Source organism: Sceloporus undulatus, chromosome 4 (genome assembly GCF_019175285.1).
Source record: "Sceloporus undulatus isolate JIND9_A2432 ecotype Alabama chromosome 4, SceUnd_v1.1, whole genome shotgun sequence".
In the NCBI taxonomy this organism is placed as follows: Eukaryota; Metazoa; Chordata; class Lepidosauria; order Squamata; family Phrynosomatidae; genus Sceloporus; species Sceloporus undulatus.
This window is the reverse complement of record NC_056525.1, coordinates 153,196,522-153,323,010: the sequence shown is the minus strand read 5'-3', so window position 1 is coordinate 153,323,010 and position 126,489 is coordinate 153,196,522. Positions and strand designations below refer to the sequence as shown.

General features: G+C 40.2%; 3 protein-coding genes and 2 long non-coding RNA genes across 8 annotated transcripts; 3 read left to right on the top strand and 2 right to left on the bottom strand.

Annotated features, from left to right (window-relative positions):
- The first annotated feature begins 22,856 nt into the window (after positions 1 to 22,856).
- LOC121929083 (complement factor H-like) lies at positions 22,857 to 33,104 on the top strand. Its single transcript, XM_042464398.1, has 6 exons — positions 22,857 to 23,043; positions 24,396 to 24,587; positions 26,073 to 26,135; positions 29,663 to 29,833; positions 32,364 to 32,564; positions 33,100 to 33,104. The coding sequence occupies exons 1-6, from the start codon at positions 22,857 to 22,859 to the stop codon at positions 33,102 to 33,104; spliced, it is 819 nt and encodes a 272-aa protein (XP_042320332.1).
- Positions 33,105 to 38,298: 5,194 nt separating this feature from the next.
- Positions 38,299 to 71,309, top strand: LOC121929477 (complement factor H-like). 3 transcript variants are annotated; one of them, XM_042465079.1, is made up of 14 exons: positions 38,299 to 38,466; positions 40,972 to 41,157; positions 43,969 to 44,145; positions 45,131 to 45,304; positions 47,297 to 47,479; positions 50,862 to 51,017; positions 51,909 to 52,079; positions 53,559 to 53,735; positions 57,680 to 57,856; positions 59,126 to 59,308; positions 63,797 to 63,973; positions 65,092 to 65,268; positions 68,562 to 68,738; positions 71,092 to 71,309. In XM_042465079.1, the coding sequence occupies exons 1-14, from the start codon at positions 38,400 to 38,402 to the stop codon at positions 71,292 to 71,294; spliced, it is 2,385 nt and encodes a 794-aa protein (XP_042321013.1). In that variant the 5' UTR covers positions 38,299 to 38,399; the 3' UTR covers positions 71,295 to 71,309. The 3 variants fall into 3 exon arrangements, with proteins under 3 accessions (XP_042321013.1, XP_042321014.1, XP_042321015.1); XM_042465080.1 differs by lacking the exon at positions 59,126 to 59,308; XM_042465081.1 differs by lacking the exons at positions 57,680 to 57,856; positions 59,126 to 59,308.
- A 5,973-nt stretch (positions 71,310 to 77,282) lies between these two features.
- On the top strand, positions 77,283 to 81,871 carry LOC121929478. Its single transcript, XR_006103676.1, has 3 exons — positions 77,283 to 77,418; positions 80,406 to 80,589; positions 81,373 to 81,871. It is a non-coding gene; the product is annotated as an uncharacterized LOC121929478 (long non-coding RNA).
- A 5,107-nt stretch (positions 81,872 to 86,978) lies between these two features.
- Positions 86,979 to 112,036, bottom strand: LOC121928550 (complement factor H-related protein 5-like). 2 transcript variants are annotated; one of them, XM_042463422.1, is made up of 11 exons: positions 111,753 to 112,036; positions 109,229 to 109,404; positions 106,233 to 106,409; positions 103,381 to 103,554; positions 98,709 to 98,891; positions 95,987 to 96,166; positions 95,712 to 95,876; positions 94,394 to 94,564; positions 90,587 to 90,769; positions 88,267 to 88,463; positions 86,979 to 87,246 (listed from the first exon to the last, which is right to left on the bottom strand). In XM_042463422.1, the coding sequence occupies exons 2-11, from the start codon at positions 109,362 to 109,364 to the stop codon at positions 87,232 to 87,234; spliced, it is 1,581 nt and encodes a 526-aa protein (XP_042319356.1). In that variant the 5' UTR covers positions 109,365 to 109,404; positions 111,753 to 112,036; the 3' UTR covers positions 86,979 to 87,231. The 2 variants fall into 2 exon arrangements, with proteins under 2 accessions (XP_042319356.1, XP_042319357.1); XM_042463423.1 differs by having other exon boundaries at positions 86,979 to 87,780; positions 111,753 to 112,034.
- Positions 112,037 to 122,179: 10,143 nt separating this feature from the next.
- On the bottom strand, positions 122,180 to 126,477 carry LOC121929213. The gene is made up of 2 exons (XR_006103624.1): positions 125,942 to 126,477; positions 122,180 to 122,777 (listed from the first exon to the last, which is right to left on the bottom strand). It is a non-coding gene; the product is annotated as an uncharacterized LOC121929213 (long non-coding RNA).
- Between the last annotated feature and the right edge of the window lie 12 nt (positions 126,478 to 126,489).

Below are 126,489 nucleotides of genomic sequence, written 5' to 3'. Positions count from 1 at the left end.
TATTATTAATGTTTATATATTTTATATATTATCTGTCTTCATCTTCTTTCCAACTGCTATACCATGTGTAAATATATATGTATATGTGTGTGTGTATCTATATCTATATCTATATCTATATATAGGCGCGCGCACACACACATATATGTACCCACACACACATATGTATATATTTGTTATTGTGTGCCTTCAACTTGTTTCCCTAAGGCAATCCTATCATGGGGTTTTCTTGGCAAGATTTTGTTCAGGGGAGGTTTGCCATGGCCTTCCTCTGAGGCTGAGAGAGTGTGACCTGAGAAGGTCAACCAGTGGGTTTCCATGGTTGAGCCGGGATTCGAATCCTGGTCTCCAGAGCCATAGTCCAACACTCAAACCACTAAGCTACACTGGCTCCTATTATTAGTAATACGTATTAATAGTAATATGATTTCTGTCTATAACCACCGAAAACAAAGAGGTCACTTTCATTACTCATTTTATATATAAGTTGGAAAGGAGTTGAAGGCAGACAACAATATATATAAGTATATAAACACCCACAAATATATGTGTGTATACACATACTAGTTATGTATATATATGGGGGGGGGTGAGACATGAGGTTATGGGATTGTATTATTTTAATTGTAAGCTGCCCTGGTTGTGTTGCACAGAGAGGCGGGATATATATATATATATATATATATATATATATCTCCAAATTTCCCTTCCATGGTGGAGCTGACATTAACAGCTGCTGCTAATAGATGTATATTTCCATGCACCCAAAAGACAATGTAGGAAAAGTTTCAGTCATTCATCAAACGATGTCAGAAGAAGACTACTGTCTAATCTGCAATGCAAAAATAATGTGGTTTGTCACCACTTTAACTATCATGGCTCCATCCTAAGGAATCTGGGGATGTGCAGTTTGCTGAGTTACCAGATCTCTCTTTCAGGGAAGGTTAAATATCTCTCCAAACTACAAATCCTAGGATTCCAGTGCATGGAGCCATGGCTGTTAAAGCAAGCGGTGTCAAACTGCATTAATTCTGCATTGACGTTTACATGCAAGATACAGAAGCCAGAGTACTGTACGAGAAATCCTTTTGTGACATTTCAATGGGTCCTAAGAAAGGAGTGAACAACCCTTCAAGGTTGTTTTATATATAATTTCTGTATGTAATTTTCTTGACTGCATCTGCACTGCAGAAATAATGCAGTATGACACTGTTTTAACTGCCGAAGCCCAATGCTATGGGAACCTGAGATTCGTAGTTTGTAGTGGCACCAGAGCTTCTCTGAAAGAGAAGGCTCAATATCTCCCCAAAGTATAAATCCCATAATTCCATTACATGGAACCATGGCAATTAAAGTGGTGTCAAACTGGATTAATTCTGCTGTGTAGATGCAGCATGAGAAGAGATTTCAGCACTGACTTAAGCATGCATGCAGGAAGGAGATAGATAAGATCCTCAAATGCAAATCATTGAATACCAAACATAAGTTCATCTCATCGTTTGTCTTTTGAATTTCTTTGTACAATGTGAAATTTAGACAGTGAAGAAAACTGACAGGGAGAGAATCAACGAATTGCCAAATTTGGGGGAAAGCAGGACATAAATAAATATAATAATAGTAATTATAATAATTTGAAATATGGTATCAGAGGAGAGATCTGTCAATCCATAAACTTCTTCATCAGCACCATGTTTCAAATTATTATTAATACTATTATTATATTTATTTATATCCATGTTTCCATAGACCGCTCCTCCAGCACCATGTTTCAAATTATTATTAATGCTATTATTATATTTATTTATATCCATGTATCCATAGACTGCGCCTCTAGCACCATGTTTCAAATTATTATTATTATTATTATTATTATTATTATTATTATTATTATTATTATATGCATGTATCCATAGATCTCTCCTCCAGCACCATGTTTCAAATTATTATTATATTTATTTATTAATTCTGGGGTTTGCTTTAAATGCAAGAACTAAATAAAAAGAACAGTCGGCTATCCTTGTAGCCAATGGTAGATTAGCATAGCTCTGAGGTCACAAGGGCTCAGGTGGGCTGCATGAACGCTAAGCTTCCGGACAGCCTGCGTGTGATCAGCCGTTGGCAGCCCTACAGTTGAGACATGGCTGTCTTCAAAGTGGTTTTGGTTGTATTTTTCCTCTGGATAGTGTTCACAGAGGAACAGGATGAGTACATAAAGAAAGAACCTTACTATCGGCCCCTGTGGTTTCGCTCATGGGCTCCAACTCTGGGGCCTTGCAACTGTTTGGCCTACATTGCCATATTCTGCTTCATCTACATGTGGCTCTTGGCAAAGTGCTATGCGTTTTGCATGGCAATTATTGCTTGCCTCCGCAGCCGCAATGTACATGTGGGACGCCACCCAGAAAGGCAGGTAAGTAGTGGCTGGCATCTTCCATCTCTATCTTTGGAGATTGAAAAGGTCAGCACCTTGGATAGCTTCGCTCCTGGTGGGGGAATGTGCCCTTTGGGCCTGAACAGACTGACCAAAGTAAAACTGCTTTGGGTCACTTTGGAGGTATGCTGTTTAAAGGACACATGCATCTTAAGAGGCCAGAAGCTGTGCCAAAGCTGCGCTCCAGTCCTTAAGACTGAAGCATGGCTTAGGTGCAGCTTCCGGCCTCTTAGGACGCATGCATCATTTAAATAGTGTACCTCTAAAGTGGCCTGAACATCTAGATGTTAAGAGATGCCGATTATTAAAATTCCAAGTAGAATCATGTACACATGTAGAATCATGTATACATGTATTAAACGTACACATTAAAAAGTAGGGGGAAATGCACACTTACAAAGGAATTTTACCTTTGGAATATGACTCAAAGTTTACAAATAAAAGAGAATAATAGTTTATATGGTTTCAATAGCAAGTTTATACTTATTTATATTGTTCTGTCTGTCTATCTATCTATCTGTAGAGTGTGTGTGTGTAGTTTGTGTGTGTGTATCTGTATGTGTGTGTGTGTGTGTGTGTGTATATATATATATATATAGTACATATACCCATATATGTGTGCGTTTATATACTTATATACCTTGTTGTGTGCCTTCAATTCCTTTCCAACTTATATATTGTGTATATTATTTATAGCTACACACACACATGTATGTATTTTGTGTGTGTGTGTCTGTGTACACATCTATATCTACATATACACACATATATTGTGCATGTGTGTGTGTTTGTATAGTGTTTATATACATTATATATTATTGTCTGCCTGTCCAACATTTGCGTGTGTGTGTTTGTATGTCTATGTGGGAGATCAGGTCCGTCTTGGCATCCAAACTAGCACTCTTTTTCTGGGAGATTGGGTCCGGCTTTGCAGCCACACAAACAACCTTTCTATGGGAGAGCTTGGTCTGTCTTGGCACACAAACTAGCACTCTTTCTCTGGGATATACCCTATGCTCCGTTTTTTTCCAGTGACACAAGCAGCCTTCCCCAGCAGCATCGGAAACAACCGCATTTCCCCTCAGCAGCAATGGAAGCGGGGGGGGGGAGTACCCAAAAGCAAACGGGGCAAAATTGCAGCACGGCATCATGAGAAATGTGGGAGCTTGGAGGTTTGGGAGGGTTTACCGGGACGGAAGCAAAGTTGCATTCCACACCAGATCAATTCAGAGTGAAATCGAAGTGAGCTTGAACGCGAATTCTGTGAATTCACTTTTTTTCATCAAAATGAGGAGTCACTTTGGGATCACTGCAGAAGTGCTATGGAAGGAGAGCCCATAGAAAGGAATTGTGTGTGATAACACATTCACGTTATGATGTGAATTCACATTGTTGAACCCACAGTCATGTCAGATCTGAGCCGCAAAAAGCTCCAAAACCCCCTGTGTCATAAACACCTCTGTTTCTTTGGCCCAAGAATGCATTGATTTCAGAGTCTTGGAGCAAGTCCTTTAGACTAAGGGTGGCAAGAAGGTGCATCAGATTCTATTGAAGTGCTTGATTTCTGAGTGATTTACTGCAAATTGGTAGGGATTTCTAACTCTCCGATATTTACAGACGTGTGGCAGTTCACCTATTGCCCCCATCAAACTAAATTATACTCCTGAAATGGACCTTGTGGCAGCCAGTATGAGCAATGGAAGTTTAGTGCCAAGTTGGTTCTCAGGAGATTACTGTCCGCCCTCCACATCTGTGGCTTTGATTTCTGCAGTTTGATTATTTGCAGATTTGTTTGATATGTTCTCTCTGGGAATCGCTAGGTCCTCCAGAGAGATTTTGATGAAAACTGACCATAGAGTTTAATTGAAGGATTAGAGATTACTAGAGAAAACATTTCTCTAGGCATTTGTAGGTCCTCCAGCATGATCCTATGGTCAACTTTTGACAGATGCTGACCACAAAGTTGTGCTGTAGGACCTAGAGATTCCTAGATAGGTGAGCTCTTGGCTAAAAAGAATTGTAATTTTTTATTTACAGTTTTCCCACATTTATGGGGGCCCTTCACCCTAACCACAACAAATGTGGAGGGACCACAGTATAAGATGTTGTTATTGTTGGTATATTTATTTATATCCCACCCTTTCCCCCAAACTGGGACTCAGGGCGGCTTATAATATTAAAAAGAAGCATACAAAAAGGTACATTAAAATAGAGTTATTTTGTGTGTGTATGTGGACTGTGAATCTCTGTTCCACTTTAGTACTCAAGAGCTCAGAAATCTTCAGTGCATGCTACATACTCTCCAACATTTCACAGATGAAGATGACAAATATTATTAATGAGGAAAAATATGCAAGATAGGAAAGGCTACAGCATTTTGCTATTGTTTGACCTCACTGGGAGGGCAAGATTCTGCCCCATTTTGGTCCAAAACATACTGCAGAAATAATCCCATTTGAGACCGCTTTAACTGCCCCGGCTCAGTGCTAGGGGATTCTGGGAACTGTAGTTTATTGCAGCACCAGAGCTCTCTTACATAGAAGGCTAAATGTCTCACAAAACTACAGTTCCCAGAATCCCCTAGCACTGAGCCAGGGCAGTTAAAGCGGTCTCAAATGGGATTATTTCTGCAGTGTGTTTTAGACCCTTGTTCTCTCCCTATTCTGAATTAATTGAATTAAAACTATTTTTGCACTTAAACTTGGTTTTCAGAAAGCGAAGTAAGATGAGGAAAAAGGGGAAAGTGGGAGGGAGGGAGAGAAACTGGGCCATTTTAAAAGCCCCTGAAAAAAGTGCCATGGATAGATAGCTCAGTGGTTCCCAAGCTTTGGCTTCCAAATGATTTGGACTTCAGCTCCCATAATTCCTGACTGTTGTCCAAGCTGGGGCTTCTGGGAGCTGCAATCCAAAAGAAATGGAGGACCCAAATTTGAGAACCAATGAGGATTAACTGGGAGTATCCTTGCCAAACTAGCATTGGTAAGATGTAATTTAAACCAGGCACATGGTTCATCTTTTAGATTTCTTTCACATATTTCCTTTTTTCCTTGGTGGCTTACCTTATCTACTCAACTATATGTTGACCTGCCTGGAGGTCTCTTGACTGCAATAAAGGCTTTGATTGATTGATATATATTGACCTCATGCATAAGTCAAGGGCACATTTTGGGGCTGAAATTATGGATTTTGATATGATCCATGGACCCAAGGATTGGAGTAACATTAGCAATGTTTTGTTTTGTTTTGACAAGTAAGTCAAGCATGAGTCTAACATGGCAATCTCATGCATGCTTATTCAGAAGTCCCATTGACGATATCCCCATGTGGAGAATATATATATATATATATATATATATATATATATATATGATATCAATCTAGATCTCTTGGCTTTAAATGATGGGGCTCGAAAGGGTGAAACACTGATAGGCTAAGTCTGTGGCTAATATGTGGCTTGGTTTTGGCTTTTAAGCTGATAACAGAGAGAAAGAGAGAAAGGAAAGAAAGTTGCACACTTTCTAAACAGTGTCACATTGCTAAAGTCATGTTTCATCATGGTCTTATAAATAACAGTTAATTATTTTAGTTAATTAAAAACCTACCTTGCTCAGGATTTCATCTAACAAGGACACGTTTACTTCTTGAGCTTTGATAGTATGGGAGAAGAAAGCATGGTTTTTGTTGAGAATCAGTTTTCCATCTGGAGGCCTCTTCACGCCCACAATCAAGCAGGCCTCAGAAATATCTTCCTGGATAATGCCATCAACTCTGATGTAGTCCTGCAAACAAAGCATGGAAGCCAAACTGATGTCTGAAGCCAAAAGGAACAGAGAAATAAGTCTCACCAACGTTGCTCAGGAAGATGTGCCCTCACACAGCCCAGCAGAAACAGATATTCTCTGCCCACAAAATAGGGAAAAAAGGAAACAATATGCCATCATACTCCTGTGTCACTATAGGGATCCATACCTGCCTCAACAGAGCAAGATAGCACTACAGAATTATTGCTTATAACTGTAGAGACTTAACACCCCTTTCACCAATGCGGCCCCCTCTGGGTGTGTCAAATTCCCACCATGCACAGACTCTACGACGGTGGAGGACGGGCTTACAGTCTAACACAATCTGAGGGTGCCAAACAGGAGAAACTGGAGATTTTCAGCTGAAGAATTCTGATGTGAACATCCATGTCTCTCACCTCTTTTGTTCCCTACGCTTCTGACCATTCTCTTCTAGATTTTCTGTCATCCACAGACTTGTATTGTTAATCTTTTCAGCACATTCCTTTATGGACCTTCTTTTCCAACCTTACTTGTGCTTGACTGGAATGATTTCTCAGGTGTTTTCTGTCTCTTCAGGGCTAAGAAAGGTTATTTTTGGGCTGCAATTGTCAGAATGCTGGAAGTTTTTGTCCAAATAACTTTTCCAAACTCTGCCTCTACTTCCTTAGTCTTTTCAACACAAGGGCAAGTTCAAGCAATCATTGCCTGAGAGATTACTGGTATACCCTAAACCCTCTATGTATTACTGTATTTTGTTCGTTTTTTCTCTCTCAACTCCATTTGACATACAAATCCAACACAGTCTGCATGCAACGTACTCTTTTCTTACAACCAACAAGAAATAACAAAAGACACAGGTACTTACTTTTCCATGGATGGATCAGTAGAGGTCTCCTTTCCCAGGCATTAACATCCTCTCTTCTGATTGTCGATACAGATTTATGGTAAGGTCGCCACCTTGAAATTTAGCTCTCAAACCTATGGCCTGTGCGGTTGATTGCGTGAAGCATGACAAACATCTTGAGAATGGCAAAGGCAGAGTGATATAATATAAAGATGCTTAGAAACAGGCATGTTTGTGCCAAAAAAAAAAAAAAAAACCCACTAATAATACCCCAACTGGGTTTGATCTGTTTGGACATCCACTGTAAAACCTAGACAGTAACAGTACTGCCAATATAAAGAATAACCAAGAAACCATAATTAACTACCATTATCAATAGACTCAACTGCATCTTCTCATCTCTGTGATCAAAACGCTCCCACCCTTAAGGTGATGTTTCTGTCTAAATGAGAATATGAAGAGGAAAAAAAGATTAAGTGAAAGAAAATTTCTGAATTTCAAAAGGTAGACTCATGAATAGTGCAATGCAATATTTAATCTAGATGTTAAGAGATGCCGAATATTAAAATTCCAAGTACAATCATGTACACATGTACAGTAAAATCATGTACACATGTATTAAATGTACACATTAAAAGGTAGGGGAAAATGCACACTTTTTCATTTGACTGTAAAAGGCTTGTTAAATGTTTAATTATTCTGCATTAAATTATTTTAAGCATACAGTTCGATTATATTTAGCACTATCTTAGGGGCTGTATATACAGCCCCAAAAGGGGTGGTGTGCAGTAGCCCCTCTTACAGCCAAACCAAGGCCGGGGCAACCGCATGCCACAGCTCCAATCTGGCCTTTGCAGAGCACAAAAAGTGGCTCCTTTTTGCGCCCCGCAAAGGGCACGATAGCAGCATTGCCGTGGCTTGGCAGTGCTCCTTCAGTGCTGCATCATATGTACGCAGAGCGGAGGAACGCTATGATGCCATGTGCCATACAGTGCCCTGGTGCAGAGCTGGGGCGTGTGTCATGGAAACTCTACGCCCCAACACTGTAAGTGAATTACAAATGCAGACAAATGGAGTCCACCTAAAACAGAAGCATAATTTTAAAAAAATCTCTAAGGTTACCACAGGCTAAAAAATCATCAAGTTCCCAGAAACTGGGAATTCTGGAAGAGAGTGGGGGTAAGAATTGTAAGAACACTAAAGTGCACCACCTGAATTTAATCTCCATTGCTCTATGATGACTCAGAAAGATATGTTTCACCTTAGGCAATGAATAGATCCCTCTATTCCAGTCATTCCTGTGTTTAGAAATGGAAACCAAACATTGTTCTACTGTTATCTAGTGTCAGGAGGACACAAATTTGGGAAGCAAAGAGGACCCAAATTTGGGAACCATTGAGGATTAAACTTGTGTATTCTGTCATATATTTCCTTTCTCCTTTGGTGACTTACCGTATATACTCAACTATAAGTCGACCTCATGTATAAGTTGAGGGCAATTTATTGGGCTGAAATTATGGATTTTGATATGACCCATGGAGAAGTCAAGGGTAAAACTTATGGGCATATAGCAACAGATCTAAAAGAGTAAACAAAGCAAAACAATGCCAAAGAAATTACATTCAAGCAGACATAGTTCTTTGTGCTAACTCTTAGGGCTGGATGGATGAGAGAGTAGTGGGGATTGGTGCTTCTAGGATAGATTATACTATTGGCTTTCACCAGCACATAGTTTCAAACGTCTAGGCAATGACTCTGTCTTCTTCTTCTTCTTCTTCTTCTTCTCTTGGGCAGGTGATAATGGAGTCTAGCAGAGTAGCCACAAGTTCCTCATCCTGCCAGGTGCCCCACAGCGCTCCGCTCCAAAGTGGTTCTCACTCACAAGGAAGCCAAATGAATCAAACCAACAAAGTGGCTGACCATGGGATTTCCACTGTCCAAGAACTACGGAGGAGCGCAAGGATACAAGCCTACAAATCTGCTAACCAGGGAATGGCCGCTATTCCAGAACTACGGAGAAGCGCCAGGATAAAAGCCTACACTATCGCTAAACAGATGGCTGCTGAACAGGAGCTACAGAGAACCCGAAAGAATCGAGGCCAGAAAAATTGACGAACTGTTGTAGCAAGAGAATCTGAATGCCCACGGAGGACTGTAGTTTCAAGGATTTGCCGTTTACCTGACACCTGAGCCAATTGACAAGCGAGAAGATAGACTGATAATTGACTGATATAGTTAGGGGAGTCAAGATTCACTCTTTTGAAGTTTTTATGTACTTTTGTGACAATTAAGATAGGTTGTGTGTCTTTGTTTCGGGCTTTGTTGGTGTGAATTGTCATGTAGCATAAATAAATACAGTCGTCCCTCTGAATTCGCAGGGGATCCATTTCAGAGACCCCTGCGAATTTGAAATTTCACTGATATTTAACTCTCCTCCTCCTTCCATTCCTCCTGCTCCTTTCCACCTCCTCTCTCCTTATCTCCTTCTTTTGCACACCCACCCACCTAGCCTTGCCCTGGGAGCTGGCAGGGGGCCTTCCTATTCCAGGGACACTGGGCTAGGGGGCACGGACTGCCAGGGTCTGTAGTGCACTCCCTGCCAGTAAGCCGCCATGGCAATCTCCCTTCCTGCCAGGCACACGCCCCACATTCATCCGCCACAGTCAAGGGCTGCCTGCTCGCTTCCCTTCTCTCCCCTTCCCAATGGGGCTGGATCAGTTGCGCATCTTCCAACGCAATGAGACTCAGAGAGAATGTAAAGATTTGCTTTTGGTAGGCCAGGATGGAAGGTGAGGAGAAGAGGGGAGAGAAAATCTAGAAGCACTTTGGAAACGAAAGGGATACACCATTCTGGATTACTTAAAAGTGAGGTGGGGTAAAACATCACATTAGAATGCAATATGCTATATTTTATAATAAATGATATTAAGATCATAAGAATCATTGATTTTATAAGTGGATAGAAATTAGGAATATTGAGGAGGAGGAGAAAAATGTTGGCCTGTTACAGACTGCCAAAATAAAGCTGCTTCGGGTCTCTTTGGAGGTATGCTATTTAAATGATGCATGGGTCCTAAGAGTCCGGAGGTCGCGCCAAAGCCACACTCCATTCCTAAGCACTGGAGTACAGCTTTGGTGCAGCTTCAGGATTCTTAGGATGCACGCATCATTTACAGCATACCTCCAAAGAGACCCGAAGCAGCTTATTTTTGCAGTCTGTAACAGGCCAATATGTTGATTACAAAAACAATAGGACCTAGGAGATTATTGTATAGCTTCAGAAGGAAAAAGAAGATGAAAAGGTGATAGCTTAAGGAGAATAAGTTTAATAGGCAAGTTAATCATAAAACAAAATAGTAAACTTATTTTTAAAAATTAAAATTTTTTAAAAAAGGAATTGAAAGGGAAGTGAAGTTGGGCAAAGAGGGGAGGAGAGGGCGTTGCTTTTGCATGGTTAGGATGGAGAGATAGAAGGATGAGGGGGGGATAGTGGCTTCCCGATTTGCTTCCCATCTCAGCCCCATTGCCTTTCAGCTGACTCAACCCGATGGCCATGGGGCTGACAGAGCGGGGGGGGGGGGGTTTGCATTCTCTCTGAGTCCCATTGCCTTAGAAGATGCTCAACTAATCCAGCCCCATTGGGAAGGCGAGAGAGGAGAAGCAGGCAGGCAACCTTTGGCAATGGCGGACGAGTGTGGGGCGTGTGCCTGGCAGGAAGGGAGATCCCATGGCAGCTTCCTGGCAGGGAGTGCATTACAGGCCCCAGTAGTCCGTGCCTCCTAGTTCAGTGCCCCCGACTGAGGGAAGGCCCTCTGCCAGCTCCCATGGCAAAGCGAGGCAAGTGGAGGTGCAAAAGGAGGGGGTAACAAGGCAGGGGATGGGGGAATTGAGAGGAGCAGGGAGACTGAAGGGGGAGCTGACAAACTCGCAAATAAAACCATGTGAGTTCCAAAACCATGAATTCAGAGGGACGGCTACAAATTATATTGAAATAAATCATTTAGGAATTGATTGTTTATATGTCTCTTGTTCTTGGTTTCATGGAGCCGACTATCATTGAATGATAGTCTTTATTAATGATTTGAATTGTCATCCAAGTATTGGGGGCATAGTTATTAAATTTGCAGATGCCACCAAATTAGGAGGAATAGCTAATACCCCAGAACACAGGATCAGAATTCAAAATGACCTGAATAAACTAGAAAGCTGGACCAAAGCTAACAAAATGAAATTCAACACGGAGAAATGTAAAGTACTGCACTTAGGGCGGAAAAATGAAATGCAGAAATATAGGATGGAGGACATCTGGCTGAACGAGAGTGCGCGTGAAAGGGATCTGGGAGTCCAAGTAGACCAAAAGTTGAACATGAGTCAACAGTGGAGTGCAATTGCAATTTTAGGCCAATGCAATTTTAGGCTGCATCAATAAAAGTATAGTGTCTAGATCAAGGGAAGTAATAGTGCCACTCTATTCTGCTTTGGTCAGGCCCCACCTGGAATATTGTGTCCAGTTCTGGGCAACACAATTCAAAAAGGATTTTGAGAAACTGGAGAGTCCAAAGGAGGGCCACCAAAATGGTGAAGGGCCTGGAAACCATGCCCTGTAGAGGAGCGACTTAGGGAGCTGGGAATGTTTAGCCTGGGGAAGAAAAGGTTAAGCAGTGATATGATAGCCCTGTTTAAATATTTGAAGGGATGTCATAATGAGGAGGGAGCAAGCTTGTTTTCTGCTGCTCCAGAGACAAGGACCCGAAGCAATGAATGCAAACTACAGGAAAAGAGATTCCACCTCAATATTTGGAGGAACTTCCTGACAGTAAGAGCTGTTCGACAGTGGTACACACTCCCTCAAAGTTTGGTGGAGCCTCCCTCCTTGGAAGTCTTTAAGCAGAGGCTGGGGCCATCTGTTAGAGGTACTTTGATTGAGAGTTCCTGCATGACAGAATGTGGTTGGACTGGATGGCCTTTGTGATGTCTTCCAACTCTATGATTCTGTGAATGCAGGCTGACCTCAGTGAACAAAGCCTCAGCCAAAGAAGCTTCTCTTGACAAAGAAGCTGCTCTTTATAGTCTCTTTCTACATCCTGGGATATAATCCTGGGATTTGTAGTTCGACAAAGTCTCGAGCCTTGTGATTGTATAGGGGGGCTCCCAAGAGAGGTTGAGTACCACCGCAATACAAGGTCCAAGTTTGGGAAACAATTTTTTTGGGGGGGTGAGGGGGAACCACAGCTTCCAGAAACTCAAAGCCAGCATAGCTAACATCAATTATAGCTGGATGAATCTGGGAGTTACAGTCCAGAAAAGTAACTTTCATGTTGTCCTACAAGCAGATTCAGCAAAGGATGGAATAAGTCAGGGAGCAAGCTAAAGAGAGAAAAAAAGGGAAAAACAAAACAAAACTGGACACTTGAAATTCATGAACTCCTTCCTTGTCCCCAAAGAGGCAAGTCTGTGCAGCTAAGGGTGCCTCTACACTGTCGAAATAATGCAGTTTGACCCCACTCTAACGACAATGGTGCTACATGACCCTGGGATTTGTAGTTTTGTGAGGCACCAGCACATATTTGGCAGAAAAGGCTAAAAACCTTGCAAAACGACAAGTCCCAGGATTCCACAGGATGGAACTACAGCAGTTACAAGTGTGTCGAACTGCATTATTTTGACAGTATAGATGCACCCTTAGTCTCTCAACACAAAAGCCAGGTATAGCACGGTATCTGGATGAAAATTTGCCGTTTGCCCCTTCTTTTCCTTCCTTTTCTCTTTCCTGGGGGGACAGGGCTATTTTTGGCAGCTTCCAAAAAGAACTTGAGAAGGAGCACCTTGGATTCCTTTCCTGTCTGTGGACCTTATCACACAACGGAAATTGGAAGTATAATCCAATGGCATCTCGAACTCAATCATAGGTTTTCACGTTATTGCGGGAGAGATCATCACACGCAGATCGAATGCAATGCAGAGTCAATCGGGGTTTCACGTTCTTTCACATGAGGGTATCATACGACATCAAATAGAATCCTGGCCCAAACCAAACACAATGATGCCTAAACCCAGAAATGAGTAAACTCTTTGATTTACCGATTTTAAAAAGCATGTTGCCATGCGAATTCAGAACCAATTTGAATTGGGTTTGGGGTTCTTCTGTGGTGTGATAACATCTGGAGGAACAAAGTTTGGGAACCACTGCTTTAGGACTTGGCCTCAGGGGCGTATCAAAATCTTGCTGCCAGAATTGATGTTTTGGGCCGTTTTAGCAATTGTGGATTCACCAGTCTCTTTGAAGTTGTACTGCAAACATATGTCAAACACAGACAGAAAACAACATTAGTAAAGGAAACAGTACTTTATTTCATTAGCCTTTCAGTACAAGCTAAAGAGGGTTTTTGTTTTTATTATGCTGCCATAAGTCCAATTTATGATATCATAATTATAAAAAATCTGTCTATAGTCTGCTTCATCACAATGACTAAAAGTGCCCCCCAAACCCTGCAAATCCCCCAAATCCATGCAGCTCTCCCCCAACCATAATATTTACAAGGTGTTGGAGAACACAGTGGTGAGGGAGGTCATGCCATGTTTTGTCCATTTCTGAGAGGTCTCCCTGTCACTGCTCTGCTCCAGTGCCTCTGTCTGGGCTCAAGCCATATAGGGCTTTAGAGCTGACCACCAGAGTTTTAAATAGACTGGCAGCCACAGGAACTATTGCAACAAGGGAGTTGTATACTCCACACAGCCAACCCCAGTTAGCAATCTGACTGTAGCTCTTGTTATAATGAACAACATGTGGGCTGCACAAACCCAATGAGCCCACCATGGGCAGTAGCCCCTCTGATGCAACCAGAATGCCATTTCTGTATTAGTTTAATTTTATAAAAACAGAGTGGAGGTAAAACAAGGTGCAGGTAGAACACTCTGTTTTTTAGGTATTCCCCCTGGGGTTTGCTAAAAATTTGGTTCCCCATTTTTTGTAGAAAAAGTGGAGGGCAATGCCCGACAAATCTAATCTCTCTCTCTTTTTTAATAAAATTACCAGCTTGTTAGATGAAGAGAATGCTGTGGATATAGTATATCTTGATTTCATTAAGGCTTTTGACAGGGTTCCCCTTGACATTCTTGCAAACAAGCTAGTGAAATATGGGCTAGACAAAGTAATGGTTACATGGATTTGTAATTGGTTGACTGGCTGAACCCAAAGGCTCCTTTTCATCCAGTAGAAAAGTGACCAGTGACCAGAAGTGACCCACAGGGTTCTGTGCTGGGCCCAGTGCTATTCAACATCTTTATTAATGACTAGGATGACAGAATTGGGGGCATACTTATCACATTTGCAGATGACACCAAATTAGGAGTGGTAGCAAATACCCCAGAGGACAGGATCAAAATTCAAAATGACCTGAATAGACTAGAAAGCTGGGCCAAAGCTAACAAAATGAAATTCAACATGGAGAAATGTAAAGTACTGCACTTAGGGCAGAAAAATGAAATGAACAGATATAGGATGGGGTTCACCTGGCTGAATGAAATTATGTGTGAAAGGGATCTACAAGTCCAAGTAGACCATAAGTTGAACATGAGTCAATAGTGTGATGCAGCAGCTAAAAAGGCCAATGCAATTTTAGGTTGCATCTATAAAAGTATAGTGTCTAGATCAAGGGAAGTAATAGTGCCATTCTATTCTGCTTTGGTCAGGCCTGGAATACTGTGTCCAGTTCTGGGCACCACAATTCAAAAAGGATGTTGAGAAACTGGAGCGTGTCCAAAGGAGGGTGACTAAAATGGCGAAGAGCCTGGAAACCATGCCCTATGAGGAATGACTTAGGGAGCTGGGGATATTTAGCCTGGAGAAGAGGTTAAGAGGTGATATGATAGCCCTGTTTAAATATTTGAAGGGATGTCATATCGAGGAGGGAGCAAGCTTGTTTTCTGCTGATCCAGAGACTAGGACCCAGAGCAATGAATGGGAACTACAGGAAAAGAGCTTCCACCTCAACATTAGGAAGAACCTCCTGACAGTAAGGACTGTTCGACAGTGGAACAAGCTCCCTTGGAGTGTAGTGGAGTTTCCTTCCCTGGAAGTCTTTAAGCAGAGCCTGGATGGTCATCTGTTGGGTATGCTTTGATTGAGATTTCCTGCATGGCAGGGGGTTGGACTGGATGGCCCTTGTGGTTTCTTCCAACTCTACAATTCTATGATTCTATAAGATCCAAAACATACTGCATAAATAATCCAGTTTGACACTGCTTTAATGGTCCTGATTCAATGCTAGGGTATTCTGGGAACTGTAGGGTTTTTTTTAGGCATTTAGCCTTCTCTGTCAGAGAGCTCTGGTGCCACAATCAACTACACTTCCCAGGATTCCCTAGCACTGAGCCAGGACAGTTAAAGCAATCTCAACCTGGATTATTTCTGCAGGTCATACTGTAAGTCTTTAGGCCTGCTTCCTGTCCTTTGGCTATCAGGATGGAGCCATGACAGTTAAAGAGGTGTTGAACTGGATTAATTCTGTAGTGCAGTTGCAGCCTTAGGTGGCTGTTTCTCTTTTGCATTCCTCTTACTCATTTGGTACAAAATGAAACACCCTAGTCTGTCTCTGCCATTAGACTCTCCCATCATCAGCGCTGAAGTAAAACTCAACTGCCTGTCCAATTTGCTGTCAGTATATTTTTGCCCCAGGCTGTGTAAAATGTCTCAGGTGCATGCAATGGGTTAAAGAGGAATTGCTGACTCAGAGGAAGCTGATGCAACTTGAGCATGGAGATGAGTCAGAGCAGGTCAAAGCTGCACTGTCACTGTGGCTATATGACAGGAAGCTGATGAAATACTAGCAGCGGGTTGGATCAGAATCCCAGCTGTGTTTGTGTATATATGGAGGAATGTTCCAGTACACAATGTGGTGGTGTGGATGTCAGTTGATGGGTGGAGCACTATGCTGATTTATGTAAATATTACTTTATCGTGATTGTAAATATTTGCTGCAACTAAGATTAAAATCCTCTTTGGAAGGGCTTCAGCAGTTGTGAATTACTTCCAGACTTGGCAGTGGTGTTTGTTTTCCTGTGTAGACACAGTTGTACCCCAAGACTAACATTTTCTTCTGTACATGAAATGAGTGGGTAGCAGGGTATCCTGTACTTTGGAAAAGTGATCTTGGGTTAGTCTTGGTCCCTGTTCCATCTCTTTGAATCAGGTCTGTTGTTGGTTACTTTCTCAACCAGTTGCTTAGCAACCTGATGTCAGAGAAGATGGACTCTTCAGAGAAGGAGTAAGTAAGTAGTAGCCTGCTTAACGGTCCACTTCTTCACAATAGCAGACTTTAATTACTACCACTGCACCTGGAATGTTAAATAGGTATAGAAGTACAATAAAGTCTGAAGAGATCAAGGTTGGTTCCAGATAAGGCACTTATCATTTAATTATCCTGGCTCACTGAAGAAATAATCCAGGTTGACACGGATTCATCCTATGGTATCCTAGGATTTGTAGTTTGTTGTGGCACCACACTTCTCTGACAGAAAAGGCTAAATAGGTCACAAAACTACAAACCTGAGGATCCCATTGAGACGTGGCAGTTAGTGGTGTCAACCTGGATTAATTCTGCAGTGTAGATGCAGCCTTACAGATGGAATGGTCTTCAGATGTCATGGTTTTCAATTTTTAACTGTACAATGTTTTCATTGTTGCTTTTACACACACAAATGAGAAAATATGTCAAAGCAAGAAATATGGAATATTTGTACAGTGTTTCTTGGTTGGTAGCACTAGAAATCCTCTGTCTAGGAGAAGATAGTACCTGGAAGCATTCCTAAATCTTACAGTTCTCATTGAAAGTGTATGAAAAATTTACAAAGTGACTTACTATATGTTTTAGTGATGCTTCCCTTACTTATAATTTCACTACTGTTAGAAGAGAGAAGCTCTGAAAGTTTAGATTCCCTGTATGCTGAGGGATGTAAAAAGGTCATGACACTAGTAAGCAAGGAATCATGCCCTGATAAATTTTCTGTATTGAAGTAAAGATCCAGAGGCTGGGTGCATGAAGCTCAGTTCATCTTTATTACGGTCATAGACCAGCACAGGTAAAAAGGAGCTACAGAATAAAATAAGTTAATGGTAAAAACAAGGTATAAACACAGGATAAAAACAGTATTTAAAAATCCTTTTATTTGAATGAATGCTTGAATGTTGTTCCATCACAATGATGAGGCCAAGAAAGCCCTGCTTCCTTTCAAAATATCACAGTGTCATGACTGGCTTATATCTTGTAAATTTTTCATCTTATCTACATTTTGAGCATCATAGAAATTCTTTGTTGGTCAGTTGTTCTCAAGTCCCTTCTTTTCGAAGTTGGTAATTTGCTATTTTATTTCATGTACCAAGAAGTTGCTTCTGCTCTGGAGATAATAAGTAATTCATGTGCCCAAGCAAAAAACAAAACAAAACAAAAGCACCATACACACAGACACAAAAACAAAAAAGTTGCCCTAGCCTTAAACTCAGTTCACAGATGCTGACATTGTCTCTTTGCCTCTTTCAGTTACTTGTTTATGTAATGTTGAATGACTCTGGCATCTGGTGATGAACGTTGCATCTGCTGAGTTGCAGTATCTCTCATCTTGTTAGTCCCAGCCCAAATCTGACCCACAATATTTTCCTTCACCCTTCATTGTGATATGCTATCACTCTAAAGCACTTGCTTTAAGGCTCAGTCTGTAATATCTGGAGTCTATTGCCCAAATTCTGTTGTTTCACTACTGTGATGATTTCCCGTGGTCCAAGCAGCCAAACTGTGGCCCTGTTATTAGCCCAGCAGACCCTTAAATTCCTTAAATCATGCTGCCACCACCCAGTGCCTTTATAAAAGAATTTCCCTTAACCTACACTGGGACTGGTTAAGGAACTTTATTTCTACTTCTTTACTGATCTTTTCAAGCATCAACTGAGCCAGGTCACATGTAAAAGGAGTGTCGAGTAGTAGATACTTTAAGGAGATATTTACTGTATTATAAATAACAAAATATAACAAAAATATAAGTCATACAAGATATTAAGAATCTTGCAGGTACAATATTTCTAAGTTTATAATATATATACTATATAAGTATATAATATATAATATTCTAAGTATATAATATATATAATTCATACAAGCTATTAAAAAAATTAATAAACCTAACCGTCCTATTCTGATACTAACTTCCAAGATTCACTCTTTAACTATCACTCTTGATCTCATTTCTGGGGATGCTTAGAAACAGTTCCCAGAAATGGCGCCCTCTGGAACGCAATGGGAACGCGATTGGAACGCCTGGCGGCAAAGGCAGCATTCCAGTCTGCGGTAAAATGGAGTTCTTGGCCCCATTGCGTTCCTGTCACGTTCTGTGCGCGCCCCCGTGCGTGTACGTTAGAACGCACCGGGGAATGTTTTAACCCCGGTGCGATAAACTTCAAGGCCCAGCAGTCCGGGATGGGGGGGCAATTATGCTGGATATGTTTGTCTTGCTTAATACTATTATTATTTGTTGATTGTTTTTGATATCAATTGTAAAACCAGTGAATTTAAATTTAAATAAGTAAATAATATGCAACATTTGAAATTGTATGGATGGATTTTTAAGTGGCCAATTAGTGCTCAACCTATGCCTGGGCAGGCTGTGAAATAAAGATGGACTTCTTGGGAGTCACTCCTACAGCTGCCAAGTAAAGTGGTCTGACTATGGGAGCAAAGAAGGAAGTCATCCTGTCTCCAACCAAGTTATGTCTTAGGTTTCTCTAGGCTTTGAAGACCCTGCCTTGATTTCCTCACCAAATAGTTACCTTACTTCCACCTCTCACCTTACTCACCTGCCTGCCACCCACCTCCCTTGCCACTTGATATGCTGCAGGCACATCATCAGGAGGCTCCCTGAGAAGCAGATCTCAAGGGTTTCTTCCTAGCCTGCAGAAAGTCACGGGAGTAGAAGAACCTCTTCCTTTGGTGCCTCCCTTCATGCACAACCAGGAGCTCCTTTCTAGTCCAGTTCAATGCCCTGTGTTGTATAATCTTGTGACACCTTCTCGTTTTATTTCTTGTGTTTGGTCTAAGTTTTTGTAGATTCCCAGCTACTTCATCAGCTTCCTGTTCCACAGCAGATCATTTGTTGGAGATCTGTCTTAGGATCACTTATGTCTTTTGGTTCCATTTAAAAGCAGCTGCAGCCTAATGAATCTGGAAAAAGCCCTTCCTGCTACAATATAAAGTAATGCTTTCAATCCATATCAGTCAAGTTATTTCAGTTCCATTATATCTATTTATTACACAATGGCTTAGGATGAAATGGATCAGGCAGCATGAACTATGATGTGACTTGAGTTAAAATTAATAATGTCCCTGGTCTGATTATAATTCATATAATATCACTCCAGGATTGTGCTAGATTATGTGTATTGAGAAATGAACATGTGAAAGTTTCTTATACTGAGTCTGACCACAGTTTCCCCTAGCACAGGGCTGTCTACAGTACATGGTAGTGGCCTTCCAGGATTTGAGATAGGAATCTTTCCAGCAGAAACTAGAAATGCCAAGAATCCTACCAGAAACCTTTTTCAAAGTTTGTGCTTAATCAATGAGCTATAGGCTTATCTTTATACAGGCCCTCATCATACAATACAAATAAGGCTTCCCCCTGCAAACACCATCATAGAATCATAGAATCATAGATTATTATCCCTTAATAAACTGGCTAATTTTCCTGTATTATTTTGAAATGTGTTTTACACTGAATGTAATTTTCAAAGATTTTGGTTTCAGACTGAATATTGTTTTGATCCATGAGCCCTCCACAGTTTCTGGAGTTCAGCTTTTAGAAGCACCAATGGTGAAGCCTCCCATGAATTACACACCCTATAACACATCACCAATGGCAACTGGGATGTATATGGCCAAGCAAGTGTGGTCAAAAAGGGTATTAATGAGGAAAAACACACAAGCTAGGAGAGGCTACAGTAGTTTGTTTTTGCTGGAATCTACCAAGAAGGGCAAAATTCAGCCCCATCCTGTCCTCCCTCATGACCGAGCTGAGAGTAAACTACTTCTGTACTTACAACTCAGTTTGTAGAAATGGAAGTAAGTTGAGGAGAAAGGGGGAAAGTGGGAAAAGAAGAAAACATTTCTGAACATTTCAAAAATCAGCTGAAAAAGTGGGACAACAGAGGATTAATCTGTCCTATGCTGCCAAATTGGGATGGTTAGAAGGTAAACAAGTAGTTCAAATCATCTGAAAGACCAAAATATTTCCTACCACTACTTTAATCTTTATGGTCAATTCAAAATTCATAGCAGTTTTGCAAACAATTCTGACTGGGTTTTATTATTCATTCACCTAATTCTGGTATTGCTTTCCACCCCGTAGATGGTATACCAAAGAAAGACACTGCATTTACTAAGCAATTTTTAAAAAAGAACCTGGAAGTCAGTGTTCTCTGCAATATCAGTTCTTGGACAAATTAACTGAAAGTATACAAAAAATAAATATATTCTTAAGCTGTTGGAAGTACAATGAAGACCTGGCTGGCCTGTACCATTCCATTTCTTCTAAGGACATGCTGCACTTCTCAAAATTGTAAGCTATTGTGATGAATAACATTTTTTTAAAAATGTAGGGACAATGGTAGCTGGCCCGTTTGATACAGATATTTTTATTTTGAAGCATTGTAGAATTTGAGCTAGGATTTTGTTTAGACTTCTGTTTTTCCCCCATTTGAATAGTGGAGTTCTGATGATTACTTCATGTATTACTTCAGTGATAAAATGGTGGTGGGCTTTTGCTCAGCTGTTTTCTATAAATTATTACTATGCTGAATCATTTATGTTGAGCTGTCTGATACGTTGTATTGTACTTACTGAATCATTGCATTCCTTATTATCAAATGTTGTCATATCCATAATAGTAAAATGCTCTGATTGCATGCTGTCATTTGTGCATGCCAACTATATGCATGAAAATTCTTTTTTCTACACAACTGTTAAAGGTGCAGAAGCCCTTTCCTCTTTTGTATCTCACCATTTTGGTCAGCTGCTAGTTGTATTAGTATCAAAATCAGGCCTTGGACAAGCACAAATTGTAAACAGTCAGTTGATTCTGGTTTAATCATACTTAGAGTAGACTCACTTAGATTAATGAGACTCAGTTTTAGTGGGTTTACGATATGACCAAGTCTACATTCAATTCTTCTTTCTCTTATTTCCAAAGCCTAAACTATAGCTTGTGATTTTTGTAACTTAGTAAATTAATACTGAATAATTTTAACAATGATTGTGGTAGAAAAATTAAAATGGAGACATAGAGAAATACATAGTTATACATACACACAAACAGACATAAATCTAACAAGTGGTTTTATATTGATATTTATAGAGCAACTTACTGCAGCATGCTATTCAGAGCAGCATTTATTATCCAACAGTGTCATATCTCATAGCCAAAACCCAACAAAATTATTTATTATCAAGTAAGTCCTGTTCAGCAAAGCATCATTATAAGATCTGTCTTTGTGGTTCAGCCAATTGTTGCTTTTCTTTCCCTTTTGTTCTCTTTTCTTATTTTTTTTATTGTTTTCTTATAGTGGGTATATATTGTTTGTGTGTGTGCATGCATTATGTCCTGACTGTTTCTTCTTCCTTCCACCTTTTAACATTTTATAGCAGAATGGTTATAGGAGAAACAAATAATCACAGAAAGGAAAACAATGATTCCCTCATACCATGGGAAGAACAACAGACTAGTTAATCGGTAATAAGTAGCAAGTTAATAGACTAGACAATACTAAGCAGTGATATATGGAGCAAAACATTGCAATGTGATGTATCTTCTACAGGTTTCCAGACATCAGTTCCATTCTACTTTCCTTTTGTGCCCATCTCATTGGTCAAATGTGCAGCTGGATTACATAGGTTACAGAAATTTGACATCACCTTAATTGAATTCTCACCTAAAGAGCTGTAGTCTGCCTCCCTGAAATCAGTGAATTCTCAAGTACTTCAGTAGATTACAGAGCTCAGGAGTCCATAGGATGGAACCAAGACAGCAAGGATTGTGAAAGTTCAGATACATTCTTAATTGCAATTGCATGTTTACTAAATATATGTAGTCCTCTCCAAACCTCAGTAAATTGCACTGGGTTGGTAATACTCCTTAAACATGAGGCAGACAAAGTGTAGCTTGTGGTCACATGTGGCCTTTGGGACCCCCAAACATAGCCTATGGGACCCCCAGAAGCCCTTAACCCCCCCACATTATTTAAAAATTGGTTTGACTTGGGGATGATTTTTTTTTGCCCCCAAACCATGTCAAATCTCCCAAAACTGTGTAAAAAGACAACAGTTTGCTTCCCTTTCCAAAACAGATTTTAAAAAATGGCCAAAATGGCATCTGGAACTGCTGGACCTCTTACCCTTTCCCTCCACCACTCCCTTCTCCTTCTGTGTCATGTCTTTTTAGATTGTACCGAGGGCAGGGAACCGTTCTAACTAAAAAGTTGCATGTACAGCGCTGTGTAAATTTACAGGCTTCATAAATAAAGGTTAATAATAATAATAATAACTTCCGAATGCTGAAATGTGTTGCTGCAGATTATCAGGAAAAATAGGAAGGAAAAACTGCTATGTTTTCAGTTGCCCACACCTGCCTTAAAGCATGAATTAGCAAAGGATGACAACTCATTAGCAAAGGGTTGGTATGGAAATACAGTATCCATTTTCTTGTATCTAATGTAGGGGGTCTTATAGAAGCTTTGAAAAGGAAAACACAAAATATTCTCATGCTAAATGTAATTTCAGCTTGCAAGCCACCTGCAATTGATTTTGGAGAGATTGTAAAGAATATAAAAATTGAGTATATTGAACTTGACAGATTACAGTACAAATGTCAGACTGGGTATGACTTGGAAGGGTCTGATTGGATAACATGCAAGGAAGAAGGCTGGTCACCTACACCAAAGTGCTTGGGTAAGTAGGCTATACAGTGGACCCTTGTTATATGCTAGGGTTTGGTTCCAAGATCCCTCGTGGATAACAAAATCTGTGTATGCTCAAATCCCATTAAATACAATGGCATAGTAAAATGGTGACCCTTAAATACACTAAAATGGGAAAAAATCAAGGTTTGATACTTGAAATATATACTTTTTTTGAACATTTTCAAATCATGGATGCTTGAATCAGTGTATAAAAAATCCGTGTATAAGAAGGGCCGACTGTATTTGTCAAATAATGCAGATATGGAACTATTTATTTCCACTCAGCGGCTACTTATATACTTGCAATACATAACAGGGTCATGATGCATTCATTTACACAGTTACTCCTTTATTCCTCAATGTTATGAGCCACCTTGATCCTACAGGAAAGGCAGCATATAAATAAAACTTTATTATTATTATTATTATTATTATTATTATTATTAGTTGTAGTAATATTACTACTACTACTATTATTATTATTATTATTTGAAAAAATGGAGCGGTAACGGCAAACCAAAATGGCTTGTATGAATCCATAAAACAATGCCTGTTATGTACTTTTGGATATGTCATGGATGTTTAACGCAAATGTTCAGTGCAATGTATTCTCTATGCCATCCTTTGTACTCTGAATTAAGTCCCATTGAGCTTTATGGGCCTTACTCCTTGCTCAGTGTGAGCAGGATTGTAACCTTAAGGACCCGATAAATGATAATTGATTTAAAATAAAATAGTAGATTAAAATAATTTATAAAATAAAATAAAAAAATTAATCATTTAAAATAAATAAAACAAACAAAGATTCCACTTTACTTTGTCCATATACTGTATTATCCTCATATAAATGATATGCATAGAGAAAATGAAGCAGGGCTATACTTTGCTCTCCTGCAGCACTGGTCCAGGTAGTTTCCTACTTGACAAATGACAAATGTTTATACTGTTGTAGGTATTCCTTATAATAGAAATTTTACCATTGTAGATGCTGCCTAGACTGGCACAGTCTTCCTTCAGTCTTCTTTACTTCTTCACTTGAAGACAGCAGACTCCTACAGAGTACACAGGATAGGTTCCTTGATAACTTATGAAAAAGGATATCATATCAAACACTTGTGTCAGTGTGGGTTAATATGTGGGTTTTCAACATGGCATAACTAGAACAAAAGCTTTTAAGGAGACACTGTCATTCATAGTCCACAGGAGTTCAAGCAACTCATAGGAATACAAACAGCCTGAAGTTAAACCTAAAAAATAAAGGGCTTCAAAACAGGAACAACCACTGCCATCAGTCTAAAATACCATCCTGGTCTCTGTCCTCCTCCTTTTTTTTTTTTTTAGCACCCTGCATAATTTCAAAAGAACAGCTGAAGGAGAAAAATCTGCTTCTGCGTGATGGACAAAGACATTCAGAGCTGATCACAAATGGCCAGTCATTGGAATTTGTGTGCAAGAAAGGATATATCATCATATCCCCATCAATCAAAAAATGTACTGATGGGAAGTTAGATCTGCCATCCTGTAACTCTGCTGGTAAATGTACTGTTAGTGTGAATTCATTTCAGCTGGGATGTTTAGCAGAAAAAAATAGTATGACTGTTTTATTAGTATTTATCCTAGTTTTCTGCTGTCTTGAAATTCCAGCTTGCTTTTTGCCCATGTGTAGGGCAAGAAAAGGTTTTCCTTTATGATATCAATTAATCACCAGTATTTCAGTTGGACAGTGATGGTGAACCTTTTAGAGGCCAAGTGCCCAAACTGCAACCCCAAACCCACTTATTTATTGCAAAGTGCCATGTCCCTCTGGCTTTCAAGTAACAAACTATGGCAAACTCTATGCTGGGGCAATGGCACATGTGCCCACAGAGAGGGCTCTGAGTGTCACCTCTGGCATGCGTGGCATAGGTTCGCCATCACTGGACTATGAGAAGTGAGGAAGGTCAGGAAACATCATCTCACTAGATACAGATTTATGGTACTTTGACTTGCTTCACAATCTGCTCAGGATTAAAGTTACAGAAGCCCCATCCTGTACCCAATCCTTATCTCAGACAAATGGAACAAATGGACAGTCAACTACTTTACCATCACCTGATTCAGTAGCATTCACTTGAATGGTACCTTGGAGTCATATGATTCAATCATTTGTGTGGACTCAGCTACACCAAACTAACAAAGGGGCAATACAGACTGGCACTTTGTGCTGGCCTGTGGGCGGAGCTAGGGCACAGCGCCCGCATGCTGGATGCCCTAGCCCCGCCCCAGGGCACCATTTTGGCACACACCGGTCTACAAGATGCTACACAGCATTCACCATCATGGCACCCTTCTGGTGCTGCATCCAAACAGCACAGCACTGAAGGGACATTATAAAACCGTGCTGCCACAGCTATGGTGCCCCTTGTAGGGCACAAAAAGGAGTCACTTTCTGCAGCTCCTTTTTGCGCTCTCCAGGGCCGGATTGAGACTGTGGCATGGGGTTGCTGCAGCTTCGATCTGTCCAGTAAAGGGGCGGCTGCATGCCGCCGATCTCTACAGTCCCAAAATGAGCTTATTATGGAAATAAGCCAATTTGCCAGAGGTTTTACACACTCAGTTTAGCAACTGGAAGTACTGCATTTCTTATGTGACTGAGCTAGCATTTAAATCATGTCTTATAGCACAAATTTGTCTGTAACAAGTAGTATTACCATTTTTAATCACAGAACTTTGTACTGCATCATTGATTGAAAACACTTATTGAAAGAATGCTAGAGATGAAATAAGAAAGGTTATGTAGAAACAGGTATTAACTAATATATACTCTGATTATTTTAATTAAATTGGGCCAAAAATAATGTTTACCTTTCATTCACATTATGTTTCACAGTAATCTTATGAAATATAAGCTTTCAACCAATTCAGCTTTATGCACAACAGAAATCTGAGGCATGTTATCAATTTTTCAAAGAGATGGGTAGCAAAAAGTTTCAGTGAATGATGGCCTACTCATGTTGTGTATATAATGTGTCATTCCAGAGCCTGATGAAGATGCCTCTTTTGAGAGGTTGCTGGCCCTAGCGATGAATTCTTCTCAACCAGGTACAAGGATAATGTAATATTCAGTACTACACATTAGGCTGGCGATAGAAACCAATGGGAATTGAAGTTTTTATTTTTATTTTTTTATTTTTAAAAAGTTGATGGTGATGCCAGTTGATAGAAATTGCTATTCTTCATATACCAGGGGAATGGAACTTCTTGTCACTGGATCTAATCTGGTCTGCTAAAGTTTCCCATCTGGCTGAACTGAACACAGATAATGGTGGAATGGATATGTGCACTATATTTGGGGCCTCGACAGACCGATGATAAACACCAGCCTATGAGCAGAGTGGGGGCATGGCGTCCATATAATGCATGCCCCAACACTGCCCTGATGCTGCTGTCACATTGTGCACCCAACCGCATGGTGGGTGGTGTCATGGCACTCCTATGGCACCATGTCCAGATAACAAAGTGCCAAAAGGAGCACCAGAAGGTACCGCAGCGGCTGCAAAGGTACCCTTTTCATGGTGCAAAAAGGAGCCACAGAAATGCCAGATCGGGGCTGTGGCATATAGTTGCGGTGGCCTCAATCCAGTGCTGCTCATCCCCTAACTCTCTAAAAAAAGGGCCTCCTTCCACCTTTTTGATTACTGGACTACTATTGGATCACAACTAAAACTCTTCTTGCAATGTGTTTTTACAGCAGAGAACTAGCCTGAGTGAAGGATGTAAACACTTCCTTCTAAACATTTCATTATTTAGCTAGAGTAGTGACATTGGTGAAGCTTCAGCCCTCCAGATGCTTTAGACTACAACTCCCATGGTGCCTTCATCCATGCTGGATGAAGCTGGTGGAGTTGTAGACCAGAAGGTCTGGAAGATATAAAGGCTCTTTATGACACAGCGTCAAAGGAGTGCTGAGAAGCTGTGGCACCAGTGGTTCTGGAGCCCTTTCCACAGCACAGAGAGGAGCCACTTTTTGCGGCTCCTTTTTCACCATGGAACGGCCATATCAGGGCTGCGGCATGCGGTTGCTGTGGCCCCAATCACTGCCCCTTAGAGGCGGTCTGTACAGTCCCTCAGTGAACAATCCATGATTGAATCTCTTGAAATTCCTTGAAGGTTATTGTGGCCAGATGCAAAAAGAGTGCAATAAAATTATGAAGAAGAAGGTTTTGACCATGTGCAGCCTGTCATATAAAGCTATATCTGCTACAATTCCTTCCGATTCATAATTCTTAGAAATGAGGTGGAGTGGAACACAATTTGCTAGGAGGTGTATGAACCTCCCTCCACATTGTTTTCCCTAGGAAAACCACCAGCTCATCTCCTCCCTCCTTTCAGCCTGCAGTTGTAGGCCAGTTGTAGAAGTATATTTCTTCCCATGGACACAAAACAAGCTGTGTGTGTGTGCAGAAAGGGCTAAGTTAGATATTGAATGAGAAAATAAATGGGGAAAGGAATTACACATTTTCTTGCAGTGCTGCTCCTTGAATCAAATTATCATTACATTTCTCATTCCATCTCTAACTTCCAACAAGGAAAAATCCTTTTAAGTAAAGAAACAAAGAAAATGGGAAAATTATACAGATTGCTACTAAACAGAGACATAGAAGAAGACGAGGTACAAGATACAATGTTCAAGATACAATGTCCTGTATATCCAGAGATATAAAGGTTGGGCATACTCAAGGAGAAAAACCCAACAATTTACAAGCTGCCAAACTCTGAGAGAAAATTACTTGAAAATGGACCAAGATGGCATTTAACACCTCAAAAATGGCAAAGATATATAAACTGAAAGAGAGCAAATGCTGGAAATGTTAGCAATCAACAGAATCCTGGTTTCACATGTGATGGAACTGCCCAAAAGAGAAAATGCTTTTTGGGGAAATTCACACCACAATCATAAGATTTTAAAAATTAGATACCAAATGAAACTTGAAATTCTTTGGTGAAGTTGATAAATAAGACATCAATGAGTGATGACATGAAGTACTGGAAAGTACTTTTATATATGATAACTGCTGCCAGAATGCTACTAGTACAAAACTGGAAAACAACAAAAAGCCCGATAATTGTAGAATGTCTGTTAAAATTATTAGATATGATTGAACTAGATAAATTCACATGTTATATAAATCAGAAATTAATTTAAAAAACTGTCAAGGATTGGGCCTCAGTAAAAGAATATTGTGAGAATATGTGGATGGAGTAGAGGGAATAAGATGAGAAGTAAAGAATTAGAACAATATCTTTTGTTCGTCTGTATTAAGTTTTAATGATACATTAAGATCATTGCACTGTACTATTTATGTAATGCACTGATGAGACATGGGGAACCAAACCTGAAAAAGAACTGAATCCTAGGAAAGGTAAACAAAGGCAATGTATATCTATCTATGCACATGTGTGTGTGTTTGTAATTTTGGGCTAAACAGACCACCCCTTTGGAGCAGCCTGCTGCCGCCCCTTTCCTTGCTGGATTGGGGCTGTGGCAACTACAAGTCACAGTCTTGATCCAGCATTTTTCCAGCCCTAAAAAGAATGGCAAAATGCTGCTCCTTTTGGAGCTGGAAAAAGGGAGACTTTGCTGCCATAGCAACACTTTCTGGTGCTCCTTTTGGTGTTTGTCGCCTGGATTCCATGCCAAAGGAATGCTGTGTGGTTGGGTGCATGCCGTGATGCCAATGTCAGGGCACCATCGGAATGTAGTGCAGACGCCATGCTTCCACTCTGCTCCGAGGCTGGTGTTGAACAGCAGTCTGTTGAGCCTCTTAATGACATTTATATGCTTACATGTCTGTATATACTCTAGTTTTAATTTAGAAGTATGTTACAATTTTTTAAAAGATTGCATTTCATTAAAAAAGGAAAAGGAAATATTGGAGGCTCTGATTACCAGGCCCACACAGTCAATTTTAAATCATGATTTTTTAAATTTGTGTATATGTTCTTATGAGTGCATTTTAATGGTTTTATAGTATTGTATTTTAACTAACGGATGCAGTGGCTTAGTGGTTAAGATGCCAATTCTGATGACTGGAAGATCGGAAGGTTGGCTGTTTGAGGCCCTGCATGATGAAGTGAGCTTCTGTTACTAGTTCCAGTTTCTGCCAAGCCAGGAGTTTGAAAGCATGCAAATGCAAGTAGATATATAGGTACCACTTCGGTGGGAATGTGCAGTCATGCTGGCCACATGGCCACCAGAGCAGTCCTTAGACAACACTGGGTCTTTTGCTTAGAAACGGAGATGAGTACCATCCCTTACAGTTGGCTATGATTAGACATAACTGTGGGTTTTTGTGTTTTTCATTTTGTTTTGTACTTTAACATACTGTACCCCACCTCAAGCTTTGAGGAGAGGTGGGATAATAATAATAATAATAATAATAATAATAATAATAATAATAATAGGTGTTTTGGACTGAAGTGTGTACAGGCCTATAGCTATTGTAGACTGTTTGAAACTGAAACTGTAACATGCACAGAAAAAAAACTTTTTTTAACCAGCCAGGTGAGACATATTGAGAATAACATTAACTGCAGTAACAATGTTTTTCTCTGTTTCTCATTACAAGTCATTTGCACTACCCCACACATAGACAATGGCAATTTCCTTCCTGTACAAAGTCAGTACAAATTTAAGGATGTGATCGATGTGGCATGTAATCCAGGATATATGCTCGAAAACCCTGCTAACCCTTCTAAATGCACCAAATATGGTTGGCTACCTTATCCAAAGTGTATATGTAAGTAGTTTTCAAATTATGCTATTCCAGTATCAAATTATAAGGCTACTCAATTTATATTATGAGTTTTTGCAACACTTTTCATTTCACAGAGAGTTGCTTTCAAACAGCTTCATTTATATACAGCTTCATACTGAACTAGCAGTGTCTAAGTGGTTTACGACTGTAAGCTAATTGCCCTCAGCAAGCTGGGTACTCATTCTGGTGACCTTGGAAGGATGCAAGCCTGAGTCAAGCTTGAACCCTGGCTAGTACTGAACTTGCAACCTTAGGGTTTTGAGTGAGTGGCTGCAGTACAGGCATTTAACCACTGCGCCACCAGGGCAGTGTGTGTGTGTGGATTCAAGGAAATTACATCCCATTAACCATGTTACATAAGCAGTTAGGATTCTAGGACAAGGCTGAGAATCACACAGCTTCCAAATGTTGTTGGACTGCAACTTCTCATCTTTGCTTATATTGTTTATGCCTGATGGATGTTATAGTCCAACAATATCTTGAGTCCCACATGATTTCTACTGCATTATGCTTCAATTCAATTGTTAGGCCTAAAACTAGATCATTCCCACTGAATTAATGGAGCAAATATAAATGTTCACAGAATCACAGAATCATAGAATCATAGAGTTGGAAGAGACCAAAAGGGCCAACCCCCTGCCATGCTGGAACTCACAATGAAAGCATGCCTAACAGATGGCCATCCAGCCTCTGTTTAAAAACCTCCAAAGAAGGAGACTCCATACTCTCTGAGCGAGTGTGTTCCACTGTCAAAAAGCTCTTACTATCAGAAAGTTTCTCCTAATGTTTTCTGTAGCCTGCAGACATTGTGCCAGGTCCTGTTCTCTGGAGCAGCAGAAAACAAGCTTGCTCCTTCCTCAATATGACATCTCTTCAAATATTCAAACAAGGTTATCATATCACCCCTCAACCTTTTCTAAGCTAAATTGCAGCTTTGTACTAAGATTTATTCTCATAATACACTATCCTCAGCAGCACAGTTTATCTAGCGCTTGATTCAGTCTAGGCATATTCTTATAACAAGACTTTCACTTATTTTTGAATTATAGCAAAATGATACAAAGCCCCCCCCCCCCCAACATGTCTGTTTATAACCATATCTAAATTGACAGTTGTTTCACTATTAGATAACTAGCTTAATCAAGAAAAGAATAGTTTACCAGTGATTGCTTTGTGCAGCAGTGCACAAAAGGTTGACCAGCTTTACCAAGAGCAAAATCAGGTGCCCTTAAAAGATACAGCCCCTTGACACTTTACATAACTTGCTTTCTTCTTCCTCTCTCATGTTTCACTTTAAAAACTTCCACTGCCCTCAAAATGATATAGCTGTTCTGTTGTTGTGTGTCTTCAAGTATTCTGTGTTGGCACAAAATTTGCCTCTTTCCTCTAGCTCAGTAGAGGAATGATGGAAAAGAGGAGGGTTGTGGCTTTTTGAGCCATTTCACCTGCAATTTCCTCAACAGAAAATTTCCCTGGCAACTTTGCAAGTGATGATTAGAGAGCATTTACAGCCATTCTCTTTCCATTACTTTCTTCTGCTCAAAGCACCTCAAACTGACCCAAACCTGCCACAGTACGTTCCGATAAATTCATTTTGATTTGCCATAAAAATACTTACATACTGCTTTATGAATAACTTTTATTTTATTTTTTTCTGTCTGTGCCTTTCTAGTCTAGGACCTGCTTTGTACTTATGATACAACTGGCTAGATGGATTGGATATCAAAATGGGCCAAGAGACAGAATATAAGTGCATACACGACTTGCAAAGAGTCTGTATCATCTCTGAAGTCTGCAGTGAAATTATTGTTTGTAGTGATAATGGTGAATACTGGGGACTGTGATCAAGCATCAGTCTTCAGAATTAGATATTCTAGATTTGCCTGCCATATAGATTGACAGTTCCACTTTTGACACTTTACATAAACATAGCCCACCCCATGCATCTCCTCCTCCTTAAAGTCACTCTTCTTATTCAACTTGCAGAAGGGTCCCCTGAACTGAGCTCAACTCATGAGACACTTCCATCAGTTAGAAAAATGTTTGGATCCAAACCATAATATTTTATCTAGCACTAAGGTTGAAATATAGGCCTAAATAAAGGCACCCAATCCCATCTGGTCTTGGAAGCTAAGCAACGTCAGCTTTGGTTAGTACTTGATGGGAGACAACTAATGAATATCAGGTACTGTAGGCTATATTTCAGAGAAAGGAACTGACAAAGCCATCTCTAAGTATTCCTTGCCTAACAAACTACAAAATTCATTAAGTCACTATAAGTCAACAGGTGACTTTTATTCAGAAGTTAGTACTATTGAAATTAATAAAATATCTTTTCAACTCACAGAGTTTACAACTGAAAAATACCATTTTGTTATTGACGTGGTGAGTTAACATTGCAAAAAGTGTGTGTGTGAGAAAGAAAAGTCTCTAGCCTTGTTAAAGAAAGTAACAGAGCCATGATATTGTGTTCTTTTGCTTTAGCAAAATTTCTCTCTCATTTCTTCCAAAGCCAAGCATTGTGACTATCCTCATATAGTGAATGGAACGCTGTCTTGGTCTAATACTTACTATAGCGATGTCTATTTTCCAAAAAAAGAAGGAGAAAAAATTTACTTCAGATGTTACCATGGCTTTCTACCAGAAAATAAGAAGCAGTGGCAACCAATTACATGCACCAGTTATGGCTGGGAACCAGAACCAAAATGCTTTAGTAAGTGCATATTTCCCATATTATCTTATCAAATTGACTTCTAAACAGACCACCCCTTTGGAGCAGCCTGCCACCACCCCTTTCAGTGCTGGATTGGGGTCGTGGCAACTACAGACCAAGGCCCTGATCTGGCAGTTTGCCGGTGCTAAAAGGAATGGCAAAATGCTGCTCCTTTTAGTGCTGGAAAAAAGGTGCCCTTGCCACGGTGGCAGTTGCTTTTTGGTGCTCCTTTGGTACAGTGCATTTAAACACTGTGCCAACCAAGTGCCATGATGCCCCCCACCATGGAGTTGGGCATGTGGTGTGATGCTGGTGTGCAGGTGGTGTGGGGGCGGCCGGTATGCATACACCATGCCCCCCGCTGCCCCCACAACAGCACATATAACACTTGTCTGTTTAGCCCCTAACTTTTGTCAAAGGCTGTTACATTTTTAAACATTTGTTTCTGCAGATGTTTTTTAATGTATACGCAAATTTAGAAGGTTTAGCTTTTTGAGAATCTTAAATTACTCTTCCACTATTGCTACTTTTTCAGATTAATTCTAAAGAGTAATACAGGAAGCTACATTTTGTTAAGCCAGACTCTTTGTCCAGCTGCCTCAGCATTATTTACACTCCCTGGTGCCACAGAGTTGTCAATTTAGTTGAGCATGATAATACTATTTTAAATCTTTTATTTAAGATTTTCCTCAAGGTGAAATAAACCCTAAGCCTTTACAGTTGACTGACACCAGTTCAGACCTCAAATTAACCCTGTTGTGGCTGAGAAATGAGTCTGTCTGAGAAATTAGTGGGTTCAAGGCTACCCAGTACACTTTTAGAGGCTAGCAAAACATTTGAATCAGGATCTCCGTAATAATTGATCCAACGCATTATCCACATCATCAGACTCTCTCCTGGTGTAGCTGCAGATATCAGCAGTAGGAACCTCAGTCCAGAGGTGATTAGTTGCCTGTACACATCCATCTCATGAAAAGAAATGTTTACTATTGTCAGAAATGCTAAGTGCATATATCCCCGGATTCATTTATATTGGTTCTCTAGATTTGTGTTCAGCACAGTCAGTGCTACCAAGGACAGCCATGTCTCTAGCATTTCATCTCTGTGCACTGAATAAGGATTTTTTTTCCAAAGCCTATCACTCTATTGGATGCAGTTGGATACCTAGTTGGATAATCCACATATGGACACATTCTCTTAAGTTCATATCATTCTCACTTACCCAGGATGTATAAGTGTATTCTGCATATTATTTTGTAACAAGATTTTACAGGCATTTCCTTTCTCATACTAACCCTCTCCACTCATATGTATTTATTCATTTTGTCTTTAGAACACTGCATTCTCCCTAAACATTTGCCACATGGTCAAGTAACTGTTGGCTCTGGAAATATCTTCATAGAAGGTGAAGAGATGACTTTCCATTGTGATGTGGGCTATCAACCTGAACATCTGCCATCGATAGCAATATGCACAAAAACAGATTGGTCACCCACTCCAAAATGTTTGGCCACATGTAAGGCTCACTTTTGTGCCCTGTTATCTGGAAAGTGTAACCTTGGATTCTGAATTCAGTTTGCCTTCTGCTTTAAATATGGCTTACGATCTATTTGTAGTTTCTCCCGGGGAACATCCAGACTGATTAAAAAGACCATAAAGTCCCAGATTTTCATCCTGTTATTTCTGATTTTTTTAAAGATTAATACACATTTTGTGTTTACTAGAATATTTTCTGTTGACTCCCAATACAAACAGAGACTTTTATACCAGATCTGCAGGTCAGTTTATTTTAAACCAATAAAAAATCATAATGAACAGGAACAAATCTGGGACTTTTCAATCCATCTGGTACACTCAGTGTCTTAATTCTATATCCTTCCTCACAGTTTTACTGGTGCTGGGATCATACCATAGCACCAACAAATTTCTTTGCAAAGGAATTTGAAGGTGAATGAAAGAGAAAAACCTAACTTTGGGGGACAATTAAACTTTTCTAAGGGCCCTACTTCAGCTAGATTTGTACAAGAATTATTTGCTTTTTTTGAACTAAAACTGGGGAAATGTGTAGGGTCAGACCTGGAAAAAACTACTTTTTTGAATGATAACTTTCTGGAACCTAACAAGGATGATAGGTTTCCCTCTCCCACCATCTCTCAACCCTTCCAAGCCACCTGAGCCATGCACATTTTCTTTGAAAAGGCAAGTGCTCAGGGAAGCCTTCCAGAAGCACCAAAGATGTAATTTCTCCTAGGATGATCACAGAGTACTCAAGAACTGCATTATGAGAGCAATCTAATACCAGAACTCTATAGCATTAAAGTAAACTTGTGCTATAATCCTAGGGCTTTATATAATGCCCTAATTAAAATTATACTGCTAGTGCTTTAGGAAGGCCTGGAGCACTTGTAGCTTTCGGTAGGAGCTGTGTGTGTCCTGCATGGCTTGGAGTTTAAAAAATAGAGTCTAAAAATATTTTGGATGTTGCAGGTGACTTACAACAAGACCACATTCTCTCATATGTGCTTGCCTGGAATCTTGATATCCTCAGAAGAGACCCTGTTGCATATCCCTTCACTCTGTGAAGAGAGGTTGTTGAGTACCTGAGATAGGACTTTCTCTGTAGTGTCATCCAGGCTGTGTAAATCATCTCTGTGCAATGAAATAGGGTATTTCTGAAGTTTATTTAAGCATTTGTTTATCACCTCCTAGACCACCAAGTTGCCCAAGGTGATCCACCATAAATTTCCACAGAGACAATCATTTGAGGTCCTGTCACATGGGGGAGGGCATATCATAACCTTCCCCTTATAGCATGGCATTTCCATGCTCTCAGAACATCTCACTTTTTAATAGATTTCATATTTACGTAAGGGTATAAATAGATTAAGCAATATTTTTTCTCCTTATCTTCACCATTGCAGCTGCATCTAGACTGAAGAAAAGATAAGTAAATCTCATCAGTGCATGAAGATTAAATAATGTATATATGCGCTTATTTATATATGTTTGCACTTCATTTTGATTTATTGTTATCAACTTTTTGTATTTGGTTTGTCAGCTGGCTTGAGTAGAAAGCTATGCTATACATTTTCTAAAATAAATACGTTCAAAAGAAATATTAGTAAATCCTTGGTCTATGCTCAATACTGGTTCTGAAAACCTGAACAACAACTTTTTCTTCTCTGCTCCTGAAATCCTCAGAGCCTCCCCCCCCCCCATGACTTCCCACTTCTCCTGATCAGGTTTCTGACTCTCATGGGAACTGAAGTGGAAAGTGTTTTCCTCCCTAATTGGATATATGTTACAGCTTTTCTGAATCATTCCTTTACAAAACTAAGGTGCAGTACAGACTGCCCAAAAACAGTGGTCTGCAGGCGCCCATTTTTACTCTGTAGGGACGCCACAGCCGCTAGACTGTGTGACGTCCCTCTGCAGTAAAAAGAACCCGGTTTCTATGAGTTCTTTTATCTGTGCCCAGGTTACGTCACAAGTGTGCCAATAGTGCACTCATGATGTAACGAATACTGTGGGGACGAGACGGTGTCATCAGGTCACCGCCATTACATACTAGCATCCCTGCTCCTGCCACTATGGAATTGCTTAGTTCATTAGACTGACCAAGAAAAAAAACCTTGAGTTGTCACTGAAAACTGAAGTAGAATTGAAGTAGAATAGTATCAAAAATGTATGGTAACCAATTTTAAAGATTTAGGGGTGAAACAGACAGCTACTTTGGCCAAGCTGACAGGAAGCCGTTTTGATGCTGCCTGCTTGCCTGGCTGGCAGGCAGCTTTGCAGCACTCCAGCGATGTGGCATTTATATGCTGCACACCACAGGAGTGCTGGAAACCCAGCTTTTTGCTGGCTCAAAAAGGAGTGGCCAAATGTGGGAGTGACCTAAGTCACATGATTAGTTTTGAGGAGAGGAGAGGAGAGAGAGTTTGCATGGAAAAAATCCCTATCTGTATAAGGAGGGGGAAAGGGAATGCAAAAATCTTCCAACAATAACTGCAGCTGAGCCCAAATTTTGAAGATTTCAACTTGTCAAGTTGCAGCATTTCATTGTCAAGTTGTAGACTGTGACAATCTGTCTAAGATGCCAAGAACTGGGCTCTAATTTGATACAGAACCAGATATGCACCATGCTCATTTGCTTTTCCTTGTGCCAGTAATGAAGCTGCTTCTCCTTCTATTGCCCTATACTGGCAGAGCATCGCAGGTGCGACCGTGTGGCTGATCAAAGGTGCAGCCATCCAATGGGATGACAGACAGATGGACAGTGGGAGGTACTTGGAGGTCACCGGTGATGTGTTTGTGCAATGGTGTGCATGCATGGTGGGGAGGTGACTAAAAATATTATTCAGAGGCTTGATGCCACACTATGTGGTCTGCCTGTAGGTTCTCGACCTGCCTTGAGAGCAGGCAGTGCAGACAGTGTGGTTTTGAACTGCTTTTGGGAAAAGCAGGATTGAGCCACTTTTTCCTGCCCATCTGCTCTGGTTCTTTGATAAAAAAATACATTGTGTCCTCCAGATAATAGCTGTGATACTTCTATATCTTATGTTATTCTAGTATTATAATTGGGATAAATTATTTTCAGAAGAGATTGTTGGTGTTTAGGTCATTCTGGCAACTCATTTACTTATTTTTGTGCATATGGAGATTCCCCCCCCCCCCAAGGAATGGCTTGAGGGTGAGGAAGGCCTTGGGTCAAAGTATTTTCTGATGCCTCCAGTTACAATGGAGTGTCCATGGTTATGAACAGAGCTTGTTGAGGCTACAGGTGCTTAATTTAAGTAGAAATTGATTAATTAAAAGAAAGAATGGAAACAATGTCTTATCAAATTCTGCACCAGCCAAATTCAAAGAGCTACTCCTAGCATGAGACTATTTTGTATCCACATGCTATGGATGGATGGAGGAGTTTGTCCTAAACAAGAGATGCCAACACCAGATCAACATCACAAATGTAGTTGAAAACATAGGGAGTCACACTCAGATTTTGAAAAGGTAAGCAATTGATGTCCTCTGTTTTCCCCACATTCATTTTTTTTAAAAAAATTAATGAATGAAGATAGTTGTCTTCCATTTATTAAGAATTTACATGATCTATCAAATTCTTATACAAAACCAAACTTTTTCAGACATGAGACATTGAGATGTATCTATTGAGACATGCTTTATAATGTGATGTCTGATATTACACTTCTTGATAAGGTTCTCTGCATGCATGGTAGCATGCTGTAATCACATCCACACTGGAAGCATATACATGCTGCATAAAAAATGAAGCTAGCCAAGAAACCATATGGTAAGATTGCCAACTGATCCTGGGGGTGGGGGGGACACATTCAGGCTTTCTCCTGTGTCTTAACAGGTCCTAATTATTATTTACAGGTCAAGCTGCTGTTAAAACATAGGTTATGGGGTTAGAAAAATTGTGACAACCTTGATATGTGAGTAAAATTCTGTGAGAAGTGGAACCCTGACAGTGCCAATTGTAATTCTGTTGTTTGCTTTGTTAACAACAGAGAATGAAACCATGGATATTTGCAGATGGCAGAGCTTGAAAGGAAACAGGAAGGTCAGAGCAAATAAAGAAATTGGGGAAGTCCAATTTTATATAGTTTGCATATTTGCCTGCCAAAAAAACCAAAAGATTCCCTGTTTGTGTGTTGCAATAGAATTAAAAGGGGAGTGACTGTTGAAGAAAAAAGCCTAAGCTAGGTCATGCCTTGCAACATTCAAAAAAGAGAAGCTGCACTTTGAAAAGGCAGAGGGAGAACTGGGAGGAAACTATTGGGAGGGAGCAAGGGCCCTTGTGGAGGCTCTGGGATGGCATGCACTTTGCTGGGCTCCATTGGCCTGCTTCTCCTGTATGTCCTTTGCACTGCACAGGAAGGTAAGTAGTTCTCGAATTTTAAATCATTTATATGTTATAATACTGGTCAGTGTTGAAACAATATACAGTTATGGCTGATTGTTCTCTGCCTAAATTCATTAAAGTTCCAGTCCTAAGCATCCCTAATTCAAAGGGAATACAACCGGATGAGGCATTTACTATGCTGTCAACATGCCTCAGTAACTGACTTTTATGGGGAATACACTAGTCATTAACACTTCTACTTGTAACCTTCCCAAAACTATCTCACCATTTCTTCTGTCTTTTTTCAGTGCTATGGAATTCTGGGAATTATAGTTTGTTGTGGGACCAGGGCTCTCTGACAGAGAAGGCTAAATGTCTCTCACAAAATTACATTTCCCAGAATCCCATATCATTGAGCCATGGTAATTAAAGTGGTGTCAAATTACATTATTTCTGCAGTGCAGATGCAGCCTGCATCAGCTATAATTTTAGATATGCTTGAGGACAGACTTGGGTAATGAAACTGTAAACATTTTTTCCTCAGAAATAAGGGTGTATTTACACTGGATGCTTAATCCAGGGCCAATCCTGAGAATTGTGCCCTGAAATGATATTGGATAAACCACAATGGCAACCACATACAGGCTGAATCTGGTGTGACACCGTATCATTGTGCACATAAGACAGCTGGGCTGACGCTCCATCAGTCCCACTGGCTTACCCTCTTGCTTCCACCGCTGTTGCCATTGCAGCCTCTCTAGTCAAGCAGCTCCCTCTGAGATCCTACCTGGCATGCTATTGCTTCTGCTGAAATCAGAGAGGGGGCCCTTTACCCCCTCTTCTTTTATTGCATGGGTGCTTCGTTCTGACCTCAGCAGAAGTGATGACACATCGAACAGGCTTTACATGGAGCATATTCAAGTGTGGAGGATACCCTTTTTTATACAACTTAACCTGTTAATGATTATACCTTGCAGGTAGCTTGATAACAACATTGCCAAGATTTCAGAAAACCAATTAAAGGTATATGTTATAAATAAAGCCAACACACAATGTATGGATATGTCAGAATCTATAGAATATGCTATGTGTTTATATTTGTTTATACTGAGGTTTACGTTTGTTTATGTTGAGGAATGGCTATCTTCAGATTTGTACTTGGTGGGGTGATAGGAGTTAAATTGTCAAGACACTGCTGAAACGGTTTAACTACAATACAGGTTGGAAATGGAGAACTGTTAGAAAGTTGTTATGGGAACAGTCTGAAATATGGGAATGGAGTTTATTGGTTCAGCTACATTTATTACATTGTATGTGGTGAGTGGATCTTTAGTTCTGACCAAGACATGGTACTGATAGTTGCTATTTCTGACATCTGCAATAAAAGCCTTTTGTTTCAACTACAAATCTTGATTGACTGAGCATTGGAAATCAGAACTGTTGGTTGTGACATGATATTTTGAAAGGAATACATTATTTCATTCAATTATTAAAGAAAGCATAATTTCTAAATGAATACATTCTTCAGAAATTATAATGAACAAGTAAGGCCCTTTGTCCATCTAGGAAAAAGCCACCCCTCATCCAGCACTCTCTGGTTGACAAGGAAATTGCTACACTGAATGAGAACAATCCCTTGTCCACCTTTGCTGAATGGAGATCCTGCCAAATTGATTCAGACTAGGGCACTCTTCATGGTGAGGTATCCCACATCCTCCAAAGAGGCTGGCAAACACATCTGAATTAAAAAGAGATTACATTGCTATACTGATTGGCTTTATCCTGTGTATGCAACCCATTGTCTCTACTGCTCAGGCCACTTAAGAGCTATTATCAGTACCCAAAGGGCATTTCACCTCTGTCAGCCTTTGGAAATGTAAAATTAAGATCTAGTGAACTGCACAGTCATAATATGTGTGTAGTGTGTGTGACAAGGCTAGGAGATGTAGATAAATGTTCTTGAGGTGGCAAAACACCAAGATGTATATTGTACATTGGGGCTTCCATATATGTGGACTTGTCATCCGCAGATTTAAGCATCCGCGGATGGGAAGCCGGGGGGGGGGGGGGAGGGTGAGGGCGGCAGAGAAGGAAGGAAGAAGCCATGGAAGAGGAGGAAGGAATTGTCTCAAAAGAAGAGGACAATCCAGGAGTAACAGGGAGTAACAACTGGGTAGAAAGGGAACAGGAAATGCTCTTCCATCTCCAAAAAGGTGGAAAAGAATAGAAAAAAATAAAATGCCAGCTGAACAGCATTCCCACAGTTTCTAGTCAGTGTCACTTTTCTTGTACACATATTCAACCTATGAAAACATAGATCTCACATAGATTTTAGCCAACCTTTCTTGATGTTGCATTTTCAGATTTTTTTTTTACCTATGTTGATAAATTCATATGATGTTCTTTTTTGTCTGTCTTGATAAGACTGGATTTTGTCACTGATTGGTAAAAAACAACAACAACACATGGTTATAAAATCTAGCCTCAATATATTTTAAAATATATTATACCTAATACTGTATCTTTATTTTTCACTTTTAGAAGCTCCAAGTGGATGCCAAAACATTTCCCCACCTAATGGCTTTTTTATTGAACGAAGGGGTCAGTTTTCTCTCAATGAGAATGTAAACTATAGGTGTCAGAGTGGCTACACAACTCCTAATGGTGATCAAGAGGGAGAGACACAGTGTCTTGAAATTGGATGGAGTCCAGAACCCAAGTGTATCAGTAAGCAAATTTAAAATAATATATTTATTGGTTGTTCTTATTTTCTGTCAAGTTAGCTTCAACTTATTTCATTCCTATGAATGACATGCATCCAAGCCCCGCTCTTGTTAGCAGCCCTGCTTAAATCTTGCAAATTCTGGGCCCTGGCTTCAGAATTTGATTTAATAAACCATCTGTAATGTGTCCTCACCTTTTCCAAACCAAACCTAGTCTAAAATTTTGCAAACAATCTTCTTTTTGCTTGTTTTATAAAGCAGAAATAAGCTTCAGTTCACAAGGCAAGAAAAAATGCATTTTTGTGTAAAAGAGGGGGATTACATTTGTTTGGCATCCCAGTGTAGAGTTGAATCTTCTGTTCAGCTGAAGCCAAAAAGGAAGCTAATATGCAGGACCCTCAGAACAAACCATCTGCTAAGAGAAATGAAGATGAGCCAAATGTAAATCTGAATGAGAAAATGTGAAGCAAACTCATTTTCTGGGGTGCTGTTAGTTTCTTATCTACTGATACAACTTACTTCTCCTGCCTACTTCATAACCAAAATTCAATGATCTGTGAACAGATGGCAAGTTGTGGGAGCACTTAATACTGCTTAAACATAGCACCTGTTTTCCTGGAGAAAATAATATGGTTCTAGTATTGTATTATGGTAAATTGAGGGCACACAACAGTTGGAAAAGTCCAGCTTTGTAATGACTTGTAGATTGGTGAAGACCTGGTCATTACAGCAAGCATTTATGTCTCGTTATCCTCTTTTCAGCATACAAAGATGGAGACTAGGAAATGCCCAATTTTTTTACTTTTAATAGGAAACATGAAACTGTTTATGCTGTTTATGAGCCAAGCCAAGCTTTTTTTTAACCTCCACTATTTTTGTAGGGTTCATCCTAGTTATTTTTGTACATCAAATAGGAACCAAGTAGCGGGTTTTGCAAAGTCAGGAGGAGAAATAAAGACTTTACTTGCTGGAAGATAAATGATTCATAAGGGAAGAACAAAAATAAATGTGGGACATTATTTTTCCTGTTTTTTTCCTGCCAGTAATGAAACTGGGCATTGCTCAATCATGATAGAAATATGATTAAAAGGTTAGATGTATCACTAACTGTCCTATCTCACAAAGTACTGTAGTTGAAAACACAACTTTTCTATACAAAGAGCTTTTATCTAGTGATATAAACTGACTGCTTAATTCTTGTGCCTGGTAAAGGGTGGAAATATAATTTCTGCTCTCCCCTCATATAGGACAGAGCTCATCCATTCCAATCAGGGATGGGAACTTCCATTTGATATTCAACGTTCTGGGTGTTTTTATTACTTTATTGCTGCAGTGCAGTTGAACAACAGGAGTGCAACTGAGTTTGTGCATCTTCATGTTGGAAAGCTCTAACAGCACAGGAAGCTGTTCTTTCTTAGTGTATTGCCAATGAGATATTGAAATTGTGTGTTTTTCTTGTTTTTGCAAATGACTCAAATTTTTCAAATCTAGAACAGAAAATGTCATACAGGAGGGTGCCTTAATATAGTTTGGGAGGAGGATACAGTGACGACAAGCTGGGATCAGCTTTCCAGTTCAGCTTTTTACATGTTCAACTGTGTTGAAGAAGCACTTCGTGTAGTTCAGGAAACACACACACACACAGATGTGATACTAGTCCTCAGAGCCAGCTCCCTGAAAAGACTATAAATACTCATGCAGTTGTTCTGATCCATATATGTCAGAAATATATTGCCTTTTGTGGACTATAGCTCCAGTAGCTGGGTGGAGGATTATGGGAACTGTAGTCCAAAACTTTCCCTCAAGCTCTAATACTCTCTCTCATTCTCTCTTTCCTTCTCTCTCTCTTTTTCTCCCTCTCCCTCTCCCTCTCCCTCTCCCCCTGTCTTGCCAGCACATATTGTAATGCACAATGGAGGATACAATTAGGCTTATCGCACGGCATTTGGAGGAACAGGAACGGAACAGAATGGGGCGGGGGACATGTGTTAGTGCACAGAAGAATGCCACCAATGCTGCCAGGAGTCCCCAAAGCGTTCCCCAGTCGTTCCACAGCAGCCAATTTTGAAGGATGATTTTGAACCATTCTTCAAAATCAGCTGCTGTGGAACAGCTGTGGAACTGTTTGGGGACTCCCAGTGACATCGGTGGTCTTCTCCTGTGCACTAACACATGTTTTCCTCCATTCCATTCCATTCCTTTCCCTTCCATTCTGTTCCCGTTCTTCTGAGTGCCATGCGATAAGCCTAAATGTTAGACATATTAATGTCCCATTTCAATGTGCACCTTTTCTTCTTGTAAGCCAAATGGGACTAATTCTGAGCACCTTTTGGACCACTGTGTTACTTTATCATAACATATAGCCTTCCATCTATTGCTGGACTGCAAGTTCCAGCAGTCCTTAGCTTGTGTAGTCAATGCTGAGGAATGCTGGGAGCTGCAGTTCAACAACATCTGGATATTGAAAACTATGCAGGGTCAGTAAGCCCTGGTTAGTACTTGGATGAGAGAGCACCAGGGAATAACAGGTGCTGTAGTATTGTCCAACTGATATGGTCCTAGAACCTACTTTGTAGTGTTGCTTTTGAGGAAGAAGGTATATATGAGGGGGCAATGCTAAGCAATAAAATTGAGCACCCATGTTCGTGAAAACTACAATTTGTAAGTGCTGTCAAGTCATTTTGGTTGTGTAGCAGCTCATACCTTTTTCTTCTATATTTTGGAGGCCACTCTTTGTAATGGCTTTAACAGCATATTAGTACTAACAGAATAGAGTAGGTGATAATTAATAACACTAATCCTTCTGTTTCCTCAGAAACATGCCAAAGGCCATCGGAAGAGAATATTGTCTTTGACAAAACCCAATCACTTTTCTTATTCAAGGAAACGCTTCATTATGTATGCAAAGATGGCTTTCAAACTGTGAAAGAGACCATAGATAGCCACATACAATGCACAGAAAATGGATGGGATCCAAAGCCTTTATGTCTGCGTAAGTTAATACAATATTATTTTGTTTAATTGTCCAGATCTGCTGTGTAAGCACAGCATGAAGGTAGCATCCTTGGTGATTTCCGTGACATTATATGCACAGGTCAGTAATTCTAAAATTTCTTCCAAAACAAATAAATCAATTTTTTTGGTTGCAAATAACTCAACACCTCCTCTGGAGGATGTAGAAGACATTTTTTGCCACATTTTTAGAGCACATGGGGTAGTTTGGCCCCAGAACAGGTCTTTTCAAACAGCTGGAAGTGATAGAAATCATTGTTGTTTATTCCCTGCCTTTTAAAATTTTAATAAAGGACTTGTCATGCACCTAAAATGGCCTGAATGTGTATGAAAATTCCCCATGCATCCTGTACAGCATTTGGGGGCCCTGGGGGCCACAAAAACATGCAGCCCATGGACTACTTTTTAGCAACCACACCCCAAGTGTTATTTTAAGTTTTATATTTGCTGTGGGGTAAACTTCTCTTCATAGATAAGCGTAGGAGGGATTTTTGCTTTGTGAGAGAGCAACATTATGAAGGACATAGCCTGTGCATTAATCAAGTAACCTGTCAAATCAACAGAACAGATTAAAAAGGGATTATAGTCTCATTGATGCTCTTAGTGTTACCAAGTAATCTTGACTTGTCCATGGGTGTTGATGTTAGTATTAACACATTCATACTTACAGATGTTACATCAACTCACTAGCAGTGGCTGCTATGACTTAGAAATGTCTCATAAACAAAAAGAGATCCTCTTGTCTAATCAGAGAAAACCTGATTATGAATTCTGGGGGGACATGATCACAACATGTCACTTTCTAATGTGTGTTAATTTTAGCTGCCTTCACCTCAGGGGCTTATGTGCTGTGCATCTCTGGAATAAGATTTCCTATCCTTTGCAGACTTTTGAGATGGATTCTAAACCCCTTTATCCAAAAAGCACTTCACTAAATTTAACATTTTGTTCAATGTTTTCTTTAGCCATAGAATGTGAAGCCCCCTTTCTGGAGCATGGAAGCATTCAACCAAGGAAAGATGAGTATGTGAACAGAGATGTGGTAAAATTTTCTTGCATGAGAGGATATACAAGAGTTGGGCCTGAAGCTGCCCAGTGTTATCACTTTGGATGGTCTCCACAGCCTCCAATTTGTAAAGGTATATATTTTGCTAAGTGCTATTTAAGATGTAGTTAACAATGTACTTGAAAAAATATGTCCTGGCAGAAGAGAATCCCAATGTCTTTCAAGGCCTTGGCCTTCTTGCTTCACAAGATGTTGTGCAAAACAGAACATAATAAAACTATGTAAGTGCTGCTAGTAAGGTTGCCCATTCAGTTTTATCCTGAGGAAGGAGATTAAAGGTGACAAACAGCTACTGAGCAGCAGCAGTAGTGAAGGATAACACTGGAGGAGGAGACAATGGCAAAGACCACAGCAGTGACACCATAGCTAAGACTTATTAGTTCTGCACAGGAGGCACAGTAAACCACCTGAATATCTTTTACCATGAAAGCCGTATGATAAGACCAAAAAAACCCCACAAGAGATAGTGCCAGAAGATGAAGCTCCCAGTCAGATGGCACTTGCAAGTAGCACTGTGGCTAATGATGCTAATGGACTCAAATCCAAACGGTATTCGGGTGTTGACATGCTCAGAAATGAAAGGAAAGTATGAAGCTGCACAACACATATTATAGAAACAAGAAATGTGAGAAGCCTGAATTGGGAGAAACTGGAAAGTAAAAAAAGAAATGGAATATAAAAGCGTTACAATACTTGGGGTGGGTGAGCTAAAGTATACAGGAATGGGACATTTTGAGTCAGATAATTACACAGTGTTTTAATTTTAAAAAATGAAAATCCAAGATGAAATACAATGGCATAGTGAAGAGAGATGAAGCAAAAGCAAATGATATCATGCAAAGTCTGACTGAATCATACCAATAAGATTTCAGAGAAAACCCATCAGTATAACCATAGTTCAAGTTTATGTTCCAACTACAGAGGTAAAAGAAGAAGAAATTGAAAGATTCTGTGCTGGAGTCCAGAAGCAAATAGATCATACTCCAAAATAGGACTTCTTGTTAACCATCAGCAATTGGAATGCAAAAGTAGGAAAAAGAGCAGAATCAAAGATTGTAGAAAAATTTGAACAAGGATCAAGAAATAAAAATTCAGAATGACTGGATTTTGTGAGACAGTTTGCAAACATATTCTTCAAGCAACCAAAGAGGTAACTGTATATATGGACATCACCTGATGACTATAAAATTGGAAGCAGAAGATGGAAAAGTTCCATTTTCTTTTGGGGAAAAAAGGAATATAAGTAGATTGTGGCACAGACCAGGAACTACTAATATAAAAAATGAGCGTAAAGCTAAAGAAGAAGAATAAACCAACCATCAAGCAAAGATACAAGGTGAAGAACATCCTAATATAATTTTAAAATAATATAAAGAATAGATTTGTATCATTATGCCTAATTGATTAAGAGCCAGAAGAGCTCTGGACTGAAGCCAGGGACATTGTGAGGGAGGAAACTAAGAAAACACTTTTTGCAGGCAAAATACTCATTCCCCCCACTGCTTGCATAGTGGGAGGGATAAGGGTTGATGGCCTCCTATGAGGAGATGCCATATTAATGGTTGCCTTGGCATTTCCTGCTAAGTCTTTCTTGATGCCAAGTCATCAGGCCATTATGAGTAAGAACTTGTTAGTATCACACTCTGGAAAATATTCCTCAAATCTCTGTCCAAAAGAATTAAGTTCTCCCAAGCATCTGTATGTATGTTAAAGTGATTTACTAAGAATTTAAGAATGCGTCAAGAAAGGATTCCACTTGAGGCTCATTCACTCTTCCTTGCCAGTAGCATAGTATTGATTGTCCCCTTGCTTCTTCCACAACACTCTCGGTAATGTGAGAAATTAGCAGTCAAGTGGAGGGTGTTAGTTATTTTGGTCATTTCAGGCCAAATGCCACCATTTGGCCTGTGTGGATGTCAGTGCATCTCATAGTTATAATGTCTGAGATGGTTGCGTGGCCTATGACCTTCAATCATAAGGATGTCTGCATGGAAATAAACCTCATTAGGATTTATTTTGAGCAAATAGAGTAAAAAAAACAAACAAACTTCTCTCTTCTCTCCAGAAAAAGTCAACAGTTGTCAGCAACCACCTAGCATTTTGAATGGCTTTGTTACTGGTGATCTTCTTCAAGAATATCAACATGGGGAGAAGGTGGTTTATGAATGTGATGTCCAGTTTACAATGGCTGGATCAAATACGGTAGAATGTGTTGATGGAGAATGGATATCGTTGCCATCATGCACAGGTAAACCACACTGCATAAAAATATCCACCTCTGTATAAGTATAACTCACTTGTTCCCACCTTTTGCACTTTCTACGTTTTTGACCAAAGCTGCTTCTCTGTGTACATAGGAATCTTTCACCATATCTGAAAGTGAAACACTTCAGAACAGAAATGTTGGAATAAAATCTATTCTTAAAAGGTATAGATAAGGTGAAACAGAGTGGATTTCGTATAAACAGAGTTGAAATTGAATGTTCTAAAAACACTAACCAAAGAATCTGCAAACTTTTCTGTCTGCAGCAAGGGATCCAGGGATGGGCAAATATCTGCCGTTCCTCAGAAGGGCAAGGGACCACATAACATTAGCAAAGCAAGTTTAACTACCAAAATTCTTCGCTACTTCCTCAGTTCTTTTTGCCTTTAGCTCAAGTTAGATTAGTCTATTGTTTCTCTCTTACTGGATTTTGATCTGTTGTGGTATTCTTGATTCTCTCATCTTGGCTTATTTTTCTGCATCTTTCTTCCTTTCAAGCTTCATAAAACACCTGTACCTTTGCCATTTTCTTTATTTTTCTATATTTAACTCATTCCAGTAAAATTCAGAGATTGTGCAGCTTGCACGATCTTTCTCATTGATAGCTCTTGCCATCCTGCCACACTCTGATGTTACTGGGCCATCCATTTCCCAGTTTCCATCTGTGTAATGTTGGAGGATATGAGAGAGACTGGACTGGACAACTATTTCAGACTTTTAAGGTCCCTTCCCATTTTTGCTGAACAGACTGAGACCATCTAAATTGTTAACGCCCACTGATTTTAGCCCCCTTTCTCCAGTAATTCACTGGGTAATTACTAAGTGTTAAACTTGCATGCCTATTTATGACTCTGCAGAGACTAACTTACCCCTACCCCTGTATGGGAATGAGTCCAAACAAAAAGTACATGAAAAGAGTTTGGGAAGGAATTTTTCAAAGGAAGGGTTTAGTCTAAGCAAGAATTAGGAAAATAATTAAGCAAACCAGACTCTAAGAATTCTAAGGCTATGATGAATTTGCTTGACACTTTGCAGACAAAGTCACATGGATCCTGTAGTTGAGACAGGTCCAATGGATGTAATTGTAATGCCTTCTTGTTCTCTATTATTGGATTTGTTTTGATTTGTGCAGCCTAAGGATATTGACAGGATCATTGGAGTGGTGAGAACCATCACACTGGATCCTTGCCCTTCCTGGCTCCTGAAAGCAGGTAGAGAGGGACTGAGTGGGTATGTAGAGTAGTGAATACCTCGCTGCAGCAAATGAAGTTACCATTCTGCCTAAAAGAGACTATGATGATTCAATTACTAAAAAATGTCTATCTGGATCTCACCATCCTGAAAAATTATTGGGCTATATATAATATTCCATTTTTGGGCAATGTTCTAGAACATATGGTGGCTTCCCAGCTCCAGGGGTTTCTTGATGAGAAGACCCATTTCAATCCATTTCAAACTGGGTACAGGCCTGGCTATGGGATGGTGACAGTTTTGGTCACATTGGTGGACGATCTGTAGAGTGAACTGGACAGGTGGAGTATATCCCTGTTGCTTCTGCTGGATCTCTCAGTGGCTTCAGTTCCCCTTGATCATGGTATCTTTTTGGGCCACCCCACTGGCGTATGGATTTGCAGTTTCAAGCATTATACAGGCAGAACTCTGCCTGTGCCCAGAGGAAATAACTCCCAATAGATATGATAATTTTCTTCACACAGAAAAATGTCAGAGATTATATATTGAAAGCACATTATAAGAAAAGGCTTAAAGTAAATGATAGTGCAATAATTGTGTTTAAAGGTATCACAGAAAGAATGCTGAAGAAATGCAAAGAATACAAGATTTACTCAGAAAGAGAGACATGACTTTTCATTGGATAGTGCCTGAAGGTTTGATAACTATTTATGATAGCAAAAATATATATGACCAACATTCTGGAGAAACTGAGGGAGTTGTTTAAAAAGTTGAAGAAGGAGGCCCTAAGATGAGGCTATTCAAATAACTGAGAGCTGCTAAGAGGGTAATAAGAAGAACATAAAACAAAGTGTTTTGAGACTTTGATCAAGTTGGTCTACCATTAGCAGCATGACTTACATGCTGCCCCAGGTCTGCAGGGTCATTAATAACTTTACTCTTATGGAAAGATCCCATAAGGGTTCACATCCTTCAGGATAGACCTGACCTGACAAAGACCTGGGGGCTGTTAGGTGGAGGTGTGTGTCTGGGAATTTACAACATTCATGACAGCAAAGCTGAAAGGAATCATGCAGCTGGAAATCTGACTGAGTATAAATAAATTTGCATTATAATTTCAGGTCCTTGAAGCCATTATTAAGCTATTTGCAAACTGAAACGTCTATTTGAGTGGATGCAGAATGAATTGAAAAATAATTGAAGTGGAAAGTTTGGACAGAAAAAAGAATTAAATTTAATATCTCCAGGCCTTAAATAGCTAAAAGCAATTCAATAGCTAAGTAACTAAAATTTAAAAACTGGAGAAAAGGGGTATTAAAGACTAGCTGTCTAGGGCTTTATTGGACCAGCACTTTGAATTGTGCCTGGAAAGGAACTGATAGCTATTGCAGAAGCTTTCACTGCTTCCTATAACTGGTCAAAGTCAGCATTCTGGACTGCAGCATTTTGGACCCACTGAAGTTTTTGAACAGTTTCCAAAGGCAGCCCCACATAGAGTGCATTACAGTTGTCCAAACAGGATGTAGCAGCTAGATCTGACATCTCAAGAAATGAACACAGCTGGCACACCAGTTTTAGCTGTGTAAATTCACTCCTGCTGAAACCTGGGCATCTAGGCTCAGAGCTGAGTCCAGGGAGTTTATCAAATGGGAGGAATTTCTCTTAAATTCGAATGAAAAGAAAGTGGGGCCAGAACGCATTCACTTGAAGTCGCTAGTTTCGCGCAATTATGTGAATACGCATTGCATTCGAACTGGCTCTCCATTGCGCAAAAATAGCATGCCATTGTCTGAATTTGCGTGTGGCAGTCTATCACACAATCACGTGAAACCACATGATTGCGTTGGGACTGACTTCCCATTGCCCGAATTTGTGTATAGTGAGTTATCACACAATAACGTTAAACCCCATGATTGCATTCAGATTGCCATTGGATTATACTTCCAATTCCCCTTGTCTGATAAACTCCCAGGAAAACACCCAAGCTGCATTCCTGGGATTCCATAGGGAGTGTAATGCCATGCAGTACAGGCTGAGTCCCTATTCCCTGAATTCCTTTTTGCTGATCAGGAGCACTTCTTGTATGGATTAGGTTAAATCTTTTTCATTATAAATAGCACCACTTGTTACTTGAAGAATCCTTAATTGAGTAATGTTTGAACATATCATTTTGCAGAAAAATGCAAACTTCCAAAGGGTGCAAAGGTAGTTCCAGAAGTTCCACTATCGAAGCAATTTAACAACAATGCAGTTCTAAAGTACAGGTGTGGTTCCAGCCTGCATGAGACAAAATGTGTTAATGGGAAATGGTTACCAGAACCTGAATGCAAAGGTACATTTTACTTGATTCTTGGCATCTTAAATAAGAATGTCAAATACAGCAAAAGTGTGACCAAACTACTGAAGAGCACTTTCTGTATATTATCTCTCTGTTGGAGCACAATTTATTTGTAAAAGTATCATCTTGCTTGCAAGGATGAAAATTTTCAATATTTTTTTTCATCACAAACTGGGAGAGCTTTTGTGAATGTTTGTGATGAATTTTCACATTTGGGGACTTTTGTGGCAGGTTCCTTCCACCAAATACTAGTTTATCGGTCCCTGTTTTTCCCCTAGAAGTTGGGAAGCTGAATGAATGCTGTAAAGAAGCTTGTTTCTGAACACTGGAAAATGGAGATGGGACACCTAGAAAGGACAGGGAATGAGGTTTGGTTTCAGTGACAGATTGTATCCATGTCTTTTGACTAGTTCTCTAGAAAAATTCTGAGGCACAAAGAATAATCACAGACTAGGAGATATTAAAAGGTCTAAAACAAATCTAGTAAGATGCAAATCCACCACTTTTTGTCTCTCCCCTAAGCCCAGACCAAAAGAGTCCAAGACCTTACATCGTATTTATGGCTGCATCTGCACTGCAGAAATAATGCTATTTAAACACTACTTTAACTGCAATGGCTCATTGGTATGGAATCCTGAGATTTGTAGTTTGTTGTGGCACCAGAGCTCTTTGACAGAGAAGGTTAAATATCTCACAAAATGACATATCCCAGCATCCATATCCATAGCATTGAGCCATGCAGTGTCAAAGTGCGTTATTTACACATGCCAATAAATCTATGTCACTTTTACAGGATTGTTGAATATTCTGCTGTTGCAAGGAACTACACACCATTTTTTAACCGTTCAGTAATATCTGTAATATTTCATTTTCTTTTTGTTAAAGAACTCTGCCCACCACCACCCCAACTTCCAAATGCTATCAATGTAGCAGAAATAAGAAACTACAAAAATGGCGAAGAGGTGGACTTCACCTGTATGGAACATTTCCTCCTCCAAGGGCCACCAAAAATATCATGTGAATATGGAAGTTGGCAGACGCCACCACGCTGTGTTGGTTCGTATTTGCTTCACTATTGATTTTTGCCTTTGTTTGCAGAAACTGGCAAGAGAAAAATATGCAGGAGAATGTGACAAAATAGTATATTCTCTCTGGAATAATTCTAGATTATGCATTATTCTTTAATAATTACCATGTTTATCAATGTGTGAATTAGTCTGTTATTGGTCTGTAACATTCCTACACAAATTTGAACAGTATGATATACAGTTGGCCTTTCACATTTGCAGCTTTGACTTTTGCAGATTTGATTATTTGTGGTTGTGATTAATATGTTTCCTCCAGGATCCTCCTTCTAGGTCCTCCAGCAACTCTGCCAGAAGTTGGCCATAGGGTTCTGCTGGAGAATTTAGAAATTCCTAGATAGGTGTTGTCTCAGGCAAAAAGAATAGTGTTTTTTTATTTGTGGTTTTTCCACATTCACAGGACATTCACACATCCTCCATTTCTCCCTCCTGTCCCGGAGGAATCCCAAAACGTCTTCTCTTTGCCTTCTCCCAACAGCTGATTAGAGGCTGCAAAGAGGAGGAAAAGCAGCCGAGTGAGGCTAAAGAGGGGAGTGTGTTTGTGTATCCCTTTAAGAAGGGAGCATTCTCCCTCTTTGGCACAGCAAGGCACCCTGAGAAACAAAGGCATCTGGAGGCTTGCATTTTCCTACGGCTGGCATTATATGAAGGAAGTGAATTTGCTAGCAAAATGGACATGCAAACATGGCAGTTTTGCAAATTTATTCATTTCTAGCTTCCCCTCACATTCTCCCTGGATTCTGTTCTGATTGCCTGCAGTGTCATGTGATAAGCAGCTGCAAACTTTTCCCTAATACTCTGGATGATCCTGCATTGGGGCCACTTTAACCTTCCAATTTTCCTCATGTGATAAAGTCCTTGGTCTTTTCGAGCTACTAAGAAAGTAGCAAATGAATGTCACTCATACTTGAAAGTCAATAACAATGAGAATGCATTGATACTTTTTTTTACTCATTGGTTGTCCACAATTAACAAAAAGTGACGAATTGGTTTCCATTTTTAAAAAAAGAACAGTGCTTAGGTTGCAAGTATTTCCTTTATTTTTTTGTTTTACAAGCTAGATCTTTTGTGTGAAGTGGATTAGGGGCACATACGTGCAAGGTGCATGCATGTGTTTTACAGTATTTTTTAATCCTAATGGGGGCCGCAGATTTTTTTTTTACTCAGTGCTTTGAACATTATTTCATAGAATAATAGTTTTAGGAACACAGGTTCTATTCTGTTCTGAAATTGAATGTCCATCAAAAAGGGCAGAATCAATTCTTTATGATCCTGCACTCCTTGGTACATATTCACATTCTGGCACTCTTGGCACAGTGTCTGAAAGCCTTGGAATCCTTACTATTCCCTATAGTAATGAGTCAATAATAAGTGATCATTTATTACCAAGGGCTGTAGAAGGCAGAATTTTGTAAAACTCTTTCTTCTTTGCATCATCCTCCCTATTTAGATGCGACTTGCAGAGAGGCCCCTGTGGTTCATAATGCTTATATTGTGGACAGCACATCAGAAGTCTATCTATCTGGCCATGAGCTGCATTATCAATGTGGTGAAGGTTTTGAAATATCTGGACCAAACACTATAAGGTGTGAAAATAAGGCATGGTCAGTAGCACCCACATGTGAAGGTAAGAGTGCAAGTCTCCAGATCCTCTTCCTAAGGGTTAAAAGTAAAAAGGAAAAAGGGGGAAAGAGAGGGGGAAAGACACAGAGTTTCCCAACCTTCAAATGCAGTGGGTTTTTTTGTTTTTTTACAATTTCTAAAGTGTAAAATTGTAAAATCACATTTCACTGGTACTGCTTCTGAAGGTATGTTTTGTTTGTGACTTCAAATTCTATTGGTTTGAGTACTTACCAACTATGTGACATTGCAACTTGTATTGCAAGAGCAATATTTGCAACATTTTTCCTGGCCTTTACTTTTAACAGTGGATAAGAGGAGTGATTTGCATGCAGGAAGTCCTTCATTGTGTTCTCTTTCTCCTCCTTTAATAACATGGGTGAGTGACCAACAAAGGAGAGGGGTTAATTTTCTTTATGGCCCCAAAAAGCTCAGGGGATGCACAACTAATGATAAAGCACACAAGATTTTTCCAACTAATTTTCATTCTCCAGTTACAGCATTGTGTATTTATGTGTGCTACATAATCTTTTTCTGAAGAGCTCCTTTGTAAATTCAGCCCAAGATCACCTCAGCTGTAATTAGACAATTGCCTACAAAAGATATTTCAGCTTGCTTCCTCTTTCTGTGCTTCATGTTAAGACAGTGTAGCACAGTTTGGGATTATAGAATTGAGTACACAAAGGAATTCCAGAAGGAAATCAGCATGTGCTTTATGGACTATAGCAAAGCCTTTGACTGCATATATCATGAAAGGCTATGGAACACCCTTAAAGATATGGGAGTGCCAACACATCTGATAGTATTGATGAGGAATCAGGAGAAGAGGCTACTGTCAGAACAGAACAAGGAGAAACTGAATGGCTCCCAGTTGACAAAGGGGTCAGACAAAGCTGTATCTTTTCACCCTATCTGTTCAATTTGTATGCAGAACATATTAGAAGAAAAGTAGGCTTGGACACAGAACAAGGAGGAGTGAAAATAGGAGGAAGGAATATCAACAATGTAATATTATGCAGATGACACCATAGTACTAGCAGAAAACCTTGCAGACCTGGAACACCTACTAAGGAAGATCAAAGAAGAAAGTGCAAAGGCAGGCTTAATGTTGAACATAAAGAAAACAAAAATAATGACCACTGAGTATCTTCACATATTCAACCTAGACAATGAAGAAATAGAAACAGTAAAAGAATTCCCATAGCTGGGATCAAACATTGATAGAAATGGGAGCTGCAGTCAGGAAATCAGAAGAAGATTAAGAATGGGGAGGGCAGCCATGAAAGAACTAGAAAAGATCCTAAAATGCAAACATATAGAACTGAGCACAAAAGTTAAAATCATACAAGCAACTGTATTCCCTTTTACTATGTACTGATGTGAGAGCTGGTACTTCAGACACATCATGAGAAGGGAAGACTCATTGGAAAAGACAATAATGCTGGGAAAGGTGGAGGGAATTTGGAAGAAAGGAAGGTCATGTGCCAGATGGATGGACCCTATTAAGGAGGTTATGGGTATGAGTTTAGAGGACCTAAGCAGGGCAGTGGAGGACAGAGAGTCTTGAAGATGTCTCATCCATAGGGTCACCATGGCTCAAGGGCAGTTAACAACAACAAACACCTGAGTTCTACACATATTTGGCACTTGTACTCATGTTATGACCTGTGCACTGGGTTTCACTGCTTTGGGGGAAAAGCTCTCTTAGGCACTCAACAGACGACTCTAATGGATGGCAGGATGCCGCCCCTTTCCTAGACGGATTGGGGCTATACCAACCTCATGCCATGGCCCCGATCCAGCCTTTCGAGGGTGCCCAAAAAAAAAAAAAAAAAAAAAAAAAGCAGAAAAAAGCTCCTTTTTGCATCCTTAAAAGGGTGCCATAGGCATGGCAGTGCGGCTATATGGTGCTCCTTTGGCTGTGTATCATCTGGACACAATGCTGGAGGCATGCCATGATGTCACACGTCATGTGCAGAGGTGCATGGCATCAGGGCACCCTGGGGGGGCAGAGTCGAGTGTGCGCTATGAGGACGGTACACCCCAAATCTACCCCCATGCTGGCCTTTCAGGCTGGTCTGTAAAGACTCTTAGGCACCAGCTCTCTACAAGACCTTGCAGACTAACTCCAAGAAAAAAATGAGATAGTGGACAAGCTGATTTTTCAGGAAAAACAATTATTTATTTATTTAGAAGGCAGAAAAAGATAGCAGTAGAAACCAACAGAACAGTCTATAATCAAATGTAAGCTGTTTTTAAAATAAAACTGGGGGAGGACAACAGTATGGAAGCTAAAATTCTTCTTCTTAGCAATCTAAGGAGGTCTGCACTAAGCTTAAGATACTACAGGCTTAAACACATACATGGATTTTCTCAACCCCTGACATGGAGAGGATGACTGGAGATTGGAACAAATAGTCCTAAGAGGCAAGTCCCAGAAAGATAGAGCAGGTCAAAAAGCATTTGTGAATTTAACCTTTTTTTAATGTGGGGACAATCTCCTAAGAGTGCAGGGAACACTTCTGGGTGGGGCAAAACATAGATTAAACATTGACTTGCAAATGGCAGAAGTGAAATGCTCTTTGGTTTTTGATAATGACTCTTAAGTGGTCTGAGCAGTAGAGACAACAAAGTGCGTGAGCCAACAAAGCCAGTCAGAAATAGATATTTAACCTTTTCGGAATCCAGAGAGATTTTACCACTTCTCTGCAACCTACAGGATACCTCCCAATAGGGAACATTCCTGTTTGGGTCTGTTCAGATGGGCCTACATTAATTCGAGGTGGTTGAGAACTGATTGCTCCCAATTAGTGAAACCATTTTCTTGTCTAGGAGGAGGGGCAAAATGAGGAAATTTACAGTCTTTCAGTTTACAATGACACTTGGCTTCTTTGAACAGCGTCCAGGCCATGGCTCTACCTGTCCCTTATGCTTTTGTCACAATTTCTGCTGACTCTGGCAAATGATGGCTTTCCTGTCTTATGCATCAAAGTCTAATATTCATATTTATTGAACATAACTAGTAACATGAAATTCTATTCTCCTCCTTTCCTCTGCTCTGCCAGCTTTACTTTCACAGCAGTGTTTCAGCTCTGATGTCAGAATAAATGCTCAGCTCCAGCACAGTGCCTCTGCACAGCTTCTTGGGTCTTCTTGGCAAAGACTTGTGCTTGTTCCTGTTTCTGCCTGTCTTTCAGAAAGCCCACTAAGACGGAGCAAATGGATTGCTCTTTCATTTCCCACCATCCTGCTATAACAGGCTCAGTGCTTGCTTAGAGGATAGAAAGTACTGCCTTTCTGTCATGCTTACCTCTGGCTCCATGAAAATCAACTTTGTACATTCTGTATCTTTGGTGCTTATTGAGGAGTAAAGCTTTTTTTTAAGCCCCATATATTTTTCGTTTATAAATCCAGACCTGAATATGCTTATCTGAAATCTCTTCACTGGTGGGATAATATCTACCCTCAAATATTTTACAACCTGATCACATGTGGAGAAGCCAGATGAGCATGTGTTCAAGATGGCAAAACTTATTAATAGCACAAGCACAAAGAAACTGCAGCAGTTTGCTTTTTCCTGAGTCTACAAGGAAGGGCAAGATTCTGCCTCTACCTCTTCCACTCCTGCTGAATTAATTGAGTACAAATTACTTCTGTACTTTGAACTCAGATTGCAGCAACTGAAAATGAGCTCAGGATGAAACTGAAGTAGGGGGAGGAGGAGAAAAATGATGGCGCATTTTAAAAGCTACTGCCGAAGTTGGGACAAATAGGGAGAGCTGGAGAATATGGTTAGTATACCTGGAAACATAATCCAATTCTATTAAAGGAGAGGGGAATTTATATGAGTTTTCTAGTGATAGGCTTTAGAAAAACAGCTTTTATAAATAAATAGATATTGCTTTTGTTTTTCAAGTAATCTTTCAAAGAATGTTTTATCTAACATTTCAGATGTAAGATGTCCTCCTCCACCTGACATTTCTAATGGTCGGATTAATGGATATAAAAAACAAAAGTATTTGCCCAATGAGAAGGTGCGCTATCACTGTCTCCCAGGATACAGTCTTTTTGGCTCTCCTGTAATAACATGTTTAAGGAAACAATGGACAGAAGCACCACAATGCAGAGGTATTATCTTGAAACTGATATTTGGAAGCTTTCCTTTTTTGAATACCTACACAAAAATGGTAGAAAATGTCCCACCTCAGATTTCTGACAGTGGTTTAAGTCAGCCTGTGACCCACCAACATGAAGGCAGTTTGTCTGACATGGTCCTCAGCCTGCGAGGGATGCAATGAACCATCTTCTATTTTGTTGCCTACCAGGAGTTGCAAAGAATAATGAGATATTCAGTCATTGGGTCTGTCCCAGCCCAGAGGTGGAAGGCAGTGTTTTATTTTTAAGTCACTGAGGGGCGAAACAGACCGGCCCTTTGTGCTAGCTTGGGGGAAGCATCAAAGCCTGGCATTTAGACACAGCATGCTCTGACGCCTTGCCTCCCCCAAGCCAGCATCACCTCGCCCGCCCACCTGCCCATTTGCCCTCATGGTGGGCAACTTTGTGGCATTCTGGTGATGTAATAATAATAATAATAACAATAACAATAATAATTTATATTCCACTTAATCACCCAGAATCTAAGCAGGTTACAACAATAAAATAAGATACAGTTAAAAATTCTAAAAAAAAACATTGGGAACCACTGCCTTAGACTTTACATGAGAGAGTGAACTCCCTGCTCATCCTCACTGGGAGCCTCTTTCACTACCCTTCAAGCCCTCAAGCTTGTGGAGGTGGTTCCGGAGCCCAACCTTTCACCAAAAGGGTGCCAAGGTGCACACCAAACTCTGACCTGCCAATGACAACCTATTTATAGACACCATTTGAGCTAAATGTCCAAGTATCCCAGATACAAGGTAGGATAGGGGGAAAAATATGTAAAGGGGAGAAAATTCTTGCCTAGCCCCAAAGAGACCAGCATAGCTCACACTACACTGAGACTGCGAGAGTGGATCCTAAGATAAAATCCTGAAGAGTTGGCAGGGACTTACAATCCCTCTGGCTCTGCCTCTCCCATGCTACAACAAATGAATGTCATCCATACTGAAAGAGAATAATAATGAGAATGTATTGATAGAATTTTTTCGCCCATTGGTTGCCCATTATTCATTAAAAAAACCAATGATGGATGGGTTTCCATTTTAAAAAAAGTTTGAAGTATGGCTAAGTATTTATTTTCCCTTATTTTCCTGTTTTACAGAGTTGGAACTTTTACGTAAGGTGGGGTAGGGGAATGTATGTGTAGGATGTATGCCTGTCTATCCCAGTATTTGTAGTCATAATGGGTGTTATGCGATTTTTTTTTCCTGATTCAGTTCTTTGAATTCTTTTCCATAGAGGCTGAAATAAAATGTGATCATGCACCTTCTATTGAAAATGGAGGTATTATTGAAATACCTAAAATAGAATATAGTTCAGGTGAAATTGTGCATTACAAATGCCAACATTTCTACAGCATGGAAGGAAATCCAGTAGTGCGTTGTCTCAATGGCCATTGGTCAGAAACACCAAGGTGTTTAGGTATGAAAATAACCTAATGTCTTCAGTTTTAAAATACTATAGATCTTGTAAATGTGGAAACATGTTAATGCCTGTGTCATGGTTTTGATAGTTGAGATGTTTCAGCTTTATTTATTCACTCAAAGAGATGGATGGATTCTGTATAACTGAAACATGAAACCTTATCACACAGGCCCTGGAATGGGCCTGTCGTGTTCTAAAAGGAGACATGATGAGAACGGGAGGCAGCATAGAACACATCTTACCACACAGGGAGAACGCTGGTGCCACCGCTGCTAATTCCCATTGTGTTCCAGATGTGTTCCCCAGGGGGCGATTTTCAGGAACGCTTCTCAAGAAAATTTCTCCCTTATTATTATTATTATTATTATTATTATTATTATTATTATTATTATTTAGATACTATGCCCCAACTCCTCCCTCAACCTGGCCTTTAAGGCCAGTGTGTACCGGGCCACAATGGAGCAGGGAGTTATGCTTACATGGGAAAAGGGAACACAGAAGAGCACAAAAATTTCTCCGAGACTGTTCCCCAGCTCAACCCAAGCAGCCTTGGTAACAGGTTGAAAATGGTACTGGTTAATAGCAAACTATAACTGCCACCTTGGTTTGATTGTGACATCATCCTTGGTTGAATATACCAACCAGGACTCATTTCTCATCTGTTGAAAGCCATGAATGATCTCAGATTTTACTTTGCCACTTTCTCCTTTCTATTTTTTCCCTTAAAAAATAACTGTGTTCTTATCTTGTATTTCTGGCCACGCACTCAGAAAAAGATTTCAGAACAGTGCATTTGCTATTTTTTAAAAAAATAAATAACCCATGTGGCCATATCTGGAATAGTTTATTCCTGATGTTTCACCAGCAACTGTGGCTGGCATCTTCAGAGAATGCTTGCATGGAAGTGAGTGGGGTATATATACTGTGTGACCATTGCTTGAGAGGAAGTGATTTACACGTTAATCTGTGTATTGGTCTGTTGTTGTTGGTCCCTATGTATACTTGTCCACAGCTGCACTGTACTCAGTAAACTCCTGTAGCCTTGAGAGTGTCTCTCCTGCCCTTCACTGAGCAGAGCATTTGCTGGATTTTCTCGGTCAGTTCATAGATAGTTTGGAGGTTGTGTTTCCTCACCAGTTTCCCTTTTCTGTCTATGACTCCTTTGATGTATGGTAAAAATAACTTCCCTTTGGGTAGTTGTTTGTCTTAAGTCCTATGGGTTTTTCTGGGTCTGGCATCCCTTCTGAAGCTGGAGTAACCTTCAACTTTGACTTCAAAGCACTCAACTTCACCAAGTTAGGACCCTTGGCAATGAGCTTCTTGTCTGGATTCAACTTCAGCTTGTTTTTCCTATCAGTCCCATTATGTCTTCCATACATTCATTCAGAGAAGACACACTGTCCTTAGTTGAAGCTGTTTTTGAAGGCATGGAGAAATATTTTGTATGTCAGCAGCATACTGACAGCACCTTGCCCAATGCCTAAAGATGATCTTTTCCAGAGGTTTCATGTAGATATTGAATAACATTGAGGACAGAAGGGCACCTTGTAATATGCTATGTAACAGTTCTTCTTTGCCCAATGCCTAAAGATTATCTCTTCCAGAAGTTTCATGTAGATGTTGAATAACATTGAGGAAAGAATGGCACCTTGTAATATGCTATGTAAAGCTCTTCTTTTGAGGAGCAGCTATCTTCAAGCAACACCATTTGTAACCTGCCCTAGAGATAGGACTGAGACCACTGAAGAACAATGCCTCCAATTCTCAAATCTCCCCTGATAGTATCAAATACTGCTGAGAAGTCCAAAAGCATCAGCAGGGACACATTCCCCATCGATGCTCAGGTGAAGATCATCCACTAAGGGGACCGTAGTGGTCTTCACTCCATACCCAGTTCTGAAGCCAGTTTGAAAAAGGTCTAGATACCTTGTATCATACAAAACTACCTGGAGCTGGGAGGAAACTGCCCTCTTGATCACCTTGCCCATGAATACAGGGGATCCAGGAAGGTCCTTTTTAGGAGTGGTCGTATCACTGCTTCTTTTAATTAAGATGGAAAACTTCCCTCCCTGAGGGATGCATTAATAATATTTTGTAACTGAGATCTAATTGCATCTCCTCTCTGAATGACTGGCCAAGAAAGACAGGAAACAAGAGGACAAGTTGTCTTTTTCATGATTCCACCCTCTCACACTTTTTGGGACATTTGCAGAAGTGTAGTACATGTGAAAGATATAGTATTTAGAGAAAACATGATTTTGTTAAAAAAAATATTGTATTTGTGCAAAAATACAGTTTTTGACAAAATGTATTTTTGCAGACAATAATTTGCTTCATCCCCACCAAGGCTGCTCCTCTCCTGCCACCCTCTCTGCCACCGGTGTTGTTTTGTTTGTTTTTTATGTAACTATTTTTTGTTGCGAAAAGTTCCTCAAATGTTAAAAATCATTGGAATCATTCACAAAGTGCTCATAAATTGCCCAGCGGAGGGAAAGCTTTGTTTATAGAAATGCCTTACAGGTGATTTTATGCATGTTTATTCAGTGACAAGTCCTATTGTCTTCATTAGTATTGCAATCTCACTCTGTCTTTGTAAAATGTTGGAAGTCCATGATGCAGAACGATCCTGTCAATCCTGTCAAGATTTCAGAGTATTCTAAAAAACTATTTATTTACTGGCTTATACCATTTTTGGGTCAGATTGTATTTGAACATCTTCTGGCTCCTTCAGGACCAGTTTTATGGCATTAATTAGTATGAGAGACATAGAAGTGTTGGTTCATGTCATGGTGGAGGAGAGGAGCAACTTTTGTGGGCATGAAGCAAATAAGCAGGGATGGAAAGGCATTTGTGAATCAGAGTAGCAGGCAGGTCAAATTAGAAGAGGAGCACAGACTCAGATCCTATAGAGTCCATGGAGTCAGTTGCAAAAAAAGGTAAGCAGCTGAGTGGCAGGATAGGAGCAGCCTTGGTGAGGGTGAAGTGAATTAGTAGGGATGAGTAGGCAAACTGGTCACGATAATAGGGGAGTGCAGACTCAGAGCCTGGAGAGTTCAGGGAGCAAGTTTCAGGTGTGTGTCTGTGTGAGCCGAGAAAGAGTGGTGGCAGAGAGGGTGGCAGGAGAGGAGCAGCCTTGGTAGGGATGAAGCGAAGTAGCAGAGCTGAGAGGGCATCTGAAAACCACAGTAGAGAGGCAGTGCAGACTTAAAGCCAGGGATAGCAGTTTTATTTTAAAAAAAGCTGAGAAGGGACTATTGGTACTTTATCCCATGGAGAAATGGGGGAGGTTGGGGGTTTAAACAGTGGTTATCCCATGAAAATCATGGAATCGTGATTAAGATTTTCACACACATCATGATTAAAGAGTCAATAACCAGGGAATGACCAGGCAATCAACAGCAACAAATCATTCATGGGATTTCCCCATGAATGATTTATTTCTGTTTATTGCCTGGTTATTCCTAGGATAATGGCTCTTTAATCATGACATGTGAAAATCCTAATTGTGGTTTTGTGATTTTCATTGGATAATCACTATTTAAACCCCCAATGTTCCCCATGTGATAAAGTTGTAGGAGAAGAACAGCCTTGTCAGGGATGAAGCAAATTAGAGTTAAGGTTAAGATTTCACAGTTAAGGTGTGCAACTTTAGAATTTAACATTCAAGGAGTGTTCTACTCTGTTGTTCCCTTTTTCAATGTTGAACCATTTAGATGCTTATAAATGGCACAGTTTTAGATATGAACAACCTTGGAGAGTTGTACTATATTTCATCTCTGCAGACTTGACAAACCTACCCTATATTACTGTACCAGGAACAAAAATAGTTCCTGCAATTTGTAGGAACTTTCCAACCCCCCCCCCCCATCAGTTTTTCTGAGTGACCAGGGGCACCAAAAATTAACCAAATTAGGGAAATTATCAAATACCCATCCCTTCCATTCCCTGCGTTGCTAGAATCCAGCAAATGAGGCTGTGCTAAGAGTCTGTGAGGTGGGAGAGCAGTATGCTAAACTTATGTGCAAGCTAATGGCATTAGATAGCAGATAGTAGATGAACCAAGATATTTACATAGGAAATGTCTTGGGTCATCTCCAGTATGAGGAGTTGGTCACTATTCCTGTAGAGAGGGAATTATGATAAGCCTGGAAATAACTACAGGAATAACTTCTTTATACTAGAAATTATCTATATTCTATCTATGTATTTGTGATCTAAAAGTATGCTCTTAGTATACTTTAGTATGCTCTTTTTTAAATAAAAAAAGTTGTAAAAATTAAATCTATCCCAGGAATTACATTTGATTTATATATATTATTTGTAACTCTATTACTATTATTTTTGCAATTGCTTATTCTGTATTCAATTGTATTTATAAGAATTCTCTATATAGTGATTAATCTGACATTATTCTGGTTGGAAAATCTTTACATAAGTATAGTAACTTGTTCTTAAGGTTGTATTTTCACTTTCATATCTTCTCAGAAAAGCCATGTGGGAAACCCCCAATCATTGACCATGCTTCATACCTTGAACAAGTAAAAAACAAATATGACCCTGGGGAAGTAGTTAATTATAAGTGCCACAGTGGTTTTGCTCCTGAAGGACCCCTGACTCTGACATGCCAAAGAGGTGAATGGTCAGAACCTTCCACCTGTGAAGGTATGTTCCATATTTTACCTGGACAGCATTTCTCAAACTAATTTTTTGAAATTGTATGTGCTGTGTTGTTTGCCTTCAAATTGTTTCCGACTTAGGAAACATATCTGGACTGAATTTGCATGCTGAGTACTATGTTTGGTCTGGATGATATGTTCCCATATATGTTCTCTAAGGTAAGCCTATCACAGGGTTTTCTTGGCAAGTTTCTTCAGAAGGGCTTTACCATTGACATCTTCTAAGGCTGAGGCAGTTTGACTTGCCCACTGTCACCCAGTGGATTTTCATGGCCAAATGGAGATTCAAACCCTGGTTTCCAGAGTCAAAGCTCAACACTCAAATAAATACACCACACTGCTCTCATGCTGGCTTTCTGCTGAAATTTGTTGATGTTGTGTGCTTTCCAATCATTTGAATTATGGCAACCCTAAGGTAAACCTATCATGGAGTTTTCTTGGTAAGATTTGTTCAGAAGAAGTTTGTCATTGTCTTCCTCTGAGGTTGAGAGCATGTGACATGTCCATGGTCACCAGTGGGTTTCATAGTGAAGCTGGGAAGCAAAGCCTGGTCTCCAGAGTTGTAGGCCAATACTCAAACCACTATGCAACACTGGCTTTCTATGTAGATACAGAAATAGAAATACAGAAGCTGAATAGCTGAAGCAAAAAGCAAGGGATCTCATAAATGGTTCTTCTATATTCTTCTCAGTAAGTGTCATGTTCAGATCTACATTTGTTGCTTGCTATCTTGCTCTCCCCCCAATCTGCATATATTCAGTGAAAGGCTGGAAGGCAGCCTGGCTTTGTAAAGGTGAATGTGGACTGGTCTCTGAAAAATTGTAGAACATTTGATAATGCGAGCAACAGTTTTAGCAACACAGGCTGTATTCTGAACTTTAATTGAATGTGCACCAAATACAGGCAGAATCAGTTCATTGTGATCCTGTTCTCCTTGTTACATGCTGGCATTTTGGCACACTTGTCATAATGTCTGAAAGGCTTTGGCATCCATAGGGTTTTACATAGTAATGAATCAATAATGAATGAACATCTATTATAAAGATATGTAAAAGGCAGAAATCTGAAAAACTCTTTCTTCTTTGCATCCTCCTCCCTGTTTAGATGCAACCTGCAGTGATCCTCCAGTGGTTGAAAATGCTGATATTGTAGAGGGCAGAGCAGAGGCCTATCCGCTTGGCCATAAGCTGCATTATCAGTGTCATGAAGGTTTTGAAATATCTGGACCAAATCCTGTAAGGTGTGAAAATAAAGTGTGGTCTGAATCACCCACATGTGAAGGTAAGAGTGCATTTCCCCAGATCCTCTTCCTAAGGGAGAAGAAAAAGAAAGGGAAATGGGAGAAACTGGAGGGAAGGGACACAGGACTTCAAAACCTTCTGATACAAACTTTTTCTCCTTCCTTCCTTCCTTCCTTCCTTTCTTACTTAAAAGTAGGGACATGTTTCACCATTACAGCTTCTGAAGATATGCTTTAAGAAAAAAAAAAAAAAGATTAATTACCCTAAGAGAAATCTATTTGCTGAATTCTTGTTGGTGTGTCCCCTCTGGTCACAGAAAGTTCTTCTTGGTGTGTCCCCTCTGGTCACAGACAGTTCTTTCTCTCTGTATGGGGAAAGGATGAATGATCAAATTGCTCACATGGTTGAGATATATTGACTGGCAAACATGGGTGAGAGCCTGATTTGAAGGAGATTTGTTCATAATTCAGAAAGGCACTGAGCAGCACTTTAATGTCTGCACCATGCTTCTGGTTGCTGAGTTACAAAGATAGCAGCAGTTCATGGAGTGCATTGGGAACCCTTATTATGATCTTCATAATATCAGGAGGATAAAAAGAAGAACTTGAGTCATATAACTAACTGCATCTTTTATTCCACTGACATCTACCTCTTCCAGTTTAACACCAGTAACTTTAGTACCAATAGCGGTGACTTTGACGTTGCAGTTTAATAGCTCATTTCAATAGTGTCTGTAGAGTTTTATAAAAATTCCAAATTTTTGACTTGACACTCCATTTCATAACTTCTTCATTTCCTTCTTTCTTTATCTCTCTCATTCTTTTCCATTTCTCACCTTGCTGACTATTGGAAGTGGAATCTTTTATCTTTGTTGTTGCTAGCTATTCTTTCTTCCAATCCTCTGATTTACTATCCTCTAAGGTGTAAAATTATCCCCTTTCTGTGATGTATTCCTTCCATAGGAAGCTAACACTCTCCCAATTTTCTTCAAAAAATTATTTCTTTATTTTTCCATATCTTCACGTCCACCATCCTGGCAGCTGTTACCATGTATAGTATCACTTTACCATACTTTTTCTCTGATGGCTGCTCTAGAGTATTTAACATATTTAATAATTATAACCCTGGTAAGAGTGGAAATGTTATTTGTAGTCTCTTTTTCATCTTCTCATGAATCTGTTTCCAGCAGTCTTTCGCTTTGTTACAATGCCACTACATATGACAAAATGAGGCATTTTATTTGTCACATTTCCAACAGTTATTTTTCCGACTATCATATATTTTCACTATCTTTGCTGGGGATCGATGCCATCTATATAAAAAAAAGCTTATAGTAGTTTTCTTTTAACTAGAAGCTTCTGGTGAACTTGATGTTTTGTTCCATGTTCTGATCCAGTGTTCTAATGGTGGGGGCGGCTTCAAGATGCCCCTTCCTGCTGCTCTGTTCTGGCCCTTTCTGATATTTTGTTTATGACTTCCAAGTTCTATTTATTTATTTATTTATTTAGGTATTTATATCCTGCCCTTCAGCCCTAATGGCTCTCAGGGCGGCTTACAATATTATTTTTAATCAGACAGTTCCCTGCCCTCAGGCTTACAATCTAAAAGACATGAAACAAAAGGAGAAGGGAATGATGGAGGGAAAGGGGATGAGGTCCAGTGGTTCTTCTCTCCCTCTAAGGCCTGGACCAAGGCAGATGGATTGGAGGGAGGGCTTTTCCTTCTTCCAGGCTAGTCCTGATGGAACTGGACTTGCCTGGCGAACTCCCTCTCAGGCCGGCAGATGGCAGTTGTGGAGGGCGGAGTCTCCTTCCTTCAGGCTTAGTCCTGATGGAGCTGGACTTGCCTGGCGAACTCCCTCTCAAATGTTAACAACATTTAAGTTGTTACTGTGTGGAATTGTAATTTGTGTCAATAGGTGTGGGTCAGCACTCTAGAAAACTATTTGCAACATTTCCCCTGGCCTTCACCTATGATGGTGGGGTGGTGGAACGATTTGCAGAGAGGAAGTCCCTGGTTGTCTTTTATTTCCCCTCTTTTAATAACACAGGTGAATGGGCAACAAAGAAGAGGTGCTAATTTATTATATGCCCCTAGAAAGTTCAAACTATACAAAACCAATGATAAAGCACACAAAACTTTTCCAACTGATTTTAATTCTCCAGCTTCAGGATTGTAGATTCTGCTGAAAATCAGCTCAGCTCTGATTGGACAACTGACTCCAAAGATATTTCAGTTTGCAGCCTCTTTCTGTTCTTCATGCTAAGATAGTGTAGCACAGTTTGGGATTAGCAAACTGAGTACAGCTAAAGGTCTACACTTAATGTGGCATTTGTACTCCATTCTGATTTTCCTCCTTTCCCCCTGCCTCTGCCAGCCTTATTTTCACAACAGTGTTCCAGCTCTAATGTCAGAATAAATGCTCAGCTCCAGCATAGTGCCTCTGCACAGCTTCTTGGGCTGCACTTGGCAAAGGCTTGTGTCTTGTTCCTGTCTCTACCTGTCTTTCAAAGTGGCCCTGGATGGCCCACTTACAAAGTAGCAAATGGCTTGTTCTTTCACTGCTCACCATCTTCTTATACCACTCTGAATGCTTGCTTGGGAGACTGAAAGTCAGTCCTGCCTTTGCCCCATGCCCACTTCTGCCTCCATCCAAATCAACTTGGCACATTCAGTATCTTTGGTGTATACTGAGCAGTATTTTTTCCCCTAAAGCCTCATATAGTATCTTTCATTTATAAATCCAGATCCCCTGAACACATTTATCTGAAATCTGGCAGGCTTTACTGGTGAGTTAATATGTCCCTTCTAACATTTCACAGATGAAAACCCAGATGCATGTGGCCAAGCAAGATAAAATGCAGTCAGGAGGGCAAACCATATTAATGAAGAACAACACACAAACATGAAAAAACTGCTGTGGTTTGCTTTAGCCTGAGTCTGCAAGGAAGGGCAAGATACTGCCCCTTCCACTCCCACCTCTGCTGAGTTAACTGAATGCAAACTATTTTTGTGCTTTGAATTCTAATTGAAGCAATGGAGACAAGCTCAGGATGTATGGGGGGAAGTGGGAAGAGGACAAAAAAGGATGACACATTTTAAAAGCAGATAAAGAATATGATGACAGAGGATTGATTGGGAATGTCCTTGTCAAATTGAGACAGTTGAAGGAAATGGTTAATATGCCTGGAAACATAACCCAATTCTGTTAAAGAGAGGGTACTTTGATAGTACGTTGCTGATGCAAGACTTCAGAAAAATAGCTTTTATAAATGTATAGATACTACTTTTGTTTTTCAAATGATTTTTCAAACATGTTATCTAACATTTCAGATGTACGATGTCCTTCTCCGCCTGACATTTCTAATGGTCGGATTAATGGACAAAAAAAGCAAAGGTATTTGCCTGGTGAGAAGGTGCACTATCGCTGTCTTCCAAGATACAGTCTTTTTGGATCACCTGTAATAACATGTTCAGAGAAACAATGGACAGAAGCACCACAATGCAGAGGTATTCAATCCCTTAAATATCATAAAAGTGAGGATACAGTCGAAAATGGAGGATACAGTCAAAAATGGAGGAGAGAGTTGCTGGTCCAGTTTATGGAGCCCTGGTGGCGCAGTGGTTAAATGCCTGTACTGCAGCCATTCACTCAAAACCACAAGGTTGCGAGTTCAAGACCAGCAAAAGGGCCCAAGCTTGACTCAGGCTTGCATCCTTCCGAGGTCGCTAAAATGGGTACCCAGACTGTTGGGGGCAAATTAGCTTACTTGCTGTTCACCGCTATGATCTTTGGAATAGTGGTATATAAATAAAACAAATTATTAAAAACAAATTATGATCCACCAACTTGAAGGCAGTTCATCTGACATAGGAATGTGAGGAACCACCTTCCATTTTGCTGACTACCCAGGTTTGCAAACAGTATAGGGATGTTCAGTCATCTGTCCTGTCCCAGTCCATAGATGGAAGGCAGTGTTTTATTTGTAAATCATTTAGTTTTCACATGTTCTGGAACAGGGTGAGGGAAAATTGGTTTGGTCTTGCATGGTCTCTCTCCCACCGGTTTATAATTTGCCTGGTCACAAATATGTGCTATACTTACAAAGCAAGAAAGTGTATTTCAGTCAACCAGCATGATTACCTTAATATGTAGGCGGTGGGGCATTTATTTATTTATTTCATTTGTATGCTGCCTTTCTCCCTGGAGGGACCCAAAGCGATTCACAGACGAAACATTTAAAAATGTAGTAAATGTTAAAACAATTAAAAATATCTACACACAATATAAAATCACATACAAATAGACAAAGGTTTTTAAAAAACCCTAAAACCCACCTCCTCCATAAAAATTACCCTGCTATGCCTCCCTGTATAAAAATGTGGAAGCAGCCACTGAGAAGGCTCTTTCTCATGTACTCACCAAGCGAGCCTGTGATCTTGTTGGGACTGAGAAAAAACCTTCTTCTGAAGATCTCTAGCTGGTTTGCATGGGGAAATATGGTCTCTCAAATAGTGTGGACCTAAGCTGTGTAGGGCTTTATAGGTCATGACAGCATTTTGAATTCTGCCTGAAAATGAACCATTAGTCAGTGAAGCTGTTTCAACAAGGGAGTTATATGCCCCAGTCAGCATTCTAGCAATGGTGTTTTGCACCCACTGAAGTTTCCAAAGGCAGCTCCACATACAGTGTGTTACAGTAGTCCAAATAGGAAGTAATCAAAGTATGTGCCACTATAGCCAGATCTGACATCTCAAGAAATGGGTGCAGCTGGCACACTAGTTTTAGCTGTGCAAATGCACTCCTGGCTACTGCTGAAACCTGGCCATCCAGGCTCAGAGCCCAGTTCAGGAGCACACCCAAGCTACAAGCCTAAGATTTCAGGGGAATGTAACCCTATCCAGTGCAGGCTGAATCCCAATCCCTTGATCTGCCTTCTGACTGACCAGGAGCACCTCTGTCTTGTCTGGATTAAGCTTCAGTTTGTTTGCCGTCATCCAGTCCATTACTGACAGACACTAGTTCAGCACAGAATCAGATGGAAAAGAGAGATAGAGTTGAGTGCCATCTGCATACTGATGACACCTCACCCCAAAATTTCAGATGAACTCTCCCAGCCATTTCATATAGATGTTAAATAACATGGGGGACAGAACAGTATCCTGAGGGATCCCACAGGCCAATGGCTAGGGCATTGAACAGGAGTCCTCCAACACCACCATGTGAGTTCATACCTTCAAGAAAGACTGGAATCACTGCATAATAGTGTCTCTAAGTCCCATCTCAGAGAGGTGGCCCAGAAGGATGCCATGATCAATGGTATCAGAAGCCAACAAGAGATCCAGCAGGACCAACAAGAACACACTCCCTCGTCCAGTTCCCTGCACAGATCATCCTCCAAGGTGACCAAAGCTGTCTCTATGCCATAGCCAGGTCTGAAGCCAGATTGAAATGGATCTAAATAATTTGTATAATCAGAAATCCCTGGATCTGGGAAGCCACCATTTGCTCTAGAACTTTGCCAAATAATGGAATGTTAGAGATTGACAGATAATTAGTCATAATGGTGAGATTAAAACAGTTAAAACTTTTTCAAACTGGATTATTTCTGCAGTGTGTTTTGAACCTATGTTTTGGTTTCTACGATTTTCAACCTGTACTGATGTACACATTTAAAAATGAACAGTGCTTAAATTGCCAATTTGCCAATGGATTTTCTCTTGTTCCCCCCCCCCTTTTTTTTTTAACAGAGTAGGGACTTAAACATAAAATGGAGACATATACATGATATAATTTTTAATCACAATAGGTGTCATGGAAAAATCTTTTTTCTGATTCAGTATTTTGAATTCTGTTCCTTAGAGGCTCAAGGGAAATGTGATCGTCCACCTACTATTGAAAATGGAGATATTATTGAAATACCTAAACGTGAATATAACTCAGGTGAAAGGGTGCAATACAAATGTCAACGTTACTACAGAATGGAAGGAAATCCAGAAGTCTCTTGTCTCAATGGCCATTGGTCAGAAGCACCAAGGTGCATAGGTATGAGAATAATCTCCTAGTTTCATTTTTTAATGGTATGGATCAGTGGCATCACTAGGGTTGGTGCCACCCTCTGATAGACCTCCTCCCATATTATGCCATACGGAATCCTTAGTAATGCTTTAGTGATAATGTTATTCATAAACCATAATCTCCATATACCACTGAATGTAATGCTAATAGTGGTGACACAAGCTACTAGCAAAATTAAAATTATACCTTCAAATTATAATATTGTGCCCACAACCCAAATGTATTTACATATACAGTAGATAGTGAAGATTTGGTTAAAATGTGATGTTTTTAAAGAAAATTTAAAAAGAATATATATATATACACACACACACACACACACACACACACACATATATATTAAAATAAGCCTGGAAAAAATATCTGAAGTTTATATTTCTCCATAGAAAAGAATAAGCAAAACGATGGACAGCAATTAAGGGCTTTCTTTTAAGTACTTTTTGAGCTTGTTAAATTCAGGTTTTGGACTTCACTGATCACAGATCACTGAATCCTAACTGCAGTCCTATTCATTTGATTACAAAACCTGTTAAATCCATATTCAATGGGGACAGAATCTCTTGACACACACACCCAATTAGCTTGATTACAGTTTCCATCCTTATAGGAAGAACAGTGAGAGTGAGCAGGAGAGTTTATCCTACATATGACACTCTCAGCTCCATTAAAACCCTGATTTTGTTTAATGCCATTGGGATGCTCTCGTGTCCAGACTCTACATGATGAAAGCAACTGATCTGAAATGAGAGGGAGAGCTAGCACATTTCCTTGCTTTGTGTATTGATTTTGCACAATTTGCATTGGATAGATTAGGGCTTATATTTCGAATTAGTTAAATGAGATATGTTTAAGGATGAAATTAGGTAGAGCCGCTCCTCATCCCTAAATTGCAGTGGCAGTTTGCATCACTGGCCACTTAGTAAACAACTCACACCTTTGAAAGAATCTGCAAATACAATTTTTCTTCATAGCTTCTGCTTCACACAGCTAGGCCTGGGAAGTGAAAATAATCATGGCAGCACCGGTTCAAGCCTGAGATTTATAGGTGAAACAGACAGTGAAAATTAAACAGCTTCTGCCTTCTTTGAAGGCATAGAAGATTTTCATACCTGGCTCCATCGCTGATAAAACATCCTCCAAACATCCCTAAAAGGTGGGGGATGCACCTGTGTCTGAAAGCCAGGCACGCTTCCTGAATTGCCATAGAAATGTGGCTCCTTCTAGAGTCCCTGAATTGTTCCTTGGGAGAGGAATTCCTCTGAATGCAAACTTTGCATTCAGTGGAATTCTGCTCCCCAGGAATAATTCAAGGATGCTAAGAAGGAGCCAGGTTTCCATGGCGATTCAGGAAGCGTGCCTGGCTTTCAAACACAGGTGCATCCCCCACCTTTTAGGGATGTTTGGAGGGTTTTAGCAGTGATGGAGCCAGGTAAGAAAATCTTCATAGCATTTAGACAATGCACACCTCGGAAGCAGCTGGAAGCCATGCCAAAGCCATGCTTCAGTACTTAAAGACAGGAGTGAGAAAAAAAATCCAGAATAAACTGATTCCTGGTGGTGCAGACTGGCCCCTACGTTCACGGTTTGCCTTAGGAGTGGTCTGAGTGGTCAGCGGGATTCCCATCTGCTTGCAGCCAGAGTAGACTCGGGCCACCCTTTCAGTCCTGTCTGCTCCGGCCCCTAGACAACAGTGCACAACATTATACTTCTTCCATGTATGATGTTGGTCTGGTGCTAACATAGCATTTATCTCTATCCTGTTCTTTCTCACACTGAATAGGCTAAAAATCATTTTTTTAATATAGTCTTTTAATATGTATTCATGTCTCTCCTCCCCAAAGAAATCCATACTCTTGTTACTGTGTGCCTTCATGTAATTTCTGAATTATTACAGTCCTAAAGTGAATCTATCATGGGGTTTCTTGGTAAGATATGCTCAGATATTGCCTTATTTGGAGGCTCAGAGATTTTGAGTTGCCCAAGATCACATAATTGGTTCCCATGGACAAGCAAGGATTAAACCCTGGTCTCCAAAGTTCTAACTGAATTTACCTGTAATTATATTGAACTTCAATGTAATTCTATTACAATTCAAACCAGTACATGACACTAGATAACAAAAAGGTTGACATTCATTCTGACTTTTTGGCAGGAGCCTAATGTCATTTGTTTTGACAGGTGGTCATCTGATAATAGTCCAATATATGATAATAGTCCAATATATTCAGAGATTGGACTCTCATTTTTCATCTCTTGAAGGCCATGAATGATCCAGGGACGTAGCCAGGATTTTGAGAAGGGGGGGGGGGGTCAGACTAAGTGCCACCATTTTGAAGGGCTGAAAGCCCCCCCCCTACACACACACAGAGAGAAAGAGGGTTGAGCCTTTACCTCAGGAAGGGGGAAGAGGGGAAGAAGGGGAGGGGGCTGTTCCACTTCCATGCCATTGCCAAAGGCTCCTCAGGTTCATTCACGGGAAAGGAGACGCAAGAGAACTGTCTTTGCGGGAAGGAACAATAAAACAACCCGGGGCAGAGAAGTTTGTCCTTGGAGTGAAGGGAAGGGGAGGAAAAAGAGAAAAGACGGCTTGCTCCTTGGCATCCTCCTCTCAGGGCTCCTGCTGCCCTGGTGTCTTCCCCAAAACCCAAATGCGCAGGGAGCTCTGGCTGAAGCAGGAGACAACCAGGGCATGGTCCCTTTGTGGGGGGTGGGGGTCCTGCCTCATCCTCTGCTCTCTGGAGGGCAACCTGCATGGAGGGGCAGGGAAGGGAGAGGAAGAGAAGTTACGCCAAATAGAGTGAAAGAGGAGAGAGAGAAACCACAGCCACACCTAGACTTCAATCTCTACTTCTTCAATGCATTTAGATGCAATAATAATAAACATCGTAGAGGATCTTGCAGCACTTGGGACTCACTGAAAGAAAGAAATTGACGGCATGAGCTTTTGAAGACAGCTACTTCTTCAGAGTGCATTTAGATGCAACAACAACAAAAAACAATATAGAGAGATCTTGTAGCCCCTTTGAGACTAACTGAAAGAAACACATTGGCAGCAGGTTTTCCTAGATGTCAGGTTTCCTAGCATTTTCCTCAGATGCATTTATATCCAATAATATAATAATAATAATAATAATAATAATAAATAATAATAAAATAATAATAATAATATTAATAAGTAGAGAGATCTTGCAGCACTTGAGACTCACCGAAAGAAGAAATTGGACATGAGCTTCCTAGACTTCAGTCTACTTCCTCAAGTGCATTTGTGGTTGCAAAAGATCACCCAGTGGCTTGGTATGGTCCAGTTGGGAATCAAACCCTGGACTCCAGAGTCATAGTACTCCAGTGATCAAACCACTATGGAGTAGGAGGATTAAATAGGGCAGCTATGGGCCATTCTGGCCATGGGTCATTGTTTTGTGGTCCTCCCACCATCCTCCCCAATCCAAATAATATAATAATAATTATTATTATATTATTATTCCCCAACATTATATCCTGCCTTTCTGTCAAAGGGGACCCATGGCGGCTAACAACACATAGAAAACACATTAAAACAACACAATGAAAATCGTAAAAAATACATTTAAAAATTACAAATATAAAATATAAAATACAAATATAAAATTCCAGAGGTTAAAATCAGCCAAACCCATGCATCAAGAGGGTGGGTGAAATAAGGAGGGGGTCTTTGGCTAAGAGAGAGGAGAGAAGGAGTGAAAGACACCTGTACATTCAGTATCCCCCACTGATTCTAAGACTGAGCATTGAACAATAATCTGAGGTTTCAGAGGCTTGATGGCCTCCCTTCAACACAAGCAAGGTCCCTTCCAAAAAAATGAGAGGGTGGAGGTTTAACTCATGATAGAGTCTTCACGGGCATGGCTGGTCACACTCCTCAGCCCCATAGAACACCCTCTTGGAAAAAATTTGCCAAGAAAACCCCATGATAAGATTCCTTAGGGTTTGCCATGAGTCCTAACCAACTTGCAAATAGCAATCACAAACAAGAGCCTCCAAAGCTGCATCCACACTGCAGAAATAGTGCAGTTTTTGAACAACACTTTAACTACGGGCTCCATGCTATGGGATCCTGGGATTTGTAGTTTTGGAGCTATTACCATTCTGCCAGCCACAAGAATCTGAATGTGCAATTCCCAGATCTCCTCATGATTTCATCATTTACGTGGTACCCCGGGAGAGAATGCGCCGCGTTACGAAATTTCCGGGATACGAAAAAGCTCCATTGAAAAAAACTGTTCCGGGATACGAAGGTTTTTTTTGGGTTACGAAATTTTGTTTCTGCAGAATCAAAACGCGACCGCTAGCCGCGCTTTGGAAAAGCCTTTTTCGGCTTGCGAAATCATCGGTTTACGAACGCCGCGCGCGGAACGAATATTAGAATTATTCGTAACCCGAGGCACCACTGTATTTCATTTCTGTGCCACCTTTTCCCCCAGAAAAGGTCCAAGGCAGTTTGGTTTTTTATGGTTGACACAACTTTAACTTCCATTATAGTTCTGTGCTATGGAATCTTGGGATTTGTAGTTTTCATCAGGAGCTGTTTATAGCCACTGGTCAGGTGCCACAACAAACTTCAAACTAAATCCCAGCATTCCACAGCATGGAGCGCAAGGGCAGTTAAAGTGGCAATCAAAATGGATTATTTCTTATAGTGCAGATGTAAACAGAGTCCTTCCTTTCAAGCTGTTCACATAAGATTAAATTCAGATTGATAAAGTAAAGTGCAGCTGCTAAGCAATTAGCGTCAGCCACTTTGTTCATGCTCAGAGACACTCTGTTGAGAGGGCAAAAAGGAGCTACTTGAGGAGGAGCTTATGAAACATGAATGGGTTTAAGGGTTGGACTCAAGTAGCTTCAATATATACTACCATTATAATATATAATATAAACATACCCAAACTCCAAATACATCTAGTCCTCAGCAGTTTGGATAGGGAGATTCACACCGTAGTTGATTGTTGTTATTAGAAGTCACTTTTCTTTCTTTGATATTTCCTTTTAGAGCCTTCCTTCCCCTCCCTTCCTTCCTTCTTCTTCCTTCCTTCTTTCTTTTCTCCTTCCTTCCTTCCTTTAGTCTCCCCTACCCTCGTTTTTCCTCCTTTTTTCTGTGTGTCTTCCTTCCCTCTTCTTCCTCCTCCTCTCCCCCTCCTCCTCCTCCCCGGACGGAGACTTTTTTGGCAAAAGCTCAGAGGAGGAGGGAGAAGGAAAGAGGGCAAAGATGTTGCTGGGAGGGAGACCAGCCCTCTCCCCTCCCTCTCTCTCATCCTGAGTCCGCTCCGACAGAAGAGGAACAGGAGGAAGGAGCTAACAACAGGCACTGCCCCCACCTCAAGGCTCCCTCCCTCCCTCTCTCTCTGAGCCTCCCCTCTCCCTGAGACTTTCCCCCCCCTTTCCCTCTCTATCCAAGTCCCTGCTTTTGAATGGAGAGGAGGGGAGGAAGGAGCTGATAGGGGGGGCCTGAGCAGGAGGAGTGGAAGCCGGACTCTGAAGGAACCAAAAGGAGTCCAGACTGCCACGTCCCTCTCTCCTCTCCTCCCTCCCTCTCTGAGCTTCTAACACTGGCGTTCAAGCTCCTTCCCCTCCTCCCTCCTCCCTCCCCCACTCACATTAAAGCCACTGAGGAGAGGAAAAGAGGAACTTTTTGTTTTGTCTTTCCTCTGTTCCCTCGCCATGTTTTTAATGGAGGGAGGGGGGAGGAAGGAGCTTGAAAGCCCCCAGGGCCTGGAAAGGTAGGGGGGGGTTCCGACCCCCAAACCCCCCCCGGCGACGTCCTTGAATGATCTCATATTTTACAAGATAAGTGTGTCCTTATCTTATCTTGCATTCTGACTTCAGACCCATGCATTACTATTTTTTATAAGATTAAATAATCCTGTGTCTCTGCAGTTACACTGTAACCCACAAGTGAAGAGACAATGTGTACGTACACTACAGCTGAAATGGTCAAGAGATAAAAAATTATATTCTGAGTCTGGGGATATAATAGAATTTTTATGTAGATGGGGTCATCATCCAGCTCCGTCTTCCCCTCCATTCAGAGCACAATGTATAGATGGCACATATGAATACCCACGATGCATATGATGTGTAAGTATATTACCATCAGATATAGAACAAGAATATCCAGCATCCATGAGTTGGGATTTTGTTTATACTATAGAAAATTGTCCATTTTAAAATAAAAATGTGTGACAGATTATTTCACTTGTGATGATATCAGTGTCATGTATATTCTTAAATCTGGTATCTACCTTAAATGCCTGCCAGCCATGAGTTAGTTTCATATATGTTTGTCTGCTCCTCTGTATTCTTCTTCTGCTCTGCTCTTCTCACCTCATTTTTTAAATTCACAGCTTCCTCCTTTTCTTAAAGGCATATGCAGAATGTTTTTTGTTAAAATAGCTATGATGCCACAATGAGATTCAGACTAGTTTATGGAACAAGTCAGCTCTTGATTATAGGCCAAAAGTTTGAGGAGGGAAAATGTGGCTCCTCACAGCATCTTTACAACATGTTCTCTAGTGCCAATAAAACTCCAGTGCTCTTACATGTCAACAGTCATTTCATTATGGAGCACTTATTCAAATAGCTGATGCACTGGAATTCGCTTGGATCTGTAGGCTCTTCCCATTGTTGGTGAAATTACACCAGTCAAATATATGTCTACACATGAGTTCAGAATAAAAGCTTGTATGTAAAGCAGATCCTGTTTTTAATATAAAAAAGAAAGTATTACTCTTCTTCTATTGCAGGGGCAGGAACTTGTGACCCTCTGGATGTTGTTGGACTCCAGTTATCATCATCTTTAACTTTTGGCTATATTGGCAACGACAAACAGGAACTTGAATCCAACAACAAGAGAGGCACAGTTTCCCCATTTTTGTTCTATATGTCTCCAGGAATAATGATCTTATGTCCCTTGATAGTTCTATTTTTTCCCAACGATCTTGAGCACGGTACAGACTGCCCCAAAGGGGCGGCCTGTAGCCGCTTCTTTTTCCGCTGGATTGGGGCCAGGGCAATCTCACCAGCAGCCCTGTGGCCTCAATCTGGCGTTTTTCCAGGCCACGGAAAAGTTGCAAAATGCCTCTTCTCTTTGGCTTGGAAAAGAGGTGTCCTTGGGGCTTCATGCCTTCGGACACCCCCAGCCCTACAGAGGAAAAATGGGACAGCTGCTGTGACCCCTTTCTCCTCTGCATCGCTGGCATGGCTGTTTGGTTGCTGCGCCAATTATGCGGTGGCCCAAAAGGAGCTCCGTTTTGAGCTCCTTTCCACGCTTCCACCAGGGGCAGCATGGAAACGTCACAAATATGCTGCTCCATTTGGACGTGGAACATGTGTGACGTCATCCTTACGCGCCCCGTGTGGATGGCATCGCATGACGAAGGCGCTGTCCATACGTACTAGGGTTAGGGAGCATGTGGTTGATGTGTGCTCCTTAACCCTAGTATCGCTGGGAGCATGCCGCTTAATGGCAATGTGTACTGGCCCTCAGAAAGACATTTTAACACACCTAGGCTGGCATTCTGCTGGTTAGACTCAGCTAGAGTAGATCCATTCAATGAGTTATTGAATAATGGGTTGGCATATAGGTAAATCTAATTGATTCAATGGGTCTGCTCTACGCAATACTAACAATAGAATATCAGTAGCCTTTACCAAGCCAGCAATTGTAGCAAGCTCTAATTTCTTTTTTTTCCAAAAATATATTATTTACCCATAATGTTAATAAAGAAAACAAAAATAACAACAATGGAGAATCTAGACAAATTCAACCTAGACAATGAAGAAATATAAATAATAAAGGAGTTCTCATATCTGGGATCAAACATTGATAGAAATGGGGACTGCAGTCAGGAAATCAGACAGAGATTAAGAATGGGAAGGGCACTAGAAAAGATTCTAAAAACCAAAAATACACAACTGAACACAAAAGTTAGAATTATACAAGTCATTGTTTCCCCTATTACAATGTATGGAAGTGAGAAGTGGACAGTTAAGAAAGTAGATCAGAGGAAAATCAATTCATTTGAGATATGGTGCTGGAGAAGTGTGCTGAGGATCCAATGCTCTGCAAAAAAGACAAACAAATGGGTCATAGAGCAGATCAAGCCAGTAATCTTCCTGGAAGCTAAGATGACAAAATTGAGTCTGTCATACTTTGGGCACATCATGAGAATGCATGCCACAATGGAAAAAAACAAGAATTCTAGAAAAAGTGGAGAGAAGTAGAAAGAGAGGGAAGTCACATGATAGATGAAAGGACTCTGTTAAGGAGGTCATGGGTATGAGTTTGCAGGAACTCAGAGCAGTGGAGGACAAGGAGTCTTGGAGATGTCTCATCCACAGGGCCACCATGGGTCAAAATCTATTCAAGGGCAGTTAACAGCAACAATTACCATTGGGAAAATACATCCAAAAATCCTTGCACAAGTAACACACATCTTAATTAAAAGACCAAGCAAAAAGAGAGGTTAGAAAGGAAGTTCACAACTTCCGCATTTTTTTGTGGGGAGGGGGATCAGGTCTCTGCCCCTGAGATAACCCAGACTTCATGGCCTGCCAGAACACTTCTATTTTCTATTTGGATTTTTCAAAGGCAAATATGTTAAATATCACAAGAGGGTTGCCACTCATTTAAAAAGCACCCTGAGAAATTTCTGGGAGATGCAATTCATGCTTTTTGGGCAGGAAAAAGAAAGTTTAGAGTGAGGCTGTTGAGGTCCACAAAAATAACAAACAAACAAACAAACAAACAAACAACAGCAAAAAGGCTTCAGGACTTACTTTGCTCACCTCAGCTTATTAAAGGCGGGTATGGGCACATAAATAATAACTCTTATTTCTTACACTATTTCAGCACTGTGTGTTCTGTCAGTAGCAATCTTCTTGAGAAATGTATTCATTTATCTTTGTAAACCTACCATACAATATGAGTGAAAAGGTTTATTCATTCTCAGTTTATTAGGGTGTCTCCCACAAAGCACCTTAATGAAAAATAAGTTCATTACCTTGAGATTTTTTTTGGTTGCTTCTTTAAGAGAGTTAACACATTTCTTTCTTTTTTTTCTCAGTAACTGTAATGTGAAAAGGACGCAAGAGATGAATGGTACAGAGGTTATTTTTATGCAAAAAACAAATTTTTTGCTCAAAATACAAAGATTTTGCACAAAATATTATTGCTGTGTAATGACTAACTGGGGAAATTTTCATAAAAGTAGTCCCAATCTGATGGGAGAAAGCCATCATATCTAAAAAGTGAGGGAATATTTGAATGATATTTAAAATTTTCTGTTTAAAAACAACAAGAGACTATTCATGTTAATGTTTGTCCAAATTGGATCCTAAAATGATAAGACCTGGAAAGTTTAAACATCCATAGAGGTTTGCACTTTTTAGTTTCACATTGTCCATAGTGATAGGTTCATCACTTTCTCTTAGGCCACTTTATTTATTAATTCATTTTCTTTATATCCTGTTTTTCTCCCATGTGGAACCCATAGTAGCTTACGCTGTATAGTAAAACAAAATAGCTAGAATAATATGTAATACAAAAATTTAAAAAATTGTTAAACAACAATCCACTTAAAAACCTTAACTTAGAACAGTTAAAACATATTAAAATGTATGACATGTTAAGAAACAATACACCTTTTGCACTACTACAACCATTTAAAAATCCCTATTTAAAGAAGGTTGTTGCCTGCCAGTGAAAAGAGAGTAATAACAATCTTAGATAGCTGGCTTAACATGCCAAAATACTGAAACCATCTCATAATGGTCATATACTATTATTTGTGTATGAAAGCATTGTTATTAAAGCAGTTTATGAATTGTTGACCCAAATAACGACATGATTGATTGGATTGGATCAGGCCAAGGAGAAGGCCATCTGGTCTTCATTCACAGAGGCCAACAAAGAGGCTCCTACCCCCTGCACCAGCTTTTGCTGCACAGTTTGGGAACCGATTGTATCTGCATAAAGGATAGTTATAAAGAATATATGCATGCAACCACACCTGTTCATTTTGTATTATACAGGTGCAGATTCAAGGAATTGGGAGAAGCCTACAACAGAGATTTTTTTAAACCAACATGTCACCATCAGAAACCATAGAATAATTATCTGTAATAGTATAAAATTAATCTAGAATTTTGCAAATTCATTTTTCAAGGATTATGTGCAACTGCTCTTAATGGATTGTGGCCCTTACATTGAACATGTACTTTATAGAAGACACAACTCCGATATTAATAAAGTTCTAAGAAGCATAGATCTTGTTCAAAATTCCATTTCAAACAGGGAAAATTTATTGAAAGAAGGAAAGAATGCACCAGAAGCTGAGAATGCATGTCCTTTGCAAGTGAACTAGTAATGGGGACTAACAGTCCTAAATAATACAGTAGCTGTATGTATTTTCAGTAGTTATTTTTTGTCTGTAAGAATTTTGTGCATTTTGAAAGCATAAAAACATCTATGTGCAATTTTTCCCTTACTGTTGATGCTACTGCTGCTAAAACAAACAAACAAAAAACTACAGTGACTTTGACCTTGACACTTTTTTGTGCAATAGGCTGAAAATGAAATTGACTTAGTTAAAATTAAAATTGTGATACACAAGATACTTAAAACCATAAAGGTACAAAACATTTTTTTTATTTTGATACAAAAGAGGCTTTAACACGGATTTTATTACAGCACAAGCTTCTGTAGGCCAAAATCTACTGGGAAACTTGTGAGGCTTGGGCAAAGGGCATTGCTTCTGTAGCTCAGAGTACCACCATTTTGGGACAGATTGCTAGATGAAGCAAGGAGTTAGAACATGTGATAGCAGGAAAGAAGCAGCAGCAAAAAGGACTTTCAAATTAGGGATCCCACGTAAGCTTTGTAAGCTTTGCTGGGACTTGGCGGGCAGGTTGGAGCTGCATTGCTGCTCCTGCTTTTTTGTCATACTGGCTGGGAGAAGAATTTAACTGAAGAAACAGTGTTGGTGTATGTGTTTGGGAAGAAGCATTTGAAGCTACCTCTGGGGAAGGATAGGAAGGAGTATTGGGGGTCAATTCTATAAAAGCCTTGGAGTGGTTCCTATAGTTAAAATCTCTTTCTTTCCCTGTTCATGCCAGTCCTCAATCCACCATATGTGGCTTCTGTAAAGCCCCAACATACACTGGCTATGCCCCTCTCTACCTCAGCGCAGAAAGACTGAGAGCCCTTCCTTGTCAGGAAGAAGCTTCTCTCTTTTCACCTGGTCACCTTGGGAGCAACAATTGAGGAGCTAGCTGAGCAGTGACCAAGAGGACTTTTGTCCACACTGGCCATTGTTGGAAGGGTGGCATTGGCTTCTTGGCTGCTGGTCAGCCAGATGCTTGGTTGCTGCTCTCAGGATGATCAGGTGCAAAGGGAGCAGTGACTGAGCAGCCAGTCAAGCAGTAATTGAGAAGCCTCTTGCCTGAGCCAGCCTTTGTTGCAAGGTTGGCACTGGCTAGTGTCTTCTCAGCAGCTCAGCCAGCTGCTTAGTTGCTGCTCCCAAGGTGACTGGGTACAAAGGGAGCAGCAACTGAGGTTGGTTGTTTGGAATTTGCAGGAGAATAGTAGACCTAATATCAAGAAATTGGACACCCAAACAGTGGCTTGCTACTATAGTCTTGGATGCGATGTTTGAGACCGTCCATGAAGAGAGTCTAGAGGTTTCAAAGGAGGCAGGGCCTTATGGCCATGTAGGGAGCAGACCAAAGCTATTTAAGCTGTCTTGCCCTCTCATCAGCCTCTTTTCCAAGATTGCATCCCACTCTCCTGCTGTGAGGCCAGTATGGACTTGTTCAGTCGCTTCGAGGCCAGAATGGAATTTTCTCCCCCTTTCTCCGGGTTTTTTGTCTACCTTGTACTGTTTCTAGGATCTGGTAATTAGCTTGGGGCAGGATGTTAAATAGTTTCCTCTGGCCTTGATGGGGGTGGGGGGACGGTTGGTGTACACCTAGGCATCCCATTGAGGTGAAAGGTCTGGATCAGGACAGCCTTTACATGTCAAGGGACATGGAGGCTGCTCATGAAACAGCCTTTGGGGAAGATTTGGGGGTTTTGCCCTCTCTTACAAACTTGAGGGAGTTGGGGAGATTGTGCCTCATATCTACCTCTCTATGACTGGCTGAGGATACAATCTGGAGATTTAGTTGCCCTCAGAGTCTGGTGTGTTCACTCTATGGGAAGGCTGAAGAGGTGGTCTAGGTAAATACACCTGGCTTCAGCTGAATTCGCATCAGGATTTCACCCTCAGTTGATGTATCGAATGTTTGAAGTTACCAGTTGGGGTTTAAATAGGTTTAAGGTCAAATAAAGGCCCATTCTTTACATCCAATTTATCTGTCTGGTTTCTTCATTTCATGGTGAGGGCTCAAACACAGGGGGCGGGGGGAGGGAGTGCTGGGCTTGTTGTCCATGAGGAAAGGGGCGATAGCAGAAAAAGTTTGGGGAGCACTGGTGTAAAGTAACATTGTTGGAGAGGGACTACACTAGAATATATCAGTGAACTTGCCAAAACAGAACTATAAGTGACCAAAATGGCAATTCCCTTACATGGATGTATTATTATTATTATTATTATTATTATTATTATTATTATTATTAACCTTTATTTATAAAGCACTGTAAATTTACACAGCGCTGTACATACAATCTTTTTAATTGGACAGTTCCCTGCCCTTAGGCTTACAATCTAAAAAGACTCGACACAAAGGGAGTGGTGGTAGGGAAGGGGCCTCTCTAGTAGGATAATACATATAAAATACATAGCAATATAGGAAATGATTCAATAAAACAGGCACCAAAAGGACATCAAATAGCAAGTGACAATTATGCAATGCCTGGGAACGCTTTCCTGAACAGGATGGTCTTCAACTCCGTTTTGAAGCTGGTTAAAGAAGTGATGGCTCTTGCTTGTGGGGGAAGAAGGTTCCAGGAGTGAGGGGCAGCAAGTGAAAAGGGGTGAATCCTAGATGGGGCAGAGGAAATCCTGGGCTGGGACAGCAGACCTTGACTACCAGAACGGAGGGCCCGAGTGGGAAGGTGAGGAGAAATAAGGTCTGATAAGTAAATCTCCATTTAATATGGGGTGGGCAACTGCAGAGGGATCAGGGATATTGTTGGTTCCTATCCCCCACTGGAAGTCCAGACATGAGACCATGTGATATCCATTTTTGTTTCTGGCTGATTTTTTTGTAGTTCTGCAGGATGTTTAGGGTGTTCTGGTGTTGACAGTGCTGAACCTCTTTATTTTTTATCTGTTAAAATTCCTGGTGTTAAAAGTCACTTGAAATATTAAAATGGGTGGTGGTGGTCTGGGGCTATGGGGAATCTTCAGAGTTTACAAATTTCCTCACCCCTGATTTAACATTAATAAAATGTATATAGCAGCAGGTATTTATATGTATGTGATGTTAAATTACAGTCCAATAAAGGGTTACTACTGAGTGTGATGCTATTTAGGACTGTAGTGTAAGCCATGGATTTTACAAGTAGCTTTTATGCAATAGAAATAATATAAAGCTGGGAATGCAGGAGTGAGCAATTTCTAAGGGTTTCAGGCTGTAAAGCTCCATAGCTTGCTAAAGCTAATTACAGCCCATGGAAGACTGTTCCCCCCACCAATGAGTTCCACATTTGCAACATAAAAGTACTGTTTTTCTTTAAACTGGGTGTGAAAGGTACAAGCCATTGACCACACACAGCCTCAAGTCTATTTTTGGATGGGGTGAGGACTGGGTATCCTATCTCACTTTTAATCACATTTTTTTTCATTTTTCCTGTGTGTGTGTTTAGCACCATTGTCCTGTTCCACCTCAGGTCTACTTCATGTTTAACAAACGTCTCCTCTGGGCCTAAAAATGGCAGGAAGAGAAAAAACAAGAATTGTCCTCATGTTTCCTGATAAGGGCAATGTATGCAAAACTTGGCAAAAAAAAAAAAAGGGGGGGGGAGCAATCAGGCATATGGGGAACTGGTACAGCACTACAAGGGTCTCAGTCCCAACTAGCTTCCTAACCCCTGAATCAAAAGAAGTAATATGTTCGCCATGTACTTTTCAACTAGATTAGCTCTTCTGGGAGGTTTCCAGGAGTGCAAATCTAATTGTAAACTTCACATGAGGACTCATTCGAATGATGTGGGACTTTTGGGTTGGCAATCTGCTAAAATGGATGGCCTACTGGCCACATGTTGCTCATCCCTGATCAAAAGAAACAATCCAGAGACTGGAGTGCACCCTCCAAATATTTGTACTTGTCACGGTTGACCAGCATCCAGAATTTGCCATAACAAGCAGGTGCTTGTAAGGTGAAAAAATCTTCTCTCTTCTTGGATGCAAAAGACCTTGATGTTCCTAAAATCATTGCTTGATAGATAGTGTCATAGTAGGTTTTGTGGGACTCAGATGGATAAAGCCAGGGTTCAATTCCCACCTCAAGCTAAAATCCCTCTGGGTGACCTCTGACAAGTCACACACTCTCAGCATCAGAGGATAGCAATTGCAAACCCCTCTGAAAAAAACTTACCAAGAAAACCCAATGATAAGGGTCTTAGGGACCGCCTCCTCCCGTACAATCCTCCCCGCGCTCTCTGGTCCTCTGGGAGGAACTTGCTGCAGCCTCTAAAATCTAGGCTTGCGGCAACCTCCCAGAGGGCATTCTCTGCTGTTGCCCCCAAACTCTGGAACGACCTGCCGGATGAGATCCGTCAGATAACATCATTAGACAGCTTTAAAAAAGCAGTCAAGATGGATCTCTTCCGGCAGGCCTTTCCAGATTAACCATCCCGGCCCAGGTTCCCAGGTTCCCTGATTCCCTCATTCCTCCCGTGGCCCCATCTTAGTGATGGTTGAGGATCAACAGAGGGATATCAGGGTTTTTAGTTTTAACTGCTGTTTTTATGCTTGATATTGTGTTTTTAATATGCTATACTGTTTAATACTGTCTTAAGGGGGGGAGGGATAAAGTGTTTTTAATTGTCATATTTTATATTTTACTGTTGTTAACCGCCCGGATTGGTTTACCAGAGGGCGGTATACAAATAAATATTATTATTATAATTATTATAAGTGGACATAAGTCAAAATTGACTTGGAGGCACACAACAAAAAGAAGGCTCTAGATTTCTTCTTTACACAGGAGTGTCCCACCCCACCTCAACTCTCCCTTTAATCAAAGACTGATGAAAGTGAAGGTCATATCCAGCCCCCAGATGCCATATTTATTTATTGTCTGCCACTTCCCCCCCCCCCAATCCCCACCCCATTAAAATATATGCAATGTTCTGATTATTTTGACCTTAAAACTGTACGGAAAGCCCCTCCAATGTGCAAAAATACCCTCATCACCTCCAAATTGAAGTTCCTCTCAAAATACAACAGGAAGTGAAATAACATCACTTCTAGTCACCATTTTAAGACTCAGGAGAAAACGGAGTAATTTTGGTATGCTAATGGGATTAGCCTACAAATAATTTGGGAGAGGAAAGTGGCTGCCTTTGCTCTATACCCTCCAAACAATTATCTGAAGGGCAATAAGGTGTTTGATATAAATAGGGATGCTCATGTTTGTGTACAGGCATGGTCAGGATCTGTAAAGTCCCCAGTCTAAATGATGTTCAGCCAGTGTTTGAACACAGATAAGTTTTTATTCCAAGGCCTCTTTCAATCATATACCATTTCCAAGTTCTCTCAGATACATTTGTAATGCTTCAAAAATTTCCTGTGAACTCTCAGCCCACTGTATAACCAATCTCGTCCTCAAACCTGCCCCAAGTCCTTGGTAGCTGTTTCTTTTGCAGAGCAACCACTTTCCCTATGTCCTATTTTCAGAATTTCATGAGATTTGATTATCTGAAGAAGGCAGCCTCCAGTCCTTCTGTCATGCCTGTGGAGTCTAAAAAGGAGAATTTGAGTACATAAATTGTGGTGAACTTTAAAAAAAAAATCAAGACATCATTTTAAAAAATAGCTGGTGGTCTGGGACTGGATATCTTACTATATTAGCTGTCACAGCTCATTACTGCTTTCTTATTACTGAAGGCATAAGATGATGGTTGTGTATCATAAGACTCCATGCAAAGAACATGTGTGGCATACATGCCAGGACTCAAAGCAACTCTATAGAGACAAAGATGGCTGCCCATTCAGGGATGTACATATTCCTTCACAGAACCAAGATTTATTCTGATCATTTACCCAGAGGCAACCAGAAGTTCTATTGCTTCAGAGAATCTGCTCTGTTCAACATCTTGGATAGCTCCAGTAACTCTTCCAAACACCTCTGCATTTACCCATTAACTATTGAAAAAAATGACTACAAAAATAGATTCACATGATGGATTCATTTTTAAAAAATCATATTGTTAGAAGATCAAGTGTTGTTTATAAGCAGCTGCTCTATTGCTTCTTCAAGTTCATCTCAATCTGCCTGTTAAAGACAAAGGAAATAACGAAGAGATAAATTCTCCTGCACAGTCTTTGTGAAACCTACATTTGTATGCTTGGTCTGTAAATCAGTAACATTTCTGACATATTATTAATTTGGGACTACGCAAGCAATAATATGATTTTTAGTTATATTTTAAAAACCACTGAGAATCCCATTTCAAAGTCCATTTCAACATCCTTACTCTTAAACAAGAGATTGAGAAAGCCCAACTAAAACCATTCACATGAAAATCTGGAGTTGCCAGTCACAAAACTGCTACCCATCCCCTTCATTCCTTTTTCCATCTTTCTTGCTGTTTTCCTTATATGGAGATCTTGTGGAGAAATGTATCTTCTATTTGTTTTTTAAGACACAACTTATTTTAATATTTGTGTTTTGGACCCCTGTAGAAGTCCACTAATGAATCAAAGAGAATATGTTTGATTTTAAACTTCTACAGCTCATTATTGGCTGTGGTAAATATACCTGTATGCATATTGGATACTCCATCTTGCCGTCAATACAGGTTGTTCTGAATGGAGGGGAGGATGGATCTGCCTGATAGCCTCTTTTACAGATAAATTCTGCTGTTCTTCCAGATTCTAGATACAGTTTTGAACCTACTGCCCACTTCAGTTTTATATTATTATGTCTCATATCTTCTTCTGTGACTGTACATGCCTCTGGTGGAAAAAAATTGACACTTGATTAGATATGAAAATACATTATGCAAAAAGCAACCCAGTGGAATTAGCAATATATAAATCTGATTTATATCTGCAACAACTTTACCCAAATTTCAGATAGAAGTCTTTCTCCTTCCCCCAAAGCATCTGAGGAAGAAGACTGAGGACTACAAAAGCTTGTGTTGCCAACTTCTTTCTTTCAGTTAGGAGTTTATCAGACAAGGGAAATTGGAAGTATAATTCAATGGCAATCTAAACGCAATCATGGAGTTTCATGTTATTGTGTGATAGACTACCACACGCAATTTCGGGCAATGGCATACTATTTTCGGGCAATGGGAAGTCAGTTTGAATGCAATTCAAATTCGCATAAACTCTCTGATCAAGTGGATTCAGGTGAATGCATTCTGGGCCCACTTTCTTTTCATTCGGAATTAAGAGAAATTCCTCCCGTTTGATAAACTCTTTAGTCTCAAAGGTGCTACAAGATCTCGCTGCATACTCCTTCCCCTGAGATTCCTTTTTCTGGAAATGCCAGGAAATATGAGTTGTTTTGGACAAACAGTGTATTCTCTACTACTGCAAATTCTATTTCAAAGTTCACTCCAACATCCTTCTTCCTCAGCACTGTGCTTGGAAAGCCTTGGCAAAGCGATTTGCATGAGAAGACTGAATTTCCAGTTACAAAATGCAACTCATCTCCTCTCTACCATGATGTTTTCCTTATATGGACTGATTGAGGAGGCATCATTGATTTGCAGGTTTGGTTTTCCTCCAAATGTAAACTGCCAATGAATCTTTAGGAGAGTTCAAATTCAGAGTTGGTTTGCTTCAGAGGAACCCCATCTCTGAATCTGTCTGAATTAGTCCAATTCACTTTTGGTTTCAGGATCTGGTTGAATCCAAAACACACTCCATATATACACAGGTACACAGACCAAAAACGAATAACCCAGCTGAATAATTGATTGATGTCCCAGATTGTTCAACAACATTCTGATTGTTTATGTGGAAAGTCACTGCTTGAAAACAGATTTTAGCTGTTGTGAGGAAAGTAGGATGCCAGTGGCTGGAAGAAAAGCACTGCAGATGGGGGGGGGGGATATATTTTAACATTGATTTTATTTAAAACGTCAGTTTATCGAGTTTATGATTTACAATATTATTAAAGAAAATCTTTAGTAAGCAATGGCAGGCATCAAGATTTCTCCACACTCGCCCCATTAAACACAAATAAACATGTATAAGTAAAACACACACACACACACACACACACAACCTGCACACAAATGCTTCGGTCGATATGAAAAAAATTGCAAAGATTGCAAAGGAGCATTCTGAAAAAGTAAATAAAATGAACCTGGGAGATTTTCATAGGCTTGAAGAGGAAGAAACTTTTGTGCATCCTTCCATCTTTTTGACATTATTTATATAAATCTAGGGATGCAGAAGTTGCGTTCATGGGTCAGATATGTTTGCTTACCCATTTAAATATTGTGGGTATACTGTTTACTAGCTTAGTGACTGGAGAAATTTTCCCAGTTTGAATATGATCAGTCTTTACTATAATTTACATAATTTGAATTTGAAAAAGTGAAACTAACAGGTTTGCCTAGTGATGACTTCATTTTGCTTCATAATCTCTTCTGATGTATAATAATATGGAGTTTATCACACCAGGTGCTTCCATCACCCAAACATAATCAAAATGGGGTGGAAGTGTCCATGGTGTGATTGCGCCTGGTGCTACTGAAGGGAAACGGAAGCGTTTTCGTCATGGAAGCTCCAGGGAATCATCAGGAAAACATCCCTTTTCTTATTAACAATTTAATCTGCTAATGAGAAAAGAGCTGTTTTCCTGGTGATTCCCTGGTGATTCCATGATGAAAACACTTCCGTTTCCCTTCAGTAGCAACAGGAGCAATCACACCATGAATGCTTCCACCCCGTTTTGATGACGTTTGAGTGACGGAAGCACCTGGTGTGATAAACTCCTAAGATACCTTCTATAACCTATAGAATGCCATCACAGTGATTCCAGAAATATTGACACCATGTTTTTTTCCATTTACAACTTGCTTCAACAGAATAAAACAATAAATATTCTATGCTTTTCATACCTGTGCACGTTGGCCTTTCTGTCCAAGTACCATCGTGACAATGTATCACTGGACTGCCTTCCATTCTGTAGAATCGTAGACATTTATAGTGCACTGTTGCACCTGACACATATTCTGTCATTAGATTGTCCAAAACATCTCCGTTTTCTATAGGAGGAGGGCGACCACATCTTCCTTCTGCATCTATAATTATACATTCAATCTGCAAAATGAACCTATTAGATTTCTGATGCAGTTTAAAAACCTTCAAGATGCACACATATCCTAAAAATTAAGGATGGCCTTCTAGATATAGTTGTACTTCAACTTCTATCCATCCTAGCCACCTTGAGAGTTGCAGTGCAACAATAGCTGGAGAGCCACAAATGCACTTGCTTGATATAATACTTATTCACCATTGTGCAGCAAGAACATGAAGAATTCATTTTCAACTCTTAATATCCCAGAAAAAAATTAATAATATGGCACAGCATAGCATGGATTAGTTACCCTTAAGGATCTAGAATGTGCCTTCCTTGTTTTAAAATCAGTAATTTTCTAGTACCTAGCAGCTATGAAAGCATAGTATAAGTATATACAAAAGCCTACTTGCTCCAGAAAGGCATACACACAGAGAGAAACAGGCACAGAGACACAGAGATGAAAGAAAGAAAGAAAGAAAGAAAGAAAGAAAGAAAGAAAGAACTGTGTAGCTCTGTAGCAAGCTTATCCATTTTCAACATGTTGACACCCAACATTTAGCTGCCTTCTTATCAGCCTTGTCCAAGTTGGCTAACTGCTGTCAATACCTGGAATTCCTATCCACAACACCCTAGATGATGTCAGGACTTCTGCAAAAAATTGATTGAGTTCTCTCCAGTGTCCAAAGTAAAAAGGGAAAACAAGAGTTTCAAAGTAGGAGAGGGAAGGAAGGACTTGGATAGTCAAGCCTCTTGCTGTTTTACCTGGCTAAAAAGAAGTAAGTTGCTTATATATTCAATCCTTCTGCAGCCCAATGTATTTCAAATTCAGATTTTCACCCCCCAGTTCAAATGAAAAAAATGTTCATGTATACATTTGTTAGTGCTTCTTCATCACTGCATCACCAATCCACTAGTGCTTCTTCATTTTGTTACCATCAACCAGGGTCAGAAATACTTTTGGCTCCTTTGGGGCTACATGGCTACAAAGTAGCTGAAAGCCACATGGAGGCCACACTTACAGGCCAAGAACTGGACTTTTTAGGAGAGGATTAAACCCGCTCCTGCTGGTGGTCCATTGGGACTACAAGATTACAAGATTTCAGCCAAAAATAAATAAAAATAAAAAGCAAAGAAGAAGAAGAAGAAGACTTACAAGGTATCTTTTATAATAGATTGAAGAACCAACAACTTTAACAGGTAGGAGAGTACCACTGAGTGTGTCATGAGTAAAGTGGGCACTCCTCCCTGGGAAAAGAGGATTCTTTACTTTTAAAGTGGATAAGACTGAGAATAGTAGATGGTTGTGGTGGAACTCTTGAAACTGAATAGGGTCTTGCTTTTTGTTTTTAACTTTGTAACTGCTGAATCTACAAAGATGGACCCTGCCCCGGAGACTTTGCAGAAACTGTGAAAAGAGATCAGATATGTGAAAGATGAATTCATGCAAGAATTGAAAGAACTGAAAGAAATACTGAAGGAAGATACAAGAAATAAACTCAAGGCATTTAAATGAGTCAAGAAGCAAATGGTTTTGTTTATAACACAAAGTGGAGAGAAAGTGGGAAGACAAAATCAAATTGAAATGTTAAGTGATGAAAGGGGGAAAGAAATGTGTATGAGTATAGAAGACTGGAGCTGATGTACGAATTAACTTTGAAAGTTGGAAAGTTAAATTGTGATGATGTTGAGATGACTGTGGATGCTATGTCATTTGGCGGGAATTGTGTTAGAACATGGAGAATTTTTAATGGGGGGAGAGAGAATGAAGGAACAGTCTGCTTATTTTGGCGGGAATTTGGTGGAAATTGTGTTAGAACATGGAGAATTGAGAAAGATAGGTTTGGCTGGGGAGAGATGGGATTTGCTGTTGGTGGGGAGGAATTTGGATATGGAAAGAATGTTTTGTTCAGAGTGATGTTTTTATATCAGATAGTACTTAGATTGCTATGTGATGCACCACGTAATTGCAAAGAGGAATCTTTACATTTTTAAGGCAAGGGAAGAAATCAAGGAGCTTATTGCAGTAGCCCTAAAATGGGCCCAGTGCGTTCTAAACGTGTGTGTGCACGCGTGCGCGCATGGAACAGGAAGGGGCCAACCCCCCCCATTTTACCGCATGCTAGAATGCGGCCTTTGCCGCTGGGCATTCCAGTTGCGTTCCCGTTCCGTTCCAGAGGGCGCCATTTCTGGGGATGCTTAGAAACAGTTCCCAGAAATGGCTCCCTCTGGGACGGAATGGGAATGCAACTGGAATGCCCGGCGGCAAAGGCGGCGTTCCAGCGTGTGATAAAATGGGGTTCTGGTCCCCACCCCGTTTCATGCGCACATGCGCGCACACACGTTTATAACACACTGGGCCCATTTTAGAGACCAGTGCTATAAACTCCTTCCAAGACTTAAATCAAAAATGAAAAAGTTAGAGAATGTGGTCAATGGGCTGTGAATTCTGACTATAATGTACTGATGGATTAATGGGAAATTAAGTGGTTAAGAGACTGGAATTTGGATAACATTATGATTTTAAATAATATGCTTTTAAAATTAATTTTAATAATAATAATAATTTGTTTTATTTATATACCGCTATTCCAAAGATCATAGCGGTGAACAGCAAGTAAGCTAATTAGCAAGTTTTTATACAATTATTGTTTACAAAGTGATCTATAGTTGCCGTAGAATGTTCTGATGATTTTAGAGAGAACTGTTATCATTTTTTAAAAATAAAATGAGGTATTATTGTGACAGGATGCTAAAAATGCTTAGAATGTATAAAGGGATTTTAGATGTTGAGGGAAAATATTTGTAATGATGTCTCAGTTTATGGGGCTGATGTACAGATTTAAATATAGAGATTGATATAGCCACAAAGGAGACCTAGAAGAGGATAGAGGATTCCAATAAGAGTTAAGAACTGAACATTATTAAAGAAAGAGGAATAGAACCCTGAAGTTGATAAATATAACAGAAATGGATATAAAGTTTGATTTGGTTAGAAAAAAAGTTGTTGACAGTTTTATAAAGGTTTGGAGGGATGTAAAAAAAAAGAATTGGTGATTTTGGGTGTTGAAAATTAATGAAAATAGATTATTTGGAAGAAAAAGCTGTATTGGAAGTGAGAGAACTATGTGTATATATACTTATAATTGCCAAAAGGATGTAGGAAGTCATTTTTTTTCCCTTTTGGACTTTGTTTTCTTTGTTCTTTTTTCTTCCATTTTACTTTTTCCTCCCTCCTTTTTGTATTTCCTTCTTTTATCCTTTTAGTTTCTGTATGCTTTACTGTATTTTAAAAATTATAATAAAATATATTAAAAATGGGAGAAAGCAACACCAACCAGGTTTCCCATCCTAGTAAACTCTGAAGAGCAGAAACTGATCTAAAATTTCAATTCCTGGTATTATGGACAGTGTCAAATCAAAGATTCTGTCTTAGTTTGAGAAGTTTTTAGGTTCAGCCAAAAGTCTCCTCATAGAACTATGTTCATCACTAGGGTCCTATTTCATCATGCAACAAAGTACATGTATATGTAATCCTAGAAAGACATTTTTGTCATATCAACATTTTTATCTCTTTCTTGATGTGTTATTCAAAGAAAGGCAAATGTAATAAGTAGAGGATACAAACCAATACATCGCGGTGGAGTCTGCCAACTTCCATCTTCACACAATATTTTTTGTGGCCCTTGAAGAAGAAAATGCTCCTTACATGTAAAGCTGATCTTTTCACCACTCTTGTAGTTTTTCATCTCAATGTTATTGAGAGCATTTGGCAGCTGAGGAGGCAGTGGACAGTGTTCTTTAACCAAAAGCAATAAAACAGTAATTAGAATTTAAAGATTATGTGGAAGAAGTGGAAAGAGCAGAATATTTAATTATCTTTAATAAATTAATACAGTGGTACCTCGGGATACGAAATACCCAGGTTACGAAATTTTCGGGATACAAAAAAATCCCATAGGGAATCATTGTTCCGGGTTACGAATGTTTTTTCGGGTTACGAAAAAACTTTTGGTGCTTTTTTCGGCTTTTTCGCACGGAATCGCGGCTTTTCCCCATTAGCGCCTATGGCAATTCGGCTTACGAAGGCTTTTCGGGTTACGAAAGCGGCCGCGGAACGAATTAATTTCGTAACCCGAGGCACCACTGTATTTAATATAAAACAAATATCCTTCCAAGGATTCTCATCCCATGACTTGATTCAAGTGTCACAAGATAGCTCCTTTGGCAGTGATCCAAAGAGATGCCTGTGAAATTCTGCATGAATTTTGTTTCAACAAGATCCCTGTTTTGGTTTATCAGTTTCTTGAAAACTCAATGTAGTGAGAGTGTAAATTCAAGATCAGTCTCTGGAAATTATCTACCCTCCACTTGGCTTACTGTTGTCACCCATATATAAGCTATTTCCAGATTTTCAGGATTCTTGTGCTGCCTGACAACCTTAGGGTGTCATGTAAAAACCGTTGATTCAATCAAGTTTTTGTGGCTTGGATCACAACTGAGAAAGAGGAAATGTGTGTCATCTGAGACATGATTGCATGTTTCAGAAAAAGGTGATAAACCAAGGCTGAGTTGATCTTTAAGTGGGATATGCATACAGGAGAATCAACTCTGCACTTCCATCTATGAGGCTGCTTGAGCATAAACTGTGACTGGCTACTGTGTACCAAGGGAATACCATCCAGCTGAAGTGTTAGTGGACTTGCTAGTTGTTGCTGTGGTCCCCTTACTAGATTGTCCATCCCCTCCCATAACAGATATGAATCTGCTCAAGAAGAAAGTACATCTCACACTGCTGAATAACCTCACATCTGCCAAATTGTGTCCCACCACAGACACAGTGCAGGATGACACTCCTGAAGTCTGCTTCCTTTTTGCTTCATGTGGCTGCAACTGTCCTCCTGCTTCAGAAACTAGAAGCCGATGTAGAACTTGTGAAATTGTACCTTTGCATTCCGGTTCAGGTGACCAGTTTCCATGAATGCATTTTGTTCTATGAAGACTGGAACCACAGATATAGTTTACAATTCTGTTGTTGTCAAACATTTTTGCAAGAGGAGCATATGGTACAAATTTTGCATTCTTTGGACGTCTACATTTTGCTGAATCACCTAAGGATTCAAATACAGGAATAAGTCAACAGAAAATTCTCCTAGATTTAGCAAAATTTAATGGACCACAAATTGTCCATCCCTGGTTGGTTTCTAAATATGAAACATACCAATACATGAAGGTACCTCCCACTGTCCGCGAAGACACTTGGCTGGGTTGGTCCCAACAATGACAAATGCTCCTTCACATTCATATTTGACAGTTTCACCATGCCAGTACTTGACATTGCCAACATTGACAGGATGTCCATTTGTAATATTAGGAGGTGGTCCACATATTTTCTCTTCCTCTGTTGAAAACAGCATACAATAAATGAAAATATTAATTCTTCATTTTCTTTCGAACCACCCTATTCACCTATATCTGGAAACATAATAAAACTAAAAACCAAACCAAACAAGGAAGACCCTAAACTATCTATCCCTCTTGTAGCTATTAATAATTACTTTATGAAGTTCGTGTTTTATTACCAGCTCCAAATAATGAAAATTGAAGACTGAACTTAATAATGCTAAATGACAGAATGTGTACTTAATTTTTCTTTGTTGCTAGCTGTCTTCGAATCAACCTTGACTCATGGTGACCCTGTGAAGGAGAAGTCTCCAAGCCCTGCTCTATCTCTCTGCTCAGGTCTGATAGGCGCAGGCCCATGACCTCCCTGATTCAGTCTCTTCATCTGACATTCAGTCTTCTTCCTTTTCTATTGCCGTCTACCTTCCACAGGACCATTGTCTTTTCTAACAAGTGTGTGCCTTCTCAGGATGTGACTAAAGTATGACAGCCTCAATTTAGTCATCTTGACTTCCAGGGAGAGTTCAGCTTGATTTGTTCTAAGACCCAATGGCTTGTCTTTTTGGCTGTCCAGAAAATTAATTCATTCAAGAGGCAGTGCTGCAGAAGAGTACTGAAAAGTGATTTTCAGCATTCTTCTGCAGCACCGGATCTTGAATGAATTAATTTTCTTCCTATCTGCTTTTTTTTAACTGTCCAGCTCTCACATGCACACATGGTAATAGGAAATATAATGGCTTGGAAGATTCTAACTTTAGCTTTCAGTTGTACATCTTTACAGTTTAGGATTTTGTCTAGTTTTTTTTCTCATATCTGCTCTTCCCATTGCTAATCCTCTTCTGATTTCTTCACTGCAGTCTTTGTTTCTGATCACTATTTGATCCAACATATGGAAAACATTTTACTATTTCAATTTCCTCATTGTCTAGGTTGAATTTATGTGAATCCTCTGTGGTCATTATTTTTATTTTCTTTATGTTTAATATTAGCCTTATTTTTGTGCTTTCTTCTTTGACTTTTGCTAGAGATTGTTCCAAGTCTGTGATGCTTTCTGCTAGTAGTATGGTGCCATCTGCATATCTTATATTGTTGATTTTCCTTCCTCCTACCTTCCCTCCTCCCCATTTCCATATCTAAACCTGCTCTACACATAATAATTCTTTGCATACAAGTTGAACAGATAGGGTGATAAAAGGCAGCCTTGTCTGACCTCTTCGTCAATTGAGAACCAGACTGTTTCTCTGTATTATGTTCTTACAGTAGCCTCTTTTCCTTAGTATTAAAAGGTACACAGGCGAATGCCACAGCCCATTTCTGCCCAAAAGCAGATGTTTGAGGAACCTTAGGATGTCACACACACACCCTTAGGATTAGGATGGGGGGTTGAGAAGGGGATTAATTTTGTATTTTTGATTTGCTATGTCAATTGTCATATATTTTCATTGTTCTTTTTATTGTTATTTTTCATGTATTTTTTCTTTTTTGGCTATTTATTGTTATTGTGATTTGTTATGTTATTGTTATTATTATTGTTAATTGTTATGTAATTTCATTACTGTTGTAACCCGCCCTGATTCTTCATGACTTGGCGGGCTATAAATAAATCATTGTTGTTGTTGTTGTTGTTGTTGTTGTTGTTATTAAAAGTCTTCAGAACTTTGGATGAATCAACTGCCTGTGAGTGGTCTCCATGTTGTGTGAAATGTGGTCAGTGTAATGCCAATACCAATAGATGGGTGTTTTTGTTTTTGAACTCTGCTACGTTATTGTTTTGGCTGCATCTGCATGATTGATCGCCAGACTACACTGGGAGTTGGCTTTATCCTTGCCAGCAACCTCATCAGGACTATCAGGTGGCACTCCCATTTCTTTACGGGCATTCCATAGCTTTTCATGATCTATGCAGTCGAAGGCCTTGCTATAGTCTACAAAGCACATGCTGGAGTTGACTTGAAGGCACATCACAACTAAAGTAATCACACTTTTTTCCCCCTAACTTCAAACTTCTCTTCCAATTCTTTCAACAATTTAATCTCTCTTCTAGTACTCTTCTAACTGCGATCTATGAAGTGGAAAGTGTTGCAGATACCTTCATGAGTTTCTTTGAGAGGGTAAAACCTCATTTGCTTTGCTGTTGTCCTTGGCCTACAGAGCACCAACTGGAATTAATTTACATTTTTATAAAAGTTTCCCCCAGAACATAAATATATCCAAATATGCATATACTTTCCAGTGCAACCCCCCCACCGCCCCCAGTTTCTTGTAACAAGACCCATCATGCTTTTTTTAAAAGCACCACATAAAATCTTCACGTCTGTGGGAACAAGTACTCTCCTCTGCCAGTATTCAACATATTTGCATCCCACCAAGAAATTATTCTTCCTTTGTTTACCTTCCCTTATTACCCCATAATTAGTCAATTTTGACTGATTCACATAGTTAATAGACAGCATCCAGTGATCTCTTTGCACTATTAGCAAATTACCAACTTTTTTGTGGATATATAATTTCTCACCACACACACTTCTGCAGAGGTCTACCTGTGCATGATGGCAAAGACACCCATTCTCCATCAACACATTCTACTGTGTTTGAGCCAGCCATTTCAAAACGGATATCACACTCATAAAACACCTTCTCTCCATGCCGATATTCTTCATGAAGGTCACCAATAAGATTGCCATGTGAAATGCTGGGTGGTTGCTGACAGTGGGAAACCTTTTCTAGATAGACAAAAATCACGATAAGTTTGAATCTATTTACCCAATAGGACAAACTTCTATATACTGATCCCTATATTTGGAATCCCTGGACAAATTTTCACAGCCATCTCAGACACTGTAATTACTGGATATTCTGATTTACAGTGAGGTGAGATGTTTCTCATGACATTGGAGTACATGGGAGAACATTACCCCATTTCTGTACCTGAATAAAAATCTAGAGAGTTTATCAGACAAGGGAAATTGGAAGTATAATCCAATGGCAATCTGAACGCAATCATGGGGTTTAACATTATTGCGTGATAACCCACTACATGCAAATCCGGGCAATGGGAAGTCAGTTCGAACCCAATCATGTGGTTTCACGTTATTGCGTGATAGACTGCCACACACAAATTTGGACAATGGCATGCTATTTTCGGGCAATGGGAAACCAGTTCGAACACAATGCGTATTCACATAATTGTGCGAAACTAGCAAATTTAAGTGAATGCGTTCTGGCCACTTTCTTTTCATTCGAATTTAAGAGAAATTCCTCCCATTTGATAAACTCCTAGGAAAACAAAGGAAGACAAACTTTGCACTACCACTCAGCTGTGGAATACATTAAAGCATTTGATGCAGAACATAGGAGTTACACACCACACTTTTTCAAACATGGAAGCAAGGGAGTCCCATAAACTTAATTGTTGAGCCCCACCACCATAACTTTCTTCAAATGGAAAGCAATACATTTGAAGATAAGTTCCTGGTTATAAGGATGCTCTTCACTGTAGTAATATCCCTGGAAAAATAGAGATATTGCTCATTTGCAAAGCCTTTGCATACACAGGACTTTCTCCTCTTCAGGCATATTGAAGAAAGTCATGATAGAGGGGTTAGACACTTGGTTGTCCTCACACTCAAGAAATCAGGATCAGAGAGGAGTTACAAACAATGCAAAGCAAAACCTTCTGCTCTCCAATGACCTTCCATGATGATTTCCCACTAGTAGGCAAAGGCATTTTGATTTAGACAGGACTTTGGTCCACCAGCTGGGTTGTAAATACAGTCAATCCTTTGTATCCATGGAATCTGTATGTACAGACTTCCCCATCCACAGCTTGAAAATATTTTTTAAAATTTCCAGAAAAGCTAACCTTGATTAGGACCAGACTATTTGAAAGAACATATCTCCCCATACCAGCCTGGTAGAGCTCTAAGGTCTTCAGGAGAAGGCTTTCTCCATCGTAGGCTCACTTGGTGAGGACATGAGAGAGAGCCTTCCCAGTGGCTGCTCCAATGCTCTGGAACTCCCTTTTGTGAGAGGTTAGGCTGGCTCCCTTCTGGCTTTCCTTTTGCCAGCAAGCAAAAACATTTTTACTTAAGCAAGCTTTCAATGGTTAAGCAACATTCTTATTTTGTTTTATTTGTTTTAAACTTTTTATGATTTTTAAATGACTTTATATTGTTTTAATGTGGGGATTTTAAATTGTTTTTAAAACTTCATTGCAAACATTTTTAATGTTTCACCTCTGGAATCCACCTTGGGTCCCACCCTAGGAGAAAGGCAGAATATAAGTGAAATAAATAAATAAAATAAATAATTTTTGCCATTTCCTATAATGGACACACATTTACTACACCATTGTATATAATGGGACTTGGGCATCCATGGATTTTGGTAACCACGGGGGGGGGGGTGTCCTGGAACCAAAGCTCACTGGATACCAAGGGGCCACTGTATGCTACAGTCGTTGTTCAGATTGACTTCAAGGGTGTTTTGCTGACTTTTTAAATTTGTTACTTATCTTTTCTTTAGAAATAAACTTTGTATATTTCACTAGCAAAAAATATCTGTCTGTACTGGCTTAGATACTTGTTAGTCTATCTTAATCTTTCTCACCTTTGTATTTTTTCCTTCATGGTCTTTTTTCTCATGATCAGTTATAAAAGTGTAACCATCATAGTTATGTAACTATACAAAGATTCCTGTTCCCCTGACCTCCAATTACCAGGCAGCAGCCTCTAAGATTTGCAAGGGCCTATTTCCTCTGTCAATTGAGAAGCAGCTGACTGATCTTCTCACACCCACACCCACCCCAGCATGTGAGAGATCTCCAGTTCAACAGCCAGAAATAGGGCCTCTGTCTATAATCCTTCCCCAACAGGAGGCGGGTGGGACTGTCAATTAGTTGCTTCTTGATAGACCTCCATCAATCAGAGCAGCTGCTTTCCAGTAAATGGGGACTGGGGGAACTTTCATGCTCAGTATGCATCCCTTAAACTAGGGAATACATTGGGGTCATGAATACAAAACAATTATGAATGCGTAACTCTATTGACGGGAATATCCCCGATGCAATAGACCTACGTTTAACTGTTCCCGACGGAGCTTACTGCACTGCCCCATGGTTGGTCACTAGGCAGCCCATATACAACCTGGGCTTGTCCCATAGCTTTTCATGAATGGGAAAATCTCATTCTTAAAAAGTTGTGGGACATGCCTGGGTTGGGTATGAGCTGCCTACTGCCCAATCACGGGGCATTGTGGTAAGATCTGGCAGAAGATGGTTAAACACTTGTCTATCTCATTGGGAATATTCATGTACAATAATCTCCTTAGTATATAAAGAGATCTTCTAGCACCTTTGAGACAAACTGAAAGAAAGAAGTTGGCAGCATGAGCTTTTGTAGACTTAAGAGTACTTCCTCACATGCATTGGGGAAGAACTGAGGAAGTAGATTCAAGCCTATGAAAACTCATGCCGTCAACTTCTTTCTTTCAGTTAGTCTCAAAAGTGCTACAAGATCTCTTTACATACTAATTTTACAGATGAACACAGCCCTATAATTGAATTCTAGTGACTTGGTGAGAGCCAGCCTTAATTTTTATCTCATCTCACTGCCAAAATCCTCCACTATTCTAAGTGATCTTCAATTGATTCATTAGATTTTTCTCCAATTTAGTAAAGTTTTTCTTTGTATTTAGTTAATGCAGGTTTAGTTTGTTCATTTTTGGTTCACAGTTCTACTTTTCAAGCATTATTTTTTTAATGGGGGAATCATCCCATCTTCTGCTGTCTGTAACTTTTGCAGAATGCAGCTGAATAATTTAATCATCACTTCCTGTTACCAGTTGGACAGGCACTGTGAAGGAAAATTGATTTTACTGGGCCTTGGTTGCCATGCAGTTGTCCATGCCTGGTGTGCAACTTTTTAGCACCTGGATCTTTTAACTTGTTTCATAGAAGAGATGGAAAACATGTTTTCATCTTGAAACATCTGTAATATAGAGCTAACGAAAATATATTTATTTTAAAAACATGGAAAATAGTCCATAACACCCCCATAACATGCTTATAAGGTGGGGTGTGAAAACTGTTATCTTCCATATGTTTTATCCTTCAGCTCCCATAAGCCCTTGCCATTAGCCATGATGTCTGACCAAGACTCCTTAAAACTGAAGTCAAAAGCATCTGGAGGAACAAAAGTCCCTCCTCTATATGTAGAATGAAAATGGAACAGCTGAGAATTTATACTCTCCAAGTATCACTTTAATGGAAATATATCACGAGATCTTGCTGCAAGATAAGTCTGGGAAACATCTGGAAGAGATGGCATAAAATAGTCAGAAGGAAATTTTAAGAAATGGGGCTGCCCAACTGACCAGGCTATCCCGGTTGCTGGGGGGGGGAGGAGGCGGCGGGGCCACCCTGGGAGGACGCGCTGCATTCTCAGTGTGGCCCAGCCCTGGCACTCTCCTGGAAGGCACTGGGGCCATCAGGAGATCCTCAGGGAGGTGGGACTTCCAGCCCCAGCTTGGACTACATCTCCCAGCATGCTGTGGGAACTGAAAGTGCCTCCTCGTTGGGCTGCCACCAGCAGAAGGGCTGTCCTTGGTTGGCTGGGAGGCTGGAAGGGGTGTGGCTTCTGGCCTCCCCCTTTTCCAATTGGCTGGTGGGCCTTGATAAAGCCACATGGTAAAGGTGATAGTCTCCATTGCTGGTTCTCTCTCCCCATCTTTCCTCCCTATGTTTTCTAGGAGTGGTGGTCTGCTGTGATAACTTTCCAGGGGCAGTAGCTTATGTCATGGATCTGGTGAGCATGGCTTCCTGTGGTGCAGAGCATTGGGTCAGGAGTTCCTCAAGGACCTGGGGGTGATGGGATGTTGAAGTGTTACCATTGCAGGGGCAACTCCAGTTCAGCATCTACTGTTGATAAGGGATGGCAATGCAAACATGTGATTAATCGGTTACCCCTTTGTCATCTTGAGGCCTGGCTATAACCAGGCAACTTGGTTCATCAATCAGCAAGCAGGTTGGTCAATGCTAGATCCAGACCTCATGCATTTGGTCCAACCCTACCTGTCAACTGTACTCAATAAAGCTGTGGCCTTTTTTCCTTCCAATTGTGTGTCTTGGTTTTATTCTCGCAGCTCCTCCCTTCCCTCAGCAACATCAAGTATATTTACAGCTGTTTCTTAAATAGCCTAAGGAGAAATATGCACCTTTACAAGAGGGAGGTTGTGGGGACCATCCAAAGTGATAACACTGAGCAGAGTCAGGACCAACTCTTGTGTAGCCTCTCATACAGGAAAATTTCACCACATCTCTGTTCGCATACTGGTCTTTCCTTGGATAAATGCTTCCATTCTCCAGAAAGGGGGTTTCACATTCTATTACTGAAGAAAATGTTGAACAGATATGTTAAATTTAAGGAGTGCCTTTTAGAAAGGGGGCTTAAAATCCATCTAAAATATTTACCAGTGATAGTAAATCTTATTCCAAAACAGCACAGCATGTAACCCTCTAAGATGCAAATATCTCTAGTATAAAAAGACTGCATCTCCAGTGTTCATAATCTGAATTACAAATTTTGAAACCGATTCTTGTTCTGCCCCTTCACTTTTCTTCATGCGTCTGTCCATTCCTTGCACCCTTTATTGCTGATCCACAAGAAACATGGGAAGAATTGAAAAAATTCCTTCAGCAATCAAGATGACATTAGCTGGAGAATGTCTACAGTACTGATTAATAGATTACATGTAACTGTTCTTTGCAAATAACTCCTTTATATGCTAATTTATAAATAATAGCAGAGAATTAGTTTCATGCACCTGCTGCTCTATGCCTCTCCTCCACTCCAGCCCCAAACTCTGTGGGGCTGCTTCTCTGGGTACTAAACGGTTGTGGAGGGTGAAAGAGTAGGGGCGGAGTACACAGAGTTTCTGTTTCTCTTTAGTAAATTACAACATGGAGGAGATGCAGTTTCTGCTCCTCAATCACCCCCCTCCCATTCCTCCCTTGTGGCAGCATCCCCATAGCAGCTGCTGGAGGTGGAAATTTTAAAGAGGCCACAAGGGACTAGATTAAGTGAGCAACAGGATTGTGGTAATTTATTGTAATTTAACAAGGGATGACCCCACTACTTTTCATGGTATAATTGTTGCAAGAGTGTGGGGCCTTGCTGCTTAGGACCACTTGTATAAATGTGATGTTTGTTTTTTTAAAAAAAGTAACCATAATATAACTAATTAATTTTAATGCCTTCAATCTGTAACTGATTAGTTTTTCAAAGCAGCTTTCCAAACAAGACTATATATTGAAGATTTATGAGGTCATGCCCTCCCAGTATCATGATAACCACCAAGTGTCATTTTAAAGTCAGCTATATTGGAGACACTCAAATGTAATGGGTACATTTCCCCCAGTAATTTCCCCATTTAATAACTTGTGCACATTTTTCACAATATATACATTTAAAAGTTTTGTATACATTTATTGCATTATGATCTTGATAACATTTGCATTCCAAATGCAGCTCTTTTCAAAAAGAATCTGAAGACGTATTTCTTTTCCCAAGCCTTCCCACCGTGAAAAATCTTCTCTTACCCCTTTTCATTGATGACCCTGGACTGTATATATTGATTTCCCCTTCCATCTGGCCCTTTTGTCGTTAGTATTACTATGTTGCTTTTAATGCTGTTTTTAATTGATTTTATTGGAATATTTTTATAAATAATTGTTTGCCGCTTTGATCAAAATTTTGGAAAAGTGGGTTACAAATAAACTATATTATTATTATTATTATTATTATTATTGCCTTTATGTTCAGGAATCTTAAATTTGATAGGTATGAATGAATGCCTCATTTAGCCAACAGCAGCTAATGCTTTCCAGAGATGGCAAAAAATCTATGAGAAAATATTCATTCTTATTTTAAGCCATTCAGAAGTGATGAATGTTGGTTAGTAAGCCAAGGTGGTGCTACCTCTGTGCTTTAAGGACTTCTAAAATGCCATTACATTTCCTGTTCTTCTACATATATCAATAAAGATAGGGGGGAAATTAAATGAGGAATTTTTTTATCACAAAACGGGCATGTTACCAACAAGTTTACTGAAATCTAAGGAAATATATAAGCCTCCCATGGGTCCCTGAAAATACCCTTCATATATAGAAGTAAATCTCTGAACATAGGCTAGCAAAACTGGAGTTGCCTTGGGCCCTGGCCTGATTGTATCAAGAAACCCTCGAGGAGGTAAGGAGACCCTGGACAAAGGGAGCAGAAGTGTAGGCTTCCAAGTAAACAAAGCTTCAGCGAGCTTGTCTTCTAATCCTCTCATGTCTGGGAAATGCCCGTCTATTGCCCTTCTTTTAATTCAGTTTTGTTTTATTGTCCCAACCCTGGAAAACAATCCCAAAGTCATTCCCAAGTTATTTACTTCTTCCAGAATCTTGGTATCTGCCCCAAAGTAGAATTTTAGTATATCCAGTGGCACTGTTTCATGCCAGTTCTTGGCTCAGTCTGGTTGCAGACAGAAACTCTGTCAGTCAGCCTGGCTAGCACCTCAATCTGCTCACCATTGCTACATGTTGCAGGAGCATTTTGAGTCCTCCCTCTCCCCATCTATCCTTAGCAATTGGAGTCAAAATCTGCATAGGTAATTATTGCTGTTAGTCAAGTCTAATTCTATTCCAACTTCCTCCCTTGATGTCCTAGTTTTATGTGTATGCATGACTTGTGGTGTGAGAGTGTGTCTCTTCACTTTTAATAAAATTATTATTATTATTATTATTATTATTATTATTATTATTATTTGGAAGTCTGCCTTTGGAGTTCTGTGTGATTTTGGACCTTCTAAAGCTGGAAAAGATCCCCTAAGACTGTATTACCCCAGCCATCAATTATCCATTTCAGCTAAATACAATTCCCATCGATATAGATTGGTCCTGGAGTGTCCACAGTGAGGGCAACAAATAGCCCTCAGTGCTACACTGTTTTTGCAACAGCTTGTTTAAAACAACTGACCAAAATTTTGCAACCAGATTACACAACAACAATATTTTATCAACTTACACAGACATTGAGGTTTTGGGCTCCACCCATTCAATGTGCATACTGCTTGGCCACCTCTTGTGTGGTTAATGCTTTCATATCCTTCTGTACATTCAAATAGTACTTTTTCCTCTAACAACGCAACTGGTTTAGTTGTGCTGAAGACAATGCTTTTATCAGCTGGCTTTGGGCATGCCACTAAGGAAACAAAGGACAGATCTTATTAACAAGCACCATACTAATTTGGAAGGTTTTTTACAATCACTAGAATCCTATTTCTTAACATAATGTTATATATGCTAAGGTAAGTATGGTGCAGTACAGACTGCCAAAAAATGGAGGTTGTCATACTTTGGTGACATTATGAGAAGGCATGAATCATTGGAAAAGACAATGATCCTAGGAAAGGTAGAAGGCAGTACAGTAGAAAGAAAGGAAGACCACATATCACATGGCTAGTTTCAATCAGAGAGGCATGAGTATGAGACTACAGGACCTGAGCAAAGCAGTGGAGGACAGGGTGTCTTGGAGAGTTTTCCACATGGTCTCCAGGACTTGAAGTCAGCTCAAGAGCAACTAACAACAACAACTAAGTAGCAGAGATGCTAAGAAACCCTGTTAGTGAATTATGAAGATGCATATTGGAAGAATGGCAGGAGTACCTGATGTTCATTAGTGTCGCATGTGCTTCAACTCCATGTGCATTTTCACTTTGCCCACTCTACTAAAGTAACAGCAGCCAAAGCTGCCCAATTCTAATTGTTAAATACGTAAATTCACTTATGGAAATGTAATTCCAGACAGGATTAAAGATGCTCTTTGAGGTTGCTGTTTCAAACCTCTCGGACAGGGCAGGCATTTTTTTATTTTTAATAAATAAATACAATAATATAGATAAACAAATATTTAAAATGGGATTTTATCTTCTTTTAAAAACAAAATTAGTTACTTATTTCTTTTGGAAAGCTCAGATCCTGTGAGCAACTTCTTCACAGTGGTGAGGATGTGAGGGGGACATCTATGAACAGGACATCTGAAAACAGTTTGATTTGCTTTGGTTATCTTTTGTGATTTTTTGTTTGTCTGTCTGTAGTTAGGAGTCTCTAAATTCAGAACAAACCACAGAAGTAGCTACAGTCGGTCCTCCTTATACGCGGATTTGCCATGCGCGGATTGAGCATACGCGCATGGCAAATCCGGAAGTTGTCCCCAATGGTGGCGCGCGTGCACGTGGCCACCATTGGGGACAACTTCCCTCCCTCCCTCCCTCCTTACTTAACTTTCCGCCGCCGACACCTCAGCGGAGCCGGGGGAAGGCCGGGTGGGGGTTTGGGAGGCCAAGAAGCCCCAGCCTCCACCCGGCCCTTCTGTGGTGGCGGCAGCGGCGCAGCGGAGCACCAGCACCAGAGGCCTCTTCCCCCACTCCGCCACCGCCGCCGCCAGCCACCTCTGTGGCCTCCAGTCCGCCACCTCAGCCCCTGCATCGAGGTGCAGGCACCGGCGGCGGAGAGGGCGGAGGAGGCCCCAGGCACTCGGCCTCCTCTTCCTCCTCTCCGCGGTGCCGCCACCGCTGCCGGGGGAAAGGCCGGGTGCTGCTCCTGGGAGGCCTCCAGGAGCAGCACCCGGCCTCTCCCCCGGCAGCGATGGCAGTGGAGAGGAGGCCTCTGGCTCTGGTCCCTCCAGCGCCAAGGCCTCCCCTCCACGGCTACAGCCAGGGGAAAGGCCGGCGCTACTCCTGGAAAAGGCCGCGCTACTCCCGTCAGCCATGGCACCGGCGGCGACAAGGTAAGTAAGGAGGGGAGGGAGGGAGGGAAAGAGTTGGGGGGAGGAGAGGGAGGGAGGGAAGTTGTCCCCAATGGGACTGAGCATGTGGATTTTGGTATACACGGGGGGGGGGGTCCGGAACGGATCCCCCGCGTATACCAAGGACACACTGTATGTGGCTCATGAGTTAAAAAAACAACACAGAAGTGGTAGTAGCTTTACTAGGGCCCATGAAAATGTTTGAAAAGTGTGTAGACAGAGCCTTCATCAATTAGATGGTACACACCGCAACAGCAAATTGAAGGATATTTTTTTTTTAATGTGGCAGACACAATGGCCACATCTTTAGATTCGGTGCTTCCCCATCCAGCATCATATATCTGATCAGCGATATGGGTACCGGAAACGTGCACATTGGTTGTGCTAGAAATATTGCCCAGTTCTTATTTTTTTCTATAAAGCACTGTCCTGGAAACATGGGATTTATTGAATCCAGTGTTTTACTTCTGTAAATAAAAACCATGTTTGAAGGCTATCTTCAGCTTCCTTACTGTATCTCAAATCATCAAATGCTTCACCTGTCTGGAGACTGGGCTATAGAAGGTTGTCTGTATTTCTCAAAAGTCAAAGCACTCAAGTTAGTCAAGTCACTCAATATGGTTAGAAGTGATAATAAAAGAGTCAATCTACTGCTTGAGGGGAAGTGGATGTTTTAGCCTTATGCAGGGCCCACCTTGGTATGCTGTGGGTTGATGTGACATGTGTCAGGGAGTGTCATGAGGGAGAGCAGATTGGCATCTGAGCAAGCAGAAAGACTTTTGAAAAACTGTTGACCCTATCAGAGAGCAGCATCTAAACTGAACTCACATAGGAATATTCAGAAACATATCTGAGATTAATACATAGTGCTGAAGAGTACTGTCTGAGAAATGTATAAATGTCTACAATAAGCTGATATGATGCCACTGTTACTACAGATCACAAAAAGCACATATTAAATCGTATGGTGGGCATTGTTTATGATATATACCTCTTTAAGAGTTGACATAGATTTTTCAGTGCTAAATCAATAGGATTTTCAATGCTATCCCATATCGGAACAGTTTTTTTCCCTGCATGCAGTGTATGTATTGCAGAATCTAACATCTTTAAGGATGTTAACCTATACACATGTACCTGGGATTGATCCTCATTTAAGTGACCATCCTTCCTCTGAACAGAGATTGTATTGGATTATATCAAAAAGCACTTACTGATACATTCTGGGTTGGTATCCATCCACCAGGAAGACATGTTATCTCTCCCCTGCAAGTCCTTGTGGCGTTGTGAAGCCACTTGGCAGCCATATGTTGTTGTATTACCAACCTGAAAACTTCTACTTGGCTTCATAAAAAAACATTGGTAAGTCAAGAGATACAGAAGACTGATTCTAAAGGAGAAAAAAGAGGGAGGAAAAGAGGAATGTTACATGTATTACAAAAATGCTCTATTGGATCAAATCAAAGTGGTCCTCCAGATGCCCTCTGTAGCCTTATTTCTTGCTCAGATGGTATATACACTTGGATTAAACACAGCTGAGCAAACTGTTGTTTCACCATAAATTGTTATGTAACTAATTTTAATTAGAAAGCACAATTATACTATCAAATTCATTTGCCTGTCTTCCTCAGGCTTCCCAGAGTTTTCAAATAGTAATAATTAATAATAATTGTTTATTAATACCGCTATCCAAATCAAGCGTGAACAGCAAGTAAGCTAAAGCAAGTAAGCTATTTGCCCCCAACAGTCGGGTACTATTTACGACCTCGAGGATGCAAGCCTGAGTCGGCTGGGCCTTTGCTGGTCTTGAACTCGCAACCTTGTGGTCTGAGTGAAGGCTGCAGTACAGGCATTTAACCACTGCGCCACCAGCCAAAGCTAAGGAAGGCCAGGGCAGGCACAGACAATAGAGGGCAATTGGAGAGGCAGTCATCATGCAACAGCCTCTGGTAGCTATGTGCACATTATCCTTGAACTGCATATACAAAGCTGTCCAGTATAATGACTCAAGGGGGAGTATAGGTAGTATAGCAGCTTGAGCACTGGACTAGATCTTTTGGAGACCAGAGTATGAATATGCACTGGGTGACTTTGGGCAACCCTCATCTCTGAGAGATTTTCATCCAGGAGTAAAGGACCATAGGAAGCGTATTTCAGGCTGGAAGTGAATGTTACATCAAGGTCCTTATTCAGTAGCACCATTTAGTAAGTCATTGCAATTAGAAATATTAACAATCTTGACTTTTCTTACAAGGTCTCCACTGCCTCTCTACGGCCCGGTACAGACCGCCGGTTTGCCTGGGGCCATTCTAGGGTTCCGCAGGTCCAAGAACCCTGCCTCGCATGGATGGCACCACTTACGTGGTGCCATCCATAACAGGGTGTGTGTGCATGATGCAAGCGCAATGCCTTGTCCACACCACTGGGGGCCACACTACATTATGGACGTGCGACAGGCAAGCTATGGTGTGCAGAGTGCGCCACAAAAAAACTGCTTTTCGCAGGTTCTTTTACTCTGGAAGGATGCCGCACAGTTTTGCTGAATTAAAATGGGGGTCCTCCAGTCTGTCATTTTTGGGTGGTCTTGTTGAGCCCCTAAGAAATTGTTCAAGGACTAGATAACATATTATCAAGAATAATTTGACAAACTTTAAATAATTGAGCACGGGAGATGATATAAACTGATTCGCCCTCCAGTGGTATTTCTATGATGTCACTCAATAATTGAACAACTAGAGATATATAAGTTACAAAAACTTGGAACCATGAAGAAGAAGGAAAAAAAACCAACCCATAAAAACTAGAAACTGGGGAATAAATTTAAAAGAACAAACCAATATTCACACTCTCCACAGACTGAAAGTGAGTTTGTTACTTTAGGAACATAATATTCATTATGTACAGCACACCCTTTCCATTCACAGGGGTTGGGTTATGGACACCCCAGCAGAAGACAAAAATATTTCATAGTCTGCTGATGACCGCGCTCATGTAAACGACTTAGCATAAAATCTTGGCATATTTGATATATTAAAAGTACAGTTTATTGTGGAACTAATTACAAAATCAATTTACTTTTACAACACTGTTATAAGAAAACACCTGAGCTTAAAGAACCCTATATGCCTTCCTGGATTTTACTGCATGCTTTTTAATGCAATACTAATGTATCATTATTAAAGCATTATTTTTAACCTTACTGTTTTAATATTGTGTGTTGTTTTTGTTTGTTTGTTTTATGCAGGTCTTCGATTGTAATAAAGTATATTCTATTCTATTTGCCTCCTGTTTTTTTGAAGAGCAGTAAAAGAAATTAAAACAATAAAAACAGACAAAACAATCAACATTAGAAAAATAAGAAAAAATATTTTGTCATCTCTGATCCTTTATAGTGCCAAGTATAAAGCAGTAACTCCCATAAAAAGAACTGAGAAAATACAATGAAGATTAGAAATTAATAATGCTGTCAGATACTGCAAATAGGCTCACAAAAATGTCAATCTGCTATATGCTCTTCAGAAGAAAGTGGAGAAAGTAAATACATGAAAATTGTATCTATATTCATTATTCTGAAAGGAAATGTTCCATAATCCATGTTTTCAATTTTTCAGAGGGAAAAAAAAGGGGGGGAGGAACAGAGGGGAACCTCCCCCCCCCCAAAATGTTCCCTGCGACCTGGATTCTTATCTCTAGGAGCAAACATTTTCTCTTGGAGGAAAAAAAATCCTTTTGTCTTACCAGTTAGGGAAGTACAACATCTTGACAGCAGAAAGAAAATCGTACAGACCAACAAGGGCTTCATAGTGTTCCAGGTGACTGTACAGCTGGTTTGTTTGATAGACTCTTCAATTTCAGTTAATAATCACTTGAGGAACTGATTCTGCACAGGGAGGTGTTTTATTTTGTTTTTTCACCAATACTTCCTTCTAATTGTGTGCCTTCATTTTTTGTGCTGTTTCTGCTTTGCATGATACTCTAACCAAAGAGGAGAAAGGCTTACGGGAATGAGGTACATAAACTTTTAACCTCAAGGCTATTTGCAAAAGGCTGGGAGCTTTGTGTTGTAATTTTGACATGACATGAATGCTTAAAGCAAATCTATTCATCAGTCAACAGCAGCCAAATGTTCCCTCTTCCCAGTGACACACATAAGACAGATTTTTGTGCTTTTAAATCCAACAGGCTTTTGTGTTTGTTAAAACACCTCGGATTACAATGTGTAAAGTACTTCATGGCACTGAGATAACTGAGCAGATGCAATAGCCAATGTTGCTTTATTTATTTATTGCTTTAGCCAGCATTGTAATGATGAAGATTGGTGGGAATAGCAATTCATCAACATCTTTCAGAGTTACGGGTTCTCCAACCACAATCCAAAGGCGAGTTCATATGGTATAGGTCCATACTATTTGAGAACCCGTGTCTCTCCATATGTACCTGCTGGAGCCCTAAGATGTTCAGGAGAAGGCTTTCTCTCAGTTTCACCACCATCGCAGGCTCACTTGGTGAGGACACAAGAGAGAGCCTTCTCAATGGCTGCTCCCGCCTTCTGGAATGCCCTTCAACAGGAGGCTAGGTTGGCCTCCTCCCTTCTAATCTTTCATTGCCAAGCAAAAATAGTTTTATTCAGGCAGGTTTTTAATATATAATCATGGGATGTGTCCATCTATTTCTTTAGATGTATAACAATGGCACCATTGTCTGGGACTTGGGGAGGAACTCCTAGGATATTTTTCAGGATGCCTTTGTAGGCATGCATCTTGCCATAAGGACATAGCTAGATGCTTCCCAGCCCCAGCACCCAGTCTGACATGGCCACTATATGACAACGTCAGGGAGAGTAAGTGGAAGATGAGTCAAGAGTTTACCTGGGCAAAACTTTGTATTTCATCTCCCCATGCAGGATGTCAGCTAAGAATGACCCATGACAGAATGTGCATGAATTTAATATTCATTGGACTATTCTTTTTGTATTTTTTCTAAGTAGTTGATCATTAGCCTTTTGCCTTTGGAATCAAAGTCACTATTATGTTTAAATAAAATAAATATTGTCAACAGTTTCCTATAAGGTAAAATATAGGAGGAAACAACCCATTTCCTGTGGACTTTTCAACAACATTCAAATACCTTTTGGCCTTTGGTTTTTAACTTGTTCCAGTAGATGGAGGTTTTAATAGGGTGAGCTGTGCCCATATTTTATTAGGTTTAAAATGTGTTTTTAAAAAACTGTTTTACATTTGTGTTTTTTTTATTAAAAAAACCAGAATTGTGGTTTATTTAATTTTTAACTTTTGCATTACTGTTGTTGCTGTTGAACTGTTTTAAATAGTTGTAAGCTGCCTTGAATTCTGAGCTGGGAAAAAGGTGGGTTATAAATTCATTTCTAGTAATGAGATTTATGTGAGATATTTTCTATCTTCATATATAACACACAAGTTACAATTTCATGGGCAAAAATTATGACCCATTGTCAAAAATAAAGAGCATGATTTTCAATATTTTCATTCCTTGTTACTGAATCTTACATATTCTATCCTACTGAATCCATGTAGTATCAAGATAATTTGTTCTTAAAATTTGCCTTCACCAGTTAACAAACACTTCATGCCATTATTGAATCAAGTTTTGCTGAATGATAAATTAAACAGAAAGCTTAATTTAGAAAGATGAAAGTTTCCCCCACAAAACCAACTTTTATGATGACTCAAACTGATAATAAGTATTGCAACGTGTCAACAGAAAACTCCAGAATTGCAACACAAAGCTCACAATCCATCTGCAAATAAATCAAATGGGGTTTTAAAGTTCATGTGTCTCTTTCCAGTAATTCTTTCCCCTCCCAGTTTGCTATAGGCAGAAAAAAAAATCAACTTATATCAACAAAAGCTCAACAACTATGGCACAGTTTGATAAAGTGGTGTTGGAAACTGAAATAAGATAAGGATACTTGCAGCATAAGTTTATTAAAATAATGTCTTGAAATGATAGATATAAAGATATATAAAGTGGAAATAAATAAAGCCTAATGGGGCTTTAAAAGGGATTTTCTTTCAAACCACAATCCACATCATACCACACAATGAACTCCTGGTCTAATAGTTCATAAAAGGTATGGTGGTTAGCAGTTTTAAAGTCTAAAGGTTTAAGAGGTATGGTTCCTAGCACTTATAAAAGCCAAATAAACAGAATAAACAAATAACACCTTTAAAATAAAAACAATGGTCCAAATACATATAAACTAATGGCTAAATTTCAGTTTTCTGTTCAAAGAGTGATCACCTCTTAAACAAGCTTCTATAGCTCTCTTTACCAGAAGTTTAATCTGCAACTATTAGGTGATGAAAATATTTAGCTCCATTTCATGAAAGTCTCAGCTGTGGATTTCTGCATACCAGAACCTTAGGATATCAGGAGCAGACTAGACTCTCTGTAAGTATGGTCATTTGCCATTCTTATGATTCTTTCTTCTACTAGCAGCACAACATAGGCATAGGACTATCACATGGGGAAAATCAGGGGTTTAAACAGAAAAAAAAATCACATGAAAATTGCACAATCACGATTACCATTTTCACATGATGTTGTGATTAAAGTGCCATTAGCCCAGGAATAAACAGACAATAAACAGCAACAAATCATTTATAGTGAACTCCTGTGGATGATTTGTTGCTGTTTATTGCCTAATTATTGCCTGGGATAATGGCTCTTTAATTGTGCTGTGTGTGACAATGTTAATTGTGATTTCCACATGATTTTTGCTGTTTAAACCCTCCGATTTGCCGTGTGTGATAAAGTCCATAGGCAGGACAAATGCATTTGGTGATCCCTATGTAGACTACTCCGCAGCTGCATGGTATGTGGTAAACTCCTGCAGCGGTGAGAGGGTTTCTCCTGTCTTTTGCTTTCAAGGAATATGAGACACACTTCAGACTGGGTCAACCAGAAAAATCAGCAGTAGCTGAACACACTGTAAACAATGCTGTTTGAAAATACTGAAATTCTGGACTATGCCAACAACTATCAGGTCAGAATGTACAGGGAAGCCACTAAAATCCATAAACACCTGAACAACCTCAACAGGAAAGAAGAAACCCTTAAAGTAAACAAAGTTTTGCTACCACTCTCGAAAAACACCAAACTTAAGACCCAGCAATTGCAAATGAAAAACACCCAGGATGAGAGGATTCCCAGAAGGCAATGTATCATTACTTAAACAGACACCCTGAGGGCTTGCCATTCAGCAACAGAATAATACACAGGTTAACATGTAAATCGCTTCCTCTCAACCAACAGTATATATACCCCACTCTCTTCCATGCCAGCATTCTCTGATGATGCCTACCACAGCTGCTGGTAAAACATCAGGAATAAACTCTTCTAGAACCCGGCCTCATAGCCCAAAACCCCCACAAAAAACTATGGATACTGGTGGTGAAAGCCTTTGACTTCACATCTGAAGATTCTCACGCTTGGCCTGAGAAAGTAGTAATTTCTCAGCTCAAAAATAAAAATGTAAAGGGGGCAAGAAAACAGGACTATATGTTGTAGTGAAAGGAACCTATTGCACAAAGACAGAAATCTAGTGACAATAAGACTGAAAGCTTATTGATGGGTTTTGCATATCAATGAAAAGGTGCATAGCAGTAAAAAGTGGAATTAGAGGCAGCAGGACAGACATGACATCCTGTTAAAATTCCTCTTTTTATCCTCATGTGTTAAAGTCCTTTTTTACAACTGTATAACCAAGTACCATCTCCTAGCCCAACCTCATAAACCTACCTTAACAGCCAGCAGAGCAATGGAGGCCTTTTCTGCTGGTGATCAGGGTGCATTAGGAAGACATTTCCAGCCCCTTTCTGCCAGTGATCTGTTGTGGGATGGAGCAGGACAACATGGGTGCTGCTTCTGATTATCAGAACCTCATTAACTGACAATAGGGGAATGGACACATCATCCTACTGTACCATGGTCACAAGCAGAATAGTACTCCATTCCAGCTTTCTGGAATTTAAATAAAGTTAGATGGAAAAGGTTACAACAGTAGCAATAGTGCCACAGTCATGAATACACAATATAACTGAAAATAGCAGTTACAGATCCATAATTCTGTTATGAATCTATAAATGCAAAACAGGATGCCAAAAATAGTCTATGCAGTTCAGAATTCCATCTGATTTGCTGGCCCTTGTCTCCACTAACTTCTGGCATCATGTTAGCAGTTCACTCACCTTTCAAACACTATGGATCTTGTAAAAGAGAATGTCCTAAATCTTGCAAAATTCCTATCAAAATGGACCGAAAGATGCCCTTTAACATGTCATGCCCAGCCTGGAGGAGGACTCTGAAGACTCAGAGAATGAGTCCAGCCCTAATTCTCCCGTGCCCGCTTCAGCAGAGCCTGTGGCATCTCATGAGGCTCAACAGTCTCCCTGTGGCAGAGTCTGTGGACACAAAAAAGGGTCAAGGGAGTGTACCTACCGTCAATCAACATAGAGCTGAAAGGGAGTGCTTTAGTAGGTCATGGAGGCTTTATCAGAAATCTGTTGGTAATCAGACACACCTGAGTGCCTGCAGCATGCCCATATAAGCAGCTGTAAGATGTTTGTCTAGTTGCCAGTGATTATCTGATCTTTTTGAGGAAAGTACTCTGTCTCTCATTGCTCTTTGGGTTGAAACCTTGCTTCTTGGATTGCTAACCTATCTTGACTTTCTGGAATCCTTGACTTTTGGACTGCCTTATCAACCTGTCTATCTAATACCCTGGACCTCAGACTTCTTGACAACTGTTTTGGTAACATCGCTTGTGATTCTGCACTCAGACTCAGATTTTGTTGCTTTGCCAGCTGGTGATTTATTTGTTTGAAACCTGAGCTGGTCTTATCAGCCATTTGGTTAATTTCCTGGACAGAATAATCACTGACCAATAAACAAAAACCCTACAGCTGCTTATATGGGCATTCTGGGAGCTTGCAACTACAGAACTGATTTGAAGCTCTCTCCTTATGAGAGATGATGAGGGAGAGCAGCAGAGACAGCTCTCAGGAAAATGCAGGAGATCTTGGTAGAATCAGCTGAGGGAATGACTGCTGCTAAGCCTTGGAGAAGCATGTAGAGGTCATGGGGGGCTCCTTGCTGAGGGGTATAGTGGTTTGTGAACATGACAAGATGTCTCAAGAGGTGTGCTGTCTTCCTGGGGCAAAGACATACAATGTGATGGAGAGACTGACAAGACTTGTCAAGCCTACTGACTGTTATCCTTTTCATGTGGGAACTAATGATACTGCACTGCACAGCCTTCAGACTATCAGAAGGGATTATGATACTCTGGGTAGGAAATTGAAAGAGCTGGATGCACAGGTTGTCATCTCATCTCATCTCCCAGTTGAAGGGCATGGTCTAGGAAGGGAGAAGAAAATAGCAGATGTGAACAACTGGCTTCTCATATGGCTCTGCATATGGTGCAGCAGAGAACGATTTGGATTCTTGGATCATGGGCTGCGATTCCATGATGGGGGACTTCTGGCAAAGGATGGTTTCAACCTCATGCCAGTTAGCAGAAACATTTTTGCTAATAGCCTGAAAAATTTGATCAGGAGGGCTTTAAACTGAGTTATGTGGGGGGAGGGAGACAGTAATTTTGAAAGCAGGATTCATCAAGGGTTGAAGATAATAATCAAACTGTTAAAGAGGGAACAAGGCAAATAGTGAAAAGACCCAAAAGTGGGAGGCAAAAAACTTTACACAGACACCAAGTAGGGAGGACCCATGGTTTTAGATGTCTCTACACTAACACATAGAGCATGGGAAATAAACAAGATGAACTTGAACTCCTAGCACAATAAAGCAAATATGATACAATAATAAGCATCACTGAAACCTGGTGGGATGAGTCTCATGACTGGAATATAGCAATAGAGGAGAATAACCTTTTCAAGAAAAATAGGCCAACCAGGAAGGGAGGTGGAATAGCATTATATGTCAGGGATGTTTACACCTATGAAGAGATCCAGGACATATATCCTGGAAGCCAGGTGGAGAATATCTGGATAAAAATGAAAGGGGATGGAAAAAACAGAGATGTTATTGTGGGAGTCTTCTACAGAATCCCAAGTCAAACTGAGGAATTCGATGATGCCTTTCTAGAACAGATGGCCACACTGACAAAAGAGAGATGTACCAGTGATGAGTGACTTAAACTATCCTGATATTTGCTGGAAACCATATTTAGCCAAAACTTCAAGGTCTAGCAAATTCCTCACTTGCCTGGAAGACAGTTTCATTGTCCAAAAGGTGGAAGAGGCAACAAGAGGATCAGCTATTTTAGATCTGATCCTAACCAACAGGGATTACCTGGTTAATGGAGTATGAGTGACAGAATCCTTAGGTGGGAGTGCTCATGTTTTCCTGGAGTGTGTTATACCATGGAAAGGAGAAGTCGGGCATAGTCAGATGCATTCTAGACTTTAGGAAAGCTGATTTGAGTAAACGTAGGGAAATACTGATGGGGATGGGAGTTCAGGATGGATGGGAGTTTCTCAAAAGGGAGCTACTTGAAGACACAATTTCAAACTGTTCCAACAAGGAGGAAAAATGGAAGGTGTCACAAGAAACCAGGATGGATGACTAAAGAAATTTCAATGGAGCTATGTTTTAAATGGGGCATGTATAAGAAATGGAAAAAGGGGGAAGTCACCAAAGAGGAATTCAAACAAATAGCGAACATGTGTAGGGATGTGTAAAGTCAGAAAAAATAAAGTGCAGAATGAGCTCAGGCTTGCTAGAGAGGTTAAGAACAATTACAAGGGCTTTTGGGAATATGTCTGTAGCAAAAGGAAGAAGAAGGAAATGGTAGGGTCACTGCACGGAGAAGATGGTGAAATGCTAACAGGGGACTGCGGAAAGACAGAACTACTGAACACCTTCTTTGTCCCAGTCTTTTCAGAAAAGGAAAAAGGTGCTCAGCCTGAGGAAAATGGAGCAGAGGACACAATATAAGTTCAGGAATACCTTATTAATCTAAATGAATCTAATGAACAGACAGACTAAAATAAAGCTGCTTCAGGTCACTTTGGAGGTATGCTGTTTAAATGACATTTGCATCTTAAGAGGCCAGAAGCTGCGCCAAAGCTGTGCTACAGTCCTATGGACTAGAGTGAGGCTTTTGTGTGACTTTTGGTCTCTTAGGATGCATGCATCTTTGAAACAGCATCCTTCTAAAGTGACCCAGCTCAGCTTTATTTTGGCCTGTTTGGGCACTAATGGCGGAACAGATGGGCCTTTGAGGCACCCTCGTCACGTGTGAGGATTGCCTGGTGGGTGAAGCGCCCACACGCCCGGCAGCCATTGCAGGTGACGAGGACGCTGCAGCTGCAGTGTGCCCACCAGAGGTATTGCGTAACTGTGACGTCGCAGCTGCGCCGGCTCCAAACGGGGCAGCACAGTTGTGACATCACCACACTATCGCTGGCACTTTAAGGCAGCGGAAGTGTGCCACAAAAAGGAGCTGCTTCCTGGCGCTCCTTTTTTGCTGCGTAGGAGCACCACACAATTTGGTTGCTGCAGCGCTCCTGTGAAGCAAAGAGAGGCGCTGGGGATGTGCATCTTTCTGGCAGTGTAAACCCCACCTAAGTCTCCAGGATCAGATGAATTATATCCAAGAGTATTAAAAGAATTGGTAAATGTAATCTCAGAGACATTGGCAATAATCTTGGATAACTCCTGGAGAACAGGATAAGTACCAACAGCCTAGACTAGGGCAAATGTTGTCCCCATTTTCAAAAAAGGAGGGGGGAAGAGGATCCAAACAATTATCATCCAGTTAGTCTGACATCAATACCAGGTCTGAACAGCTGACCAGAGAAAAGTAGAGTGGCTCAAACTGTTGTTGGCTCATTGGAACCAGAATGGATCTATGGACTCAATGGCCAAGACATCTCCTGGACGCATCCAATATTTCCAGGAGATGTCATAGAATATTAGGTCCCACCCTACATTTCCCCCATGGATCCTACTTTACCATACTTATCCTACATTTCAAAGACACATCCCACATTTTCAAGACACATCCCATATTTCCACAGCAGAGTACAATTGGTTATTCTGTTCCTCTAAATACATCTTTCTTTGGTCCTCCACGTGTTTGTGGCTCCCAAATGCCCCAGCTGGGTTGGCCAACAGTCAAGAGTTCAGGGAGGTGAAATCCAAAGCAGAGGTTTAGGAATGGTTGATTTCTAAATCATGGACTGGCCAAACCTTTCTTTCTGAGTGAGAACCAGAATGGACTAAATGACCAAGACATCACCCAAATATGTCTTCTATTTCTCTTAATACATCTTTCTCTTCTCCAGGTGTTTTAAACTTCAACTCCAAGAAGCTCCAGCTGGCTAGTCTAACAGTTAGGAGTTCTGGGAGATGAAACCCAAAACATCTGGAGGTACAAAGCTTGAGAATGAGTGATTTCTCAATCATATAATGGACAAATGCTTTTTGGTGAGTTGGAATCCAAATGAGTGTATAGATTCAAAGGCCAGGACATATCCTGGATGTGTCCACCATTGGCAGGAGATGGCATAGAATGGTAGGATATGTCCTACATTTCCAATACGTATCCTTCATTTTCATACATGCTCCACATTTCCAGAACACATCTCACATTTTCAAGACATGTCCCACATTTCCACAGCAGAATAAAATTCATTGTTCTGTTCCTCCAAATATATTTGTCTTTGGTCTTTTCCACTTGACTTGGCCAAGAAACAGGCGATCTTGGAGCTGAAGTGCAGTCTGAGAATGATTGCTTTGTGATTCATACCATGGTCAAATTCATGTTGGATAGTCAGTATCAGGATGGGCCAATGGAGATTTCTACAGGACATGTTTGAAAATTTCACAGCAGAAAAGAGTTGTCGGTCGCCCTGTGAAAGTAGTGTCCTACATTTGTAGGAGAGTCCTACATGTGGAGGGCCATCCTACATAGGAGGGTATTCCAGAAGTAGGACAGTCCTACTTATGGAGAATCATCCTATGTAGGACTCCCCAATGTAGTCCTATGTAGGATACGCCTATATTTGGAAGATGGTGCCACTCAGAAAGCCTGCACCCTATAGTTCCAGGATCACAATCCTATTATAACACCCCAACCCTGAATTTCCGTGAGACCACAGAAAGTTCCAGGACATGACCTACATTTCCACAGCAGAGTACAATTCATTAATCTGTTCCTCTAAATACAGCTCTCTTTGGTCCTTCACGTGCTTTTGACTTAAAATCCCAGAAGGTGCAGCTGGCTTCACTAGCCATCAGGGTTTTGGGCAGCTAAAGTCCAAAACATCTGGCAGTGAAAAGTTTGGGAATGGCTGTTTTCTAAGTCATGGACTGACCAAACTCTTGTTGGTTGATCGCAAGCGGAATGGACCCAAGGTATCTCCTAGACATGTCCAATATATCCAGGAGATATCATAAAATATTAGGTCCCATACTACATTTCCCATATGGATCCTACTATTCCATAGTTGTGCTATGTTTCTAGGCCATCTGGTGATTATCGTGTTGAAGATAGCAGAGGAGCCAGACTACAAACTATGCATTAGGTCAGCACCTGGACATCAAGGGTAATGAGCATGATGTAATGCTTAGACAAGGTTGTAAGGAGCCGAACATATAAGAAACACAGTTCAGTATGAGTGTGTGTGGGTCATTGTTGTTGATTAGTGGTTCATGTTTATTAGTCTGACTGGAGGGTTCCTGTGTTGCTGAGAGTTGGAGAAGAAAGCTGGTTTTGCTTTGGTCCAAGAGCTCTGCATTCACTGCAAATAGTTTTGCCTCCTTTCCTGTTTAAATAAATCCTTCAACTGCAGCAGTTGGCTTCCACCTTCTGTTTGGAAAGTATCTCAAGGTCCCTGCTGAGATAGAGAACTACACTCAAGCTGCACCTCAGTGTGACACTTTCATGCATTCATGTGTGTGGGTGTTAATATATAAGGGATGAAACATTTGTATGAACATATTTGAAAGCAATTTGAGTAGCGCAACCTTGAATACGTCAACTCAGAATTGAGCTGTGATGCTTATCCCAGGAAATATGTATGTTTATATCCTCAAATATATTGTAGTTTTGCAGTAAGGAAAAACCTTTTTGCAAATAGGTGCTTTTTATTTTATTTTTAAAAATACACAAAAAATTTTCAAACAAAAAGTAATGACTGAAGTTATACATAGCTACTGTATTGTTTAGGGTTGTTAGGCCCCTTTGCTAGTTCACATGCAAAGTGCATACATTATCAGTATATGTTTTTTTTCTTTCAATAGATTTGTCCTATAGTGTGCCCACGCCGTATGCGGGTGCACTATATGCAGCTTCAAGGTTATGCTGAAGCTGTGCGACAGTGGTGAGTGGCGCCATGAGCATGCACTCGATTGTTTTCAATGGGTCACAAGAATACATGGAGTTCCTCTTATGCAGGGGGATCCAGAATGGACACCCCACGTAAGGGAAGGGCCCACTGTTCTTTAAACTGAATTACATTGAAAGTAGACCAATCCTATGCTTCTTTGAACTTCACCTTTTAGAAATAGCCTGTAAAATACATGTCCAATGCAAGATTTACAATCCATTAAAAGTAGCTAAATATAATCTTTGAAAAATGCATTTGCAAAAATTAAATGTAATTTTATGCTATTAAAGGTAATTGATCTGTGGTTTCTGATGATAACATGCTGGTTAAAACTCTGTTGTAGACTTCTCCCCATTTCTTGCCTTGGTAACTGTAAAATACAAAGTGAACAGGTCAGGTTATATACATAGATTTTGTATAACTATCCTTTCTGTAGATAATTCTTAATTTAAAACGGAACAGAGTTAATCCATACACTGCATCAACAATAACCCTCCCATAAACAAATAATATTATATGAATATTATAAGATTGTTTCAGTGTCTAACATTGTTACTATTCTCTTTTCAATGGCAAGTAATTACCTTCTTTTTTAAACAAGATTTCAGCTTTAAAATGGTTGCAGTAAAGCAACAGGTGTGCTGTTTCTTAATATGTGATATATTTTAATGGTTTTAACTGTTTTAATGTGTTTTCAACTGTTGTAAGTTTAAAAAAATTAATTGAATTGTTGTTTAATGCTTTTTAAAATTTTGTATACACATTATTCTAGCTATTTTCTTTTAACCTAGAACAAAAGCTTGTCTGGGTCCCATATGGGAGACAAATAGAATAGAAAGGAAATTAATTAATTAAAGTGGCCTTAGAGGAACAGATGAGCCTATCTTATGTGAAATTACATGAAGTCCAAACTTCTACAGTTGTTGACCCTTTTACTCATTCTTATCATTTTAGGATTTTGGTTTTTGGTTTGTGTGCCAAGGGTAAATGTGTATGTAACCTCTGCCTGTCACCTTTGGGCAATGGTAACTCTTAAATGGTCAGGGAGATGAGAACAATGGAGTTGCATACATAGAACAAACGTATACAAATTTACCCTCTTTCGGAACTAAATAGGATTGGCCAATCCAGACTCTCTTGCCCTACTCTTCCAGCATGCCTTCTTATAATGTAGTGCAGACTATGGCAAGAGGCATCTCCCTACCTCAGCATCAAATATAACAATTCATATTTATTGAGCATAACACATAAAAATAGATGATGGGAACAGGAGTCAAGCAACATCTCGTGTGTGTGTGTGTGTGTGTGTGTGTGTGTGAGAGAGAGAGAGAGAGAGAGAGAGAGAGTGACGAAGATTATGGGACAGAAACAGCTTTGGTCGCCTTGGTCGATGATCTATGCAGAGAACTGGACAGGGGGAGTGTGTCCCTGTTGGTTTTGCTGGATCTCTCAGCAGCTTTTGATACCTTCGACCATGATCTCCTTCTGACTCGCCTCTCTGGGATGGGGCTTGGAGGTTCTGTTCTACCGTGGCTCTACTCTTTCCTGGAGGGGCACTCTCAGAAGGTGGTGCTGGGGGATACCTGCTCAACTCCTTGGCCAATGGCCTTTGGGGTCCCTCAGGGCTCAGTCCTGTCCCCTATACTTTTTAACATCTACATTAACATGAACCACCTGGAGAGGTCACCCAGAGTTTTGGAGTAAGGTGCCATCTATATGCAGATGATATCTAGCTCTATCACTCCTTTCCATCTAATTCCAGGGAAGCTGTTTCTGTCCTAAACCAGTGTCTGGCTGCTGTAATGGACTGGATGAAGGCAAACAAACTTCAAGCTCAGTCCATGGAAGCTCAATCCATACAAGATGGAGGTGCTCCTGGCCAGTTGAAAGATAGATCAGAGAACTGGGAATCACCTTGTGTTGGATGGGATTACACTCCCCCTGAAAATTCAGGTTCGTAGTTTGGGGGTACTTCTGGATTCAGCGCTGAGCCTGGAAACCAAGGTATCAGCAGTGAAAAGGAATGCCTTTGCACAGCTAAAACTTGTGCGCCAACTGTGCCAGTTCCTGGAGAAGTCAGACCTGGCTACGGTAGTATATGCCTTTGTTACATCCCATTTGGATTACTGTAATGAGCTCTATATGAGGCTACCTTTGAAAAATGCTCATAAAGTTCAGCTGGTCCAAAGAGCTGCTGCCAGGTTGTTAACTAGAACTGGCTACAGGGAGCACACAACTCCTTTGTTGCAACAGCTCCATTGGCTGCCAGTCTGTTTCCAGCCACAATTCAAAGTGCTGGTTTTGACCTATATGGCTTGAGTCCAGGCAATTTGAAGGACCTTATCTCCATTTATGAGCCCTCCAGAGCATTGAGATCATCGGGAGAGGCCCTTCTCTCTGTTTCACTACCTTCTCAGGCATGTTTTATGGGAACAAGAGAAAGGCCTTTTGAGTGGCTGCTCCCAAGCTTTGGAACTCCCTCCATAGGTAAAGATGTTTCTTTGCCACTAGGCTTTTGCATGACAGAGATGCTGTTTGTTTGTTTTTAAAGAGTTTTTAAACTGTAAATTTTAATAATGTGATGTTCTTAACTGTTTGTATTGTTTAATTGTTTTTTAAACTTGTATTTTGCATATTTATAGTGTTTTAATGTGGACTGTTTTAGATTTGTAAGCCACCTTGAGTCCCTGTACTGGGAGGAAGGTGGGGTAATAATATAATAATAATAATAATAATAATAATAATAATAATAATAATAATAATAATAGAAGACAAATTATACTTCCTTTTTAATATCAAAAACATCATATGCTTTAGATACAAGGTTTTATTCTGAATTCATGTGTAGACATATATTTGGTTAATGTAATTTAATCAAGAATTGAAACAACCTAGAGATTCAATAGAATTCCACTGTCACACCTATTTGAATGAGTGTTCCTTAATGCAATGGCTATTGACACCTAAGAACTGTGGTGTTTTACTGGCACTGGTAAATATATTGTAAGGATGCTATGAGGTGCCACATTCCCCTCCCCCTCCAAAGATAAACTGTTGGCCTGTAATCAAGAGCTAAGCTGTTCCATAAGCTCACTGTAGCACCATGGCTATTTTAACAATATCTCCACATCCCATTCTGTGTGTGCCTTTAAGAAAAGGATAAAGTTATATTGAGGGAGGTGAACAGAAAAAAAATGAGGCGAGAAAGACAGGGTAGAAGAAGGGCAGAGGAAGAGAGAGATGATGAGAGAAATTAAAACATATCACTACTAACTGGCCTCATATGTTGGTTGGGATTTAAGGTAGATGCCTTATGAGAATATTCATGACTACTGACATTAATATAATCACAAGAGAACTGATCTTTCACAAGTTTTTAATGCACAATTTTATATGGGATAAACTAAAGCCTAACTCATGTGTTTAGTGATAATATACTTACACATCATATGCATCGTGGGTATTCAAATGTGCCATCTATACATTGTACTATGAATGGAGGGGAAGATGGAGCTGGATCATAAGGCCACCTACAGGTGAATTCTATTCGTTCTCCCGATTCAAAATACATTTTTTCATTTCTTGACCACTTGAACCTTATATTGTTACGTTGCATGTCTTCTTGACTTGCTGTACATGGAACTGCAGAAAGACAAAGATTATTTAATCTTTTAAAAATAATAAATACATGGGTCTGAAGTCAGAAATGCAAGATAAGATAAGGACACAGTTATTCTTGTAAAATATGAGACCATTCATGGTCTTCAAGAGATGAAAAATGAGAGTCCAACCTCTGAATATATTGTACTGTGAAATAACAGCCCCCAGAAGTTGTGGTATAATTGGCCGTGTTAATAACAGCTAATTAAAACTTCTATATAGCCTATGTCCTCCTTCTTCCAGTCCACTGAGACCTATAGAGCCTGGTCGGAAGGCAATGGTGGGCAGTAGGCCCTTTGGGCCTGCTACACCTGGCTTTTTTTTTTTTTAAATCCTGTCTTAAGGACTGGAACACGGATTTGGCATGGCTTTTACAGCTGCTTTGGAAGTGTGTATTGTCTAAACACCATGTCTCCAAAGTG

Coding starts and splice junctions, on each gene's coding strand:
- LOC121929083 (XM_042464398.1), top strand. CDS start 22,857: ATGCTAAATGTAATTTCAGCTTGCAAGCCACCTGCAATTGATTTTGGA. Junction 23,044..24,395: donor ACCTACACCAAAGTGCTTGG/GTAAGTAGGCTA, acceptor TTTTTTTTTTAG/CACCCTGCATAATTTCAAAA. Junction 26,136..29,662: donor GATGAATTCTTCTCAACCAG/GTACAAGGATAA, acceptor TCTCATTACAAG/TCATTTGCACTACCCCACAC.
- LOC121929477 (XM_042465079.1), top strand. CDS start 38,400: ATGGCATGCACTTTGCTGGGCTCCATTGGCCTGCTTCTCCTGTATGTC. Junction 52,080..53,558: donor GACGCCACCACGCTGTGTTG/GTTCGTATTTGC, acceptor CTCCCTATTTAG/ATGCGACTTGCAGAGAGGCC. Junction 59,309..63,796: donor AGAAACACCAAGGTGTTTAG/GTATGAAAATAA, acceptor ATATCTTCTCAG/AAAAGCCATGTGGGAAACCC.
- LOC121928550 (XM_042463422.1), bottom strand. CDS start 109,364: ATGAAGCCAAGTAGAAGTTTTCAGGTTGGTAATACAACAACATATGGC. Junction 96,167..98,708: donor GTCTTTGCCATCATGCACAG/GTAGACCTCTGC, acceptor TGTTTTCAACAG/AGGAAGAGAAAATATGTGGA. Junction 94,565..95,711: donor ACCTGAACCGGAATGCAAAG/GTACAATTTCAC, acceptor TTTTGGTTAAAG/AACACTGTCCACTGCCTCCT.